This window comes from Chelon labrosus (genome assembly GCF_963514085.1).
Source record: "Chelon labrosus genome assembly, chromosome: 11".
In the NCBI taxonomy this organism is placed as follows: domain Eukaryota; kingdom Metazoa; phylum Chordata; class Actinopteri; order Mugiliformes; family Mugilidae; genus Chelon; species Chelon labrosus.
The window spans coordinates 11159655-11301594 of NC_140344.1; the positions used below are offsets into that span (position 1 = coordinate 11159655).

Consider the following 141940-nt stretch of genomic DNA (forward strand, 5'->3'; position numbering starts at 1 on the left):
TAAGTTGTTTTTGAACTTAATAAAAATGGTTCTTTTCTATGTATGGTTATTGCTCTTCAAATACTGAACGTATTGTGTGAGGTGAATGTTATTACAGATGATTGAAAGTATAAATATATAGATTATTACAGATATAGTAGCAATTCAGTGAAAAGGTTAAAAGTATGATAATAAAATTCATTACACAGAAGCAGGATTGCGGAGAAACTTCAGTTAGTAACTTAAATAGAAATCAGTAATATTTTCTCAGCATAATTCAGTTCTACATTTATGGCTAAACTTTCATTCAGTTTATTTCCAATGCGCAGACACAGCAGCGTCCTTACCTGTGACCCAGACAGAGAGAGCTCAGACACGAGCGGCAGACTTCAGGTCCTTGAGATTCACAAACAGGTTGAGCATCAAGGATACATAGTCCAACCCTTAATACTCATGTGACTGCAGTGCCCTATGGTTGATCAGGCTATTGTTAGACAGCTGGACGTTAGAGCACACACACACATACACGCACATGAACGCACACTGTGCAGGTGAATTCCTGGTCTGGCAAAATGTCATGTAGCAGTTCAAGCTTTCACCGGTCGCTCAGGTTTCAACACACCATAAATTTCACAGTTGGTTAGGAAGGACGACATTTCCTCTCACCAGGTAAAAATAAAGCAGAAGAACTAGAGCACAGACTTTTTATTTTTTTTTTCATTTTGTTTATTGCTGAAGCCGTACGAACAAAAAGAAAGAAGAAAGCAATCCACTACAACAATACCGGAATACTCACAATACATATTGGCATACTGGATTTAACTCATGTGCCATGCTGACAGAAACACCAGGCTGCATTTATAATGTTAATTACAGGCTTTAATCAAACTTAGTGAATACTGGAGTTGTCTTGCAAACCTTTGCTGATGCTGCAACGTAAAGAAAACCAAAATGTTGGAGGAAGCTGGACACAGAAGATTAAATTTGGCTGCTGTTCTTATAGTAGAGACATGCATACACGACTATTCATAGGCTTAGCTGGAGTCTAAATTATACAATCAGGATTTTTGGCTGACATGAGCACAGTTTGATATTACCTTCAGGTTTGAGGTGGTGGACTCTAGAGTGCCACTTTATAATAAGAGGCCCCTCTTATAAAGGCTTGATAAGCTAGTGATATTCATTTTCTAATAAGCTATTACATATGATATTATGATATAATACTAGGAACTCACTAAAAACCCATTTATCCAGCCGGTCTGCAGCTTAATGGGTGATAAGTGGTCAGATAGTTCATGACTATGTTTATCAGGTATAATGTCCATTTTGAATGGTAACATTTGCTAAGTAGCAATAATCACAATGTACCATGGAATGTCGTCATAGTAACGTCATCAGCTCTACAGGTATTTGCTCATCAAACAAACTCTTAGACACATTTAAGATTTGATCTGATGATGGTTTTTAGAAAAGAAGTCATTATCATTAAAAAATATCTCAGTGAGGACATAGATCATCCATCCAGTAGATGTTGTTTTGCTCTTGAATTGGTGAACTTTGAATGTTATTCTTATTATTGGCATAAAACCCATTTATGATGCCATAGCAGGAAAACTGTCACTCCTTAATACAAAGTGGTACCAAAAGTGTAAACATGAGCCATAGAGGTTTCTTTACGACCCCAAAGTTGTTCTTGTTAGTGGCTTCTAACTGATCTATAAAGCAATTGTAAAGGATACATTAATCACTCATTACGTACTATTTATAAGCCCTATATGAAGGGCGCTTTAGCAGAAACTTATAAATCAATTATATACATGCTTATTATCCGACAGCCAGCTGAGTGGTAGTAGACTTATCAATTATTGGGTTTAAGATATAACAGTAACATCAGAGCTCACATGCACTGTGAGAATATTGAACAATGTGAACGGAAAGAAAATGAACATTCATGTATCCTGACTTAAAGACTCCAGATGAAGCTGTTGTTTATACTTTGTGAATGGAAAACTGTGAGGACTGAAAATAAAACGATGGTTGGTTTTATATATTTATATACTTTGCTCTAAAACCCCTAATGAAGTGTAGCATGTTCATTGATTTATTATTTTTGTGCTTTTGTGCGTTTGATGGAAACGTGCTGTTTTAGTTTTTTTCATTTTTCATTTTTGCAGGAATAAGGGTTATGGCTTAGACGAACGAGTGCAAAGTTACTGTAAATAAAGCTGGGAGACTTTGAAGGTGGAATCTTTTTGCGTCACTCAGCCTGGAGCTTCCTCTTCTCCCTCATTCAGGTGCGAACCTCATGCGATATGCTGGCGTGGTGAACAAGATGCACGTACAGTAGCGGAGCTCTGTGTTTGGGGGGGTTTCAAGGGACGCTTGGTTAGGGCCTCACGCCTGCTAATAGAAAGAGAAATATGTTAGCCAGCGCCTCCAAGGCTGTATAGGATGTAAAAATTTATTAGGTGTTAAACAAGATTGGACCCAGGGCTGTTAATCAAAGCTTTTACAATCATACATCTCTCTATGTATGTACTGCATTTGTGTGTCTGTAGATCAGACCTGGGGCAACTGTTGTTGACACATACCCTCCAGTCAAAGCCAGAACATTTCTGTTTGTGATTGAAAGCTGTAACTTTGTCATTTGCCCTTTACTTCATTCCTCAGCTGTCTATTCCTGATGAAGAAGCTGGGAGGCTACAAACAAGGATTGCTATTTAGAGTTGAAGCTGACACTCGACAAATTATTTTCCATTCCTATTGTTCACACTCAAGTACTGAGGCCTTCACGTCACAAGAAATGGGACGTTTGGACACACAGAATGTTGTAAGTCACACATTTAAATGTGTGTGGTGGCCGGGAGGTATATGTTAGGTCTTTATCATTAGCACTGAGTGAATAATCTTGGTGACCAAGGCCGCTTTGCTGCTTAAGCAGACAGTAATCCTCCTCAGCAGTCATTTGTAATGTGAAAATCAAGCAGCTGCACTCTGGTATGTCTAGCAGCTTGCCAACACAGTCGATGGCATTGGGCGATCCAGGTGGCACTGGGTGAACAGTGAACTGCACAAACACGACAGCCATACCGGGAGTGTGTAGCTGCCTTTATACTGGGAAACAAGGTCATGGTGAATTTTTTTTTAAATATAGACCTCAGTGCAACACAGCCGAGCCCATGACCAAAAATCTCCAGCAGCGGATTTGATTTACAGTGAGCAGCTACTCTGGTACAAAGCAAGGTTGGTGGGTTGTAGTAGACATAGGCCCCCACTGGGCTTTAAATCAGACATGGCCCTACTTGCCTAGAGAATGGTTTGAAGGGCAGTCCCCGAGGACTGATAAAGATAAACCCTGGTTAAGCATGTATCATGTACACATTTGCAGTTTTACAGCTAAGAACTATTCAGACAATTCAGTTACACATACTGTATTTAGATATAATGGATATTTCAGGAAATGTGCTTTGTCATTTGCCCTTTACTTCTTTTCTCAGCTGTTTATTTCTGACCAAGATGTCTGTACATCATGTCAACAGACACTACAGGAAGTCACCGTACCCAGCCAAGAAATGATGCCAATATTTAACCTCAGTGAAACTTCTCACTGTTACTTTCACACTTTGGTTTTTGCAGAGATTTAACTATCAAGATGTGACATGGTAGTTAAAGAGCTTTAGACATGCTGATAGGCCAGTTTTGTTACCTCTGGCAAAAACAAACTTTTTTTTCCTTTATACCAAGATAACAAGCAGCGGGTTGTAGCTTCATATTATCTGTACCTACTGTACATGTACAGTAGGTACAGATTGACATATAGACATATAGACATAGACATATGACATATAGACATGACATATAGACATGACATATAGACATAGATTTGAATAACTGTCCTGCAGGACAGTTATTCAAAGTGTCAAAGAAAATGTACTTCACACAGTAAAGTATTATTATTATTATTATTATTATTATTATTATTATCACAGATGGATGGATATGTAAGACCATCCATCCATCCATCCATCCATCCATCCATGCATCCATCCATCCATCCATCATCTTCATCATCCATCCATAAATGCAGTGGTCAGATACAATAAAATAGAAACACTCAATTAAAGAACCTCTTGAATAAATGATCTTAGAGATATTCAACCACTGTTTACAGCCACTCCAGATACCTACCATTAGTGACAAACTTGTTCTTGCCTCCAACTGCCACCTGAAAGGATTATGGAAAATGAACAGGAAAGAAACACTAATGAAATCAACTGTTCAAGTTATTTTCTTGTTCCCTATTTCTGATGTGTACCTCCTGACTCATTGAATGAATTAATTCCAAAAATGAACTCGAAAACTGAAAGAGTTCTGTCTGTGGATATATTAGAAGTGAAGTAGGGTAAGAGGGAGATTTGAAGGGTCAATAATGTTCTAAACAGGACAACATACCAGGAAAATGTGCTCGGATTCTGAAAGCAAGATGTACGGTATTAAACAATGTGTTGACATCTAAAATATTATTCATCTACTGTTGGTACATAAGAGAACAGAAACTCTACATCGAGCCTACGTCCTGTCTTTTCAAAGCACTCCTGACTGAAGAAAATACATCAAACACAGCACTCGGGCACAAGCGCATGCACTCGCTGCAGTCCTACTACTGTCTGGCTCATAGAAGCTGTGCACAATGCAGCCAAAATGTTCTGTAATAGCACACAGCTCACATTCAAATATGACAAAATGTTTTGTAGCGAGATTCCTATTTATGTCCTCAAAGTCATATTAATGATGTGTATATTTTACGTATGTGTGTCTGATTGGGTGTGCGTGGGAGGGAAATCCACACTTATGGCAGCCACGTTCTTCATCACGTCAAGATTAACGTTTCCATTTCAGATCTGGCAGCTCAGGGGTCTGACATGTAAGATATTATCACATCATATTTCTACCAACATGAGTTAGGGACTGCATGAAAAGTAATGTGGTGATGTTCTGTAGATTATGTTTCACTTTAAAAAAATGAAACAGGCTACACAGTATATAAGTGATGGACATAGCTACAGTGACGTAAACCACTGATTTGTGGATTTGTTTGGTATTTTCAAGCCAAAACTGACCATATTTGGGTGAGGGGGAGGAGCAAGGGGTGGGGCCAACAGCTACCAACCATCAGTGGTTTTGCACGTAAGTTGTACTTAAGACACTTCCTAATTGTCTTCACTTCTCAGACTAAGAGGCTATGTCCATCTTTCATATACAGCATGTAAAAAACGATAACCACCGACTAAAAGAAAACCAGCTAAGGAAAAATACTTACCGCCTTTACTGGCCCCCACACCACTTAATAATTTTCATACAGCCCCTTAACGAAAATAATTTAAAAACCACTCCAGGTTTATGCACATTGACAAAGCACAAGTGTTGAACTTAACAAATCTGTCGCGTCATGCCTGGCAGGAGGAGCATTGAGTGTTGTTGCCATAAAGCAGTTTCACAAATTACCTCTTTTACTCATCTATTAGGTAGACTGAATGAAACAAACAAACAGGACCATGTCATTAGAAATCCTTACAAAAAGAAAAAACAAAAGACCATCGCTCCTTGCAGGAGAGGAGTGAGCGTTACCTTGGCAGGCGCAGAGCCCTTCTTGGCCTCCCACATGCCGCGCTTGTTGCCGATATCAGCTGGTTTTGCATCCTGTCGCAAATAAGACCCCACGACCATGTTAGTCTCATGTAGTGGTGGAAGAAGAACGGTTTACTTAAAAGGTAAAAGTATTGATGTAACGGTGAAAAAGTACATTACAAGAGAAAGTAGAAAAGTCAACAGCGAAAAGGTTCTCCTCTGTCTTTAAATTATTGCAGTCACAGATATATTTGTGGTGATTAATGGGGTGTGAAGGGAGAACAATTTGTTTGAAAAGTTTGAAATATTCTCAAACGACGGTGGGATTAGCAGCTGATGTCCTACCTCGGGAAAAGGACACCGTGTCCACCAAGTATAAATAGTGTAAAGTGTGGCGTTTAGAGAGGAAATGTCTCCTTGGTGCTCACATCGAAAATATGATGAGGTGCCTCAAGCCGACACTGAATGGATTTTTGGAGGCCCACTAGTTTAATCTTTGAGAAAGTGTTGTATTTTATCACATTATCTTTGTGTGTGTTCATCATATACGTGTAGTTTTACTTCATTTCAATGTAACTACGACTACGAGAAAATGACAATATTCTAGTGTAAAGCACCTCAATGTACAGCACACTACTAGTGTAAATGTACAGGATTATTTACGGCCACTGGGAATGATCCCCAAACATATTTATTATGATTTTGATTGTTAGTTGAAGGTGAAAGTATGTAAAGTGGTACCTTCACTGGTTTGAAGAGTAGACAGAAAACAGCAGGAAAAGTTTGAGCGAGCATAGCTGAGGGAAAGAGCGCCGGGGACAGAAAGGCAGAAATATTTAAACAACACACAAAAGAAAGTACAGAAGTTCACACACACACTACACTACACAGCTGTACAGCTTCCTCCCATCAGGGGGTAGTGTTACTGCAAAAGTAACAGCAAGGTTACCGCCACTTCTCCGGCCAAGACATTTGACACTAAAGATATCTCGCTCATAAATTTTGCCTCAGAACAATGTCGCACGTCATCCAGAAACGCTACTGCATGCGGACATAGTGTTGTGTCTCCAGACGAGCTGGTGGGATTAGCAGCTCGTGTCCTTCTTCAAGACGAAGGACACAATGTCCACCAAGTACCCTGTTACAAGTGACCTAATTCATTTATCGGTTCCATTCGGTTATAAATAACCCAAATTAAACAACAACGCTCAAATTAAGCTTCTTGTTGCCCGGTTGTTTTGTTAGTGTTGTGACGCTGGAATTTATGTCGCCGTGTATGACAAACGACCTTTAAACTCGTCTGAAGGAGACCAGTGATACGGAGCAGGAAGTCACAGTAAGAAAATTCTAAGTAGCAAGAGCTGACTTTTTTAAAGTATGTAGTGTTCATGGGCTGCAACATAATTGTGAAATACCTTCAGAGGTCAAAGTGATTGATGTTTAGAGGGGTGAAGAAATGGCTGTGCAAGAAGGCACGTTGGCATTCAGCCACCTGTCGCCTTAACTGCTGCTTGGCGCTTTTTAGTTGGATTGCTGTTTGCAGATTATATATTTTTCCTCTGTGCTTTGATTTACCACAACCTTAGGCTCAAATACAAATATCAAAAACGTTCACATGATGTGTAGAATAATGCAGAGAAGCTGTGTCAGCAGGTCAGATGGTGTTCAGTTAACTGTCCATGTGGTGTCACTAGACTCCAGACGGCAGCTTCGTCCACTGGTTGGAGCTGGGACCTATAGGCTGCAGCCAACAAAAGGCTGGCATGCTGATGTGTAAATCAGCACATTAGCGTGTGCTGAATATCAGGGGATTACACTGCTGCAGTGACACCGGCGTTTTACAATAGCGTGTGACCGAGACAAGGATTTATCGGGCCTTACTGCCGGCTTTGCTGGTGCTGGTGCCGGTGAAGCTGCCGCTGCAGGTGCAGATGCTGCCGTCTTCTCCGGCTCCGCAGGCTTTGCCATCCAACTGTTGACACGTCCTGTCACCCCTCCTTTGATGGCGGCCAAATCCTGGGGGAACAAAAAAAAAACCCGGCTCAAATACTTAAATGCTCCACTTACACGCCAGCAAACCTGTCTGCCACTCTACTTTTTTCATTCTCCTTCACCTTGTTTGCAGGAGCTGGACTTTCAGAGGAGCTGCTGATGTTGCCTTTCTCCCACATGCTTTTGATGCTGCGTGTTCCCCCTGTGGGAATATCTGCCACTGGAGACTTGGGGGGTTTTACAGCTTTGCTTTCCTGTGGAGAGAAAGGATGGATTCAGCTAATTTTACATGGACAAACACAGCACAAAAGGAGGATCGAGGTGGAAAGTATATTTAAAAGTATTTACTCAAGTGCTATACTTATGGACATTTTTAAAGAACTTGTACTTTGGTTGATTTGTTCCATTTCACGCTATTTCATACTTTACTTACTACTTACTTACTACTTACTTTGCATTTCAGTGGCAAATATGGATGATGTTTTTCAGTCTCTGCAAGCTTTTACTGTCCAATAAATGAATACTGTACAGATTACACAGCTGAACTGAAGCTTTATTTCCTACCCCGTCAACCATACAACCCGTTATATTTGTCTTGTGATCCTTTGGCTGGAGCAGGGCTACAAGTAGTTTAGTCTTAGACTTAGACTTAGACAGACTTTATGTATCCACACATGGAAATTGCTGGGTCACAGTTGCACATAAAGATGCTCTTGAGAACAACTGGTAAAAAGAAAAACAGGTAAAAAATCTAAATAAAATAATTAAAAATAAAAATATAATAAAAAATAAATATAATTAAAAAATAAAAATACAATAAGGAAATATAGAGAAAAGTGTCCTGTGGTATCCAAAATAAAACAGGCAACACCTCACTAGCTACAGCTGTGACATACTTCTTAATGCATTAATAGTCTAATTTCTGGCAAATGTTTCTTACTTTCCCAGTTTTGATAAGATTAAGATCCAGTTGACAATCTTACATTGTTGCAGTGGTACTTTCACTAAAATAAACTACCTCCTCAATCCAAAAAAAAAAAGCGTTTAAAAAAGGCAACTGGACTTGTAGAGTTTTTTGAGAAGACGTTTCACCACTCACCATCACCAGTGGTGTCCAGTCGGCTTTTTTTTGGATATACCATGACCTGAATGACTGAGAGCCTTCACAGACATACCTCCTAAATCTACCTCTACAGAGGATAGATAATGATGTTTCAGTGTTTTAGAGTTTCACCTGGAGGGCAGAAGTAAACTGTTCCAGTCTGTTGCCAATCCTGGAGACAATTGGAGTGTGTGACACTCTGCCTACGGTGCTGTATGGATCAACAACATGCCAGGCATTAGTAAGGCCACCAAGCACTGGTTCCTTCAATTATTATTGTTTCTTTGTTTTTATAAAGGCTTATAAAACTCTGTAGCTCACCTTTTCTGGGCGGATTTGCTCAGGAACTCTGCCTTCTCACCGATCTGTATAAAACAATTAGAAACCATTCTGACATTAATACATTTCAACACGGTCATGTTGTCCTGGCTGCCCCCTTGTCTCTAGGGTGACCTCACTGAGAGGAGGACCAGTCTGTCCCTGGGAAGGTCTCTCTGTGCTTGAACACTGTGTTGGTTGGTGCATGAGTGATTGGACTGGAGAGTCTGGCTGTCAGAGAGCCAGGGCACACACACACATGCACACACCCACGCACACACACTTAGACACACAGACACTGCTGTTCAAAATGAATTATACCGGCCACGTACTTGCAAACTATTCTCAACATTTTTCCATAAATACTCTTGCCATATTTCACTACAGATGACTGCTTACATTATGCTCTTTTTTATGCTTGTCAACTAATAATATATACTCGATATCAAAGGAATTAAAGCCACAAATTGAAATGCCAAAACAACCACAGCAGCCAGGGACCACGCTTGACCATAAAGGGAAGAGAAGAACAACCGTTCAACTTGAGATGACAAAACTGAATCACAACCTCGTTACATGAGAAAATATATATCAATCTCATATGTTTCTGTTCTGCTGTTAGATTAGCTTGGCACAATGAAAATCAAAATCCGCCCACCAGCCCCTCTGAAGCTAAGCTAATTAAGATCATGTTTTGTCCAAAATGTAATGTGTGAACATGACAAGATGCAGCGTTATGGATGTGCTGGACCAATAACTTCCTTGAGTCTCCACTAGGTTGCCTGGCAACATCATGGGGGTGAGGAGCCACGGAGACAGTTTTCATAAAACATCCATGGTAACTGGTTGGTGTGTAGATTTAAGTAATTTCTGACAGATATCAGAGTTGGATCAATCTTCTAAATTAACTCTAAAATCAGAAAGAATGTGTCTAAGCATATGTCAATAAACTTTAGCAAACATTTGGAAGGCCGAAGTGTGTCTATACTACTAGTATGTGCAACTCTTTATATTTATATTATGGAGGCAACAGGTTCCTCAGAATATCGGTAAATAGAACAAAGACTGTCTGTAAAAACACTAAAGCTAACAAAGAACATAGGTATAACCTTTAATCTCTTTGCAGACTTTTTTTTAGTGTGTTGTTCATTTTTTTTATTTTTTTTTTGCTGGAGAACTTGCACATCTAGAAGATACCTGAACCTCCAAAACTCACCTTAGAGGAGCCTTTGGGGCTGATAGCGAAAACAGGTTTCGAAGACCCAACCTCCATCTGTTTTTTCTTCTCTGCAGCCTCCGCCCTCCTTTTCTCTATCTCCTCCTTCATCCTCCTTCTCTCCTCCTGTTGCAAAAACCACAATATGCCGTCACAAATCTGCCGTCAGTTACGAGTAAAGTTTTCGTGCTGTGGTTTATGATAAATGACTAAATCAAACCAAAGCACCAGAAGAAGCAGACACCAGATTTCTCAATGGAAAGTACATCCTCACCTGCTCTTTGGTCTTCTTATCCTCTAGCGCCTGTTTCCTCTGCCTCTCCTCCTCCTCCAGGATCTTCCTCCTCTCCTCTCTCTTCCTCTTCAGCTCCTCCAGCTCGGCCTCCGATTCCTGCTGCTTCTGCTTCATCTTCTCTATCTCCTCCGTCTCCACGTTGTTTCGTCGCTGCTTCAGCTCCTGCAGCTTGCGCTCGGCCTCCTTTCGCTCAGCGTCCTCCGCCTTGGTGGACGGAGCGGCGTCCCTGCTCGCAAACACAGTTATTGGACTCACATGTCAGAATATACTGATTACATGTACATAAAAGTCCCAATTTGTCTTCTCTGATGTCTAACTTCAATACTGTGTGTGATTATTTTAATTGTTGACTACAGTGAAACACATCAAATGGACGGAAACATGATGAGTGATGCTTGGCTGTACGACTACATGTAAAAAAGGAGTCTGAATAGATTTACCTCGTCTTTTCTGCTTTCTTAAATTTGTTCTCCACGAGCGCTCCGTTCTGTTTGGCTGGTTCATTCTTTCAAAAAGAGGGAAAACATGTTCCACTTACATCAAACATGTTAGAGGCCAACACATAAAGTATTCTGAATGGCTGTCAGTTTGGTTTTACCTTCTCCTTCAACCCAAATTTCTTTGGCTTCTCCTCCTTCACACAGACAGAGAGAAACAGATATGATTGATGAAGTCATAAAAGCAACAGTCATCAAACAATGGCAGAGTCAAAGGACAGCAGTGGATGCGGGGCAGATGTAAACTGAAGACAGTGTGACTGCACTGTGAGCCGTCACCACACCACAAAACCATGTCATACAGCAAATATCTGCAGAGCTACAGCAGAGCCTGGATGGTTCAAATATGCCTCCATGTCATTTGATCTTAAGTATTAAGCATCTGTGTTCCATTAAAATGTCTGTTTTCTGTTACTTTACAAATTAAGGCATCAATACTAATCCTTCATTCAAGGTTTTTGAAGTGGCTGTGTACGCATAAGAACCACTAATCGCATCAGTACCTCCTCTTTCTTCTTCTTTTCTTCCAACTCTTGCTTCTTGCGCTTGTCCTCCTCCTCTTTCTTCTTCTTTTCTTCAGCCTCCTTTTTCCGCTTGTCCTCCTCCTCTTTCTTCTTCTTTTCTTCCATCTCTTTTTTCCTCTTCTCCTCCTCTTCCTTCTTCTTCTTCCCCTCCAGCTCTTTCTTCTTTAGCTTCTCCTCCTCTTCTTTTTTCTTCTTTTCTTCAGCCTCCTTTTTCCGCTTCTCTTCCTCCTCTTTCTTCTTCTTTTCCTCCATCTCCTTCTTTTGTTTCTCCTCCTCCTCCTTCTTCATCCTCTCCTCCATCTCCATTTTCTGCCTTTCCTCCTCCTCTTGTTTATTTTTTCCCTCCATCTCCTTCCTCTGTTTTTCCTCTTCCTCCTTTTTAAGCCTCTCTTCCATTTCTTTTTGTTGTTTTTCCTCTTCTTCCCTCTTCCTCCTTTCCTCCTCCTCCCTTAGTTGCCTTTCTTCCTCCTGCTTCTTACGTTTTTCCTCCGCTTCTCTTTTTTGCCTCTCCTCCTCCTCTATCCTCAGCTTTTCTTCCTCTTCTTCTTTCTTCTTCCTTTCTTCTTCCTCGTTGTCAGCAACTGGTGCAGCTTCCTCTTCAGCATCTTCCTTTCCTTGGCTGAGCTGTTCAGTCTCCACCTCTGCTGCTGCAGCCTTCTCCTCAACCTCCTGCAAAAACAAGTCATATTTATGAACTGTCAGTTATGAATTGTCATACACACACATCAACAAAATGGCACCAAGTGAAGAAACTGTACCTCATTTGTTGTGGCTGGTGGTTGGGATTCTTCAACAGATTCCTGATGAATGTAAAAAAACAAAAACAAAACATCAATATATGAATCTTAAACCAGTAAATGTGTGTGCTTCTACATAAAAAAAAACAAAAAACAAAACATGAAACACATTTTTACATTCACATCCTCCTTTTTGTCTTCCTCCTCTTTCCTCCAGGAGTTAGTATCAGTATGTGTCACCTCCTCCGGTGCAGATTTCTCCTCTTTCTTTTCCTCCTCGTCCTCCTTATGCCGCTGTGTGCTGCTGCTGATGGAGGACTGCTCCTCCAGCCTGCTGTCTGTGCCGTTGGCGGTGCCGATCGTGGGGTCAAACTCCTTCTGCCTCTCCAACGCCTCTTTCATCCTCTTCTGCCTGCGCTCCTCCCTCTTGGCCAGGCGCTCCAGCAGGGCCTGGTCGTCATCCGCTGCTTCACTGCTGACCCTTGAGGGCTCGGACTCCTCCACACTGAAATAAAGAGAAAATGTACTTATTCATAATGCAGTGGAGCCAGAAAACTTGAGTCTAATCAAAGTTAAAACCTCCAAATCCCGACTGCAATAAAATCTTTTTCTGTGATCATGTGTGAGGGACCCTGAGTGGATCTTTCTGCTGTGGCTCACCAGAGAAAATATCAATCCATGAACCACGAAACCTCAGGAGGCAGTTCCAAATGTCAAAGCTTGAGGGGACCGTCAGTACTGAACATTTAAAGTGGGCCCCTGTGTTTTTGTGGAGATTTTTTTTTTTCTCCCAAAGCTGTCTCTCTTCATGGATGTCATTAAATTTGGTCAAAGAACACTTTCTTCCCTTGGGACAATGTGGTCGCCTATGCAAGTTCTCGACTAGAAATTAAACTTCTGGCAGTTTCAAAAGTTGTTTTAAAGCTGTAATTTTCAAGTTAATTTGTTTTTTATGTATCAATACATAACAGCCCTTGTTTCCACTCCAAACAGTGGAGTCCGAAAAGTACACAGTGGATGAGTGGTGTAATCCAACTAAACGGTAATACTGTTGCTAATGTAATTGCAGATTACACTGCGAGCATGGCTTACATTCAGTCACCAGTCAATAACCACAATAATACCCTCTTCTGTTCATTACATCAGGCAGACAGCTGTGGGTGAACAACAAACAAACACCCGAGGTCCTCAAATCTTCCTTTGTGGTCTGTTCTTATCACAGAAAGACCGTTAGAACCAAAATCACCATTGGGATGTTTCTGTTTGTGAACTGCCTTATAAGTCTTGGCGTCTTCCTTCTTTCCATCCTGATTTTGTTCCCTTCTCTGAAGTCTACCCAAGCATCGTCTACATTTTTACCTGTTTGTATTGATCACATCAGCGGATCCAGATTCCTCTAAGTCTCTCATCTTCATTCTCTCCTCCCTTGCACGCCTTCTTTTCTCCCTAGCTGCCTCATCATCATCCTCATTAGTGTAACCCCCCCTGAAACAGGACACATACAGATTAGTAGTACGTGTAAAGATACAGTATGTTCAATAGCAAAATGGGACACTTTGCTGTATTTAACTCTAAAATGGGACACCCATTTGAAGAGGCCTGGAACTACTCTATACTGTACTGACCCCAGTGATTAAGGAGCAAATGAAATCACGTATTCTTTATCTTAGTTTAAAACTACTTAAAGCTAACTGAAGATAATGTAATGTAGCTTTTGTCTTCAGTCATGTGACTTCATCATGCGACTGGGTTTCAGTGAGTGGCATGAAATTCATGCCAGTGTCTGGCAGAGGTAAGCTTTTGGCCAGCTTAAAAAGCTAAGTCTACTTGTGTTTGACCATTTGCTGTCTACTGATGGGGTCATGTTTACCAAGCTAAGTAAAGAAATTCAAATCAATCTTGAGATATTTAACTAGCTCATAAGTGAAAGGTTTTAATAACGTTAGTGTTCAAGAGGTGTGACGTGTCTGCAGAGGTAAATTAATACTTGTTGTTGGTGAATGTTGATATTCCTAACAGCCTCATCCTTTCATTACACCTTTGGTAAATTGTCTTGTTTAGCGCCTTTCTACCAATTGGAAATCAAAGCACTTTGCAGTCATATACCTGGATACACATTCGCTCACACACATTCACACACCAATGCCATGCACTGGGAGCAAGGTGAGTTGCTCAAGGACACTTCAGCGTGTGGCGCGTTCAGGGATAGAGCTGCTAACCCTCTGGTTTGTGGACAACCCACTCTACCTACTGAGCCACAGCCGCCCATTTTGCATTTCCTCCATTAGGTTACCTATCATTAGCTTGCTAAAGTGTTAGCATCTGTCGCTTAGCAGCAGTATTTGCGAAGATTACGGTTGTTGTTACAATTTGAGCGCCAAGCATTTTGTGTTCACGGCTTCCCATGTCCTAACCACAAGCTCACAAGTTCCCTTTGAAGGTTAGTGTGGATATGGTTGGTGATTAGCTCAATCACGTGGTTTCGTACTAGTATAGAGTTGAAGGACTGTTCTTCTCATATAAAACGAACACAATGCAAATACAAACGCATTCATTCTTGCAAAAGAAATCCGGTGATGTGTCAGATTTGCTGGAACCACTTGAGGAAGCCTGACCCCCAGGTGGGGAGCTATTCCCATAAAAAAGCCTTCTCCATCTGACCACAAAAGGCATGACAGAGATGGGAGATGTAGCAACTGTGGGAAAACAGACTAAAAAATAATTGTAAACACAACTTCCACATTCAGATGTCAAGAAGAATGCCCCCCTTGGCACTTAAATCTGTAGCAAGCATACTGAAACAGAGAGTGCAGTGGCAAAAAAGGGGAGACACAGAGGAAGACAAAGAGATAAAGGACAAAACCATCGATAAATTTTTCTTTCCCCTTCATCATCTCCATCTCGCTCGCATCCTGTCGTTGAACTTTTGTGAGTACATGTTCAGAGTTTCTTGAGCATGCCTGGGAGAATCTTTCCATGCATTACCAGGCTTTATGAGGCAGGGAGAGGGCTTGAAATGGTCCATGGATAGCACACTGGTATTATTTCCTTCTGCTCTTCCTGAATTCACAGCACAATGATTTACAGATGTTGTCGAGAGGCAGAGGTGGATGGCAACCACAAGAATCCCTTCTGTCTTTAAAACAGAAACAACAACCAAAATGAGGCAGAAGTCCAATAAGCCTGCAGGCCAATGTTCCTCCAAATGGCACAGGAAACCTCAAGAAATTACTGAGGAAGTAATCTGATTAGATACCACTCCACCCAACGCTACAGGCCTGCTGACTGGGCGCTATCAAAAGGTTACAGTTACATGTTTAGACAACCAACCTGAGGGACATGAAACACATTAAATGGAAGGAAACATGATGAGTGATGCTTGGCTGTACTGAAACTGACTCCGCTCAAACTGTCAGAGTCTAAAGGTTTCAAGCAGGATATCATGTGCTAAAATAAAAATGAAAACATTCCAGTGCCTGCAGCGTAGCATTTAGAGAGGAGGCTGTGGGGCATTGAGAGGCAGAAAAGGCAAGGCAGGCTCAATTGGCATGGCTGGCAGGCCTGGCTACAAGACTGTGAGAAAATTTCAAGGAATGCTCTTTACACCGGTAGTACATCTGATATAACAGCATGGGACTCTGAAGTGGAAGAAAATAATGTGCAGAGTAGGAAACGACTGAATGGATCTTTGCAGTGAAGAATACAACTGTATTTTCAGTGCAAAATGCAAACACAAAATGGAATCATTCTAGTGTTTATGATTATTTTTTTATATACGTGTGTGTGGGTGTGAATGTGTGTGTGTGTGTGTGTACTGAAAGCTCATTTTATTTCTATTCTATCTGGAGACATGACATTAATAAAGTTCTTAGTCATGTGGAAATAACATTTTCTCTGAGTCTGCGCCTGTAACAAACTGTACTTTTATTGTTGTCTGTGAAGATTTCTTCCAGATCATAATATTCCAGATAAAAAGCTAAAAGGTAGTCAACTGGACTTGTCTGGGGGGTAGATTCAAATAAAAAGTCTTTAGAGTTGAAGGCATCACTTGGTTGAAGGTGAATCGTCATCAAGAAAGCTCTAACAAGTCCAGTTCACTTCCTTTAGATAATCCTTTATTCCCCACACAGTTTAAAGGACAATGCACATGAGAGATAATAAAAGTAAAGTTTAAATAAATACAAGAAATAGAAATCTAAAATGTAATTGTAGTTTGTGGTCTACTGAGAGCAGGCTTGGTTGTTCAGCCTCACAGCAGCAGGACTGATTGACCTGCGGCAACGCTCCTTCACACTGTGTGGGTGAAGCAGTCGGCTGCTGAAGGCGCTGCCCAGTGCTGTTGTAGCATCACGGAGAGGGTGGGACGGGGTTTCCATCGGTGATGACAGCTTTGCTTCCATCCTACGATCACCCACCACCTCCACAGGCTCAAGAGGTCAGCCCAGAACAGAGCTGGCATTCTTGACCAGTCTGTTTAGTCTCTTCTTGTCTGCCGTTGAGATGCCAATGCTCCAGCAGACCACTCCGTAGTGAATGGCTGATGCAACCACAGAGTCATAGAAGGTCCTGGGGAATGCTCCCTGCAAGGTAGAGTCTGCTCTGGCTAAAGTGCCCTATAGTTAGACCAGTCCAGTTTTTTGTTAAGGTGAACACCCAGGTATTTAAAAAAGTCCACTATCTCTGTGTCCATTGACACTGAGTTGTTGATTTGAATTTAAAGAATTGCATCACTGTGGATCATTCTGCTTTTTCTCACCATATTATGAGATTTAGTCCAGATTTAGTCCAGATTTAGTCCGCTACTTTACACATTTGGCAGAGATGTCAGCACCTCTTTAACATCTGAGCAGAGAGAAAGGGAGACGACAGAGAGGGCGAGATAAATCCAAACAGCAGCAGCTGACTGAGTCGGTGAAGAGGCCAGTGTGGGACATTAAGTCGTCATCACCAGAGCACCATTGAAGCTCTGTCTGCTCCACTGTGCTGTTCCATGTGGAGACACACAACGCCTTCATAATAAACCGCATATATCACATAGGGTATGTATACACAAGGACGACCTATCATAAAATCTTTCCTAATGGATCATTAGTAGACAGATGGCACTAAAATAATTCATGGCAATATAGTAAAGTTTGTCTTCAGCTAAATCTGTTTTAAAAATCTACTTTCCTACTTCATAAATCAATTTTGTGAGCCACGGCAGCAGTTGCGGTCTGAGAACTTTGGCAACAACTGCAGATGTGGTTTACAAAAGTTGTGAGATCAAATATAAATGTATCCAGTTTGGTTTGTAAATGATGAGTCAGAAAGTCAAACACTAATGAAACTACTGAGATTTTGATTTAAGATAATGCGGTGTAGACTGTCCTCTTCCCTTTTATAGCGTTTGTAAAACTTTCACTGTGCATTTACCTTTTTTTGGGACTGAATTTCACTTGCGGTTGTGTCTGTCGATCTAAGCATGTGCACATGTGTTTACATATTTTTTTTTTACTCACTTTTCAGATTCGATGCGCATCTGCTCTCTCCTCTGCCTCCTCAGCTCCATGCGGCGTTCAAAGTCGTCGTCCATGATGCCCAAAAGATTCACGTTCTCACTGAAAGACACAAGTATGATGTCAGGCGGTGCATCCAAAATTATTATTTCTATGCGTGAGATCAAACACTAACACCTTTGTCAGTTTTATTACAAACACTCAAAGTGACTGAATAAAAAAAATTATTAAAAAGCAACTCAAGCTGTAAAATCTGTCAAAACACATCACAGTTTAGGGGACCACCCAGGACGACTTCAAGACATATATAAAAAATAAAAAACTACAGTGCCTGTTGGTTTACAATACCTTAGCAGCGGCTAAAGTTTAGTCCATGGGCAACAGTGTCTCCTCTCCTGTCATACATTAGCTTCTACAGTCTGGTTTATATCTCAGCCCTTCTGCAGCACCAAGAATTCCTGCTTGTTCTTTCAGCGACTTTAACTACCAGAAAAGGCAAAGCCTGCCTCTCCGCTCTCCTCTTTTTCTCTCTCAGCCTCCCTCCTCCTCCTCAGCCTGACTCCTGCTCTCTTTCGTACTTTCCCCTCCCTGATCTCTGACTTCAGACCTTCTATAACTCCGTTTGTATAATCCTGCTTACTTTACAGCGTCTGATTGACTGCAGCTTTTGCCAGATATGTCTGTTTTTAAATCCGTCCGACCTACCGAGCTTATCTCCTCCTCCTCCTCCTTCCTCTTGTTCAATTTTAGGTCACTTTATTTATGAACTGATGCATAGTCGTCAGCCAAATGAAATTAACCGATAAACTGTTTAGGCAACATGGCAGTACAGTCTCAGCTCAGAGCAGTCAAGGATCCCAAGACACAAACTTTACTAAGGAAGAGTCTGACAGGCCTTTGGGTGAATCTTGATCATTTTATTTTGCAAAAAACAAAATCAGGAATCAGGAACTTCACTTTTTAGCAAGAATAATGTTAATTACTTCATCTGTACACATCCCATTTGTATTCAAATGAAATAATAATCAAAAAGAAAACAAGAGTGAAATGTCTGTTGAAGTGAGTTTATGTGTCCTGTCTGCTGCTAACTGTAGTTTGTACTCCTGTCTCTTATAAAGGACATTAAATAGAGTGTTGCTTCCTTGTATCCTGAATGCTTACATCCATCAATCCATTAAACAAATCAATATACAAACAACTTCCTTTGAATTGTAGAGGCTGGACAGACACAATAGTCCTAAACATAGTACTAAAATATAGTCCTCATTCATCATAATAATCAGTGAACCCTTAACTCCCTTTAGTCTTGTTTAGTGCTCAGTTTTACTAAAGCCCCACGGCATCAGACATGATAAAGTGAGCATTTAAAATTAAGCTTCTGCATTAGCTATGCATCAGATGATTATTTTGGTATGTGTTTGCCAAAATATATAATCTGCAACTCAAAATGCATCTATAGCAATCAATTCAACCCTGAGGCCTCTAATAAAGTAAAAATAAATCTGTATTTTGGCCTGTGATGGTAGGGAGTTATTTCCCAGTGCTGAGTCTTTTGTGTAATACAGTAAGAACACAGTGCCAAGTCAATAACTTCAAAACTCCTTCAGGCAGATACACAGCAAGAAATTAGACGCATAATTGTGAAGCTAAAGGTGTAGAGTTACATTTTGTCTAAAACAAAACCATTCACTCAAATGATGAATCAGCCTTAAAACTGATTCACCTTGTGCTGACACCTCCAAGCACTGGGCGCCAACTCCAAACCACTGCCAATAAAAGCTTTTATCAAATGAACTTTTCTCTCTGACAGGCAACACTTACCAGCTGCACAATAAGCAGCTGCCATCACTCGCATTTCGACCACCTGAAGTCTGTGAGAAAGTCTGGCAGTATCTGCAGCCAACAGATACAATGAAGTACAGTGTGAGCGCAGAGGAATGGGATTTCAGAATGGTTAGTGATCCTACCCCACTCAGAGGAGGAAGAAAAACAAAAGAAAACGGCCTGGCAATTCGGCTCATTAAACCTGATACAAATAAATCCAGTCAATTCCTTTTTTTTTACTCTCGGAGTTTCCTGAGTATGCACAATGATTACGCTTTGGGAGTATTTCAAGTTTGGATTGTGAGAAACAAAAGATTAGCATTTTTTATCATGTGTCTGTATTTACTTCCAGTTTTGTTGTAAAAGTAAAGAAATTCACTTCTTCATAGATGGCTACATGAGTTTGTTGTTTCAAACTGGCTGTTTGGTTAAGGTAGCGAATTTCCCCATTATTAAAAAAAGAAAAGGCCCCAAATGTCCGACCCCACCCACTGTTAACACGTGACCACAGGTATCACTGTTTGGTGGAATGACTTTAAATTATCATGGCAAAGAGCAAATCAGCTGTACCATACTAATACGAACGCTAAGGTCAAACAGGAGAATCACATCACTGAACAGACGTTTCTGTTGAAAGAGCACAAGCATCAAGCTTTAGGAAAACAAAGCTTTATAATGCCAAGACATTTCAGAACCAGACAAGGTAATGCTCTTAATGTTTTCTTTTCAAATTACTGATAAGTACATGGTTGGTTTTAGCATTAGATAAATTGCTTTATACTGAAGCTTATTCAGATCCCATTGTCTTTCAGGAATTGAAATAAACCAGGCCAAGCTCCCAGTTCAGGAAGCTTAAAACAGCAACTAATCAATGGCTGATTTGTGTGTGACGCTGATACACAAAACACACGAAGGAAAACAGTCTTGATTTAGCTTGGTCTTTGACTGAAAAGGCTTCCGCAGTCTCTAGTAAGCCTTGACTTCTGACCGCCCCGCACAGCTACACACAGACCCACACACAGACACACACACATTCCTTTGACATTTGAGACTGATGCAGAAAGAAACCGATACTGAGCAAAAGTCCATCTTCTTCTGTAACAACATACCAATGAGTGCTGAGAGTCTGGGTGACATCACACTTTGTTCTGTTTATATCACACATCTGTGTGTGTGTTTTCTACCCTTTAACTGGTACGATAGAACTTAAACGTATACCTCTGCCAATACACACAGCTCATACTAAAGAGGGCCACTTCTGTATCATGCCTTTATTTTGGTCTCTGTATCTTCAGATCATCAGAGGAGCCCACCTACAGTGAGCCATGGATCATAATGGGACATGAGCATGTAACAGTTTAGTTTTCACAATGGCCAATACCATATACAGTCACTACCACTTACAAACAGAATGGGCCAAAAGCGGCCTTTTTCTAAAACACACAGTACATCTCCAACAAGACAGCTGAGAGCTTTCCGGGGAAAGGGTGACGCTCATTTATGCTTTACTTCCCCGGAAAACGGGAAAGTGATGTATTGCAATGTAACTTTTAGACCAAACGTTTTTTTAGGTTTGGAGTGGTGTATAAACAATAATAGTACGTGCGGTCCAGAAAGAAATCTGCAAGAAGAGACCTAAATATTGGAAAGTTACCATTAAATAATCCTTAAAACAATAGGTGTTGAAGGTCTTTGTCAAAATATAACGACACCATTTATCACATTAAATGATAACGGAGCCAATATACTAGTAACGTAGGTAACAGCAGTTATCAGCAAATATAATTCAGTTAACATAAAAGTTAACATACACTTGTTGTACTAGTTACAATACGATACGATACAGTACAATACGATATACGATACGATACGATACGTTACGATACGATACGATACAATACGATACGATACAAGACCATGATTCACCAACTTATGCTGTGTGTGAGGAAAACACATCCCAGAAATCACAGCTTGAAGAGTCAGAGACTGTGCTCTGAAAGTGACGTCATTAATACAACTTTGGAACAATTACAACAGTTATTTTCATTTCTATGCTCTTCACAATATTTAGTGTTTGGTGTCAAGCTGTATTTTGACATTTTAGAAATGAATTACAGTTAAAAGTTATTACAGCTTCACTGATTTAATTCATCTTACAGTGAAATGAGACAAGCTGCTATCCATCATTCCTGACTTGGGACCACTTAAGGTGTAGGGGTGACAAAGGCTGGTCTGTGTTTCTGAGGCAGGAACTGGAACATTATGGAGTCTGCAGAGCAGCAGACAAAGACTGATATGTCCGAGTAGCGATCCAGCCCTGTTTAGACTGGCCTGAGTCCAATAAGGCTGGCAAATTTCTGCATTTCTAAAGTTTAAAAAGTTCCCAGAAGCAAGAGATGATTGTTTTTTGCGTGCTTTGTGCACAGATGTTTATGCTCACACACTGGCACTAACATGAAAGTTGCCCATAACAGCTGTCCCATCAATTACTAGACAGATGATCGAAGCATTGATCATAATGACATTTTAATTTTGTCTGTACCTTCTAATGACACAGAAACAGTTAAAGATTCTTACACTACATAGGATAGTGCATAGACTTAAGTGAAGGTAATAACAACAGATTTTATTTCATACATTTGAAGGTGATCTGCTGCAGGACTTCTTTCTCTGTATACCTATTTCTCCACGGTTACTCAGAGCTCGTGCAACTAAACATTCACCAGACATAGCTCATGAATTTATAAAGATGTTTCCAACAAATCAACATGAGGAAAGCAGTACTGACTGTCTTTCTGCTGGTCTGAAGTACAGACATAAACAAGGGCAGTTACTGACATACACTTGGCATGAGCTGATATGAACATGACAGTTTAACAAACAAACAACAGCCCTTCTTGCACTCTTTTAAATATCTAAATGAAATATGCAGTATACTGTGACATTTTGGGAGACATGTTTAATTACTGTCCTGCCCTGAGCTCAGTAAGAAAACCAATGTCACAATTGTATCTGTACATTATGTGTCGAGAATGAAGCAGCAAGCAATTAGCTTAGCTTAGCATAAAGTCTGCAAGCAATGGGAAACAGCTTGCCTGGCTGGACCTTAAAAAATATGTCTCTGTAGAGGACACCAGGGACATAATTCACCGTACTTGGTGGTTTGGCGCATGTTCAATAAACACTGTTATAAGTTATGCCTCTGTGGGTTGCCTTTTGTTGTTTTATGGTAAAATGTAGCTATTTAAATGGTTATCATTGTTGCTAACGTGATGGATCGTCGTAGCAAGCTAGAAGTCACGCCGTTTGTGTGAAAACAGAAAGAAACTGCCTTTATTGCAATTTCTACACCTCCAAAGAACTGTCACAAAGTAATACATTGATTAATGTCGACACACACACCATGGGATGCCTGTTTGTGTGTACTTCTGTGCAACATCTCAACTAGTAGCCTGCCACATCACAGATTCGGATTTGGCTTCCTTATTGTTGGCCAAGAAATGCTAACATCCTTCAACTCCCTGCAACATCCTCCATCTCATATTCATGTGAAGCCAAGCTCATCTTACCCTGGCCCTGCTCTGTACTTGAAATACAGACATAAGAGTGTTATCATATGTCCAAAACTTCGTATGATCATATGTTCAAGTATGGCATAATAAGATAATGAAATACAGCTTTCATTCAAACATAGGTTATGTCACAGGGGTCGTCTCTTACCATGTGCTGTAGCTATCTTAATAGTTCCAATATATGCACAAAAGGCAATACATATGTTAAACTTGATGAGGAGCCTGAACAAACTGAACTTAACATATCAGCATAACACCAGCTGAAACCAGCACCACCTCTTGAAGAAACATAGAAAGTCTCTTTCACAAAGGGTACACTTGTTGCACTTTCAGGATCAAAAATAAAATGCTCATGTCTGCAAAGTACAGTAGAATAAAAGAATTTGGAAATCTGCCTGTGCAGATAAAAGTGACTAAATATATTGAATGCAGTTCTAATGTAGGCAGAAGAGTGGAGTGAATGTGGAGCAGTGGAGGCACGATTTGATGAAGAATGCTTTTTATTATACTGAGGTTTAATTCACTTGAAGCTGAGTTTGATTAATGGATAAAGTCCTGAATAAACATCCATTTTAAGCAATCAAAAGCAGTTAAATCACCCACATTTGAGACATTTGCTTCTAAAGCCAACTAGGAATTAGCCCGAGGACCCCTCAAGTGGTCCACTAAATGTTATAAGTCTTATAAGACATTAGTGCTTTGTAAGCAATCTAAAAGTTAAAAGTCTTTCTAAAAGCTCTGTAATAACACCCACTGCATGGTTCCGCATTGTGTCCCTATTCATCCCAGCTTTGTGTACACACCATGTGTTATTTGTGTATGGTCTGACTTTGTAATTACTGGCTTGATGATAGTGCCTTTACACAGTGTCGGCAAACGTATTAATCAGACATCAAAAGGAGGCAGAGAAAGGCGTTCCGCTCTGTGTTTCAAATGCATGATTAACAATTGGTTTGGCAAGCCTCAGCGGATCTCACATCTTTTGTCAGGAAATGATCAGGGAAGACATGACGACCGCTGGATATTAGTTGTAATAAATACTGTACAACATGTGGGCGCAACAAATAGAAATGGAAAATAAACTTTTCTGCATGGTTTACACTTCTTTATGATAATTACCAAGACAAATCATAGCAAGAGCAGCATTCGAGTTGTTACTGTTGGACTACAGCTATGGGTTATAAATACTGTAAATAGTTTTATTACAACAGTAAGTAGCCTTCTGACAGCATCAGGGCTGAGCTAAGTACTGTACGTCAATATTTGCTTCATCTGAAGCTCAGAAGACTTTGGTTTGTTGTTGATATTGCAGTCTCTGGGATAAAAAGAGGTCCTGCACCAGTAACGACATCAGTTAAATATGCAAAACATATAGAGTATGTAGTTCCTAAGACCATAATCAGTCAAGGTTCTTGTTAAAGGATAAAGAAAGTGCTTCAACGCGCTTATAGATAAACAGATGCCAGAGAGGCGTTTGCAATCAATCAAGAAGCTACAGCTGCTTACTCCTCATGTCCAAAAATGGTCACACATGAAAAACTCCATGACCAGGACACAAATTCCACCCAGTTTACAAGTCACAACACACTGCAGCAGTGACCTTTTCTGTCGCTCATAAAAATGTTTGTGTACAGTTTGATTGAAAAGGAGTGCAGGTAGTTTTGAGGCAGATAACCATCGGCTGGTGAAGTAAAGGCTTGCAAGTGTCTCATCCTCTCTGTGCAAAGTCTCTGGCACTATTCAGCTATCCACTCGGTACTCTCGGTGTGGTTAAGCTTTGTTTTAATAAGCGAAAGGATGCAACACCATAACCAGCTGACGTATAGAAATCAATGTTTGCTGGCTGATAAAACACCTCACAGCCCGACTGATCATAGATGGCAATCAAAAAAAAAAATGCCTGGTTGATTCAATTTCAAAGCCAAGCCACATTTTCTCCCTCAACTGGGGACTTAATGGAAATAGATGCAGCTATGTGGACTCCCCGTTCCACGTCCCATCAGCTCGGATGGTGTAGTCGGCCTCCTTTTAAGGAAGTACACAGGCAGCATTAGATGTAGCGTCCCAGCTTGGCGAGGTGCAAAGCCATGGACAGAGGGAAAAGTTTACTCTAGGAAATACCTGCACTACACAAAGTGGCAACCCAAGAATAACTTTATTTCCATTGTGATCACTGCAAAACAGCTTCCCATAATCCTGCTGGGAGGAAAAAATTACAACTGGAAAGACTCTTGCGTCTATTTATTAACAATTGAAAAAAAAAAACATTTTAGAATTTAGCATTTAGACTCTTCAGGCACTGAAACAGAAAGAGCTGTGTGATTGAAACAAATCCTGCCTCTAAATCATGGTGATGTTGATGAGGAGTGAAATTTCTCCTTCATCTACTGTAAGGCAACCTGATTGCTGATGAATGACTCCATTAACGTCAGAGCCACTAACACTCACCTCTACCCCTCCTGCAATTTGCTCATGTGGAAAACCATTTCCTCTACCATTAAGAGTGTCCCACCTGTACAAGTAGGGAGCGGACAACCTTCCCCTCTGTCAAATCACACCACTTTTTAGGCACAAAGACTTCATTTGTAGGCACACAAAAACATCAGCAGCTGAATTCCCCCTGTATCGGTTTCTCATTTGGCAGATTTGATTCACAACTTCGTTTTGATTACTACTTTTAACCCTGTACTGTTTAAAAAGTCCTCTGTGGTCACAGCTCGTATCCCTCTCTAGCTTTTCACTGACACCAGGCAGACGGCAGAGGTTGGATCACGTTAATGTGATGCAGCTTTTTCTTTCTTTTTTTTCTTTTTTTTTACAGAGAACCTAAGTCATCCACAGCTAAACAAGTCATTAAATACAACTCTTCGTCTTTGTGTTGTTGTTCTGAGACTGTGCTCGCCAATCATGTGGTCAAATGTGTTATAAATAACTGTAACACTTCATGCATACACAGCTGTTTTCACTTTTATGACACAAAGCTATCGTGATTTCGGCAATCAAGTGAGGGGAGACAGGATCCTCTGGAAATCTAAACACATTTCCAGTCGTAGGAGCACACACTGCAACCCCATGTGGTTGAAGCTTTTATCTTCACCACCATCTAAGGAATAGAGTCTGACTTGGCATGTGCAACACAGCAAACATCGCGTCCACAGCCAGACATCTGCTCAATGTATGAGTGGGAGAAACTAAAGACAAATGAAAGTTTTGACTCCTGTGTTGGACGGAGCTGGAGTTGAAACAAACTAGAGGGTTTGAACGCGCTCCGCCAACAAAGTGCACATGTTTTGGTTTACAGTTGCTTCATGTAAGGGAAACGAGACTTTCAGCCGTTTTCTGTGACCCCTGTCAGACCTGTGGAGGCCCCACCTTCTTAATGTGTGCACCTTGGATGCAGTACCTAATATCTGAACATAGGTGGAATCTGTTATTTTAATTATCTTATCACATTATATCAAGTTCAGCAACTTTTCATCCACTTTCAGTCTCTCATTTCAGGTAACATTAAGTCAAATTTGAAAACCAAGTCAAAGTCAAAATCAAAGTATGAAAACCATCAAAAGAAAAGTTATATGTTGCCAGTGTTAATAGCTAAGGTAACCTATAAATTATATATTTAATATCACCTACATGAATGGTTCATTTGTACAGTTTCAAACATATAAGATTGTATGAAGATTTAATAATTTTCTTGTCCGAGGAGACGTAGAGAAGCAAGTTATCAGTAAATGTAACCTAATTTCTGTCAACAAGTAAGTCTTATGAATAGTCATCCATTTAAAACATTTGCTGTCCAGAGTTTCTCGACCTAAACCAGCTGGTCTATTGAAGGAGCTCTACACCTGCCTTGTCATCACATCAAATGGAAACAGAATTCAGAAGTCATTAGCGCCTGAGAACATGTGAACTCTGATTACTAATCTCTCATTTACAAGAAACAGATATCCCCTTCAATCTGCACTGGCTAAGTTGTAAACACTTCATCACACATCATGATCGTCAAACTCACCAGGCCTGCAGACCAGAGTAGCTGTTGCTGCTGGAAGTCAGCAGATGAAGAGCGGCCGGAGGTTTATAAGGACAGCATGCAGCGTGCGGCCCCGCCTGCTCAAGCTGCAGCTCAGTGATTTTCACACTGGGCAAGCATGATTTAACTTTAGAGATGTATTCAAACTGTTATGTAGTTGATTCTTCAAGTGTATACACAATTAATTAGAATTTAACTGCTGGTAATATCAGTAGGATGATGTTCTGTTACAACATGCACTTTAAAGCAGGCAGTAAACAGAAAATGATGGTCTTTACGAGATGAAGTAATTTCAGGGTGGCTTCTATTCTGCGTGATTTTGTAGCCCTTGATTGCCATGCACAATACATTTTCTGTGATTGAGCCATTGCTGCCACACAGATAGGAATCTTCATGTTGATCACGGAGTCCATTTAAGAGCATTTCCATTCAGTTGGAGGGTTTCTACTTGACTCAGCCCCGCTGGTTTGGCCAAATTACACAATCGGTTGAGAAACGAAAGGAGCCACTCCTCTGGATCCATCTGTGGCAGCCAAGCAGACTCAGCCATTAATTGTTTCCAGTGGGCTCACTGCGACCAGAATCCAAATTGCAAGAATGTCTGCACTTCCCAAACCAGCATGATTGTTTGTTTTTTAATATGTTTTTATTGCCCCATCACAAAATTTACAGTCGATGTTAATTACACCGTGACGTCTGCGTCGCCAATCCTGTTGTCATGTGATGAACTATCTGATAAACAAAGGTTAAAATGAACTATAAGGCAGAAATAACAAATAATCTTTAGGACAATTTGAATTCTGTTTTATTTTGATAATGCAAAATCTCAAATGTTACGGTGAGAACAAGCAGGGAAGACATTACACAAAATTTCAAACATATCAGTGTTTTATACCCTTTAGTAACTTCTGTTACTGCTCCTGACAACTCCTGTTGATCAGTGTACAAAACTGTGACAAAACAGACAAATAGACAAAACTGGGGACACAAACGAAGCACTTAAAGTGTACCCACAAGAGACACAATACAACAAAGTAGCTACAAACAGTAAAAACATACCATGACAAATAAGATGCCAAAAGAAATAATGTGCAGTCTGTAACATTTTCCCCAAGTTATTAACATTAAATAAACAACATCAAATGTCACATAATAAATTAGATCTAAAACTGAAAACCAAAATGGTGCTTGTATTTGACGATTAAATGCTAATTATATGAAATAGCAATATCTAGCATTCACAGTTGTTGCATTTAATTAACAGGGGGGTTACATTTTTCAAAATTCCTCATAAAAATCCTCTAAAAAGTGCAAAGCATAAAGCAGTTATCTTACCAATGTATCCGTGGTTGTTAGTTGCCACAGTGTTTTCAGTTCAACTAATTATTCTTCAGTGTTAATGCACTGTGTAAGCCACACAGATAAACAGATTCAGCTGTTTATTTGTGATTGCTGTCTCCTACTGAGTGGGCCTTTTCAAACGTGACTAACTCATATTCATGGGATTTCAGCGGTGTTGCATATTTGCAGCATTTCTGTGGCTCATAGTTACCCCATTTTAGGAAGGAACAGCCTGGCTATCATTTTTTATGAGGTAAGACTTGTCGACAGAGTGCCTGCATTCTTAAATAATGAAAAATTGTTCGATACTGAGCTTTTTAAAAGCAGCTGAATTAATACCAAAGGCACGTGTTTGAAATGCAAGAGAATATTCCTAAAAAATGAGCAATGTAACAGAAACGCTTCCTACAGAGAGTAGGGATGTGACAAGATTTCTCAGCCTCTTTACATGATTAAATCTGCAAGGTAAATAAATAAATAATCACTTCAGAGTCACCATACAAGCAGACGTAGGGGCAATAAACAAATAAGACGCAGAACAAATGCTTCCTCAGTGCTTAGACGAGAAAAAAAAAACTCAGCATAGTGCTGAAAGATTTATCAAATAACTCTATCCTGGCCCTGAGGAACCAATCTGACCTGCATCACACACATCCTGTAACCAGGTCAGGCCAACAATTACACATTAATGTAACTTCCCTGTAAGACTTACAGTACATCTATCCCTTAAATCTAACCATCTGTTGTTGTGATTGTCTGGTGTTATCTAATGAGTTATTCAAGTCTGTTGAACGGTTTGGCTTCCACCCTATCTCATAAAAAGTGCGCACAGGCAACAACAACAGCGCTACTGTATGCTAAGTCGTTCAGCCTTTTTCAGTACATTCAAGTTGATGGTTTAGCTTTTCCCTGGTCCTCCACCTTTTTAATGGCTGCCTGAATTTTTGCCTGGTCTCCCAACAGCTGTCGAGGTTTCACAGGCCTGAGGTTTTCATCGAGCTCCAGCAGCACGGGTATGCCTGTAGGCAAAGTCACGCTGGCAATATCCTTATCTGATATACCTGTGGGGGGGGGGGGGGGGGGGAAACAAAACAGTTGTAGCATTAAATTCAATTGCATTAGCGCTATGTAATGACATTAGATTCAGGAATGCAGTAATGGCAGATTGTTCTAGCTTATGTGCATCCCAGATGGTATTATCTATAGCAACAGTCAATGTGTTAAGTTTCGTGTGGGCTGTGGCACATGGAGCCCTCTCGACAAGTGTGTTAAAAGGTCAGCATGGATTTCGTTGCCAAGGCCAAATGTAACATAAACTCAATGGCCTTTTTGCACAAGTTCAACCTTCCATTTCTGGAACTGAAGTAGTCCTTCCTGATTCAACGACTAGAAACAGAAGCCAGCAGAGTTCAGGAGCAGTAGCTGATTTCAACTGAACGTATTCAACACGCAAAGACAAAAGCTCTGAGAGCACTGTTTATAATAGTTCTGTTCTGTAGCATACCTTCCAGGTGTTTCAGCAGGGCCCTGCAGCTGTTTCCATGAGCAGAAATAAGCACAGTCCTGCCTTTCTTTATCTCTGGGACCACAGTGCTGTCCCAGTAAGGCAACAGTCTGTCCAGCACCTCCTTTAAACTCTCAGCTCGGGGAAGACTCTCCTTTGGCACGTCACAAGTCGTGTATCTGCGGTCATTGTAGATTTCCAGGAAGTACGGGTGGGATTCATCGATCAGGGGTGGAGTAATGTCATAGCTCCTTCTCCACAGTTTCACCTTTTCTTCTCCATGCTGTAAAGCCATCTCTGCCCGGTTAAGTCCGATCAGGGAACCATAGTGCCGTTCATTAAGCCTCCATGACTTGACAACAGGGACCCACTCCTGACCCATAGCCTCCAGCACCAGCCACGCGGTCTGGATGGAGCGGCTGAGTATGGACGTGAACACCAAGTCAAACTTGTAGCCTTGCTCCTTCAGGAGCCGGCCGCAGTCCTGGGCCTCCTTCACGCCATCCTCGCTCAGCTTCTGGTCGACCCAGCTGCAAAAACGGTTCTCTTTGTTCCAGGCCCCCTCTCCATGCCTCAGCAGAAAGAGTTTGTACTTGGACATCCGAAGCAGTTGCAGCAGAAACCTGCACACATTCAACAATGTATTTAATGACAGCAAGAGTGAAAACACATAAATTTAAGCAAATACCACTAACCTCCAGCTTACAGTGTACAGCCTGTCTTATAGTCAGGGTCTGTGATCTGAGACCAGGAGCAGGGACTCTATGGAGGCAGTGCCACCAAAAGGTTAGAGGTTATCTTTAAAAATGTGACGTGCTGAAGGCGGTTATCTACAGATATTACCTCGTCCAACCATGCTTTTTCCCAGGCCAGACACAAAACAGCAGGTAAGGCTGGTTAATTGTGTATGCACACATTTTATTGGATGCTGCTATAAAGGTTTTTAGCTAACATGAAAGGATGGTTAAACTATAGTGACCGTTAATGCTGCGTGTATTACGGCCGCTCGAACCGAGATGGACACGGGAGAAATATATAAAACAGAACTCCAGGCACGAAGCAACCTCATCCCAAAACGACCAAGATATTTTAAAAATGCCCTCTTACCCTTGTGGTTTTTAAAATCCAGCTAAATGTAGCTGTCGTTAATGTTGACAGTCTTCAGCAGGCCACGCACAGCCGCGTTCCTTGTTGATGATCGACAACCCCTTCGTCCAATCAGAAAGCCTGATCCGCCATGTGGGCGGTACCTTTGGCGAACGTTATGTCCATATTAGGAATAGCAGTGACTGCCAGGCACGTTCACAATGAGGGAGGAGGAAGTAGAGGAGACCGTAGAGAGGAACTGCCGACTAGCTTACTGAATGTAGGGGCATTGTAATTTACAGTTTGGAGAGGATTTATGGTGTTTGAAAGAAGAGTACAGCCAATTTAGACAACTTTATTTACTTGCAGAACCAGTATACAGTTTATATTCGCTTGTAAGTGTTTTGGGGACATAGCTGGTAAAATAGAAACATTACCAAAAGACCAAAAAGTAGAAGAACAAAACTACATCTTAACAGAGTGGCATTTAACTTGATATAAACTTTGCTTAAAATCAACTCTGCATTACAAACATGCATTAAACATGGTTTAACTCGAGGTTAACAGCTATTTAACCCCAATTTATCCCAAAGATATTATGATATTTGATCATACATTGTGATGTTTGTACTGGGAAACCTAATGAGACATTGTTTTCACTTGTCTGCTTTTGATTCCTCCAGCCAGTAGTTAATAAGTCCCATTGCTAAAATGTAGATGTTGTTATGCTTTCATTAAATTGGCTCCAGTGTAACAGTGATATAAGATATAAGTACAACAAACTCCGACTTATGAAGATAAACACCGCCAGACAGTAGTGTGACTCTTACTGTGCTGTAAGGAAAGCAACAGAACTCTGAACAATGTAATTTACATTTTATTATTTCATATAATGCAATGCATTTGGATGATGACGTGCAAATGATGTTCTCTGCACATCCATCACTGCCTGGTTTTGATCTGCCGCCAAAAGGACAAAAGAGCAGACACCAACAGACTGTAGGAGTGAGGAAAGAGTCATTGGTGCCAGTCTTCCCTCCATCCGGTCAACAAACAGGCAGGAAACATCGCTGCAGATTCATCACACCCTGAACGTAACGTGTTCCCATCCGTCCCCTGCGGTGAGCACCATAGAGCACTGTGTGCCAAAACAACCAGACACAGGAACAGTTTCTTCCCCTAGGCGATCACTCTGATGAACACCAAACAATCATACAGAGACAGTCTCCCTCCAACAGCAAATCACCTACCTCTATAACATAGTTGCCATGCTTTTCGTACGCTTTAATTGTTTTTTTAACTTACTGCAAATGCACAAATACTTCTTAATGTGTGTGCAGATATATACTTATTTATCATGCTCACCTCTACATACAAACTTATATAACTTTGTATATAAGTCCTGTCCATACCATCTGTATATATGCCCCTTGTTGTTCTTTTCATAATTTTCTCACCTATCATACCAGTACCCTATTCAAGTACACTGAGAGCATCATGTAACAGGGGTCGCATTCCTTGTATGTATTGTGTATGCATACTTGGCCGGATAAAGCTGATTCTGAATCGCTTATAATGTCTGTAATGTTTAAAACCCAGTTCTTTTTCTCTTGAACATTTAACCCCAACCTTAGCTGCCCCTGGAATGTGCATTCTATCTCTTTAATAATCTGGTATTATAAAATTTCGTAAGGCAGTACGGGCAAAATAGAAATGGCAAAAATTAAGTTTGACTTTCATATGTCCACCTGCATTTCCTGTGTATATTCTTGTCTCTGAAAGACGTCAAAAAGCAAGGCAACATCACTGTAATGATGTAGATGACTATTCATGCATATATAGGATGCTAAAAACTACAAAAGCAATATAGCGTTCTACTATGTTATTTTTTCACTAAATATTATGCAGTCATTCTGTATTTAAAGTCAATAATTTAAGTACCAAAGTCCATATGTTTACTGTTGCCAATAAATAAAACACGCACTGTGGCAACATTTGCATTTTAACTGGTCTTAATGTTCATGGATGTTGTAAAGTGAGCATGGTTCCTCCTGTTTTAGAGCAGCAAACATCTTCACAGAGATATCCACGTCAAATCTACTGCCCCGCATTAAACAACTTCTTTCTGCCTTCCATCCCAGACATGGCGTCCACATTCTTACGCCAGTCGGTCACTTCCTCTTTCTGTTGGGTGATAGCAGAGAAAATTTGAATCATTTCACTCTGATTAAAGTAGTGAGGTAATTTGTTGAAGATACACACTTGTTCACATCAAATAGTTTTAGGAATCATAAGTTTGCAGTGTGTACTCGGGACTCACACAGTTGTATGCACATCTAAGCGTACACCTGCAGCTCTTACCTTCTCCTCCTCTTTCTTTACAGTCTTCAGGTTGGCCTTGAAGTCCACAGACTCTTTGACCTTAGAGCCCAGCAGAGCTCCCAGCATGGCATCGGCAGACACCCTCACCCTCTTCAGGTTTGGTCTCTTCATCTTGCCTTTCAACTCAAAGATCTTTTGAGATAGGTCCCGTATCTGTTTTGAACACAATCACGAAACCCATTCAGAACCCTACTCTAAATTTTTATTTTTCATGAATATTGGGTGCATAATTTCGTGTGGAAAGTTTCTACAAGCACGTCTTACCTCGGTGTCATTTTTTGTCACTTTAGAAGCAATGTCATACCGCTCTTCGTCAACCACATCAATTTTCTGGTGTAGCTCCTTGCAAATATTCTGCGGAAGGAAACTTTCAATGTGTCAAACTTGTTGCGGTGCCAGTTATTGGACTACATGTAATCTTTTAGAGCGTTTTAGATGTGCAGTGATTTGTTATACTATAAATATGACTCTATTTAAGTTTTCAGTTTTTTTCCATGTAACATACTAAAGTTAGGACTGCAGGTAGTTTTCATTGAGATTAGTTTCTAACGGCTCCTTTTGAAATTCGCACGAGTGTAATTGTTCTTTTTGGCAAACTGAGACATTGCTCTTAGAAAATGACATTGCTGTAGAGGTATTAAAACGTAACTTTTCAGTGCTTTCAGTACCATTAGTTAAATTACATTCTCCTTGATTACATTTATATGGCAGCAGGATTCTCAGTGACAGACAATTTAAAACCTCTGTAAATAAACCAAAACACATAGCCAAATGTCATGTGAAGTACTTTAGGTGAGAAGAAGGGATTTGACTCAACTTAACCTTTTGTTATTTTACAATAACCAACTTTCTTAAGCCATAACCCAAATCTTCCTCTAATGGATGAATTATTTCTACAGTGATAAATGTACCTGTAGATCCTGTACAGACATGCCAGACAGATGGAGGGGTGGCACTTTCTCGCTAAGGGTCCTCTCTCGTTCATCTTGTCTGAATTGCTTTTCATTCTCCAGCATAGTCATGGCCTTCTTGAGCAGTTTGGTCTGGTGCAAATACAGAACGACACTTTTTTAAACCCGACATTCTATGGTTTACGGCACTTAAAGAATATAAATTCCAGTTTGCCGCATTATAATCCAAAAACTAACACACGGCTGCACATAAAGTACCTTCAAGAACAGTCTGCGAGATGCAGAGATCTTTGGCTTGGCTTTCTGGAAAGGAGGAGTGTGTAGGTCTTATTAAATTTTCTCTCGACCATGCATCCAGTTTTCCAAGTGTTAGTAAGATTTTTAAAACGTCTGTGTAGAGGTAGGCTAGTATAAACACAGCAACCCTTCAAATTTTCTGATGTTTAGCTATAGAAACTCAGAGAAGATATTTTTATTTCAAGATGTTAAACAAAGTATGTCTTGTAGATTTGGATTTCATGGACATAACATGAAGAGTCAACATATCAGCATTAGTCCCTTGATTGATACCATAGGTTCAGAAATCAACATTTAAAACAAATCAACTTACCGGAGGCCTTTTGGTTGGGAACGAGATCCATGATGCAACAAGATAGAGAAAAGGTTAATTTTTTTATTTATTTTTTTACATTTTTTTGAATCTCACAAACTAAATGTGATGTGTATTGTAATGAAGCTAAATGTGTACTTACGCTTCAGACATGATTGCGGTTCTGTGTACCCCCTTGTTAAATCAAGCAATATAAAGAAGGAAAAAGAAAAAATGTGTATTTTCACAGAAGAATACAAAGAAGTCGTAACCCATTTGCCTGTTTAACATTGTTGAAGATAATATAGCAGGGTGTACTAACGGTGTATGACATTGTCTAAAGGTCAAACCTCTAATAAAAGAAATATTCTCTAAAACAAAGACAACAATAGTTATAATCAGTCAAAGAAATATACATGTAATCTAAAGATGGCAGCGTTTATTAACGTAAAGCGCGTAAATCAAACACAGACTCCTTTGGGTTATTTATAACTTCAACTAAGACATCTGTGGGAGATCAGAAGCAAATCAGAGAAAAAAAAAAGCCTTGGCTCACATATGATGAGGTCCTGTTAAAATGACTATCATACACAATTTTAGTAAATTAAACTGTCATCAACATAAATGCTGATATAGATATAAAATCCAGCCTTTCCTTTTAAATTTAAACTGAAGAATGTGTAGTAGTGGAAACACAATTTTCAATCAAGGTATATTGTAATAAAATTCCTTTATTTATTCTGTCATCTCTACACGATCTGTAGATTCAAAATAAAATCCTTACCTTATACAGTAACTGACAAATACTCACAGGCGTCTTTTTCTGAGACGAGAAGGGAAGAAAGAGGGTAGATATATAGATTCTAGCGCTCATGTGAGTGGCTCACTAAAATAGACCCTCTGTCCTCACCATTCTTGCACTGCATCTCTCATATGCCCCATGTATGAGGTGTGAAAGTTCTTACTGGGACTGTCCACCTGTGATATTTTCTTAGGGCCTCTGTCTCCTTGCTAAGCAGGAGAGGGTAAAGTTTGAAGGAGCTTCAGTTTGTTAATAATGCTTCATTATGTGCTGAATTAAAACTGGTCCCACATGCAGTCCAAAGTGATAATGATGATGAGATGGGAGTTAATGAGAGATCTAAACCAAATATGAATATAACAATTACCATTTCATTTTTGGAAATAACTTTAATAGCCAATACATTTCATTTTTAATGGCTAGGAAATAACAGGGCTGTGTATCACAAGAGATAACACACTAGCAGTTGTTTATGACTAACAATATTTCTCCACAGTCAACACACTGTATTGTTGAGTCTCAGTACACTGTGATGATTTCAAAGAATGATGCTGCCATCAAAAGGCCACAGAGGGGAAGTGCTGTAAACAATCCGACTCATCAGGACACAACAGCAGTAGATTTCAACAATGTTCTTAAAATACCAAATGTTCAGTAGATAAGTTAAGATACACTTGAAGCCTCACATCTGTCTTCTTTATGAAAGATGAAGGATGCTTTGCCAAGATTGACTTGCAGTTCATGAATCAATATAATTTAGGTGAGAAAGTAAGTAATGGCAAGAACTGATTATAAGGTGAAGTTAAATACAAGTCATTTCTTTATTTGCCAGAGGCGTCAAACAGCTTCTTCCTGCCCTCCATACCAGACATGGACTCCACGTTCTTACGCCAGTCAGTGACCTCCTCTTTCTGTTAGAGAAATAACACATAGATAAAATAGTGTACTGGACAAAAATAACCGCTACCTGGAGCTTTATGAGGCCGTAAAGCAAACTCCAGCTTTACCTTTTCTTCCTCCTTCTTGACCGTTTTGAGGTTGGCCTTGAAGTCGATGGACTCTTTATGCTTGGAGCCCAGCAGGACGCTCAGCATGGCTTCAGCTGAGATCTTCACTCTCTTCAGGTTCGGCTTCTTGAACTTACTCTGAATCTCAATGATCTTCAGGTTCATGTTGTCAATCTGGCCAGGGGATCAAGAGAAAGATTTGACTGCCTTCGTTAGTCAGTTGGACATATGGAAGTATTTTAGCTTCACTACTATTTTTTAAAATGAACATAATATAGAGGGAGGCTCTGAGCTTTCTTAAATATGTCCCTCATCAGTTCACTTGTCATTTTCCATATGGGATTTATCAGTATCTCTACTTATAACTAATCTTAGAGAGAGAACTTAAAGTTCATATGGTGGTTTGGATTATGAAGTCAGTCAATAATATTACTATATAACAGTTTAAAAAACAAATCAAGGCCAATACAGTTAGGAAGGAGGTCTGTAATGCCAGGAGATAGAGACAGTTTGTATTTTTAACATTGTTGGAATCTCACATACTAAATCTGAGTTTTAGTTTAATGAAAGTTACTGTGTACTTATGCTTACACAGTTGAGCTTTGAAATAGAAGTCTAAAAGAAAACTAACTCAGGGTCAGTTTACTCAGATCATCATAACTATGGTTAAGGGCTCTGGAAAGGGCTGTTAAATGGACATTTAAGACTAAAACCTTGGAGTGTTAGTACTACAAAAGAAATATTTATCACAGATAGTAAGCATATTTTAGCTTAGTCCAATTACTGGAGCTTCTTAAATAAAACATGCAGAGGAAACAAGTTTAATTGCTACTTTCACCGATTAATCAGTGGTTAGGAAGTCATGTCTGTTTTATTGGCAGTGAACCTCATGATTGCGCAGCGCCCCATTTTTGATACATAGCCAATACTAATCCAGCCCAAATATGGAATATAAATATCACCGTCTGGGATTTTATCTGTGCAGTAATTGTTCGGCACCAAACAACTATGCAGTCAATAATTTAGTGCTGCTAAGCATCTTGGTTTAAGCCTGCTGAATGACTCATACAGAGAATGCGAATCAGAGCAGGTTGTTTGCTCACAGCCAACTTTCTAATTTGCTCCTAACGTTCTGTTGAAGTCAGAGAGTATATCTTTAAAGCAGCCATAACTGATGTTTTACAACAACAGTCTATCAAATAATAGTATGAAATGAATGCAGCTTTGCTCATAGTTACGGAGAATTATTTCCCGAATGTGAAGCTCCCCTCAGCTTCACAGAGCTTAGTGATGAGCTTCAGCTCATTGTTTAAATGACTGTTTCAAAGGGGCGTTGTCAGCTGATGCAGGCAAAATGCTCTCAGAGTCAGATGATTCTCTCAGAAACAGAGATAAAATTGAGACAAGATTGGACTTATTCTTTGATATTGTTTAAATTAAACTGTTCCCAGTAGGTCAGAGTGTGTGATTATTGACTAAAGTGAATGAATGAACTGTGCAAATGTGTATATGTAACTATGTATTTTTGTACCCGGGTCTCCCTTGCCAATTAGATCCTGATCTCATTTCAACTTTTTGGTTGAATGAATGAAAATGAAAACTTGAAATTAGAAAAACAGGCTCTCTGCTTGATGCTCTGATATCTTACTATGTGGTTTTAACCATCCTGCCACACGGGGGCAGTATTTATTCATATATTGTTTTCACTGTCTTTTGACCTTGTCTTTCCAGTAAAGACATTGGGTGCAGTAACAAACATTTTCATGTACATATTTTTTCTTGCTAATTATTCTTGAGCAGCTCACCTCCTTTTCATTTTTGGAAACTTTGAGGCCAATATCATATCGCTCATCGTCCACAACATCAATCTTCTGGTGCAGGTCTCTGCATAGGTCCTGCAAATAGGACACCCTCTAGTGGTACTGGAATAATGCATTGATTCAAACAGAAAGAGCTGCGAGAGAGAAAAAAAAAATATTCGAAATAAAATACCTGCAGCTCTTGCAAAGACAAACCAGACATATTTAGAGGAGGAACTCTTTCTGCCAGAGCAGCTTCTCTTTCCTTTATCTTCTGCTCAGTTTCCTCCTGCAGCATCTGAGCTGCGACTGCCAACAGTCTAATCTAGAGGGAAAAAAAGGGCCGCATAGGTGACAGAGTTTGTGATTCAAATATATGATAAAGCTTCACCATGAGAATGGCAATATATATATAGCAATTACATGAAAGGTATAAGTAGTATACTTTACACACATCAACTTACAAACCTATGAATGAAAAAACTTACTTTCAACCCCAGCCTTCGAGAGGAGGAGATCTTTGATTTTTTCTATAAAGTAACACATTCAGTATTCTCTGTTTATACCATATATTGGTACATATGCAATGATTATTGATTGTGGCATAAACAGATGAATACAAGGTTTGAAAGAAAACAGTTGTTAAACATGTTGTATGATAAATACTCACAGGTCTATGGGAGCATTAAAAAAAAGGAGAAAATAAATTTTTACTAATTGAATCGCAACACGTAGCGTTAAAGTATATTTTCTGATGCTTGTTTTGTAATGAACACATAAAATGAAACCAAAAGTGATATTACTTACCCGTCAGCCATGATTGTCTTAAATTCCCACGCTAGAATCCAAAAGAAAGATCCTTTAATGGTCGAGCATTTGATGCAACATGAACACAGATATAGAAAATTCTCTGCTCCTTTAACACCTGTTCACTTGAGCTGCATGCTGACGACTGATAGTCTTTCTACTTCACGGGCCAAAGTATTTTACCCACTCCAAACATTCAGTTGTCCATTAAAGCTGGTTGCACAAAGGTTTATTTTTCGCTTGACTAAATGTTTTAAAGGTTAAAAGTCAGTGGTTCTGTCATAATTAACATTTTGCTTTCATTACATTATGTTGTACTTTGCTTATTTCTGTCATCCGTTCTAATCTATATATAATCAAATAATAATATAGATATATAGATATAGATATGGACTTATTTTCTTTTCTCTCAAAGGTGTGGAAGGTTAAAAATAAATTACAAGTTCAAATGCATATTAAGACAAAATTCAACTAAATGCACACATTCATACATGGTAAATTCTTCTTAAATACTATGAACACAAATTACTTTCAAAACATTTTGCACGTGCCACGTGTTTCAAAGAGCTGAGGAAGTGCATGTGTCAAAATAACTGACGAGAGTTTCTGCATAGGTGACGAAAAAAGGTGAATGACCAGATAATCTGCAGGCATGTGAGATGGCAATCTTCAACTTGCTGCTAATGTTAAACAATGACAATATCCCAGTAAAGCAAACAAAGGAAAGACAAGGCACTACTCTGAATCTGAGATATTAGTAGTTAACTGTTAAGAGTTGTTTTACTAAACATACTATTAACAGAATTAAGCATCAGAGTAATCAAATGCAAACCAAATATTTATCAGAATATCAGCAAATCTGTACCTTGTGTTCCTTGAGACACACCTCAAACCTGTGTGTGTGAGGAGAGGCACCGTCGGCTTTCTGAAAGACGATAGAGAAAAATCAATCAGATTTATGGTGTCCGTGCTAAATGTGAATGCCTCACTAAAATAGTCTGTGCCACCGCTTCTGTCCACTCTTCACCAGTGGTGACATTTACAATTGCACATAGCATCGCCACAATATTCAGAGCGGAGAAGAGGTAATAAAACTTCATTTATAGGTTTGGTGATTTGGGTGTCTTACAAGGTTTCTGTAACACCTGTTAGTGGAAGTAACAGTGAGACATTAAAGAGGTGGCTGAACTCCCGCTGGGTCATTGTCACGGTTCACATTTGACCACGGCCTGCTCGCCAACGTTTGGCTCAAGATGCTAAGGAGACCAACAAACAGCACAAGCCATGTGCAAGATGTCTCATCTATATATATACTTATATCTGTCGACATCTAATAAAGTCACCAACTGCTGGAGATTTTTAGTTCTTATTCCCATACCTGTGTTTGTAGTTTCCATGACTGTAAGTCACCTCATTGCAAATAAAAAGTAGTATAATTCATTGCACATCCTCTTAACTATATATACTTCGCTATTCCTCTACATGTGTGTGATGACAGATTATTGTTGGCAGATAACACATTACAGGGCTACTTTGGAGATAAGAACAAAACCAAAGGTTAGTCTGGTTTTATTTGGGAGAGTGGAGGAACAAGGACAGGTGTGCATCAGGACAAGTAGTCAAATGCTCACTCAAAAGACGCATGAACTCAAATAAGGACAGGTAGGTAGAAAACAATGAACAAGAATAGAATAGTGAAGAAAAAAACTTCACAGGTCAAATACTATTTTTAGTATTAGTAGTACTAGGAGTATCACAGATATTTTGTGCTACTCTAAAGTTGGGAAAGTCATAAGATGCAGAGATATCCAGACTTTTACTCTAGTATAAAATGAGGCTTACTGCCCATGGTGTCTCCCATGATGACCTTCCTTAGAGAGGGTCCACGTTCCCACATTCACTTCCATTGCAGGACATTATGTGTCCTAGACGCAGCAAGGTGGAAACTATGGGTCTAGAATTTTGGCTGATAGATAGGACACGTCAAAGTTATACTTAAGCAGCGGTCCGGGTTTGCACATGTCACAGACAAGTATTTAACACCCTATTAACTGTTACTACAATCTTTCCCTGCATTAACATATTTGCCATAATCACAAGATTTTCCCTATGTATGCTGTAGCTATAGCTTAGTTGTCTCACAAGATAAGATCACATTATTCTTGTAGTACCAAAGCTGCACAAAATATCAAAATGGTTTAAATGAATTTGAGCTAATATCTGACCTTAGCAGCAGTGATCATGTTGACTGACACTCTGACTGCTCCCTTGTTGCCTTAAAGGAAAAGTTTTTGGAGCCCAGTTTCCAGGCTGGGTGTCATGTTACGTGTGCTTTGATTTGAAAAGATGATTTGAAAAATTCGTTCTCAGCTGTTGTTGCTGACATGTGCTGGAACCTTTTCTACCATCTGGTTTATTTTTGTGCTCCCAGGCTAATGTCAAGAAGTGACTCGGATCATAAAGTAAAATATGTAAAAGGAAAAAAAGCAGTGAGAGTGTCAGTCAGAAGTTTTTATTAACATGGTGTTTTTCAGACATTGTGCCAACAACATAAAACACAGTGCAACTTTTCTATATGCAAAATATACAATTACATTCCTTTGAGCTTTGAATATGTTTGCATATTGTATTTGTAAGTCCATACCCACACTCTCACATTCTCAGACATATACACATTGTGCTTGCTGATTGTGTGCAGTGGCATTACCTTTTTTCCTCTTTACTCTCCTCCCCTCTAAAACAGCATTCATACTTAAAGTGTCCGTAAATATGAATCTACTGCCCGGAATTAAACAGCTTCTTCCTGCCCTCCATACCAGACATGGACTCCACGTTCTTACGCCAGTCAGTGACCTCTTCTTTCTGTTAGAGAAATAACACGTCATAGATAGAATAGTGAACTCGACCAAAATAACCGCTACCTGGAGCTTTATGAGGCCGTAAAGCAAACTCCAGCTTTACCTTTTCTTCCTCCTTCTTGACCGTTTTGAGGTTGGCCTTGAAGTCGATGGACTCTTTATGCTTGGAGCCCAGCAGGACGCTCAGCATGGCTTCAGCTGAGATCTTCACTCTCTTCAGGTTCGGCTTCTTGAACTTACTCTGAATCTCAATGATCTTCAGGTTCATGTTGTCAATCTGGCCAGGGGATCAAGAGAAAGATTTGACTGCCTTCGTTAGTCAGTTGGACATATGAAAGTATTTTAGCTTCACTACTATTTTTTAACATGAACATAATATAGAGGGAGGCTCTGAGCTTTCTTAAATATGTCCCTCATCAGTTCACTTGTCATTTTCCATATATTGTGTTTCATAATGTTTTATCGGTATCTCTACTTATAACTAATCTTAGAGTGAGAGCTAAAAGTTCATACGGTTGTTTGGATTATGAAGTCAGTCAATAATATTGATATATAATAATTTAAAAACCAAATCAAGGCCAATACAGTTAGGAATGAGGTCTGTAATGCCAGGAGATAGAGACAATTTATGTTTTTAACATTGTTGGAATCTCACATACTAAATCTGAGTTTTAGTTTAATGAAAGTTGCTGTGTACTTATGCTTACACAGTTGAGCTTTGAAATAGCAGTCTATATGAAACTTTAACTCGGTCAGTTTACTCAGATCATCATAAATATGGTTAGGGGCTCTGGAAAGGGCTGACATTTAAGACTAAAACCTTGGAATATTAGTACTACAAAACAAATATTTATCACAAATAATAAGCATATTTTAGTTTAGTTTAATTACTGGAGCTTCTTAAATAAAATATGCATAGGAAACAAGTTTTATTGCTATTTTCACCATGTCTTTCAGTCATGTCTGTTTTATTGGCAGTGAACCTCATGATTGCGCAGCGCCCCATTTTTGATACATAGCCAATACTAATCCAGCCCTAATATGGAATATAAATATCACCGGCTGAGATTTTGTTTTTCATTTTATCTGTGCAGTATTTGTTCGGCACCAAACAACTATGCAGTCAATAATTTAGTGCTGCTTAGCATCTTGGTTTAAGCCTGTTGAATGACTCATACAGAGAATGCGAATCAGAGCAGGTTGTTTGCTCACAGCCAACTTTCTAATTTGCTCGCTTTCTAATTTGTTCAGCTGATTGCTGTAAAACAGGAGGCCCTCTTTGGTTATATGACAAAGTCAGAGAGTATATCTTTAAAGCAGCCATAACTGATGTTTAACAACAACAGTCTATCAAATAATAGTATGAAATGAATCCAGCCTTGCTCATAGTTACAGAGAATTATTTCCCGAATATGCAGCTCCCCTCAGCTTCACAGAGCTTAGTGATGAGCTTCAGCTCATTGTTTAAATGACTGTTTCAAAGGGGTGTTGTCAGCTGATGCAGGCAAAATGCTCTCAGAGTCAGATGTTTCCCTCAGAAACAGAGATAAAATTGAGACAAGGCTGGACTTATTGTTTGATATTGTTTAAATTAAACTGTTCCCAATAGGTCAGTGTGCGTGATTATTGACTAAAGTGAATGAATGAACTGTGCAAATGTGTATATGTAACTATGTATTTTTGTACCCTGGTCTCTCTTGCCAATGAGATCCTGATCTTATTTCAACTTTTTGGTTGAATAAATGAAAATGAAAACTTGAAATTAGAAAAACAGGCTCTCTGCTTGATGCTCTGATATCTGTACCATGTGGTTTTAACCATCCTGCCACACAGGGACAGTATTTATTCATATATTGTTTTCATTGTCTTTTGACCTTGTCTTTCCAGTAAAGACAGCAACAAACATTTTCATGTACATATTTTTTCTTGCTAGTTATTCTTGAGCAGCTCACCTCCTTTTCATTTTTGGAAACTTTGAGGCCAATATCATATCGCTCATCGTCCACAACATCAATCTTCTGGTGCAGGTCTCTGCATAGGTCCTGCAAATAACACACCCTCTAGTGGTACTGGAATAATGCATTGATTCAAACAGAAAGAGCTGTGAGAGATAATGATTTCAATATATATATATATATATATATATATAATATATATATTATGGCAGGGGTATCGGGAGGATTTTGGCCCGTACACGCATTCGCCAGTGTGTTTATCATGTCCTCATTGTTTAATATTGCCGCAACGAGATTGCGAGCGGCCTGACTCATTGTCACTCTGTCATTTTTTGCTGCAGCATCCACACGCTAAACAAGATGGCCGCAGGCACTGCCGTGAAGTTTGACGTCAGTCAAGTTTCATTTAATATATTCAAAGTTTCACTCCATATATTCAAAGGTTCATTCCATATATTCAAGTTTCATTCAATATATTCAAAGGTTCATTCCATATATTCAAGTTTCATTCAATATATTCAAAGGTTCATTCCATATATTCAAGTTTCATTCCATATATTCAAAGGTTCATTCAATATATTCAAAGGTTCATTCCATATATTCAAGTTTCATTCCATATATTCAAAGGTTCATTCCATATATTCAAGTTTCATTCAATATATTCAAAGGTTCATTCAATATATTAAAAGGTTCATTCCATATATTCAAGTTTCATTCAATATATTCAAAGGTTCATTCCATATATTCAAGTTTCATCCAATATATTCAAAGGTTCATTCAATATATTCAAGTTTCATTCCATATATTCAAGTTTCATTCAATATATTCAAAGGTTCATTCAATATATTCAAAGGTTCATTCCATATATTCAAGTTTCATTCAATATATTCAAAGGTTCATTCCATATATTCAAGTTTCATTCCATATATTCAAAGTTTCATTTCATATATCCAAAGTTTCATTCAATATATTCAAGTTTCATTTCATATATTCAAGTTTCATTCAATATATTCAAAGTTTCATTCAATATATTCAAGTTTCATTCAATATATTCAAAGATTAATTTCCTGAACGGCATGCCATAATATATATATACACTCCTGATCAAAATTATAAGACCAGTTGAAAAATTGCAAGAATTTACATTTTGCACTGTTGGATCTTAAGAAGGTTCTAAGTAGTGCTTCAAAATGCAAAAAGGAAGAAATGGGAGTGAGACAAGAAAAAATTTTGAGTAAGCAATTTATTGCAAACAACCATTAAACTGAAATAGGCTGTTCATCAGCTGATCAAAAAGCCCCTAAAATAGAAATAAAATTTTCAAAAAAGGACTCAGTAATGAGTAGCTGCGCCATTCGTGTTAATCACCTCACAAATTCGTTTTCGGCATGCTTGATGCTAGTGTTTCCAGGAGGCTAGTGGGAATTTTGCTCCAAGTGGTGAAGATGGCTTCACGGAGGGCATCCACTGTCTGGGACTGGTGTCCATTTTTGTAAACTTCCCTTGCCATCCAACCCCAAATGTTCTCATTTGGATTTAGATCAGGGGAACACGCAGGATGGTTCAAAAGAGTGATGTTATTTCTCTGGAAAAGGTCCTTTGTCAGGCGGGCATTGTGAACTGCAGCGTTGTCCTGTTGAAAAACCCAGTCATACCACACAGACGATGGCCTTCAGTCATGAGGGATGCCCCCTGCAACATCTCCACATAGCCAGCTGCCGTTTGACGCCTCTGCACAACCTGAAGCTCCATTGTTCCATTGAAGGAAAAAGCCCCCCCAGATCATGATGGCGCCCCCTCCACTGTGCCGTGTAGAAAACATCTCAGGTGGGATCTCCTTGTCATGCCAGTAACGTTGGAAGCCATCAGGACCGTCAAGGTTGAATTTTTTCTCATCAGAGAATAAAACTTTCTTCCACCTTTCAATGTCTCATGTTTGGTGCTCTCGTGCAAACTCCAAACGGGCAATATTGTGCCGTTGAAGGAGACGAGGTCTTTGAAGACGTTTTTTGTTCTTAAAACCCTTCTCTCAGAGATGCCGTCTAATGGTTATGGGACTGCAGTTGGCACCAGTGACAAGCTTAATCTGGGTCGAGGATTGTCCCGTGTCTTGACGGACAGCCAATTGGATCCTCCGGCTCAGGGCCAGTGAAATTTTTTTGGGTCTACCACTTGACTTTTTTTTCCCATAACCCTCAATATCTTTTAAGAAGTTAAAAATGACTGTCTTACTGCGTCCAACCTCAGCAGCAATGGCACGCTGCGAGAGGCCTTGCTGATGCAGCTCAACAATCCGACCGCGTTCAAAGAGAGAAAGCTTTTTTGTCTTTGCCATCAGGAGATCATGACAGTGTGGGTACCTGACAGAAAATGACACTGAATCCACATTTTTGTGAAGATTTGGGCTTTTAAAGGCTGTGGTCTTAAACTTTTGATCAGCTGATGAACAGCCTATTTCAGTTTAATGGTTGTTTGCAATAAATTGCTTACTCAAATTTTTTTCTTGTCTCACTCCCATTTCTTCTTTTTGCATTTTGAAGCACTACTTAGAACCTTCTTAATTTTTCAACTGGTCTTAAAATTTTGATCAGGAGTGTACATATATATATATATATATATATATATATATATATATATATATATATATATATATATATGTATATTAGGGATGGCTCCATACAACTTTTTCATGTCCGATACCGATACTGCAATTTGGAGTATCTGCCGATACCGATATCAATCCGATACCTTCTTTTCTCCTTTGTTAAGTTATGATACATATAGTTTGTATAGATGATAAACACCATGGTCAAACTGTGCAACAAATATTCTGCTCCCCGAAGGGAAGAAATAAAATAGCCCACGATGTGCCTGAAGCCATAAGCTCTTTATTTAAACTTCAAATCAGTGCAAACTGCAAATTTGAATGTTTCTTCTTTCACATGTAACCTCTGGGGTCGAACTGTATGTAAAACACCCATATCAAACTAGATATAGAATTGACTCAGTTCCAATGTTCCATTGAAGACTATAGGACAGGGGTGCCCACACTTCTTTGGCTTGCGAGCTGCTTTTACAATGACCAAGTCAAAGTGATCTACCTATCCTAAGTCATATTAATTGTTGCTACAGTGTTAAAAGCTCTATCCATCTTTGTTTCTATTTTTATCAAGAAAAATTGGTGCACTGCACCTTTAGAAAAATAGCGCTGTCTCTTTAAGAAAGACGGTAGTCTTGAGTTGTTGTGGTTGAAGTTGTGCGTGGCTGTGGATGTGTGCCGCTGAACTGAGGGCATGTTGCAAATATAAAGTAAAATAAAGATGAACGTTTGTCTTTCTGTTTGTTTTGGAGGTGCAACAGTTAATTGTTAAGCCAGACTAACATCTAAAATATTTTATTTTTTCCAATGGCACGCGATCTACCCGCACCGGTCGATCGCGATCACGTAATGGGCAACCCTGCTAAGTGACCGCTAACTTTAAATAACTGTCACAAACACTTGCGTCCAGTGCTGCTGCCACCCCTTGAGACACTCGCGTTGCACAAGTTGCATTCGGCTGTTTTACATTTCTCTTCCTTGCATGTAAAGTAACTCCACACAGCTGACATGATAAGAGCGCTACCCTAATTCACTGTCACGAGGTTCTGTTTACACACGCTTGCAGCAGCTGCTCTCTGTTTACGGCATGTCTCGCAAAGTTAAGTTGAGCATTTGGGTATCGGATCGGACGGGCTATAGTTATTTTTTTCGATATTCGATCCTGAAATTTTGACCAATATCGGGCCGATACCGATCCTAAGTATCGGATCGAGCCATCCCTAAATATATATATTTGAAATAAAATACCTGCAGCTCTTGCAAAGACAAACCAGACATATTTAGAGGAGGAACTCTTTCTGCCAGAACAGCTTCTCTTTCCTTTATCTTCTGCTCAGTTTCCTCCTGCAGCATCTGAGCTGCGACTGCCAACAGTCTAATCTAGAGGGAAAAAAAGGGCCGCATAGATGCCAGAGTTTGTGATTCAAATATGTGATAAAGCTTCACCATAAGAATGACAATATATATAGCAATTACGTACATCAACTTACAAACTTATGAATGAAAAAACTTACTTTCAACCCCAGCCTTCGAGAGGAGGAGATCTTTGATTTTTTCTATAAATTAACACACAAGTAACACATTTAATATTCTCTGTTTATACCATATATTGTGTGACACGGTACATATGCAATGATTATTGATTGTGGCATAAACAGATTAATACAAGGTTTGAAACAAAACAGTTGTTAAACATGTTGTATGATAAATACTCACAGGTCTGTAGGAGCATTAAAAAAGGAGAAAATAAATTTTTACTAACTGAATCTCAACACGTAGCGTTAAAGTATATTTTCTGATGCTTGTTTTGTAATGAACACAAACAATTAAACCAAAAGTGATATTACTTACCCGTCAGCCATGATTGTCTTAAATTCCCACACTAGAATCCAAAAGAAAGATCCTTTAATGGTCGAGCATTTGATGCAACATGAACACAGATATAGAAAATTCTCTGCTCCTTTAACACCTGTTCACTTGAGCTGCATGCTGACGACTGATAGTCTTTCTACTTCACGGGCCAAAGTATTTTACCCACTCCAAACATTCAGTTGTCCATTAAAGCTGGTTGCACAAAGGTTTATTTTTCGCTTGACTAAATGTCTAAAGGTTAAAAGTTAGTGGTTCTGTCATAATTAACATTTTGCTTTCATTACATTATGTTGTACTTTGCTTAGGTTATTTCTGTCATCCGTTCTAATCTATATATAATCTAATAATAATATAGATATATAGATATAGATATGGACTTATTTTCTTTTCTCTCAATGGTGTGGAAGATTAAAAATAAATTACAAGTTCAAATGCATATTAAGACAAAATTCAACTAAATGCACACATTCATACATGGTAAATTCTTCTTAAATACTATGAACACAAATTACTTTCAAAACATTTTGCATGTGTCACGTGTTTCAAAGAGCTGAGGAAGTGCATGTGTCAAAATAACTGACGAGAGTTTCTGGATAGGTGACGAAAAAAGGTGAATGACCAGATAATCTGCAGGCATGTGAGATGGCAATCTTCAACTTGCTGCTAATGTTAAACAATGACAATATCCCAGTACAGCAAACAAAGGAAAGACAAGGCACTACTCTGAATCTGAGATATTAGTAGTTAACTGTTAAGAGTTGTTTTACTAAACATACTATTAACAGAATTAAGCATCAGAGTAATCAAATGCAAACCAAATATTTATCAGAATATCAGCAAATCTGTACCTTGTGTTCCTTGAGACGCACCTCAATCCTGTGTGTGTGTGATGAGAGGCACCGTCGGCTTTCTGAAAGACGATAGAGAAAAATCAATCAGATTTATGGTGTCCGTGCTAAATGTGAATGCCTCACTAAAATAGTCTGTGCCACCGCTTCTGTCCACTCTTCACCAGTGGTGACATTTACAATTGCACATAGCATCGCCACAATATTCAGAGCGGAGAAGAGGTAATAAAACTTCATTTATAGGTTTGGTGATTTGGGTGTCTTACAAGGTTTCTGTAACACCTGTTAGTGGAAGTAACAGTGAGACATTAAAGAGGTGGCTGAACTCCTGCTGGGTCATTGTCACGGTTCACATTTGACCACGGCCTGCTCGCCAACGTTTGGCTCAAGATGCTAAGGAGACCAACAAACAGCACAAACCATGTGCAAGATGTCTCATCTATATATATACTTATATCTGTCGACATCTAATAAAGTCACCAACTGCTGGAGATTTTTAGTTCTTATTCCCATACTTGTGTTTGTAGTTTCCATGACTGTAAGTCACCCCATTGCAAATAAAAAGTAGTATAATTCATTGCACATCCTCTTAACTATATATACTTCGCTATTCCTCTACATGTGTGTGATGACAGATTATTGTTGGCAGATAACACATTACAGGGCCACCTTGGAGATAAGAACAAAACCAAAGGTTAGTCTGGTTTTATTTAGGAGAGTGGAGGAACAAGGACAGGTGTGCATCAGGACAACCAGACTTCAGACTGTGACTGGTAGTCAAATGCTCACTCAAAAGACCCATGAACTCAAATAAGGATAGGTAGGTAGAAAACAATGAACAAGAATAGAATAGTGAAGAAAAAAGCTTCACAGGTAAAATACTATTTTTAGTATTCGTAGTACTAGGAGTATCACATATTTTGTCCTACTCTAAAGTTGGGGAAGTCATAAGATGCAGAGATATCCAGACTTTTACTCTAGTATAAAATGAGGCTTACTGCCCATGGTGTCTCCCATGATGACCTTCCTTAGAGAGGGTCCACGTTCCCACATTCACTTCCATTGCAGGACATTATGTGTCCTAGACGCAGCAAGGTGGAAACTATGGGTCTAGAATTTTGGCTGATAGATAGGACACGTCAAAGTTATACTTAAGCAGCAGTCCGAGTTTGCACATGTCACAGACAACTATTTAACACCCTATTAACTGTTTCTACAATCTTTCCCTGCATTAACATATTTGCCATAATCACAAGATTTTCCTTATGTATGCTGTAGCTATAGCTTAGTTGTCTCACAAGATAATCACATTATTCTTGTAGTACCAAAGCTGCACAAAATATCAAAATGGTTTAAATGAATTTGAGCTAATATCTGACCTTAGCAGCAGTGATCATGTTGACTGACACTCTGACTGCTCCCTTGTTGCCTTAAAGGAAAAGTTTTTGGAGCCCAGTTTCCAAGCTGGGCGTCATGTTACGTGTGCTTTGATTTGAAAAGATGATTTGAAAAATTCGTTCTCAGCTGTTGTTGCTGACATGTGCTGGAACCTTTTCTACCATCCGGTTTATTTTTGTGCTCCCGGGCTAATGTCAAGAAGTGACTCGGCTCATAAGGTAAAATATGTAAAAGGAAAAAAAGCAGTGAGAGTGTCAGTCAGAAGTTTTTATTAACATGGTGTTTTTCAGACATTGTGCCAACGACATAAAACACAGTGCAACTTTTATATATGCAAAATATACAATTACATTCCTTCGAGCTTTGAATATGTTTGCATATTGTATTTGTAAGTCCATACCCACACTCTCACACGCTCAGACATACACACATTGTGCTTGCTAATTGTGTGCAGTGGCATTACCTTTTTTCCTCTTTACTCTCCTCCCCTCTAAAACAGCATTCATACTTAAAGTGTCCGGAAATATGAATCTACTGCCCGGCATTAAACAGCTTCTTCCTGCCCTCCATACCAGACATGGCCTCCACATTCTTACGCCAGTCAGTCACTTCCTCTTTCTGTTCATAGGGTAGAAAAATACTCATTAATTTCAGAATAACCCCAACATTTCACCTACATACAGTACTGTAGCATCTGTCTAACTATCTGATTGAACACTTACCTTCTCCTCCTCTTTCTTCACAGTCTTCAGGTTGGCCTTGAAGTCCACGGACTCTTTGACCTTAGCACCAAGCAGAGCTCCAAGCATGGCGTCGGCCGAAATCTTCACCCTTTTAAGAGCAGGTCGCTTCATCTTCCCCTTCAGCTCAAAGATCTTTGAGGACAGATTTTCAATCTGCAGGACAAAATAAAAAAATGTATGATTAGGTTTAGACTGGCCACCAGTTTAAAATTATCCAATTCAATCTCTTAAAAACTGCTGTTGTTACAAATAATGAAAACCACCAGTAAGAACAGCTTGTGTTTTAATCAGCACATTCATATAACTAACACAAAAGGAAATCCACATGCAAATCAAAGAATATGAACGACTACGCACCTCCTTGTCATTTTTGATCACTTTTGCTTCAATGTCATAGCGCTCTTCATCTACCACATCAATCTTATGGTGCAGCTCTTTGCACAGAGCCTGTAGAAACAAGGAGAATGATACCAGCTTTACTGAGAAAGGGTATGAGAACCTTGTGGTCGAGGCACTTATCCTCAAATGCACCTGCTGTGCATCAATACAGTGTATGCAGGGCATCTACTGTATATGCGTACATAAAAGAGGTGCATACATGTGGAACATTTCATGCAGTGACCTGCACATACCTGGAGGTCCTGCAGGGACAAACCAGACAGCTGAAGTGGAGGGACTCTCTCCTTCAGAGTAGTTTCTCTCTCTAGCCTCTTTTCCTCTTTCTCTTTCTCCAGCATCCCAGCTGCTATTTTCAGCAGCTTGGTCTAAATGATATAAAAAGAAATGATGAAATTTCTTACTCTTATTGCAATTGCAGTTTTATCAGTTGTCATAAAGCCAAAGAAGACAGTACCTTAAGAGCCAGTCTGCGAGACGCAGATATCTTTGATTTTTTCTGCAAATAAATAGTATACAAAAATGAGTTGGAGTACAAACATTTTTAAAAAAGTGCTTTTTAGGTGAGCTATTGTAAATTAAATATATGAGTAGCTTACCGGTCTGTGGTGGTTAATTTGACATGGAAAAGGAGAATAAATAAAAATAAAATTAGTGTTGACATATTAAATATGTGAAGAATTAAAAAAAAATATTTACTTACGCCTCCGACATAGTTGTTTTTGGTCTGTAAAAAAAATGTAATTCTTTACTCTTAAATAAGAAAAGTGCATTATTTAGAACTGGTAGAAGCAGTACAATTATTTCAAGATGTAGTATAAACACTCTTCACTTCAAGCATACTTATCTTCTACAGCCCATAGTGTTTATTCACTTCTTGTTGACAGAGCCAAGTTAGAGTCATGCAGACCTTGGAACGGTAACATACCGACAATAAGCCTTTTAAATTAGCAGCACTGTCTGCTTGAGTGCTGCAGATACTTTGGATCATGTTCCTTTTTTGATCCTAATTGGAGTCAATCCATTTTTAAGACGGCCAAATCAAATCCCAAATCATCATTGTTATAGTTATTGCAACATAAGATAAAGCTATATGATAAAACACAGCATTCGTTCAAATAATTGAGAATGTATGTGCAGTAGTTACTAGTCAGGATAGTGACAGGCTGAAGGGCACTTTAATTTGAATTAGTTTAAACATGAATATTAACTCTAATCAATAAATAGTTGTAGTATTTGATCTAGATTCTAGCTTCTCTGAAATATAAAATAATAATTATTTTTTATAATTATTTATCCACCTTAAATAATGTTTTCTCTTTTCCTTTGGCTGTGCATGTGTCAGAACCTAATAAGGCACTTATTTATTTTTTCACATCAATGCAGTCAGTGAAGACTGTCCATGAAAGATCCTTAAACCAACACATACCTTTTATCTCTGCAGAAAACCCAGCTGATGTGATCAGTCCCTGTCTTTAAATGACAAGAAGAAAACTCAAGTCACATTTATGGCTCCTTTTTGCCTTCTGTGAGTGGCCAACTAAAATAGCCTCCTCTGTCCTGACAGCCAGTGTATTGTATATCACTATACTACATGTTGTCCCCAAGCACCAGCTTTAACAGAATACTAAACAATGTGAGTTATTATTACTGATTTTCTTTCTATAGGGTTATTGAAATAACATTAAAGTTATATATTAAATATGGAAACATGTTTTAAAATGAAACAGTTCAAAAATATGGTCATAGTTGTTTAATCAGCATCATATGTATTACAGACAGTAGGACAGTGCCATCATCTGTGTAATACAGATACTGCAAATGCACAAAGCTAATCAGCACTTTCTTTAGGCCAAGTTCAACAAGTAAAGAGTACGGTATTTTATACAGTGCAGTTGTATTTTTTACATACAAGTTTAGGTTATGTCATGATCAAAAGTATCTTTAAAGAGTTTCATCTGAGTTTAATTCCCACCTGAAATGGAAACCTTCTTGAATTTTGACAATAATTTTGTGACATGTTAAACAAAGGGATTCAATTAAAAAAAAACACCTAACAACAGCCTTAAACCTTGTTTAACATGAACATCTGCTTATTGTCCAGCATTAAACAGCTTCTTCCTGCCCTCCATGCCAGACATAGCCTCCACGTTCTTACGCCAGTCTGTCACTTCTTCCCTCTGTAATAAAAAGATGAAGCACATTGTACTGTTTAACTCTAGCTACTAGTAATATATATTCATATTTGTGGACATTTGACAATTTTACCTTTTCCTCATCTTTCTTCACTGTCTTGAGGTTGGCCTTGAAATCAGCCTTCATGAGTTTGGTGGTCTCGGTGTATGCCCCCAGCATGTCATCTGCTGTCTTCTTCACCCTCTTCAAATGAGGCCTCTTCACACCCTTCAGCTCAGTGATCTTCAGATTCAAAGTCTCGATCTGTGCCACAAGCATCACATGTTCATCACATCGCAAGATCCTGATAGGTCAGTAAATGTATCAGGTTTCATTTTTTTTCTTTATGTACCTCTTTCTGATTTTTGGCCACTTTGACCTCCATATCATAACGCACTTCGTCGACAACATCAATCTTGCGATGTAATTCTTTGCAAAGGTCCTGTAACGTCAAGAAAGGACGTGGTCAAAAATTATTTCAAATGATAGTTAATGAATCAGCGTGGTTTGGTTTGGTGGTACCTGGAGCTCCTGGACTGACAGACCCGATAACTTCAGTGGGGGAAAGCATTCGCTCACAACTCTTTCCTTCTCATGTTTTTTTGCTTCAGTCTCAGCCACCAGCATAGAAGCTGCTTTCTTCAGTAGTTTGGACTGAAAAGTAGTAAGGCCTTAATGAAGCAACAATAAATACTGAACCACAGGATTGTTTTGCACTACATACGGATCATATATGAGCTTTAGACCTACCTTCAGATGCAGTCGGCGTGTAGCTGAATATTTTGGTTTTCTCTGTGACAAAAAAAAACAAAAAAACAAAGCACATTTTTACATAAAATGCGTCAATGTAGATAATAAATAAGTCATGAAATGTAAATATGAGAATATGTAATGGAGAATGCTTTGACTCACGGGTCTTCACCGTCATATAACATGAAAAGCAGACCAAGAAAACAATATCTTTTATTAATTACAATGTTCAATGTGACAGAGTGGAAAAGGCTTCCAAAACAAGTTGGTGATCATACACATAAAAAGGATGGACGCAGTCAAATGTACACAAACAAAATTATCTGGATTCAGTGGTTCCTCCTTTTTGGCTGTTTGATGTTTTTAAATATTTGAAATGCTTTAAGAGGCTAAGTACTCACCCCTCAGACATGACTGCAGCTTGTTGTACCTTTGAAATAGAGGACATTTTTTTTTATTCAAGTTTGTCACATGAACACATCCTGCATCGCACAGAATATCAAGCTTACTATAAATTAGTATTCAAATGAAATTTGCTGTGTAAAATGTGAGGATTTGATACTTTTTTTTTCATATCTGAGTGTAAACTTAATGTTGTGGGATTTGGACGGTTTAAATCTTGGGCTTTGGGAAGTTGCAACAGGCACTTCTATTAATAGATTTACTGAGAAAATAGCCCGTCATTCTCTGCAGGTGATATGATTGATGAATCCAGTCAGTTCCTTGTAAATAGATTTATTTAGTGTGATTGTCCTTGGGGACTTTCAGACACATTTCAGTTTTCTTCCAGGTAATTTGTCTGTTGTTAAAAGGGACTGACATGGAGCCTGGTGCACTGCTATATTTGGCCACATTGCCCCCATGCTTTGCTGTGTCCCATCAGCTGCTGTGGCCTTGATAATGCATGAGAGAGCCAAGGCACACAAAGGTTTGGCAGCCAAGAAAGGAACAAAAACCTTTGGAGACTCTGAGTGTAATAAAAAAAACACACAAATCTAAATCCAGATCCTTTAGGACCCATATTGTTGCTCATTTTCTTTCCTAAAGTTGGTAATTGAATTTATCTGTCATCCACACATAAAGTTAACTGGCTGAAATGAAAGTGAACAGGACTTCATGATGAGTAGATTTGCTTTATTATATCTGTCTTCCATGTCTCCCTGTTTGTGTCTTTATATCTTTTTCTTTGATGCACTAAGACTACACTGCTTCGTCATTTAGGGTGCTCCATATTATCAAAACAGATACAGGTGTCAGAAGAGAATAAAACACGTTGGTTCTTCTTACCACGATTTAAATTAAGCCACACTGACAGAGGGCAAAAGTCAAGGCAAATAAGCAAAGCAGTCCCAGCAGACTGCCAATCCACACGAGCAGTCAGTCATTATTTATCACATCAGCTTTTTTGATCACAAAGATGCACAGATGGGTCAGGCGTGTTGTTACCACTGCCAGCACAGCAGGCAGTTAAAACCTCAGATTGCATTTTCTCACTTAGAGTAACAAGAGATAATCAAGACGCCTGAAGTGTCGAGGACGTTTTGCTGCCATGTTCAGAAAGTTGCTTTAAGGCCGCGACAAAAGTAACCACATCGTTAGGATTCCCTCGCATAAATACTGGCTGCAATGTTTGTGTCAAAGACGCACTCGACTTGACCACTGTAAAGACAGGTACTTAGATTCCTGAGCTGTTTTCACAGCAGGAGAAAGGGATCCGCTAAATGTCTTAATCTTGCGATGTCATGTTAAATAATCCCTTTGTCATTTGATATGTCTGACAGCTTTTATTTTCCTGTCATAAATAGCACGTTGATGATAGTATGAAACTTACCTCGAAGATGAGAGGAGATTAGATGGGGCAGTGGTGGGTCAGGAACAGGAAAAGCACTTTATGGTTAATATTGAAAGATATATGTATTCAAAGTATCATGTGAATGGCTCACTAAAATAGTCCCACTGTCCACCTGACAATTGCTACATCATAATGCTCAATTCCTTTTTGATTGCCCTCAACCGGTGACCCATTTTTTTCATGTGATGGCATTGCGCAAGAGCACACCTCACATGTCCCGCTCCTATCTGACAGCTGATCTGTTCTCTCTGCAGATGACAGGCGCTCAGAGCATGTCTGCTTTTTACATTTCTGCCATTGTGTGGGCACTGGCAGAAGATAGCATCAAAGGCCTATTGTTTTAAAGGTGACTTTTAGCTCGGTAAACCACGTTGATGGGCTCAAGTTCATGTTGAAAATGTAGTTTTAGTCTCTTTAAAACTGGAGATTATAATGCGCATGGCGTGTTATGGTTTTGTGTAAATGCTGTCACTAGCAGGCGGACATCAGCATGAACAGATTAAAGTTCAGAGGATCAACAAAGTCAGTAGTATTCATGGAAATGATTTGAACTTTTTAATGGAAGTTCATCCAGAAGTGGAGATATTCATTCAACTGCCCTCTGTTTGATGAGGAGACTGACTGTTTCAAGGTTAACGGTGTTACTATGGAGTTTAATGCAACCCTGTTTTGAAAATATCGTAAAAAACCTACTGTAATTTGTATTGTAACCACCTTTAACTACAAGTCGATGTTTTCTATAGGTTAGAATGAGCACTTAACGTCAGTATAGGGAGCAGGTCCATGGAGTCCTCTATGTTTCTTCGTAAGGCTAGAGAGGACAAACCAAAGACTGCCTCTAAAATTATTAATTAACAAATGCTTGATATAATAATATGATGGTACATATCGCTACACACATGAAAGTGTTTACGGTGTGTTCTGAATGGTTTATTAGCTGTCAGACACATGTCAAGCATTTATGAACTTTATATTTAAATGGAGTCACACACACGATCCTAAAGACAGCCTTTGCCACATCACAACCGAGAGCCTCAGCACTGAATAAAAGTGTATTTTTAAATTTGGATCGAGAAGCCAATCTGGATTCTGAATCATAATTGCCATGACACCACTCCCACGCAGAGGAGAGACAGACACAACCTCTGCAGTCTATTCCTGTCAGATTTCACTGGCATATGGCAATCTGTCTGTCTCTTGGTTTTAGTGTTATGTAAACCGATACAGTCGTGCTCAGTGTCCAATAAGAGACACAATACCTCTGAGACAATGCAACAGGAATTATTAACATACACATGGGTGGGTAGCTGTAGGTTTGGTTGTTAAAGTCCCTGGCGGCCTTTTGGCTTTACATTGCGATCCACTGAATTCAGATTGATTCTGTTCTGTTAAGTGTATATTTGTAATATTGACCGTGGGTCACACAGGATGTGAAAGCGTGGTTTAAGAGGTGTCCTGTTTGACCTACAGAAGTATTAAAGTACTGATTTTGGGATCCCGTCATCCTTTTTCAAGTCTCTGTCCCTACAATCTGCCAACATTATACTGAACACCTTTCTCTCTAACAAATCCAAACACCTCCTCCTATTACGTGCGTGCTTTGTTTTCATTGTAATGCTGAATTATTTTTATAACAGGATAAACTGTCTGGGTAGTAATTAATTGTAAACCCATTTCCAGCCACCAAACTGCTGTTTCTACCATTTAAAGAAGACATTTCCTCAATTGTAAATTTGACCACTGCTGCCCCCTAGTGATGAATGCTTGAAAAGTTGTTCATGTCATCGGCGTACAGTGTAGGGTGAAACAGTATAATGTCTACACACTGCAATAAGGACAACTTCTGTGTCTTCATTGTCATGTAGAAAACCAGCAGTATACACCGTGATGTTTTTTAGGCCATAAAAAGTCTTCCGTGACGACTGAAGCTTCAAACCACATTTGATAAACGCCTCCTTCCTGTGTATTCAGATGTCAGCGCCTGATAAAAATGAAACAAATTTGCTGAAAACGTATTACACTGATCTTTCTCTGCGCTTTGAACTGTTGAACCAACTCTCCTTATTGTTCTCATTACTGTTCATTTTACTCTTGTTTTTTTTGAGAAGTTACATGAACTATAACAGAATGATTACCTTTTCTATTTTCTGTCTTTGTTTGATCGCTGGACACACAGCATCTTCCCTAAGGATTCTTGGCAACCGTAAGCACTGCGTGCAACCGGTGAGGATTTAATCATTTCAAATATCTATATACAGGCACCAAGTTAATGGATGGGAATTTACAGACTGAACTTCATGTATGTTGTTGTTGTTGTTTTCCAGGGTCTTAGCCACTGTGAAATTAGTAAGTATCTCATTTGTCAAAAATCATTTGGATAAAGTTCATTTATTTACTGTATGGAGAATATAAAGAGGGGTTTACCCAATATGCTAAGAGTGACTGTAATGTGATGTACTGTCACTACAATGTTGCAGCTGGTAAAAGTGGAGACTTTTAATTGCTGGCTAAGTTTAGAATTTTCCCTGGGACTTAATAAAGTATTAACCTATAGTAACACATCATAATGTATTTATTGATTACATATTTTTTTTTAATTCGAAACAGCTATTAAATCAGATAAATGTAGCGGAGTTAAAAGTACAATCAAGACACTCAAGAAAAGTACCTCAGGAGTAGTTTCCTTCGCTGCACATTATTACTCATCATTCGTATTATTTATGAAATGTGTTGGAAACGTAATAATATGGAAAATATTTCCTAAATGTCAGATAACTGCTCAGACCAACGCTTGGTTGCAAACAATAAACATGCTCCTACCGGCCCAGACTGGGGTCCTGAGAGTGTCGGTGTGGACAAACATGGTCTCCTTCCCGTTGTGAATGTGGCATGGGAAATAAAAGCCGATGGTGAGTAATAATAAAAATAATAATAGTAAAATAATTGATACTGTATTGATCCCACAAGGGGAAATTATCTCTCTGCATTTTGACCCACCCAGTCGTTCACACAGTAGTGTGAATGAACAGTCGGAGCAGTGGGCTGCAGCTTCTCAGGTCCGCGCCCGGGGAGCAATTTGGGGGTTAGATGCTTGCTCAGGGCACCTCAGCCATGGGAGTCAAATCTGGGACACCCCCCCCCCCCCCCCCCCCCCCCCCGTCCCAAGCTGCACCTCTAACCACTACTCCACAACTCCCCCTACTGATAACATCTGTAGTTTTGTGACCCAAAAAAGCACCGCCAAGGCTGAATAGAAATTTGTAAATTATATGTAAAGCGTTAGAGATGCCAGTCTTCTAAAATACACATTTTTCTGTGTGTCCACAGCATCCATCTTTACCCTTAATGCATCAGAGATACGTATTGTGGATGAAAGTGCGAATCAAAGTCTCTGTGTGCAGTTTCAGTATTCTTGCAGCTTTCCAAAAATGCAAAATCCAAACAATAATAGGGTAAGACAGAAGTGCAACTTGTTTACATCTTCTGTTTTAGTTCATACAACATACATAAACTGTTTAGTCAGCTATGATTTTGTTTGTCTTTACTAGTGGACATTTTCCTTGGATGAAGTTGTGGTGGAGCCCAGGCATACTTACATGGTGTCAGTTGTTAATTTGCCGGAACCTAGCATTGGAGATTACAGGATCAGAAAGCAAATTACAATCCCTGGTGAGTTAGCTCCAAATCTGTCAAAGCGTGTTTAGACTTGAGTCTTAAAATGTTCTTATCAACTTATTTTCTTTTATCTCTACTGTCACGGTCAGGATGTTTTGACAGAAGAATTCAAAAGGCTCAAATGTGCCTGGAAAATGGTAACTTTTACATTCTTTGCTTCTCTTGAGGATTAATATAGCAAAATCCAGAACTGGGACATTGTGTTATTGATGTTTTGATCATTTCAGGAAGCCTGTGGGATCCCAACATGTCTGCTGTTGTGTTGACTGATGACAAATCTAAGGTGTCCATTGTTGTGGGTTTTGAGGCGTCACAGTATTCAGAGAGATACCAAGTTTCCATCATGAACAATGGTGTCCTTTACTCAAAGAATGCCTCAAAGGTAATTATACCCGTCACAGCACCTTTTCATAGTGTCAGTGATGACGGCAGTAACAGTTGTGGCTGTTTTTCTTTCATGAAACAAACAGGAAAACAGAACGTCGCTGAATGTGACGTTGGAGTTTTATTTATGGCAGCTCCCACAGTGTGAAATGTTTGTAATTGTGAGTTCGATTTTTATTAAATGCTAAAGTAGTCTTTGTCTAGTTGTGATAAAAGGTCAAGATCTCATCTTTCTCCGCTTGTTTCAAAAGATCCAGCCATTTTTCATACGATGCAAAAATGACTGTGGGAGCTTCAGGAAAACAATCAAATACTGCCTTTGTAAGTACGACCTCTTAATAATCACATGGTGCAAATCATGAATTAGCAGATGTCAGTATATTTGGCCTGTGGTTCCTAGAACTAAAGAGTGTGAAAGTGTTTTATTAACTGTAAACTTTGTAAATTGTGTGTGTTCTATTTTTTAGATTATCCACACCGGACTTGGGTTATAATGGTCATTATGGGGATACTTGTCATCGGTGGTTGTCTTGTGTATTTCATGTGGAGAACATGTCACGAAGGTTAGTAGAATTTACTGTATTGACTATAACACACAGCTTGACTTGATTAATAATTATAGATTTATTTCCCAGATCCACTGAACGCATCTTCACCTGCTGCCAAAGAACAACCAGAAGTTTTCAAAGTCCAAGAGAGGAAACGTGTCCTCATCATCTACTCCCTCGACCATCCTTTATACAAAAACATTGTTCTCAAGCTTTGTGCCTTCCTGGCAACCAAATGTGGTACTGAAGTGGCCCTGGATCTGCTGGATTCCACCAGAGTGGCAGTCCTAGGAGGCATCCAGTGGCTGAGCTGGCACAAAGAGCGAATAGAGAACTCTTCAGATAAGATATTAATCCTGTGCTCACGAGGAGTACAGGCCAAATGGAGAGCCATGTGCGGTGACAGGCCGGTTTTCCTGAAAGAGGACGCCCGTTCACCTGTAGGCGACATGCTCACTCCATCCCTAAGCCTTATGGTCCCGCATTTTATCCGGTCCGCGTCGTTCAAAAAGTACATCGTGGCTTACTTCGATGAGGTTTGTTCTGAAGAGGACATCCCTTCGCCTTTCAACATTACGGTACGATACAAGCTGATGAAACAGTTTGAGGAGGTCTTTTTCAGAATCCTGGACACAGAGAAGCAGGAACCAGGCAGAGTGAAGCAGATTGAAGGGCTTTCAGAGGACAAATACCATCAGTGTCCCTCAGGCAGAGCCCTGCACGATGCCATAGAGGCTTTCCATGCATACCAGCTGGAGAATCCACAGTGGTTTGAAGATGAATTACAGGAAAGCTCAGAGTTGGAATTTGAGGAGACTTCAAATGAAATGTATCAATACGCAAAAACCATCACAAACACAATCACATACTCTGGGCTTGACTCAGAAGACTTTTCCGTAAACAAAACAAAACTTTACGTGGCGGAAAAGCTTCACATGTGCTCCATGGCCTCCATGGAGGTCAACCCTCTCATTGAGAGAGCCAGTTTAACACAATATTATTAGTTAAGTATATCATTAGTTATGTAGAAGAGAGACTGAAAAGACAGAGAAACATGTTCATCTTCAGGCAAACATGAAAAGGGATATCTACGATATGTGGACATTTTACACCCAAATACATTTTCTTGATTTTTTTGCCACATTATCATCTGCTTTTGCCCGGAGACAAGTACAAAGAAGTTTAGGGGCCGTCCACACAGAAACGCTTTTTGGTGTAAACGCATTTGTTTTGCATCGTTTTGGCCGATCGTCCACACGAATCCTGTAAACGCATTGCCCTAAAACGCACTTTTTTGAAACCGGGTCCCAGGGTGGAAAAATTCGAAAACGCACCTCTTGCGTTTCTGTGTGGACAGCGAAAAACAGAGAGAAACGCATACGATGATGTCATCGCCACCATCGCCACACCCCTCGAGCTTAGCCTTCCACCTCTTATATCCCGCGAGACGTCTCATAACAACATCAACAACAATGGCGGACTACATGCTCGTGTTCCTGCTGGAGAAGATATTGAGCCTATTAGGGTTACCAGGGCAAAATATCATTTCTCCTTGAGTTTGGTTTCTTCTAAAGCCGATTTGTCAGGTCATCTGGTGCACTCTCCTTCTTGGTCAAATAGCCCTTACACAGCCCGGAGGTGTGTTTGGGGTCATTGTCCTGTGTCCTGGTTCAGTGTGCCTTCAGTTTTGAATAGATCCCCAACAGTGTCAACAGCAAAGCACACCATCACACATCCTCCTCCATGCTTCATGGTTGGAACCATGCATGTAGAGACCATCTGTTCACCTTCTCTGCGTCGCACAGACACGGTGGTTGGAAGCAAAGATCTCAAATTTGGACTCATCATACCAAACCACAGATTTCCACTGGTCTAATGTCCATTCCCTGTGTTTCTTGACCCAAACAAATCTCTTCTGCTTGTTGCTTTTCCTTAGTGGTGGTTTTCTAGCAGCTGTTTGACCATAAAGGCCTGATTGGTGCAGTCTCCTCTGAACAGTTGATGTAGAGATGTGTCTGCTACTAGAACTCTGTGTGGCATTGATCTGGGCTCTAATCTGAGGTGCTGTTAACTTGTGATTTCTGAGGCTGGTGACTCTGATGAACTTTATCCTCAGCAGCAGAGGTGACTCTTGGTCTTCCTTTCCTGGGGCCATCCTCATGTCAGCCAGTTTCATTGTTGCGCTTGATGGTTTTTGCAACTGCACTTGGGGACACAGTCAAAGTTTTTGCAATTTTCTGGACTGACTGACCTTCAGTTCTTAAAGTAATGGTGGACTGGCATTTCTCATTACTTAGCTGATTGGTTCTTGCCATAATATGAATTCTAACAGTTGTCAAATAGGGCTGTCAGCTGTGTACCAACCTGACTTCTGCACAACACAACTGATGGTCCCAATCCCATTAAGAAGGCAAGAAATTCCACAAAGTAACCCTGACAAGGCACACCTGTGAAGTGAAAACCATTTCAGGTGACTACATCATGAAGCTCATTGGGTTTGCAGCGCTGTCAACAAAGCAAAGGGTGGCTACTTTGAGGACTCTAAAATATGAATCATATTTATTTCACACTTTTTTGTTCACTACATAATTCCATACGTGTTCATTCATAGTTTTGACGTCTTCAGTAAGAATCTACAATGTAAAAAATAAAATAAAGAAAAACCATTAAATGAGAGGGTGTGCCCGAACTTTTGACTGGTACTGTAATATTTAGTTCAATAATATAATAATTCCACTTTATCTGTGCATCAGTGCATGATGTCCCTGTCTCTCCCTGTCTCACAGCATTCTCAACCTGAATTGAAAATAAATTAAAGATTAATTCGTTCATTCATATCTATTTATTCCATTCATAGATTAAATACATTGCATGATTATATACATAACACCATAAATGAAAAGGAGCAGGAAGAAAACTTATGATACCTGCCCCTTTCTATACTTTTAATTACATTTAATTGACTACAAAAATAATCGTTTGTTGCAGCCCTACATTAAAAGCAATGAAAATGATCATTAAAACTACCAGAACAATAAACATATACCTTCCAAAGGATGGCAGCAGCGTGGCTGCAAGCTCTGCCGATGATGACACTAATACCAAGGCTCGGTGATGAGTTGGGCTCTACGTCTGCTTTAAGGTAAATAAGATTGTGTCCCACGATCTCTTTTAACAAAACGCGTCCAACCTTATTACTGTGCAGGTCCTGATGCGCCTCAGAGCTTTTTAGATGATGCTTCCCCGTCCGAAGCGGCGCAGTTAAAAGTGGCTAACTATGCCACTGTATGTTATTTTAGGCCACTTCTTCATGTCATCCTCCCACCCCTCCATATTATTAGGCAGCGGGATTGTAATGTCGTCTTGTTTGAGCTGGTGTTCCCACATGGTTTACGTGTCGAAGTAGTCGGAGAAAGTGGATTCGCGCTGACAGCGACTGCATGTAAAAACGCCGCTTCCGGTTCGTACCGGAAGTCTCGCCCATAATTCACGCAAGGGCTCATGGGAGCTAGGAATAAGGTGGATAGGCCTGGAATATGAAGTAGCGTTTTCAGTCTGTTGAAATGGATCTGTGTGGGCGCGGATATTCTTGAAACGATGCCTTTGAAAACAGAGGGGGAAAATATCGTTTTCGTACGTGTGGACGTGGCCTTAGACTGCAGAGATCTGTGGCTGATGCTTGTGGGCTGTGTAAACAGTGCTTTGGTCAAAGTTCAGCCTTCTGGGCAAAGTTTGTAGGACTTTTGTTTCACTAGAGAAGGTAAGCACGAAACTGTCTGTGGAGCTGCTGTTTTTTTTTGTTTTTTTTTTAATTAACTGAACAAATATAAAGTGCTGTGGAACTTTTGATTAGTCAAATCATGAACATATATGATGTCCTGTGGTATAACATGATTTGATGTAGGATATTCATGGTGATATACTACAGATATGCTTTCTAACTGTCTTGGTTTTAGAGATATTTCCAGATTATTCTGTTTTAATTGTATGCATGTGTTTATATTGATGCAGTATATCTCTAATTCTCACTATATTATGAAAGACAGATTTGTGCTGAGTTGTACACGACTGACTAAAATGTTTTGCTTATTGTTGCAACAAATAAATTACTAAAAGTGTAATACATGTCAGGTAACAGCCTTTAGTGCATTAATGCAGTGGAGTTGGAGACAAATACGAGTCCCCTCCTCTGGAATTTGGGTGCCAGTATGCGTGAGTGGCCTCAAAAGGGGGAGGGGGTGGTGGGAATTTGGCCCAACTAAGTGGGGCAAAGAAAATCCTGACAGTGGCTGAATAGGAGTCGTGTCTTGCAGTAGCAGAAAGCACACTGCAGGGTGTGATACAACTTGAGAACCTCTACAAGTTTTCCTCCAAGAACCTAAAAAGGTAAAGTTGTTCATTGTTATAATTCTTTTTTTCTTAAAGTTTCAAGTGTTGAAGTTTGGCACACTTTCATCCCAACTCTTTTCAACCAAATAAATTACTTTGTTGTGACAAAATCAAGAAAATAGTAATTATGAGCATTTGTGTTTGCATTTTATTTTGAAGACTGGAGAAGCCTGAGCTTTGACTGAAGTTGATGTGACGTCCGTATTTCAATTTTATGCTGTGAGGCTGTAATGATTGTATGGAGAGGCCACTTGCAGAGGTTACAGTGTTTTTCAGGGGTTTACTCTTAAGCATAGATTGAACAAGTAGTTTACTGGCAATTTGTAATTTCTCTCTCAGTACACATCCTCTCTTTTAGTCTCTTCCTTGTTTTGAATTTAGTTTCATACTCTTGCTGTCATTTGAACATGATTTGAAGTAGTTTTGCAAATAACTATCAGCATCATTCTGAGCTTACTGGAGCAGGGACAACTGTGATTGGTCTGGTAGTGTCAGACGGCACCAGATAAAAACTATTGATTCACTCAAGTTGATTGAATCAGCTGGCAGTGCTTTATTCTCACTAAACATCTTCACGTTATCAGAGTTTCTCTCAAAATCTGAACAGGATGAAGATACTGAATAGAGCCTCTGCACTCATCCTGAGAAGAGGAGTTACAACTTACCAGAGGACATTGTGTAAAAAAGGTAACTCCATCCTCATATTATTAACGCACACGCAGTTCAAAACCGACTGATGACAATAACAAGGGTTATTACCTCTTCTCTCTCAGATGGTCTATTCAGAGTCCACCCGTCTGTGTCACAGGCCTTGGCAGAAAACAAACCAGTGGTTGCACTCGAGAGCACTATTATCACACATGGCATGCCCTATCCACACAACCTGAGGTGCCCTGGATGACATTCAAATGCCAACTCAGTCTGATACCAGAAGGTAATATTTGCATTAACAGCTGATAATGAACTACACTGATGTATTTATACAGTACGGCAAAGGAGGTGGAGGCCATTGTGCGAGCTGAAGGAGCCACTCCAGCCACGGTTGGCGTGATTGACGGTGAAGTCCGTGTTGGGCTGTCGTCAGAGGAGCTTGACCACCTCGCCCAGTGCAAGAGCTCCCTGAAGGTGTCGCGACGTGATCTGCCCTATGTCATTAGCAAAGTGAGAATGCAACACTTCAAATATGAATCTGGGATCACGGCCACTTTCATCACCTGTCTCTGTTTAGTTATTGTGGTGTTTTACAAGCAGTCATGTATGAGTCTGTTTTATCTCAGGGCCTTTCTGGAGGAACAACAGTGTCAGGAACTATGATTGCAGCACACAGAGCTGGGATCCCTGTTTTTGTCACGGGAGGCATTGGAGGAGTTCACAGAGACGGAGAGAACAGTGAGCTGATTCTCATCTATTGATCTCTTAAAACTGATTGGATTGTTTTCATTTCCTTTAACAAAGAGCCGTGCTTGGAATAAAACAATCTGTCAGCTATTAAATGCAAGTTGGATCTGACTGCAAAGGAAGAAACCCATGAACAAAGATGAGGTTGTTGAATATATGGTTGATAAAGAAAAACAGAGACTTTTTACTCGATGCAAAGTGGAAGGCACAAAACTATCAGGACAATAATATTACGATGGCATTATTAGTAGGAATAAGTTGTTATCATCTTAACTCCTTATTTGGAGACAGTAATAGTTACGCAAAGGCTTGCAACTTCCATATTACCCTTGCCCTTTATTTAATGATCGTTCCTCCAGGTCTGGACATCAGTGCAGATCTGACAGAGCTTGGCAGGACTCCCATCGCTGTGGTTTCTGCTGGGGTCAAGTCTATTCTAGACATCGGCCGCACCCTGGAGTTCCTTGTAAGAAAATATACATCATTTCTCATAAAATATTCATAATTGTTGATACGGTGAAACTGGCATTTAAAACATGTATCAGCAGTACCATAATGGCCGACATGCTGATAGAAGGACACTTTTATTCTCCTAACATGTGTATATACGATACAGATTCCAGTATTTGACCCACATATTCTGTTTCTGTTGTTCCCAACTTCTCTTGTCTTCTACTTTTATTTATTCATGTGTTTGTGGTCTTTCTTGGTCTTAATTCCCATTCTACTGTGTCATTTTTAAATTTAGCCCACAGGTGATCTGTGAAGATACATTTTTTCGAATTTATTCTTTCTTATCTGTCTGTAAATAGGAGACACAAGGTGTCTGTGTAGCCACGTATGGAGCGTCAAAGAATTTTCCGGCCTTCTTCTCTCCCCAAAGTGGATTCATTTCTGCCTACAACGTCTGCAACCCTGAAGAAGCTGCAAAACTTATTGGTACGTCACAATTCTACATCCTGAGCACTGGCTTCTTAATACTCAGAGGCCAAGACTCATGACCAAACACCAATTAGTTTTGCCAAGTTCAGACTGAAGAATATGTTTGTCTTTATTTCCGTTGTTTATTTTTGAATTCATCCATGTGTGTTTTTATGTCATTCAGAGAGCACTTTGTCCCTTGGTCTTCAAAGTGGTGTGCTGTTAGCGGTGCCCATCCCAGAGGAGCATGCAGCAGCAGGCCGGCAGATAGAGGAAGCCATACAGGCTGCAGTGACAGAGGCGAGGTACAGAAACTCCTCATCCGTTGTCCAGATGATTTAATTTATGTGCATGATCTGTTGTTTTCTGAAGAAAAACTTGAGATTATTAACATCAGAACTTCACTTTCTTTCTGTTCTCGTTTTGATTTCCCCCAGTGATAAAAGTGTCACAGGAAGAGATGTGACACCATTCATTCTTCAGAAGGTCAATGAGCTGACTCAAGGAAAGTCCCTCCAGGCTAGTATCCTTTGATAAATTCATTCATTGAGAAATTACCCAATGAGCATGATCATAGCGACTGGTCTGGTGAAAGAAAGTGAAAAGGAACAAAGAAGATCTATAGGCCTGATGATGTTACATATGTTGGACTACAATATGTTATAACTCAGTCATCCTTAACTTGTTTCAAGACATTGCTCTCATTCATAATAATGCAAAAGTTGGCAGTCAGATTGCTTGTGCACTGTCAAAGCAGAAGAATGAGAGAATATTAAAAAGCAGCGCTCCTTCTCCCGGAAAACTCTCAGCTGACTCAGAGTCCGATGTTGTGAGTACAAACACATATGATGGATTTTTTTATGAAACACCGAAACAGTCAAAGTCAAATATTGAAACAGAAAATCTCATAAGACGGTATTCTTCTGCAGGTTGTTATAGGAGGAATAAATGTTGATTTTATCGCCAAAGGAAAAACAAAAACGCTCCGTGTGAGTTTCTTTTACGACACACATTTCTTCACAGTTGTGCAGAATAGATGAAGCAGACTGATAATATCTGTGGACTCTTTCAGTTTGGACAGACTAACGCAGGAAGTGTCTGTCAGTCATTCGGCGGCGTAGGACGGAACATCGCTGGTTGGTTGTGCACATGTTTTTATCAGTGGTTGGTTGTTTTTTAATCTGTTTTTCTCTCCACAACAATGTTGGGTGCTTTCCCCCAAGACTCTCTGAGCAGATTAGGACAGAGGCCTCTGTTCATCTCAGCTACTGGAGCTGATTCAAACAGCGATGCAGTGTTCAACTACTGTAAACACATGGTATGTGAACATAAACAGCAGGTTATTAATTATCAGGCTGAAATTCATGTTACATAAACATGCAAGAACTAATTTTTGGTATAATTTTGTAAGAACACTAGTGCTGTGGCCAGACTGGAGGATCAAAGCACAGCTACCTACTGTGCTGTTATCACTGAGAGTGGAGAACTGAGCCTCGGACTGGGGGACATGGATGTTCATCAGCAAATCACAGAGCATTATGTGAGTGCTACTGACAGAAATGCATTGGCAGCCAGACTAGTGCAGGCTTTGTTTTTCAGTATTCAGTATTCTTTACATATTTCATGAAGTTAGGATCCTTACGGTTTTTATCTTATCAAACGGAAATGTAGTTTATGACATTGTGGTGACTCAGAATGTAGTACTTTCCATTGTTAGTGGCTACATCGACAATTCACATGCTGGATTTAATTGGTAAACTTTAATAAAAAAAATCTACAGGTAATGACATTAATTGAAAAAAGTCCAGTCATACTGACAGAGTACATCATTTGTTCTTACGTAGTCCATTGTTTGCTTTGGCCACATATTTCAGATTTTTTTTATCCTTCATTCAGATACATTAGGTCAGACAACTAGTTCAACAGCACCAACAATAATAAAAACCTATTGTAAAAGGTAACATAAGATGTATTACTTCAGTATGTTTATGTTATGTGGAGTTCATATAACTGCTACGATGCTACAACTATTGTAGCAATAAGTAATTGCACAAACACTGTTGACATGTGCATACTATATGTATGTATGTAGTAATAAGTATTGCCATTGCTATTTTTTAGACTATAATTCTTCCTCTGAGTGCTAAGTATCTCTTTTATTTGTAGCTTCAGAAATTTTTCTCTGATGCCTCCTAGCTTGACCTCGAGGATTGTGAATTCATAGAACCTTAGTTATTTTACAGAAAATAAAGGAAAACATTTTTTTACTTTCAGACCGAGTCTGTTTCTTCCTATTTCGTTTCGTTTCTTTATGTTTGACAATTTCCTGAATGTCTTGTTCTGTTTCATGGTTTTAATTTTTTGTTGACCTGCGAACAACCTTTCTGAAAGTTGCTATGAAATGAACTTAACTTCTACATTCCTCCTTTAAATGTCTGTTTACAGGTGTCACAGTTCGAGAAGCAGCTTTCATCAGCCACTCTTGTGTGTCTCGATGGAAACATCCCGGCCTCCACCATCAGCTACGTTTGTTCTGTTGCCAAAAACCACAACATAAATGGTAAGCATGGAGAGATAGTCCGTAAATAACGCGGAAGGATTGCAATGATCATTGTTTTTGATTCATTGCTGTACTTGTGTGTCACAGTTTGGTATGAACCAACGGATCGAGAAAAGGCTTGTAAGCCTTTTCTGTCAGACGCCTGGAAGTCTCTATCCTATTCATCCCCAAACCTGGCAGAGCTGTACACCATGAATAAAACACTGGGCATCATGACACCTGAAGGTAAACTCCTTCATGAGTATTTAATGGTTCAACTGTAGACTTCACTTTTTTAATTTGTCACGCTGTCAAAAACACATTCACACCCACGGTTGTTCTTGTAAAGAATGAAACAATGTGATGGTAGCCGAGGATGTGGTTAATTTTTGTGGCAGCGCTGCCAAGCACTCTTGACGAGATGCTGCTTGTTGCTGTGGCTCTTTCACGCCCCCTCCTGGAGCATCTTCATTGTCTGGTGGTGACTCTTGGTGCTAATGGCGTATTGCTGTGCGGCGAGCATGATGCCGGCACAGTGAGCCTGCAGCCAAGAAAACAAAAGAAGGTGAGGACTCTGTGTAAACTAATAATGATGATGATTTCTTTGACAGCAATAGTGAACATTTCCCTTCACTTGTGTTTGCAGAAGAGACAGCTTTGTGCTCTACACTACCCAGCACTGACTGCAACTCCAGAGGAGACAATGAATGTGTCAGGAGCAGGAGATAGGTACTAAAAGTTTACTTGACCTACTTTCTCTTCCTGATTCATATTTGAATTACTTTTTCCAAACTTCCTCTGTTATAGTTTCATTCACATTTCATTTTCCATGACCTCTTTCTGTTCCTCTTTCTGCCATTTTTTTTCATTCACAAAATCACATCTAAACAAACTAAGGACTCATCCTCCCTCTGGTTGCAGTCTTGCAGGTGCTTTAATGGCAGGGATTCTCCAGGGGAAAGACACGGACAGCTGTGTTCGAATGGGGCTCTTAGCTGCAAAGATGTCTCTGGCATCACCTCACCCTATTGCCCCAACGCTGACCTTAGACTCTGTGGATCCCAGCAAAATCCACACTCAGACCTGGCCCAGACCATGCTTTATGTGGATAGAATAAAATTTAAATATTTGACTTCTGTTAGATTTTTAACTATTTTATCATTTCCAGCTTTGAGATTTGATCCTGTGTAATATTGTGAGTGAGTAAATGAAAATAAAAATATGGCATATTTCACAAACCCATTAAATCCAAATTTTATTTAATGTTTTATATTGTTCTGCAGTAATTGATGTCTTGCCAAAATACATAAAGTGACTTTGTCTTGAGTTTTACTGAGTTTCATAAGACAAATCTATGTGAATAAAGAATGTAAAATTTCTAAAAAAGTTCTAAGGCACTGTGGCGTTTTGATTTCTTATTATGAAAAGAGATGTACTGTATTTAAAGGCCCAATTCACAGGACTCCACAGTGCTGTCTAGTGGTGATACTGCAGGTGGCAACCAACAACTTTTTAAAAAAAATAAAACTTTATTTAAATCTAGCAGAACACACATTTATTTTAGTTTTTCTATTTAATTACCTTCCCCTTTCCCAGTATGTAGAAACTGGTGGCTGCGGAGACGGTGTTTAATTTGTCCATCCTGAGCTACTGTACCACCATGGCACCATTGCTCACTGTGTAAAAGTACTAAATAAGTTAACAAAAACACAGTGACTCTTAATCTTATGTAATGTAGGATATTAGGGACTTCACTGGCAGATATGGGATATAATTTTCAGTGTATTGTGTATAATCACCTAAAAATGATAAGTGTAGTGTTTTCCATACCAAATGATGAGCCCGTTCTGCAATGACATACTGCCCATAGTGGACTTCAGCCCCTCACGACCCCCTACTGGAGAAAGTATAGATGGATAGATGTAATTTATATTATATTATTGGATAATTGTTTGAATGCGCTAATATATCATTAGCAAATTAAAGCTATTGATGTTAAATTGAGCACATTTGACTGCTTTCTACATTTTTGAATGTTTAAATTAAAACGTATACATAATTTAACCCACCAAATAATGACAAAATGACTAATAATAAATAAAACAGAGAAAATGGCTAATTATCACCTGCGTGTAGAACAGAGGCGTAAAGGCGAATGAACTGTTCAAACACCATCTCCCACAAGGCATCTGTTCTTCTGCGCAGACTCAGTGGTGCGGAATACTTGCCCTATTCCCTCCTCCCAACTATAATGCTAGCTAAGATGGTGGTTTGAGCGTAAATTGTCTCCACAATACCAAGAAAAGAAAGGGGCAAAACATCCTAATAGCCTTTTAATTACAACAGAACAACACAACTGCTGTTATCTTAAGTGACCGTTTATAGAAATTTGGACATTTCAGATACATTGGCTCGCAGTCCCCGCCCAATTTGGTGTGACTCCCTTGGAGTGGAATTCTAAGCTAAATACGGACAGGGTAAGTAACGCTAACGTTAGCCAAGTTGCTAGCTGAGTTAGCCGGGATCCATTCTACACCAATAAATAAAGGACAGTCGCGTCGCTTACGGTATTATTGACCGACTATAGAGTTTTATGGAGGTTTTTGAATCACTGTCCAGTTAATCTGAATGTCGTTAGAGCAGTGTCATTTGTTTACAGTGCCAACTACTTTCTTCCAGCTCAGTGTTAGCCTGTGTAGGCCGCGTCGTAAGCTCGGCTCCAAAACCCTGTATATTCTGGTGATAATGTAGCATGCTAGCTACGGAGAGCGCTTAGCATAAACCAAGCTGTCACTTTCTATGTGGGAGAAGCCGAAACATTATGTCATACGTTTTTTTTTTTTTAAACCACGAACGTCAATATTAAGTTAATATCCCGCTGCCTGCGTTTAATTTATATGATTAAATTCACGGTTATTCCTGAATACTTGTTATCCGTCAGACCGGCTTCTTTTACTAAATCGGTGCTAATGTTAGCTTAGCCCAGCGTTAGTCAAATAACATCTGTCATAACGTATGATCCAGGAGGCAGAGCAGCTAAAGTTACCAGCCTGGCTAACAACGTATATTCAGGCTTCGCACACGACTTTATCGCCGATGTCTGCGAGTGAAGCTGCGCAGCGGGGACACAACTGGACATGACGGGTTATTTGAAAAATGCTGTCATGCATTTAAAACGGTGGGGTTTCGTCTAATTCTGGTCCAGTCTGTGGGCTTTTATCAATCTGGGTTTGCCTCCTGAGCTCGCCTACTGGCAGCGGTGTTGTCACGTAGAGACCGGGCTGGTGTTTAACTGCTAATCAGGCGTATCGTTTGTAAATAAACGCAGTTTGTTGTATTTCCTTTTAACGTCCATCGTGACGTGTGAAGTCCTGTCAACCCAAGGCAACATACCACATCCGCATTATCACTTGGCTATCATTAGTTCTGTTTTTTTTTAGGGTTTTTCTAATGATGTACAGTCTGTCTTGTAGTGGCTCAAAAGTCCCGCAGCAAAACCTTCCTCCGTGAAGGTTAAACATGTTATTTTTTTTAGTCCGTTGTGTGATCATCTTTGATAGTGAGATCGATCACAGTTTCCTGCAGGCCAAGGTGCCATGTTCAGGTGGCTTTAGTTGTCCAGGTTAACGTTATTTAGGACAAAACCCCCCAGATGTGCTCATTTAAGAGTGTCAGCACCGGTGAATGTTTACAGCTTCTGATTTAAAAGATGTTTTGCCCAGTGTGCCATAAAATGCTGTCTGGTTAATGATTGGACAGGCGTTTTGTTTCAGCTTTCATAATGTGCAGAGAGCAGTTAATGATATTTTATCTACCTTCAGTGGTCTAGACAAAACATTATTAGGAACAGCTTTGCATGCAGCACAGTATAATTCGGCTGCACCACAAACTACAGTCTCCATAAGGACCACAACATTTATACAGAATAATCAAAAAGTGTTTATCAGTTGATCATTATGCCTCTCATTAAAGTAAGATATATTGTATTAGCTTGCCACGGTGTGCATAATAAGGGTTTCCTCTATTGATAATCTGTTGAAACTTTGTATGAAAGATGTTTCTATAAATGTACTATGGTGTGTTTACTGTCTGATATTTTGCGTCATGACGTTAATCCCACTGGTTGTGCCATCCTTGTTTAAGCTCCTATAGAGACAGCATGTTCTTTCGGTAGAAAGAATTTGTGCATTTGCTCATTTTTAGCCTTGTCTGGATGGAGCACTTACATTTAGCTTTTGTATGTTTTCGTAGCCCTGTGCTCTGTGACCAGCTTCAGTACTCACCCTTGCCGCGCCATAGGATGTCCAACAGCCCTGAAATGAAGGACGACCCCATGGAGTGCCCTCTGTGCATGGAGCCGCTGGAGATAGATGACGTCAACTTCTTTCCCTGCACCTGTGGCTACCAGATCTGCCGATTCTGTTGGCACCGCATCCGCACAGATGAGAACGGCCTCTGTCCCGCCTGCAGAAAGGTGAGGAAATGATAAGATAGGTGCAATACCAATAAACTTATCAGAACAGGAGAGCGATTTTTCTGTGTTTGGCAAAGTAAAGTTGTGTGTGTCCAGATGCTAAAATATGAGGAGAATTCGCTCATTTGCAGTCTCAGAGGACTGGCACGTGATGTCTGTCAATCAGCCTTTACGAGGCCACATAATTTACACTAGTTTGATATTTTTTTTAAATGGTGGATGTCTCTGTTTGTATCTCTGTTTTTTTGTGTGTAGCCGTACCCAGAGGACCCTGCTGTGTACAAGCCTCTGTCACAGGAGGAGATCCAAAGGATAAAGAATGAAAAGAAACAAAAACAGAATGAGAAAAAGCAGAAGGTGACAGAAAACCGCAAGCATCTGGCCAGTGTCAGAGTGGTCCAGAGAAACCTGGTGTTTGTGGTGGGGCTCTCGCAGCGACTCGCCGACCCGGAGGTGAGTACAGTGTCACCACTAACAAGCTCGTCATCTTACGCTACCTGTGACACTGGAGTGTTGGAACTTGTGGTATTTTAGTTTATGAATATGGCAGCAGCTGCTACATTTTTTCTTGGACGTGGTTGACATCCACAGATACTGTGATGGTTTGTTGTACTTGTTGACACTTGTTATTGACATGTGATGTCTTGCTGCGTTTTACTTACAGGTCCTAAAACGACCAGAGTATTTTGGGAGGTTTGGGAAAATCCATAAAGTGGTCATTAACAATAGCACATCTTATGCAGGTTCACAGGTGAGAGAAGTGGATTACTGTATAAACATTAATAGCACTTCATTCTTATTATTTTTTGTAACTGGCGAACCATGTTTTATAGATTTGTGGCAGAGCAGTTCACTGAGTCAGATGACTCACATTTACAGCTACAGTATCTCTGTTTGACTTGTATGTTTACTTTAAGGTTGTTGTTTTTTTTGTCCTCCTTCAGGGACCTAGTGCCAGTGCTTATGTCACTTACATCCGTTCTGAAGATGCTCTAAGAGCAATACAGTGTGTGAACAATGTGGTCGTTGATGGCAGAACACTCAAGGTGGGAAGTTAATCACAACGATGTGGTTGGATTTAACTTGTATACAAACTGTGTTTTTCCTTTTGAAAAATATATTATATAGCCAAATTATATTGTACCAGTTTCAGCTTCTATTTCTCTCTCTCTCTCTCTCTTACAGGCGTCTTTAGGCACAACAAAGTACTGCAGTTACTTCCTCAAAAGTATGCAGTGTCCCAAACCTGATTGTATGTATCTACATGAGTTGGGGGATGAAGCAGCTAGCTTTACTAAGGAGGAGATGCAGGTAAAGTTGTCTCTTCCTAAAAGGTGATTTCATTTTATTGAATGCCTCATGTTGACTCATGTTGTGTTTTTTTTTTGTTTGTGCTTTTTAGGCGGGGAAACATCAAGAGTATGAGCAGAAACTCCTCCAAGACCTCTATAAAATTAACCCTAGCTTTCTACAACCTCCAGCATGTGGGTCAGAGAAGTCAAAGAGTAAATCCAACTCCACACAGAGGTTGGTTTTTATTTGTTGTCCTACTCTGTTTTTTTTTACTTCCACAGTGAAATACATGATGCTTAATTTTTCTCCTGCTTTGTAACAGAACCACCAATAGCAATGGTAAAGATGGGTGGCCAACGCTGTCAGGGCATAACAAACTGGCCAATGGGCTTTCAGAAGACCGCAAGTCCCCTCCTCTGTTAGATTATCTAGACCAAGAAGTCATTACTTCAGATGGGCTAGAAACAGAGTTGGGTACTAGCCAGCGTTCTGCCTTGTCCCCCTTCTCCTCCAACTGTGACAGTAACAGGTAACACAGAGCAGTCCACAGGACAGACGCTGCATTATGAGTGTGTAGTTTCTGTTAATCTCTAAGCATATTTTCTGTTTGCAGTCCCAGTGACAAGCCTCCAGAGTCGATTGGTTTGGTAAATGGAGAGACTTTACAACAGGTAAAATAAACTTAACCAATGTTTTCTGTTGTTGATACCGATGTTGACGTTATATACAAGTTTAAACTGAATCAGACCTGAGAAGGACAGTTTCACAAACATGTATTCCTCTCTTGTTTTGTAGATACCCACCAGTGACTCCCCCTCCCCTCCCCCGGGTTTAACTAAACCCAGTCTGGTGGTGCCCATCAGCATGTCAGACCTCACAGCTCGCTCACCCTTCGAGGGTGCAGCAGCTGAGTCTCAGTCACTCTTTTCAGACAACAGTAACTTCAGACACCCTAACCCCCTCCCTGCTGGCCTGCCCCCCTTCCCCAGCTCCCCTCGCGGCAGTTCAGACTGGCCCATGACCCCCGAACCACAGAGCCTCTTCACATCAGGTACCATGGAGACTTCATGTAAACATTTTTTATTTATTCATTTTTTAACTGTGATGAACATGTGAACATTTCATTTTATTTTACAAATTAAATTTTATGCAGGTTACAGATGTAGCCTCATCTACCTCTTGGGGGACCATTAACTTATCTCTTGTTTTCTGTCCTCACAGACACAATACCAGTGTCCTCTTCCACAGACTGGCAGGCGGCCTTCGGCTTCGGCTCATCCAGCAAACAGCAGGATGATGACCTGGGCTTTGATCCTTTTGACGTCACCCGCAAAGCTTTGGCCGACCTCATAGAGAAAGAGTTGTCAGTGCAGGATCAGAGCCCCTTGTCCCCGGGGCCCCTCAGCCACGGCAGCAACCACGGTCCAGGTCTGCCATCTTCTAACCCCAACCCCAGCGCCTCCCACCACTTCCCCAGCGGCCTGCCACGCCTCCCCCAGCTCCACCACAGAGCCATCTACAGCTCCTTCAGTTTCCCCGGCAGTCACAACAGCCAGGCCAGTCAGCAGCAGCAGCAGCAGCCAGCCTCCAGACACCCGTGGATGGGCGTCCCCACACGAAATAACCTCACACACTTGAACCACTCAGCCAGTGCTGCCTCACATAGTATCCTGGACCTGAATCTGCCCCCTCAGCACAACACAGGGCTGGGAGGGATCCCCATCTCAGGTACCTGACACCTGCGTCACTGTGGCACCTTTCTGTGTCCCATAGAAGCAGTGCATGTTAAAACAGAGACTAAATGTGCTACATAATGGAGTTATTTGATACTACAGCACATGTACCTGCCAAGTAGCATAATGATACTTAATTAGCTTTCATTGATTACACAGAGAAAAAACTAAATATTCTGGTAGATGCATTTCTGCAGTTAGCCACTAGTCTGTGATGAAAACACCTCACAGTCTGACACGTCTGTCTCCTCTCCTCTCCTGCAGAAAACAGTGGCTCTATAGACGGCTTAAATGTGAAAGAGTGGCAGGACGGCCTGAGAGCTCTCCTGCCCAACATCAATATCAACTTCGGGGGCCTCCCAAACTCCTCCTCTTCTTCATCCTCCTCATCCTCCAACAGTGTTAACCACATTGGTGGGCTGGCAGGGCCAGCAGGCATCTCACACAGCCTCAGCTGGGACGGCACAGCTAGCTGGATGGATCCTGCTATCATTACAGGTAGAACATTTATCTGGTGGTTAGGGTTTGGCGCTCTCGCCGCCACGGCCCAGGTTCGCTTCCCGGTCAGGGAACTCACTTTAGGGGGGGTTGTGGAGTAGTGGTTAGAGGTGCCGCTGGGGGGTCCCACGTTTGACTGCCACCATGTCCATGGCTGAGGTGCCCTGAGCAAGCATCTAACCCCCAAATTGCTCCCCGGGCGCGGTCCTGAGAGGCTGCAGCCCACTGCTCCGACTGTTCACACTACTGTGATGGGTCAAAATGCAGAGAGATAATTTCCCCTTGTGGGATCAATACAGTATCGGTTATTATTATTATTGTTAACATCAGATATTAGTTTAAGGCCTTTGTCAAATATATTATTCAGCTTCTGTTGTGTTCCGAATCAACTCTGTGTTATTTTATCACTGAAAAGTCCCCTACTTATTTTCTCTTTCAAATGTAAAAACTTCATAAAATCCCGTCAATAAAGTTGTCTTTATATACTGCACACCCTGAAAATTAATAATATCAGACAAAGACAAAGAATCATGGACAAATGAATCAAAATATTATCAACAGATTAACTAATAATAACAATAATTGTAAGCTGCAGCTTCACACTCTAGGTGTTACCTCATGAAGATATGGGAAGGTGTTAAAAGCCATCTCACATTAAAAAAACAAACTTGAGAATATGTTCTGTCCGTTTGCAGCATCATGTTATTTTGTAGCGTAACTAATCCACTTCCCTTTTCAAGCAGCTAATGTGAATCACATTTCTAAGGACAACTGTGGTTCCACACCTTTTTATCTTAAGAGCCTGTAAATTGAAAGCCCTTTGTATTTCTTGAATCACCTCGCTGCTCCTTGGATGCCCCTCATACAATACATATCATGTGCTTTGGCTGAGCGGATGGTCTCTATCTTACAGTCTAAATAAAAATGGAGCAGTGCAGTTTTGTTTTGTTTAAGAATCTCTTGTATCACTCATCTCCTGTCCCCCCTCTGTGTCTCCCCCCCCAGGCATCCCGGCCTCAGCAGGCAACAGTTTAGACTGTCTCCAGGACGACAACCCTCCACACTGGCTCAAGTCCCTGCAGGCGCTCACAGAGATGGACGGCCCAGCCAGTTCAGCGGTTCCCACTCCCCAGCCCCTCCACAGCGGCCTCCTCGATGCCCACATCCCCCTCCATCACAGAGCCGCCGGCGGCTGGGCTCCCTACCTGCCCCCTCCCACAGCCAACCCCGCCAGCCAGTTCCACTCCCCTCCCCCAGGCTTCCAGACCGCCTTCAGACCCCCGGGACAGCCCGCCACAGAGCTGCTACAGAGTGCCGCTGTGGACCGCCACTGAACACAGACTACAGCAGACACCCATCCATTCCCCCACTACCACTTTATACCCACTCATCCTGTACCCTGCTCCCCCTCCCCCCCAATGCAATACACACCAATCTGCAGAGTATGAAGAATTAACAAAGTAACAAACATGCTTTCTTCTTTTTCTCTTCCTCCTTCGTTTTTGTCTACTCTGAAGGCCTGTTTGTTTTTGTTTTCGTTTGTGTCTGCTGCCATCACCACTCCTTAGACTTAGTTCTGGGCGTAACATGGAGATTCATTGTGTAGCTTACTGTTAACGGAGAGCACAAGAATCAGTACGGTGCCCAGTGGTGACACAAGAGCTAACTCCACAAACTGGCAAAGAAACAAATTAGCTGAAGTGAGGTCTTCTTTTAAAAGTAACTAATGATTAAGCATGAACAACATTTGTGTTTTTGAAAGTTGAAGTCACAATTAGTTTTCGAGGAATGAAGCAAGCTGTGAATCTGCTCTTTGAAGCTTTGCCCCAAAGACCCTCATCCTCCCCACTCCATCAGGAGACTGTGAAACGGTTAACCCTTACAGCTGCGTAGTGAATAAGGCGAGGTGAGAGAGGGAGAGAGGGAAGAGGGGTTGGTACTTAGCTTTTTGTGAGAGTGGGTTTTAAAACAAAATATCTAAAAGAAAGGAAGAAGGAACGAAGCCGAGATTTCGTGAGCAGAGAGTGAAAGCAGATGACACAGGGGAGTTGAGGGCGCAGGCTATGCATGGGCTCCCTGTTAGGTAGGGACACAAATGGCCTGCTTGAGAGGCCACTTGGCTCATGTTCTCTTTGGTGGGGGGCTCCCATTGGTCCCATCCTGCTGGAGGGAAAATTTTGCTAAACCTCTGTATCAGAGGATAGAGCACTGCCTAACTGCAGGGAGCCAGGGCTTTTGGAGATCGTGGCACACATCCTGAGCACTAGGGTTAGACTCTTACTCACAGTGCCACTGTGTGGTACCTACAATAGCTAGCCCTAACATGGACAGCCACCACAGGGATAGGAAAATGACTAGATGGACGAGGACACGTCAAAAATACTAATGAGGGTAGTAAAAGGGTTAACAGGTCCCTTTGTTCGACCCAACGAGGGCTTAAACGAGGCCTTAAAACGGACAGATGAGAGAAAGGAGCTTGAGTGATTGGAAGGGGAGCGTCAATGATCTGCTGAAAAATATGCAACATTGTATGTGACTTCGCCAACTGTATGTGAGTGTGTGTCACAAGGAAGGTGCTGCCAGACAATACCAAGTACTGTAGTAGTGACGTAAGGAGCTCTCAGCCTCTAGGATTCGGGATCGACCTCTCCGACCACCGCCTTTTTTCTTTTGAAGTCTTAATTCTGATCCATGTTCGCTCTGTCTCTCTCTTTCTCTCTCTCTCTCTCTCTCTTACCCCCACCCTCCCCACCCGCTGTTCCCTATGTAACAGTATTCACAAAAATGAACAAAGTCATCCAGGAGAAACCAACACCGAGTCATACAGTGGGTTTTAACATGATGTTGCGAGAAAATATAAAAACAAATTTGAGGCGCTTAAAGTAATTGAACTGTCCTCTGCAGGTCTGGAAAAATGAACCTTAAATAAAACTGAAAACTCTGAGCTGGTGTTTGTCTGCTGTTGTGTTCTCACCACCGCAATTCAGACATGTACACTCTATAATATTTAGACCTTAAAGTACTCACCATCATACAGCCTGTAAGGCCAGAGTAACATGAGGAAGCTCACTATGAATTACTCTTGTTTCTTATTCTGGTGTCTTCCACTAGGGGGCAGATCTTTCTCTGTCAGTGATGAAGCTCTGCAGGCAAACTTCAGCCGAGCACACAAGGTGACACAGGATGACACTGACACTACAGTTTTCCACACACGCCATGCTTTCCACACAGAAAAATAAGTATTAAAGGATTAAAGGCAGATTAGAATAATCCTTAATCACATTTTTTTTCCTGCCATACGTTTGTCTTTTCTGTGTAGTAGTGCTGCTGCCAGCAGAGCGTGTGTGCGCTATCGCTGTCCTTCAGTTTGCAGCTCTGCACTCTCCCCGGCCAATGCAGCAGTAGATACCTGCAGCAGAGAGGTTCCTCTTTTGTCCTGTAGGACTTCTGACAGACACGAGGAGGAGCGCGGTCGTTACTCACACAGCCTCCACTATTTCTGCAGTTAGTTAACTGAGTCAGGTGCCTCTGTATAAATCATTTAACTATTAATAGGTCTGTGTTGGAGGCAAATATCGGATCATTTACTAAATCCCAATTAAGCCTACTAATAAGGGTGTTTCCTTTAACAATAAATCTTTACGTTTTTTTCTTCTCTGATTGATTGTAGGAGTAAATTTCCACGACAGTTTCACCCTCATCTCCATTTAGCTTTAATACATGGTCTATTAACAAGAAATTGCTCAGAACACGCTATGGTGTCGATATGAACTGGACCCATAAATCAATCTGTTAGCTTTTTGTAAATATATGAGCTGTGATCTTTTTTTCCAGCCAACAAACGAGACATGTGGCATTAATATTTGGGGTCATTTTGAAACAAAAGTTCATTTTTGCACGTTAAAATCTTACGGATATTTATCCAACTACACCAGGAAATACAGGAAATATCTATCACTGTATATCTATCTTTTTCATTTTGCAATCACCTTCACAAATCCAGTATTGTTTGGGACATAAATGCTTAGTAGTGGTGTTTAAAGTGGCGTTAACCGAAAAGCAGGGACGTAAGAAGAATCTAATCCTGCTTTTCTGACCATGATATCCTGGTAATTTTATGTCACAGTGTATGAAACAATCTCAGGGTATTCACCGATAAACTGAACGACCGCCGAAGGTTAAATTAACCAAACAAATGTTAAATTCTAAAAATAGCAGGTGATTTTTTTCTGTCACTCCACTAACGGATTATCCGACTGGTCGTCTCAGCTCTGGATCTGGTGTAACTGAACGCGTGGATGAAGCGGGATGGTCGGAGCGGCCCCCACAGGGTCCGGGCCCCAGGTGCTGAGGAGGCAGCAGCAGAGGAAGGTGAGTGTGTAAATAATGCAGGCAGGCAGCAGATTCAGGGGCTGTGACAATGAGTCAGCAGCAACACAGAGGGGAGGAGAGAGCTTTGCTGAGAGTGTTCCTGGACCAACAAACGCTCACGCCGACTTCACTGCACTGACACACAATAGAGGGATCTGGGTGATGATGCATGCCTGACACATTTAAGAATAGCATCTGTTTATTCCCCACAGCTGCACAAAATAACTCCAGTGTTTAGGGCGTTCTTCTGCTGGTGTGGGAAAAGGCTGGCACATGCCAGACTTAATGATTAGCTTATTGATTTGCTGAAAATGCATATTCATGTTCATTATCATGAGGAGATGGAGGGAGAATGATGAAGCAGAAAAGCACACTGCAAACACCTGGATCGAAAGGCATCACTAGCTTGTTCTTTTCGAGCACCAGTGTGGAGAAAATGTCGTGTCTCTGAATCCCTCCCTCCAGATGTAGAAACTCACAGTAAAACAGACCCATTCGTGCGTTGAAGCGAGCTGAGTAGGTGAACATTTAACTACGCTCAGGTGTTGATCAAAAAGCCCTGATTTTTCATTCTTCCACAGAGCTGTCCTCTGCAGGAGTTCGCTCTGTTAAACTGCTGAAGCTTGGCTTTCCTGGAGGACTGCAGTTACAGTATGAGGGCATGTGTAGAGGGCACAGTAGCTGCAGTGGCTGGCATTAAGCGAAAGCTCCCTGCACTGAGAGGCACGGGCAGATTATAAGAGACAATTCACACCTATTACATTAGACACTGAACCAGACAGACATGAGTTAGACGTTAGATTGTCTGTAGGGACCGTACACAAATTATTAGGGTGGAGAGAAGAGTGAAATAAATGACTTTATTAATATTTTCTCTAGACCTTCTCCTTCAAAGCACCTGCCAAACAGCTGCATTAACATGTAATTTATTCAGTTCAAGTAATTTTAGTATAAACTCCTTCAGGTTAATTACTTAGTTCTTTATCTCAACTGAGCCAATGGAAGATTTTCAACATCTTTTACCTAAATTTGCATTTATTTTTCCACACTGTGGATAACTTCCTGGCTCTGGGCTGGCTGCCTGCATGGGAAACCTGCAGGGACCGCTCTCAGCAGAAAGCACTCTCTCCATTTGTCAGCCTTTGACAGGCCCTCTCACCAGCGGAGCCGCCTGCACTGCAAGAAATGAACACTCTGACATGTTATGCAGTCGCGTAGCACGGCGTTCAAACAAGAACATACGCCAGTTAATCAGTGAGATGGTCGGCAGAAAATTGTTTAACTTGTTTTTAACGGAAAAAAGTAAAATCAATTTTGGATTTAAGCCTCTAACGTGAGAACTTTGCACCTTTCTCTCTCTTTTACATCAGTGCACATTTAGTGTCATTGATATAACCAGACATTTAAAGACAGCTCTGGTAATGGACTTTTTGAGTAAATGAATCAAATAGATTACTGTGATTTGCAGTCTTGCTTAAAACACTAGAAGACAAAACAGAAAGACATCCATATTAGTATTTAATTGCACCTTTCACCACAGTGCAGTATTTGGAGACAATAGTGTAACTTTTATGAAACAAGAACAAAATGGCCGACACTTTCATTCTCTTATTTATTGGCATTGCTTGTAGAAGTACTTATTTGAATAGTTTAATGAAGAGGATATTTTTTGCAGCGTGCACAACTCTCAACTGACCCACACGAGGCTTTACTGTAAATTCCACCAGCAGTCCAGTTAATGTGTCCTGGCCAGGAAAACTGACGGGCTCCTCCATCATCCTGCAGTATGTAATGGCTCTGCCGTACGGGGTCTGTATGTACTGCAACATGAACGGTGGTTTATGTCCGACAGCGTCTCCGTGTCCTCTCCTGTAAGGTTAGGAAAATGCCTCTAGCTGCCTCTCACGTGTGTCTGATTATATTCAGATGTGTTTTTTCAAGAAGACACAAAATATGTTCAGGAGGTTCAAGTGAACATGAAAACTCTACAATATGACCCATGAGGTAGACATTTCTGTTAAATAGTGTGACATTAATGATAAAGTACTTTTAGAATGGGGTTAAAATTTCCAATTAATGAACAGTGTAAAGAAACTAAGTACTTTTACTCAATCTCACTCAAGTACTATTCTTGCAACTTGCAGTTTCTTTTTCATTTTTAGAAATGTACTTTCTACTTTGACTTCCTATTTCGAATCAGACAACTATAGTTACAGTAAATGAAGACTCATTTCAAATCATCATTTATTCATCCATTCATTTCTTTAATAGTTTATTTATAAGGGACAAATACAGAAAGACACTGGCAGTAGCTGAAGCAACGGCCGATGAACCGTACACATGTTTACGGCCGAGGCTAATATCCAACGCCAGTCCATTAATGGACATCGACACGCAGTCATCAGAATACATATCACTGTTTACAATCAATGCTGTGTGTCCACAATAGAAGCAACGGCAGCAGTCTGCAACAAAGACAGACATAAATGATACAAATGTGCTAAAGACGTTTTCTGCGTCTAACACTGCAGTTTCCTTTTAATGTATTTTGATATGTAGGAGCTAAATTAGACAATAGTAACTGTATGGTCAGAATATTTTTTTAAATAAAGTAAAATCTGTTTAAATAATATATATATATGTTTTTTTTACTTGATAAAGTTATGAAATCCCAATAGCCAGAATTAAACCTTAGGTGAGGGTACAAGAAATATATGGTACGAAAAATATATGGCATAATCATAATACATTGAGTTCTTGAACAGTAATTTCAATTAAACCAGTCACAGTATATAAAATGAGTAACATCAGCTCTATGTCAGTCAGCTACGGTATTTAAATGATCCCGTAACACATAAAACAGTTGCTGACAGAATCAGTTTTGGTGAGTAATGAATACCTTTTATACGTTAGTTACATTTTGCTGATGATTCTTTTACTATATTCTATAAGATTTGGAAACGTAAATCTCTCTGTATTTCGCTGCTTTTTTTCCACCAAAGTTTTATCTTAATAAAATCCGTCCGTGGTTAGATTCCAACAGCGGTGCAATGTGTCAGCCAGCAATGACCTGAAGAAGAGAGCGACCTTAGCGATGGAGACGGAGTAGCCTATAGTTATGACTCTGAGTATGGTAGAGATTATGGCGGACAAAAAAGGAAGAATTAAAGTCTGAAAAATAAAGGATTGACAGTGAGTTGATCCGCGCTAAAAGAAGAGAAGAACCTGAGAAACTAATAGTAGTAATACGTGTCTGTCAGCATTGCTTGCGTAGTTACTTTTAATGCCAAAAGAGGGAGACAGATGTTTTGGACTGGAGCTTTAAGTTGATGATTTGAGTGCTGGCTTCAAGCGTAGATGGTCAATGATAGAAGATTGAGATCCAAAATCTGTTTTACTTAAAGGAGTAGTTTGACATTTTGGGAATTACATTTTGATATAAATATTGAAACTGAAGCCAGCAGCTCGCTAGTTTAACTGAAGCCGCTGTCCTGGCTCTGTCTAAATGTTATGAAATGAAAGCTGCACTAATGCAGAAATCATATCTTGCATATATCATCTGCACAACAAACAAAGCGCAGAATCCACAAGTTATGACTTCACAATGGGTTATATGTGTCAGACTATTTCTTGTGCATCACCGTGACTTCCCAGAACCAAAGTGACCCTCATAATTTCTCTCATCGTCATCTTAAAATGCCAGAAAGTGACTTCATCGAGCCAAGGAATATTCCAGTACATAACCTCTGTTAAACCACAACATACTGATTTCACACCTCAGTTTTTATTCGCATTACACAAACAAGACCCACTCTGCTAATGAGCCGGCGAAGCTGCTTACAAAGTGCGAACAAAGTACAGAGAGGCATCAATCTTCTCATCTGACTGTCGGGGGGAAAAAACCTAACAAGCGTATTTCCTGCTTTTCCACCAGTGACCCTGAAGGTGTCAGCTACTAAACACCTTTTCCAGCTTTGCTCTGACCTTTGACGGCGGCTCCGCCTGCAGTCAGCATACACAAACGGCGCTCAGGTTGTGTGTATCTCAGCAGGGCCCCGGTGCCTCATGGTGATATCCTTTTGTGGTTTTGTATTTGCCAACCATCCTTGAGCTCCGTGTGGTGATGTAACTGAAGCAGAAAGGTCACAGCGGCAGTTTTGTTGATGTTAAGTTTTGAATTTTTCTCCCCCAGACAAGCGCGCTGACACTGCACAGCGAGCAGGAGAAGCATGTAAACTGAGATCCACATCGCCCGATACCGCAAGGGCACATCCAGACTAGGAGCGCAGGTAGCGGATTCTGCCATGACTCCATGAAGGAAAATGTGGATTTGAGCAGGTATTTAATGGTCAAATTCAGTCTTTAAAACTTTAAATAAGTGAGCTGTTTTTTTTTTTTTGCTTTTTTCATTAGCCACGGTAATTTGTGGCTCAAGAGATGGCAATGGCAGCCTACTGTTCCACCATATGAGTCTGAGATATCTCGATTACTATTGCACCGACCGCTGAGAAATTTTCATATATGGATCACAGGCAAAGAATCCTAATCCTTTTGGTGATCCAGAGAGTTTAGCACCACTGTGATGTTTGTCTTTGTTCATTTTAAAGGACCTAAATACAGGACGTGAAAACGAAAAGTAAGCTTTAACGACTAAAACTGAAGGCAACAGACGTGCAACTGGGCAAAAATCCACAAAAATCCATGCAAGCAAATGAAGGGCACCTTGAACAAAACAAGGCAGCTTACAAGGTACAAAAGAAAAGTTTACAAGGATTAAACTAGGAGTGCAGGAAGGACACAAACAAAGCATTCACATATGAACTGACAGCTCACAGGAACCAGAGTACATGTACCTGTGGTGTGGGAAAATACACGAAAGGTGTGAAGTATAACCACCGGAGACTCACAAAGATGAGCTAACCGCCAAAATAAAACAGGAAATTACAACAGAAACTCAAAATCGTTGGTTCCTAAACACACACAAGCACTGCAAATTTCCATACGGCAGTTAAAACTGATAAATAATAATATTGGCTGGGAATCTGTGGGGATGATTTATCTTGTCTTCCGTAGCCACTTGGACGAGTGGTGAAATGTCTTCGGGGAAAACCCAAACACGCTGACGTGCCTTTGTTTTTGGATTCCCTGGACGACATGTGTATCTTCCATATCTCTGGAGTGATGCAGTGCTGTCAGTGGCCCGGAGTAAAGAGGCGCATTTAACTGGCCTGAGTTTCACAGAGACCATTTGTGGACTTCCACAAGGACGAGGAAATTATGGACGTGCCCTTAATTATTAAACAAGTGTGTCAGCAGCCTGGCCTGATGGAGGTAATGCAAAGAGGAAGTGGGCCAGAGAGAGGGCCTCGGGGATGGGTGGGGGCAGTGAGAGAGGCTGGGGGGGATTGGACCTGGGGGTGGGGTGGTGTTAGGCCCAAGGGCTTTGGCTCAAGCATGGGAGATCCAATAATGCTGTCCAAGCTGTTTTGCACATTGTTAACATTCAGAACCCACAGTATATGAAGCTGTTAGAGGAGGACCACGGCGCACGGACATCTCGATGCGCGATTCGCTTTTACGGAGCTGCGTGAATGTATGAAGTCCACACCAGAGGACACTTGTGATCTGATATAATCATATGATACTGTGCATGCGCAGCTGATTGGGCCACGATGAAAAAGCCCTTGAGAAACATTTTGGATGACATCAACAGGAACGGCACGGCATTTCTGTACAAGGGATATGGGATGAGTGTCTTCAACGCAATCGATCAGGGATTGTCAAGAAGCCTGACTCAGGCAAACTGACCACCCTTTGTGTGTGTGTGTGTGTGTGTGTGTGTGTGTGTGTGGGTGTGTGTGTGAAAGAGAAACAGAATGAAAGGCAGAGGCGGAGGCGTATTGAGCACACCCACCCACAGTGTATCTGCATGCAGGCATAGCTGTAAGCACTCATTCCTTGATAAGGACACACTCGTTTAACAGCTGACTGATGACTTTTCATTGAAGGAGGCGCTCTCAGGCAGTTGTAAGATGCTGTGGAGCATTCAGGGAGGAGGAGGAGGCGCTAAGCTCAGTTGAGGCCTACTGCACCGCTGACCGACAGCACCTCAATTAGTACAGCGGGCTGATCGGGGATTACCAGGACAGTAGCTTAAACCGCCAAAGTTTCAATTACATGCCTCTCATTCTCAAGTGGAGGCTGACATCTGGGTACCTTTGTTGACTTGAGAGGGATAACTTTCCGAAGGAAAGGACCGACGCCAGCGGTGGACTGATCCTTCCTAGCTCGCTGTGTGACCTAAACCTGTCATGTCTTGCTCCTCTGTGCTATGGAGCGCAGACCGGTGTTGCCCAAAAACAAACCAGAGAGCCTCAGACCTCCGCCTTGAATGCCATAAATATGCTCTAGTTGATTTTGAGCCAGTCCTTCATATAGTTCTCCATGCTGCTGTTAATACTCTCCAGAGCACTCGTATTTAAAGTCGTAGGAACCAGCGGGTTTGCGGCTGGATGCTGCACATCTGCAGATAACACAGCAACGCTACTTTGAGTTTAGGGAGAGCTAGAAAATTGTAGATGAGGGAGATGAAATTGCATTGTATTAATGTGACTTAATGTGACATAGAAGAGAAGCCTGTAAAAGAGTGGTGTGAAATCATCTCCTTGGACCGAGCTCCTCTTCTGCATGACTCTTTCTGTTATTACAGTCTAGCGTGGCTCAGCAGCACTCAAGAGAGGGAGATACGAAGGCAGACGGCGAGAGAGAGGGAGAAAGAGAGAGAGAGCGAGTATACAGTATGTACAAGGAGAGCGGGACCAGCGCCAACTCACCCCACCCTTACTGCTGCTGCCTGCAGAGTGAGGAGTGCTGCATTTCCTGAGGGCAATGCAGAGGAAGGAGGAAGAGGCTCGCTTCTTCTGTTCAGGTCACCGTACAGCAGACACACACACACACACACACAGAGACACCCAGGGAGATGCAGATGGACAGAGACAGACGAGCCGCAGCGTTCACGGCCATGCCTCTGCTGCCCAGCGTTCGGCTTCACACCGTCAGAGGACAGAAGTGGGGATGAATCATCCTCACAGGCCTAAAAACTGCACCCACTTATTCCCGTGGTCGGATTTGCATTCGACTGTTGTGTGACTGGTTGTGCTAAACGTGAAACCACCTCTTCATTACGAGGCTGCATTTGAGAGGCTGTCATGAATCACACGTTGGAAAGAAAATCTGTTTTATAGTATGCCGCAATTTAAAAACCCGAAGTCTCTTAATAAGCAAGAATAAATAATTTCTTGTTTCAGCTTCTCAGGTATGAACATTCGCAGAGAATCTCCATTTTTCATATTTTTTGCCGAAGTCTGCCTGAGTACAGGAGAAAGCAGCAGATGAAGAGAGGAGCTCTCGAAGCGTTGAGGTGTGTAACAACTTTCAGGGGATGACAGAGGTGAGTGTTCCCCTCTCGGGACGGGAGGATTAGCGTGGAACCATTACCTTAGCCCCATGAATCACTACTAATGGCTTCGCTGAGAGGGTACTGTAGTACAGAGGTATTTAGATGGAGACCTCGAGTTCTGTAAAACACTGCAGCATATTTCTGCAGTGACAGTCTGGCGCACGAGATGGATTCATTTGGGCAGGTTTCCGTGCAGGATGTACTCCCCCAGCCCCGGGCCCGAAATAAGCATACACCAGCAGATCCTTAAAAATTTATTGAAGTTAATGTAAGATGAAATCATATAAGAAAAAAAAAAAAAAACATAAATAACCCTTGCATAGATCACAGACCATGCCTTTGTCATCATCTGACAAACTGAACGCATTGTAGCATAATCCTTGGTAAACACAACATGACAATGACGGCTGGATCAGGTAACACAATCGGCTTGCTTGTGGATGAAAAGAAGAGCAGAAGAGTTCAACAGTCCCTCCACGCTTTGCTCCAGAAAGGCCCAGCTTCCCTACCTCGCGGTCGAATGCGCATCCTCGACAGAAAAGACAAACTCGTGGCCATCGCACATTTAACACAAACAAGAGCTTCTCGTGCGTTGTCACCTTTGGCGGGGTGAGGCGCACAACATCCCGACATTCGATCCTGTCCGGTGCCTCCTCAGCAGGCAAGAAAAGCAGTCCAACATCCAGACTTTTTAATAGACAAGAATGCCTCAAAACCAGTGAAGTGCAAAGGAGGGTGTGTGTGCATGTGTGTGTGTGTGTGTGTGTGTGTGTGGCCCTGTTTAGACATGATGGACATGTTTCCCACAGCACAGTATCACTACAGTCTAGACTGAGATGAGAACGGGCGAAATGTCACTTGAAAGAGCATTTCAGTCCTAGAATAGAGATAAAGTCGAAGAAACTAGCCCTTGATGTCCTCGCTCGCATCCAGAGCCTGCAGCGCGACCGGTGACCCCCCCGGGGCCGCCTCGGTGGCAAGGCCGGGCGCTCCTAAAGAGGAATCCAGCAAGAGGACACGCTTCACGACACAACTTCTGAACAGGGCCTTGCAGGAAGCCTTGGTGCAGATGAAAGCAAGGGTTTCTTTTTTAAAAATGACGCAACTGTATTATAGTTGATCCACAGCTCGAAAGGCAAAGCTCATGCAGTCTTCCATCGACCATGCAGTTTTTTGCGATCAGTAGGTTTCTGTAGAGATACATTATAGCAGAAGGTTTCAGCAGTAGAGATCTGAAAACGTGTGAGCATGGCGTTTGAATGAATCCAGTGTTTTCTTTTCTTTTTCTCAAAACCAAAAAAGACAAACCGTTGTGTGTTTTTATAATAGTACACTTCTTGTCCATATCTTCTAGAGTATAGCAAATGATCATAATACAGTAGGTTCATTATCATGGCTTGCTGGAGGAACATATTGTTTTGATATTCCAGTATAAGGCATGTTCTTCTTAAATCAGTCATATTACAGTGCCACCAAAAACAGAACAGAGGAAAATAAGAACACACACATGTTTTTCATACGTAACGTCAGTATATAGTGGTTACTTTTCTTATCTTATTATAGCTAAATTGCATTTTTGTTCTTATGACATTTCCCGTTTTTTTTTTCTTCCTAGATGTCATTTATTTATTTTATTTAAATTTTTTTTTTAGATCTTCGTACTCGTGTATGTTTGCAGAAGCATAACATCTGACAGTAAGCTGAACGAATGAACATGTAGAACAATTTAGGCACCTTCTCTGAGTTTTCTCTCTAACAGCTGATCAGTCCGGTGAACTGAAGATAGATTCTCTCAAAGTGCATTATGGGCTCTTCCTTTGGGACTAGCAGCATTTGTTCCTGACAGCGAATCGTCTCCGCTCCGGCCAGGGGGTTGCTTAATGGGAACTGCCACTATTACAAAGCCTATATTTGGATTTATTTATTTTATATATATATACTTTTTTTTTTTTTTTTTTTTTACAGGTTTCTCTCACTAAAATGTCAGCCTCTACATTTGACCTTACAAAATCCCAGAACAAAGGTGAGGAGGTTGGTACATAAACAGCCCTGTTGTGAGTTTCTGTCAAGTGGTTGCAGTTTCTCTGACATTCAAGATAGATTTTTTTTTCTCCTATTTTTACAAAAAAAGCAACAACAAGAAGATGTTGTTTGTTATTCTATTGCTGTTAAGAATGCATGTTTCTGTTGGGTAAGTGAATGCATAGCACCGTCCATACATGCCCCCACAGCAAGAGTAGCAACAGCAAACGTGAGGATTTCTTCACCTCATGTAGGACTGTTTCATCCCGTCACTGCTTTCAACAGTCGGTGTTTTGAGAAACACGCGACCGACCAAGCGATCTGTTTCCTGATAGCTGCATTTATGAGACTACTAAAATTTACTTGTATCATTCTATATATATATATATTATGTTATAGGGTACCAGCAGTGTCCTTCTTTTCGAAAAAAGTCTAGACAAGTGGAATGATGTTGTGACAAGACACCTAGCATGTTTACCTAGCCTGAGGCAGACACTCTTCAGCAGTACAGTACAAAGATCATTTCCAAATAAAACGGGCCGTGAACTAACCAACCAGACACCAGCAACGTAACAGGAACAGAAAGAGTTGAACGGAAAATCGGCTTTTCCAAAACAAGTAACAAAGGCTTGCTTCAGATAACACGTCATGGTGAGAAGACGACTAATGTAGTCCTGTCCTAGCACCGCAAAGAACAGCCAAACAGAAACAACGGTGACATTCAAGTAGCACTGCAGTGGAGCTTTTTTTTTTTTGTTTTTTGTTTTTTGTTTTACAGGACCTTGTCAGGAGAATGCTAAATAATTCAAATAAAATTAAAAAAAATAATGAATAAAGAATAGTACAAAATTCATCTCAGTATTGAGTGTAGATTAACATACAGTAGCTGGAGATTTTCAAGTAGTCTAATATTAATAATACTAATCTATCTGAAGTTCGCCTGCCTGGAACAGGATGTGGAGAAACTATGCGAACGAGCAAGCACAGTGACAAAGAAAAAAAAAGTCACTAGTGAAACAAAACAGTTCAAGCAACAGAAAGAAACGGTTGTGCAAATAGATGGGCTGCACTTCGCCGGTGCATCGTAATGCCCAATAGTTGCAGTATGACAGATTTAGTTAAATGTCTCTGCTGTATTCCACACGGATGCGTCTCAACACATTCAGGTGTTTTCCTGCGACACAACAGTAACCTGGCGTGTTTCAAAGAAACTAACACGAAAAACAGTCAACCTCATCCCGTCAGAAGAGTCACGCAATCTCTACAAACTCTCTACAAATGAATATCCTGATTGTGCGTAGCTTTAAGTGGGAAAACAGGAGCAGGATTGTGGTACACTATTTGTCCTAAGTGCTTGTGTAAAGGCTATGCTTTGGGACTCTCACATTCAATATTGCATGACTGCAGTTTACACTTAAGGTTCCATTTTGCATTATGGTATAGGAAGCCCTGCATTGAAGCTTGCAGCTCTGCAGCAAGTTTGCAATGACCTCACTGAGGTAGAGACCCTGAAAGGATGCATGGTGCACGAAGAAACGACATGAATTCGTCCAAAGAAAACCAAAAAAAAACGGATATTCCCTTTTGAATTGGAATGGTAAACATGCAGAGTACAATACATTGCTGCTTAAGGGCGTAATTAAGTGCGTGACAGCATGAAAACTGGGTTGTGCATGACAGCATGGATCATCTTTTCTTCTTCTTTTTCTTGACCGCAATCACCTGCTGCTTCAACCTTGCTCATCGGGCATCATTAACGTCGTAACCAACGGTGTATCAACACTACAACAGAAGGTAACCAGCTCTGCTCAACCACACATTGTACACAGAGGCACTTTCACTGGTCCTGTTGGTGAAAGGGATAAAGGCACTAGCAACTAATGTCAGAATAATTCTCTCAGATCTGAAGTGAAATTTGGTATTGATCGTTTTTCGGTGGACTCCAAACCAATATGTGCTAAACTTAGAGGTGGAGATGGAAGCATGACTAAAAATGTGTTAACTTTTCTTGTTCAAAGAAGGTCCATGCACTGCACTATTGACTAATACTGTAATTGGTGCTTATTATGATTATATGCATCTTTGATAATATTTAGTTTCCTCGTCTACTTTTAAAATTAGAAACTCTGCATCCTCAAGGTGGGTTTGGATATATTTGAATTCAGAAACATTCAGAATTTGATTTCCTTAGTTTCCCTGACAATAGGGCACTGCAGAGTGCCTGAATTGCAACAAGCTGTATACTCACGTCATGCATTAAATATACCAGGATACAAAAGTACCTTAGTCGATAGACCATAATGCAGGTTACGTTTTTCATGCTATGATCTCATTAATGTACTGTTCCCTTAAGATTTAACATTCAATTTCTATACTTCTAAATGATTAGCATTTCAAATTAAAAACTCATCCAGTGCACTCAGTATGAAAACCGATGAGAAGGGAGGGGGATGGAGGCAGGTATCCAAAAGTACATCCTTTCCAGTATGTGAGATATGTCTCGTGCATGCCGGTATCAAAATGGAAAGTCTCTAATCATGCTCGTGTGAAGCTCACTTGCGCTCGTTGTGCTGTGTTGCATCTAAAGGGCATGGCATTGAATCACTTGGTGATAACACAATTACAGCAACTGCTGGAAAACAGCAGCATTGCAGATGTCCATGAAGCAAGTAGATCACCATCTGTTTACATCCAAACAAGAGAGATCAGTCTTCCTCCTATAAGGTGCTTTGCTGAGTAGTAGATCCTCTGTGGGGGGAGAGGAGAGGAGAGAGGAGGAAGGGTGGGGGGTCTCCTAACTTCTTGGCGCTTACCACTCGGCTGCAGATGCTTGCATGTCTGCAGTCGTTACTGGTGCATTGTGCAACTTGCTGAAATGTTATCTGTACTCCATGCATATGATTTTAATTATCACCCCATCGTCTGATAAGACAGTGTGTGCTCTGCTTCCTCGAGGGAGCCGTGTATATGAGTAATAATCAATGTTTTCTTTTTCATATAACTATATATTTGTAGGATCAGAAGAATTAATTATTCTATCTACCAGTCATATACTCTAACAGCTTTGTTTTTTTTTTCCCTTTCCGTATAGCTGAGCATAATTGTAGGCCTAATGCCATAGAGAGCTTTGGGGAATTAAATGAAGCATTCCTAACTGATGGTCTACTCCACATGTTACAGTCCCGTAGAGATCCTAAAGGTCCTAACTAGTGTCTAAACATCTGTAAGCAGCTTGCTTTTATTTACACAGTTTTGGTTGGCTATAGTGCAATTGCCAGTTCTGAGGTTCGCCTCCCTAAAGTTGTCGATGCTATTGTTTATGTCTCCATCAATCTCCATGTACTCTGACTTGCTGACGGTTGATGAACTACGGCGGCTGGAGTTGGTTTCGGAGGGGATGTTGGGATTGCTGACGTTGAGCAGCTGGGCCTGCTCCTCTCCCTCCGTCTCCCTGTGGTAGAAGTAGTTGAAGTTGGAGACAATGACAGGCACCGGGAGTGCAATGGTCAACACTCCAGCGATGGCGCACAGAGATCCTACAATCTTGCCCCCTATAGTGACCGGAACCATGTCCCCATAGCCCACAGTTGTCATAGACACAACAGCCCACCAAAATGCATCCGGGATGCTGCCAAAGTAGGATCCTTCCTCCTCTGCCTCGGCAAAGTAGACAGCGCTGGAGAACAAGATGACTCCAATGAACAGAAAGAAGATCAGCAAACCCAGCTCTCGCATGCTGGCCTTGAGGGTCTGCCCCAAGATCTGAAGTCCTTTGGAGTGTCGTGACAGCTTGAAGATCCTAAATACCCTGACCAGACGGATCACCCTGAGTATGGCCAGAGATGTTGCCTGCTCCCCCACGCCCTCATTGTCTGGGTCTTCAGCCAGCTCAGTGCCGAGTGTAATGAAATAAGGGATAATGGCCACGATGTCGATCGTGTTCATCATGTTCTTGAAGAAGGCTGGTTTGCTTGGGCATGCCAGAAAGCGTACTATCAACTCAAAGGAGAACCAGATTATACAGAGTGTCTCGATGACAAAGAAGGGGTCAGTGAGGATATTTGGCTTATAATAAACAGTAGTGTTCCCCACTCTCTCAAATCGACCCATCGGGTCCTCTTTCAGCTGTGGTAAAGTCTCTAAACAAAATATGACTATTGAAATCAGGATTACCATCACAGACACGATGGCAATCCCTCTGGCGGGGCCTGAGCTTTCTGGATGCTCGAAGAGGAGCCATATTTGACGCTGGAACTCCTTCTCAGGTAAAGGGCGCTCTTCCTCCCTGATGAAACCCTCATCCTCACGAAACTTCTCCATCGCATCCACTCCCAGCTCGTAAAATTTAATTTCTTCTGAGAACATATCCAAAGGGACGTTCACCGGTCTTCTCAGCCGCCCCCCTGACTGGTAGTAGTACAGGATGGCATCGAAGCTGGGGCGGTTTCGGTCGAAGAAGTACTCGTTTCTCAGAGGGTCAAAGTACCGCATCCGCTTTTTGGGGTTGCCCAGCAACGTCTCTGGAAACTGGGAGAGAGTTTTCAGCTGCGTCTCAAACCGGAGGCCGGCTATGTTGATGACCACCCTCTCGCAGCATTCGTGGTCATTGTGGTCTGGGGGGTAGGTGTCCTGAGGATGGCCTGGGACAGCCGAGGTCTCGTCCATGTTATCTCCTGCTACTACTGTCATTTTGGGAAGAGGAGGTGGTGAAAGAGGAGGAGGAGGAGGAGGAGGAGGAGCAGGAATTGTGTTGTGGGATGTCGGTTAGTCTGACTGAGCAGGCATTCAGGATTGGGGGAAATTTTCCACTCCTCAGCTTCCCACACCCCTTAAAATGTTGGAGACGTCCCCAGATACGAGAGGGCTGGTTGGCTGCTTTGCCTCAGTGCGGCTCCACTGCGGTTCTCGCTGACTTGACCATTGCTGCTCTCCGGTGCATCTGCAGCTGTTGTTGCTGCTGCCTCTGTCATCCAGAGAGAGAGAAAGAGGGGGAAAGAGAGCGAGAGAGAGGAAGAGAGAGACAGAGAGGGAGAGAGGGAGGGAGGGAGAAATAGAGAAAAAGAGAGAGAGAGAGGGAGGGAGGGAGGAAATAATGGGATCAAACAGCCAAGATATTTGCTGGCTCAGCATTTTCTGCAGTTTATTTATTTATTTATTTATTTACTTCTCTCAGCCTGCAATTAGTGCAGTTATCCATTAGTGAAGGTAAAAATATCACCAACAGCAAAACATTCCCTCAATATTTCTCTAACACAAACACTTAAACGTCTCTCTGTTGTCCTGGGTAGTGAGTTTATTGTGATCTTCTTGTACAACATGTCCCTTTCCACATTCCTTTACATTACTCTGTCTGATCTTGTCATGATTTTACTGTGCAAATGTTGACTTTTTCAGTTTATGGAGGACAGGACAGTGATGAATCCTACGCCACTCTCTGAATTATGGAGTGACGCATAACATTTGATATTAAACCAACTCCAGTTTCTACATGCATGTAGCATACAGGCCCAATGCGGAGAAAATGTTCAAAATGTCTGGGGGAAAAAAAACCAGCACAGTGGTGGTGTGATGTCTTTACATCATAAGAAGCTGTCAGTTAAAACAGTAACCTAACCTATTGTATAAGTCAGCAGATTTTGGGCTTACCGTGGGTTGATCTGGGAAGGTCTCGAATGCGTCTTATCCTCGAGTAAAATCATCCAACAGCAGGGCGCCAGTAGTGGGTGTCATGTGGCAACTTTACATTGCACCTACCACAAGAAAAAAACTAAAGCTTTACTGTGCTCATCGCCATGGGCAGAGTGTAAAATGAGATAAAACAGAGTGAAGTCAGAGGAGTCTAATGAGGAGAGCCTGAGATGTTAAAGGAGCGAAAACAGAAGATCACAAAGCTGCAGCGTCCGTAGCTGCTTGCGCGGCGGCACGGCGGTGTGAGCAGCTTACAGTATACCGCAGGAGAAAATCTTGTGCTGCAATTCGGGGGGGAGAGATACATTAAGGTGCAATAAGCGAGCCCTTGACATTTCCAGACATCACTGCATCAGCAGAAATCTGCTTCTTTTTTTTCTTTTTTTTTTTGCCACTAGACGAGATGACGGGCACAGTGTGTCTCAGCTCAGCGCGGATGCGGAGCGCAGTGAGGAAAAAAAAAAAAAGGAAATCAAAACGGACGGCCGAGAGGGAGGCGAGTGTGGCGGCGAGGTCCAAATGTTTTCTCGGCAATGTCAAGCATGTTTTGCTGTGCGTTGTACATGCGAGTGCAGGGGAGGCGAGGGAAAAGAGAGGAGGGGTGAGGAGTGGAGAAGAGAGGGAGGGCGGCAGAAAGAGGAGGAGGAGGAGGAGTTGGAGGGTTTCGACGCAATGCAGACCGGCTCTACTAAAGCACGCCGCCAGAAGTTCTCCATACACCACAAAAACAAGAGCGCTTGTGTGCCAGCACTGGCGCAATCCGACTGCAAAGAGAGACAGATCCTCTGGAGCCACCCCGTGTAACATCTCAATTTAAAATTAGCCTCTCATCCCCTGATCAGAGATTAAAGCATCACATTTTCATCCTGTCACTCCACGACTTTAGGATTACACAAAAAGGGCTAATCTACACCTGAGTCTGCGTGACACCAAATTTAATTTCATCATTTTTAACACAGTGAAAAAAGAGAGAAGGGTAAAATCGTAAACAAGGATAAGAAACATCATGTCGTGAGCTTGCATCCAGGCTGCCTCACGCCCTGTATGTGATACTATCTGACACCCTGTGAGTTAAAATAGCTTCTGAGTGAGAAGTGGTTGTTACATTGGGCCAAAGAAGCCAAGCAGGTATGAGGAAAAACGCAGCGTATTTGTCGTAACTCTCCGCAGAGGGTGGAGGATTGCTTTCAGCACCACGGACAGCGAAGATGATTGATTCGCCTCAGAAAACTACAAATCCCGAAAGAACAAACACAAAGACCAAGTTAGCGTGACAAATAATTAAGTGCATTCGTGGTGTTTGTCCGTTGCTGACCTTCATGGTTTATCTGGGCCTGTAAACCCCTGTGACCTGACCTGAGTCAAAACAAGGGTCTTTATTCTGTCTAAACCACACGCTCAGTGCAAAATCAGGTTATCAGGCTTCTGCTTAATTTGTTAAAATGCACCTCCGGCTAAATAAATACCCCTGCACTTATCACTATGACATTTTATTAAGGTAATAGCTTTCGTGGCAAGACATCCCAATGTCTGCTTCTGCGTCCTTTTTTCCCGTTATTCATCACCAAAAGTGATGAAGCGTAAGGAACTAATGAATGTGCATGGATTAAAGACTCTGAGTCTGATGCTGAAATAATATTAATTATAATAATAATAAATGACGACTGGTATAATTTCTTCTTTATAGTTCATTTATATAAAAAAATGATTAGGTTAAGTTCACGTTCAAGTTTAAATTAGAAAAATAAATATTTTATTACATTTTAAATTCCACAGTGAATTCCTGTCGTGCATACGGTGCATTATGACTTGTCGTTGTTTACAGCGATGCAATCTGAATGTTTGGAGAACAACACGGAGTTCAGTTGCAACTGTGCATTAGAAGCTGCATGACAATTAAGAGTTACAAAAACAATATATAATATATATACACAAGGCTTTTATACAAAGAAAGCGTGGTCATTTATGAAGACTGCACAGAAGAATGTTGTTTCTTTCTACGGATGAGACACACAAAGTCCATCGGGGCATGACTGAACCCCCTTTTTTCTATGCGTTTCCGCCGTCAAGTCTCAGTTGGCTACAACACTGGCAATGCAACATTAATCCGTGAGAAAGTGATCCTGTATGTTTGGAGAAGGAGGAGGAGGAGGAGAAGAGGAGAATGCCACACTTGTATCTTGTTGTACCGTCTGCCTCCTGCAAGTAAGCAGAGAACAAAAGCCACTGTGTTATAAGATCAGGAGGTGAGAGGAAGCAGTCAGACATCTAGTGGGCCTGGTTAACCATCACAAGCATCCGGATACAAACACTGTGATCTCGGGGGCTTGTGCCTAAATCAGCCAGGGCCAAGTGCAACAGTGCAAAGATATTCGAGTTAAAGTGTTAATTTTGCACACAGAAGAGTCTGAGGAAAGGAGCTGTCTGCAGGAATATTAATCCTCCACACAGTGGCGCTCTGAGCTCGTTTGTTCTCGTCAGATTAACGTTGACGCACAAAACAAATTGGCGTTCTCTCATAAAAAATACAAGAGAATTTCCAGGATTTAACTAACATTGTTGGGGAAATTACCTTTAAGTCAGCCTGCGATTACGAGAAATCAATCTTCAAATTCTGTAATAGCAGCTGTTTATTATAAACGATAGCGTCCTGAGGGTCAAAGCCTCTGTTAAGGCACAAATCTGCCGGTCAGGAGGCAAACAGGTCTCTAAACAAGAGCTGGAGGGGCCGGGGTTAAAATGTAAACATACTTTTGGAAAGTGGTTAGAAATTATGTGTGCACGAGAAAACGTTTGGCAGAAAAAACCCCAAACACAAGAACCTGCAACCAGCTGTCCGGGGTGTAGCGCATGCCAAACACCGCCACACAGTCACACATGACCTGTATAAGCCCCAGCTCTAATGTGACAACAATTATTGTCTTAGTTTATGTGTCTGAATCGGTCTTTGGCTGTGCGTCCCGGAGTGGAAAGCATGCTGCCTCGTGCGTAATGGGTGCTTTGACGTGTAGATGACCTTCCCTCTCCCACTGTATACAAAGATTAGGGTTTACAATAGTAGTCCTTAACAATAGAAATGTAAGCCGTGGTTTGTGAGTCTATTTCTTAGTGCGTAAACAAACAAAAGCCACCTGAGCGCATGGGAGGGGTGTAACACATTATTAAACTTAACCGTGAAACTTAAGCCAAGAAAACATCCCCAAATTTATTTCTCTTAGGTTACTGTAGTATCCCTTTAGACAGAAGAGTTTCGTCATGTGGTTCAACTACTGCTTGTCCACCCCTCCTAACTTGTTTATATTTTCTTGCACCAATTGCTCACATGTGTGAAAATGTGCAGTTACAGTAGTGAAATGATTATTTATTTATTTTTTCTCTTACAACGTAGTGGATTCGGTTCCCTCCACCTCTTTCTGGTGCGGGGAACTGAATTGTACTGAACTGTAGAGTGAGTCTCTGAGGCTCCGCGTCGCTTAACCACTCGAGACAACTTGCGTAAAACACCTGTAGCATCCGGCACGAAGAAGCCTGAACTGCGCGTCCACTGGAACACAACTCACCAGAGTTAAAACTGTCTTCTTTACACATCAGTCAGTTTCCCCGTATATGTCTCCACTGGAATCACGTTCAGATTTGTCAGAGTTTCCAAGTCGTCGCTTTCCTGATAGGACTCCGTTTTGGAGAGCGACTGGTTACTTTTGGTGGAATCGCTTTCACCAAAGGAGGGCTGTTGCTGCTGCCCACAAGTCACGTGTACGTACTGAACGTTTTCCTCGTCCTCGTTCTCTCTGTGGTAGAAATAGTTGAAGTTGGACACAATCACGGGGACAGGTAAAGCTATGGTTAGCACTCCGGCGATTGCGCACAAAGATCCGACGAATTTGCCCCCAATTGTGGTGGGATACATGTCTCCGTAACCAACTGTGGTCATTGTCACCACCGCCCACCAGAACGCATCCGGGATGCTTGTGAATACAGACTCTGTGTCTTCTGCCTCAGCAAAATAAACTGAACTGGAGAATAAAACAACTCCGATAATCAGGAAAAATATGAGCAGTCCCAGCTCCCTGAGGCTTGCGTGAAGCGTTTGGCCGAGAATCTGCAGGCCCTTGGAGTGTCTGGAGAGTTTAAAAATCCTGAAAACTCGGACCAGACGGATGACCCTCAGTATGGCCAGAGACGCAGCCTGCTGACTGCTGCCCTGATGCTCTGCGAGATCAAGGCCCAGGGTGATGAAATACGGAGCTATGGCCACCACGTCGATCAAGTTCATCAAGTTCTTAAAGAAAGCTGCTTTACTGGGACATGACAGAAACCTCATGGTGAATTCAAACGAGAACCACACAATGCAAAGTGTCTCCACCATGAAGAATGGGTCTGTGAATGGACTGGGCACTGTGCCAGGAGCGCTTCCATTGGCCTGGTTTTCGGGAACTGCGGGGACTTCTCTAAACTCTGGCAAAGTCTCTAAGCAGAATATAACAATGGATATCAAAATAACCATAACTGACACAATGGCGATCATCCGTGCGGGCCCAGAACTTTCTGGATACTCAAACAGGAGCCACAACTGGCGCTGAAACTCATTATCGGGCAGCGGGCGCTCCTCTTCCCTGGCCAAACCCTCATCGTCTTTGAAGAGTTCAATAGCCTCTTCCTCGAGTTCATAAAACTTTATTTCCTCCAGGAAAATATCCACAGGTACGCTCACGGGTCTCCGAAGCCTCCCCCCTGACTGGTAATAATAGAGGATGGCGTCAAAGCTCGGCCTGCTCCTGTCAAAGAAGTACTCGTTTCTCAGCGGGTCAAAGAAACGCATCCTTTTACGCGGATCCCCCAGAAGCGTGGAGGGGAAGCGGGAGAGGGTTTTTAACTGCGTCTCAAAACGCAGGCCTGAGATGTTGATGACCACCCTCTCGCTGCACTCCTGGTCCGCTGGTTCCAAGTCAGCAGCATCTTGCAACAAAGGAGTAACGACCACAGTCTCTTCTTGGTTCTCCTGGGACAACACAGTCATCTTTTTTTTACCCCTGTGAGGGTAAATCCGTCTCTCACCTCCTCGGTGCCTTCCTCTTGCCCTTTTGCCGGCGCGTCCTCCTAACTCTCTTTCTCATGCAGCCGCCCGAGAATCAGGCAAAGTTTCCTTTTTCGCTGCGCGGCAAATTGTATTTGTTGATATCCAAAGTCGTTGTCGTTGATTTACACCGCCCTTTTGTCAGATTAGTGCCTCTGAACTGTCAACTTTCAATGGTGCACACAGATCTCCACTTGCATAAGCTATACCAAGGGAAGGCTATCATATTCACACCATTTTAAACTCCAAAGCCCTCCCCAAGTTGGAAGACCAGATGACACTTGCTGCTGCTGCTGTCCCTCTCATACTCACTCACTTCAGTGTAGCCATGCAGGGATTTCCAAGTAAACACCAAGCCTTACAAATGTCCCTTTAACTTGAATCTCAAGGTAATCTTTCTTTTACTTATATCTTTACTTATATCCCTATTTCTATGTCATCTGTGCTGTTTTGTTCAGAGTCAGGGCGGATGTGTTTTCAGACCAAGAGCCTGTTCCTGAAACTCAGAGTCTCTCACCCAGCAGGTTCTTCATTCATGAACTCATGGGGTTATTCTTGTCACAAGGGGAACCTCCATAACCCGGGGCCGTGGCTACTTTGGGTCACAGCCCACCGTTTTAGAAACCGGGAACACAAATGAAAGTGACAAACAGGTCTAGCTTGCACGGAGAGGTTTTCTCCACTGCTACACATTAGACGTACCTTGAAATAAATAAGATGAAAATACCTGAATGATCTGAAGCTCGGAGCCTCGTATAACTAGGGGCCCTCCTGGACCCGGCCAGTGGAAACTGCTGGCTTGACTGACACTTGAGTAGCCAGAGAGGGAGGATAGCGGCTTCAGGAAGCTGCAGCCAAAATAACATTCATCGTTCCTTGCACTTAAAGGGATCAATTGTACAACTTGGAACATGGGGAGCCCCAGAAGACAAGTGACCTATAGTCTCGAGGTTACCCATACATAGAGGTGAACTAATTAGATCCAAAGTATGAGCTACTGCGCATACTTTGGATCATGTAATTAGTTCACCTACTGATCTGATTACTTAATTAAAACAGGACAGGACAAAACCGCTTTATAAAACACAACTTGAAGATTTGTTCACAGATGTATTTTTCTACTTCTGTGGATTGAACATTTACAGGATGTGGCCCAGGTGTACACAGCAAACTTACGTGTGCGTCACCCGGCAGAACTGTGATCTATTTATAGTCAGATTTTGTGCACGTTCATTGCTTTCATAAAGCACACACTGCAGTTACAGACTAACGCACAACAATAATAGCAAAGGGGTGATAATCAGTGTCACTAAAAATAGCCTGGATGGCTTGCATTATCATGCAGACTCCGACAGTCTATGGAGGGACAAACATGCAGTTAAAAACACTTTATACTAAACAGGGCTCTTTTTATTTCACTGTCAGGTTAAACAGCACACGTTCCCAAAAGATCAACATTTTCACCCTTTCCATTGCTGAACAAAGAGTCAGATTTCAGAGTCAAGTGTCAGTTTCGGGGCACGGAGCCTCCTGCGGCTAATGTGTTAGCATATAGCATTCACCAAATGACTGTCTGGGTCAAAACAAGGTGTCAGGCCTTGACTGTATCCAGGGAAACAAACAATAACAAACAAGCTGAGGAGCTGGCACGTGACCCTTGTACATTAGGTCAGAGCAAAAAAAAGAAAAAAGACTGAAAGTATTTAACATCATTGTTCACAATTAGCTGCAGTGATTGCCCTCTGTTAGCTTTAACCATCAGTTCCTGAACTCCTACTTTCCTCTCATCCTAGTTGAATGCAAAATCTTATTCAACAACACTATCCAGATTTGCTCATGTTATTATTTAATAACAGAGTATCGTGTGCTGTGTGCGCCGTTGCTATGTGTTTGCACCGGTTCGTGCCTTCCATTAAAACCTATCCATTTAGATGCATCTGTGTGTGCATGCATGATCTTCAGAGACATACCATAAAGCCAGCAGGGCGCATGAACGCTGACATTGAGGAACCTCCTGTCATTACTAATGGCTGGACCTATGAATGCAGGAGACCCCCTTTGTAACAGGACACTGTGAATTCACTCACAGCAAGAGAACATCTGCTCTCTCACTGTTCTTGAAAAAAAAAAAAAAAAAAATTTGAGAAAATAACTCATCTTGACGTCATAGCTTAATGACTGATAGTGTGGTGAATTTGTCAGAAAGGAGAAAGGATTTTAACTGTGACAAAAGCATGATGAAGATGACTAATAATATATAGCCATTGTGTAAATACACTTATTATTTATGTAAGGGAAATAACTCTATAATGAATTGTTTTAGCACTACTCAGATGTTCAAGAACACAACGATTAAGATGAGTCAACATTTCTTAGCATTTTGATTGATTGCACCGGTTCCTCTTTGTCTAAATATACACAGGACAAGTGTCTGTCCTTACCCATTACAGACGTGAGGTAATCACAGTAGCAACTTGTGTCACTGACTCCTCTTGGCTTTCACCTCCTCCCAAGCACCAGGCCAAGTATTTACAAAGTGTTTGCGTGTATTTCTGTAAGTGTGTATCTGGCGTAGCTATTAGTGCGATTGGTGAATGAACACATGTGCATATCATGTTTGTGTATGCGCAAGGGTGCGTTATAAATTGAAAGGGGAGTTTCCAGAAGGTCGGCCGTGCTAGTCAACAGCTCCTTCAGATCACATCGCTCTAGTGCCGAGGACTCGGCTCCACATGAAATAGGGGGCATTTGACCCAGTCTGATGTATGCTCTGTAGGGCTAGTGATGACAGCGTCTCAGGCCCTGGAATGAGCCTATAGAGGTAGAGCTATATCTGGGATGCTTCTGATATACAGCTTTATATTAAGGCTACACTACTACGAGTAATATTTCAAAGGAGTAAACTCAGCTATGTTAAGATGTTAAGACGTTTAAGCCTTTTATTATACTCACTCTGGATGATTGACTTTCACTGTTGTGAGGGAAATTCTTAAATGTCCCTTAATATTTTAATATTATATATGAAACTTAACATATGTGGATGCAACATGGGATTGTATGTAAGGTGGAAGCTTGTGGTGTGGTCAGAAGATCTGCCTTATGATAAGCATGTGGTTGCAAGGAATGAATGGATATGTTGTTGTATGCTCCATTAACATAAGGAACTCACATGAAGGGGTTCAGCCTGAGGGGGTATTTGAAGTACCTCCTCTGTGTCCCTGTGTTCTGGAAATTGGTCACTATATGTCACACAATGATGGTTAATGTAAAGGAGAAGTGTTATGTGTGTCATGAGATGTATGTTGAGATGTTAGTACAATGAGTTGTGTCAAGTCATATGTGATCTCATGATGTGACTACAGATAAGACCATTGTTTAGGTTAGTATAAAAGCTGAGGAGTGACGGCCTCTCTTCAGTCATCATCTGTCGCTGATGAGTGGCTCTTGCTTGCAAGCAATAAAGGTTTCTAGAAACTAAATATTGTGTCATAACTTGGTATTTTGACCAACTCTCATCTGCACTAGACAAGCGACTGACTTTCAGTTGCCACGACACTGTACAGCAAGATGAGTGCTCAGACAGTAAATGGAAAGATTCTCTGAGCTTATCTGAAATAAGAGTTTGTTAGCCAATCCTGGATCAATAGACAACTTACACAAGTCAGATAAGATAATACACCGATCAGCCACAACATTAAAACCACTGACAGGAGAAGTAAATAACACTGACCATCTTGTGACGATACGATGTTCTGCTGGGAAACGTTCAGACCTGGCATCCGTGTGGCACAGACACAAACACAAAAACAGTTTAGGAACAACTCAAAAAACATGAAAAACAGCACAAGGTGTTGACCTGGCCTCCAAATTAAGTATTCATATTCATTCATATTGTATTCAGTGAGGGAGGAAGAGTAGATGTTAGGGTTTTAAGAATATCCATTGATTTGTCCCTTGACTTACTCTAGACATCCAGGCAAAGTATAACCATTGTTTAAACAGCATTTCCAATGGCTTAACTTGCTGTTAGGTTCATGTTAAAATCAAGTTTTATATGTATATAAAAAAAAATGCTGCTGAAAATTAAAAATACACAATGTAATCTATACATAGAGAAAATAAAATACACAGAATGTCTTGGTCCAAATGTTGCACCAATCAACTTATTTAGTTCAACTAAAGTATACAACAGATAAGTTTTGATTAAATTATCACTTAAAGCAATGTAAAATGTTATTTTATATGTGTGGGTTATGTAACCCACACATATAAACACTTGATCAAGCCAATGTATCCAACTGTTTATACTATACATGTGCACAAAAAGTGTTTAAAGTATGTTAGGTATGGATGAGGTGTACGTAAAGGATGATATGTGTCCTTCATCCTTTAATAATATTTTATTTTTAACCATGTTCAGTCCAGTTCTAACAAGTAGAAAATTAAATGAATGCAAATTACCAAAGCAATGTTACCCGGATAAATTTCTAGTATTCAAATATTAAAGCTTGTCCTAGGGCAGTTTGATGATTCTGATCATGGTTATTCTTAGTCAGAAAGTGATACTGATACATTGTCAATATTGCATACTGTACACTTGAAACTCTGTACGGCCTGCAGCCTACATTTCAGTCTTCACTCATTAGCCGGTGCATATAGCAAACAAGTGAGGAGAGTGTGCAGCTGCATCTAATTAATAGTGTGAAAGTTTCTGCCTAATAGTGCCTAAGCTGTGTTTATACCGTGCCCATTACCCGCTCTGCAAGTGAGCAAAGCATGCTGCCTCCTCACCCCAAGGCGTCTGAACATGGGGTTTCCACTCCAGAAAACGGATACCCCGGCCAAGTTCCTTGCCAGTTCCTGCGTTTGATAGCCACCAATTTTAGCCCGCTGTCATCTGAAGTTGATGTTCATGTTTTTGCTGATAGGTAACAAGGCATGCAGCGAGAGATGAAACGAGACACCTCAGATCCGGAGGGCAGGGTTCCTTGGAATTACCTCTCCGAGTCTCGCCCCACGCCCACCTCGGACGATCGTTTCACTCCTTGATCAAGCCTTTTCCTTTTTTAGCAGACGCTGTCGTCCAAAATCCAGGCGGGGAGGGAGGGGCAGCTGCAGGGGGATTAGTTCATAGGAGATCCACACATGGGTTATTAATCAAGGATGACTTCAAAGGTCTCAAAGTAAAAGATTAACTGGTAATTTTATGTTTATATCACTCTGTACTCTTCTCTCTTGGCATTTGGGTGCATAGTGACCACCAGTATATGTGTCTAAGCTACGTTCTCATTTTGCTGAGTCTAACCCAGAATACTTTTGTATAACATTATACACAGTTTGATATTTCTACGGCATCCCTACTAGAGCTGAAATGTTCTGTCAATAAAGTGATAAGGTGAATCAATCTAATCAGCAATCAACAATCAATCAGTGACAAACCTTACGTGAAATTATTTTCAGATACATTTCTGGACAAAATTTCTGGACTTTTACAAATGCACCTCAAAGAGGTTATTTAGACAGATAAATGAAATAGATTTCTCTGCTCTACCGTACACTCATACCAGTCTCTTTTCTTGGCAAGCTGCTGAAGATTCTTCGGCCAAATCGTCCAAAACGTTCTGCCTGTACAAATAATTTCAAGAATCATTTAAAGTGCAGATTTTCCTTTCTCTGATTATTTTCTTTTGTATGTTTACAGTGGCACTTACAAGGCCTCACTTGTCCTGAAGCTCAAAGGTTTACTCAGCGTTAAGTCCAACATATTTTTTTACTTCCCCTGCTATGTTCCTACACATTACCGTGAGCTCTACAATGTAAACAGACTGCTGAACTGTGATGTTAGGTCAGGCCGCTGACCATCTGGACAGCAAGTTGTTGCCATGTGAATGACAGCATTTCTCAATCAACAGCACAGAAAACATGTAACCTGTGCTTGCTCACTGTGCCTCCTGTTCATAAACAAGGTCAAGTTGAAGCACAGGGACTTATTTCCTTCTCTGGTTTTCCTTAGCTTAGAGTTATTTATTTTCTCTGATTCATGATGTGACATAGCTTTTGAGAACAGAGTATTAAGAGTTTGTCATGTAACCACTGGTGAACTCTTTTTGGGATGATGACAGCTCGTGCTGAGTTGACCCCATTGTGGATTATGCTGTCATCATAACAGCAGTTACACACCAGTTAACCATAACATTATGACCACTGACAGGTGACTGGGATATCACTGATAAGAACAGGGGGTAGCTTCTCAGAAACATCCATGGGAGAATTGCAAGTGAGCAAGGCATACAAATGCATGGGTTAAATGCAGAAGACAATAAAGTACTTCTTCTTCTTCCTATAATCTCATTGTCATGGCACCTGCCAGTGTGTAGGATGTATCAGACAGCAAGCGAACAATTTGTCCTGTGGCAAAAATGGGGCAAGTGGAAGGATTGAAAAGGCTAAACTGTGATGGCTAGACGACTGGGTCAGAACCTGAAACTGAAGCTATTTTGGGTTGATCCTGGTCTGCACCGGTCTGTAGTACTGGTCTGATCTGTTCTCTGTGGTCAAATGTATCTTTAATATTAGGCCGTTGGTCATAATGTTATGGGCGATCTGTATATATTTGTATAGTATTGTAAGTATTACATTTTGTATGTTAGTCACGATACTGAGAGAATAATTAGGAAGCCTTTATGAATATTCTGTGTTTAATATTGCATCTGCAAACTACATATTTTGGTGAAAGTCACCAATGTAAGCTTCAGCTACTGTAAATACACAACAATAAACTCATATTAAGAATTCATACTGATGTTTGTGTCTGTCTATATGCTGTATTTTCATCTTTCACCAGAGCTGTAATTGAATCCAGCTCAAAGAGCAACCCTCTGCGGTGGAACCTTAGAGACTCCTATAAATAAACAGGCAACACTCCTTCAACACTTGCCTATATGGCACATGGAATGATTAGCTCATGGCAAGAGCCCTCTGATCTTACAGTGTGTAGCCACAACTATTTTCTGTCAGCTACGTGCGTTGCTCAACTCATGGTGCGTGTCAAGAATGTGGTCTCAAAGGAATTTACAAAATGTAGTTAGCTTATATGCATTGACCTCACATTCATCTGCTAATGAACATGTAATATTGGTGTGATTGGGTAATTTGCAACTAAAAACACATGCGTATGAAGGGAATATATATAAATAGGTCAATATGGATGCAACAGTATTGTTCTCAGTTTAATAATTAATACTGTTGTACAAATGACTGTATACTACCATAACATGAGAGTTTAGCTCAAAGAGTGGTGCTAATGAAAGTGTAAGTGAGGCCTTAAAAAACAAGAGAATTGTATCTAAATAATTAAAATTTATATAATATACTTTTTTTCATGCTGGCTAAAACAATGTTTCATTAATGCAGACTCATCGCTCATTTAGGTTTTCATTGTTCTTTTAATAAAATAATTGATAAGATTTTCATAAAAAACTAATTCCTTAAAGAGGAATTTCTCCAGTTGATAGGTTGTCTGTATTGTGGAAAGGTACAGTTATTTTTTGCAATACATGGTTCATGTCAGGAAATCAGACAGAGAAAATGGGCTGAGTTAGTTCTTATTACTCGACAGGGGAAAATCCTTGAATAACTTGAATGTCACATTCCTTCCAGTGCTGCTCCCCGGGCTGCTGCTGCTGCTGTTAGACGACCTCAACACTGGCTTCTTTAAAAGTAGACATATGAAAAACAAAGGCGTACAGTCTGTTGATTGAAAGAAAGCGGGAATTCTGAACAATCAACATGGAGGTAAGTAAGATCAACTGTATTTTTGGCGTTCCCAGGAAAGCAATGTTAAAAAAGACTCATCCTGCACTTATGTGTATACTAATGTATACTAAAATTGCTTTCATTGAAAAAATTAGCACAGTAAATATGTTTTGATCTAGTTAGATCTTTTTTTTTTTTTTACATTTTACATCAGTCCACCATTGTCCAGTATTGGGCAATCAGTACTTTTCAGCCGATTCAGCATGTTGAATCAGAGGCTGAACGAGAGTGATGACAAAAGTACACAACAACATTCAAAGAACATACAGAAGGCTTCTCTCATTTATCTAATCAGCGTGATTCACGAGAAGCCAGCCTTAAGATGATATGTTGCTCTTGTGTTCAAGTGCAACTTTTTGTAAAGACAAAAGTGACATGAGGCCTTCACAGTCACCCTTTGCTGGCGGTGGTTCTTTGACGTTGGTTTAGTGTGACTTGGATATATGCAGTGATTTAAGCGATAGTATGATGCGGCAAATAGGTTATACATACTAACATTTCCTCTGACAACATTCTGAGTCCCATTTTATGATGATGCAGAGCTTGTTGAACATTGGTGAAGTTGGCCTTCAACCTGGTTTTAGTTTAGCAATAATTGACAGATATACAGCTCTGACAGCATACCATTAGTGACCTAAACAATGAGCTAAAAGTGGCCAACACATGTCAAAAAATGTCAAATGTGTAGCCAAACGATGATAATTTTAGCAGTGTCTCCACTTTGGAAGTTAGCAGCTACAAAATCAGGGAGGAGCTGTGGCCTAGTGGCTGAAGAATCAGCTCTGGTGTCCTTAAATTGCCCCCCGGGGACAAATAAAGTTTTCTGAATCTGAATGGCTAAGGTGCGTTCAGCAAGCACCTTATCTCACACACCCCACAACTCCAAGTGCACACACTGCAGTGTTAACAAATGGATGAGTTAAAAGCAGAATTTCAAGAAGGAAGTTATTCAAAAGGGATCTATTAAGGAAATAATATATATGTCTTTGTCATATAGTATAACATACATCAAATGTGTATAGTTTTGTTCTCATTATCTTCCCATCATATAATTGGGCAAAACAGCGCCCCCCTTGACTACGAACTGTGGGTGTGGTGAAAGATGGTATTGCACTGCAAACTGGTAATCGTTTCAAGTCTACAGTCAACAACAAGCAGGTGAAGTTCATATCCGTTGATTGTAAGTTTTTGCCACAGACTGTTAATGGTCGACTCTTGGGGGGGAAATCATTAGACGATACTGTGACTTCAGAATATTTAAAACACGGGCCTATATCGACTTTACTTAATTAAGCTAATTCAAAACGAGCAACGAGAAGAGTTAGCTAGCCAGTTTCCTTTCGATAGCTAACGTTTATATCGCGAAGCTAGCACATTGAGCTAACTGAGAAGATACCTGAGAATTTACCTGAGAACAAGAAGAAGGAAAAAAAAAAAAAGTAATTAAAGACAGAAAGGAGGACCCCTAATGGACATTTGGCTACCATGACTAGGACAGCGGTGTACTTCACATACCGGTAAGTGATGCTACAGTTTTTTTCCAATTGCTTAAACACAATTTTGCAAACTAGGCTGGTTTTATCAAAATACTAACACAATTCACCAAACCACACACCCAAACTGCAAAATACCTCATATATCCAGCAAAATGAAGCACTGCAACCAAAATCAATCTTTTGCACCAGATGGCACACACTTCATTCGTATTACACATTTTTGTCTAACCAACTACACACTGTTGGGCATAATGAAAAGCACTCTCATCTTTAGTATGCTTTGCCATAATACTAACATAGTTCAAACTGTAGAGAATTCTTCAGATTGTTCACATGCACAGAAATATTTGCAGATACACACACGTGCTATTGAAATATTTTTTATTTTTTATTTTTCACCAAACAAGTCAGTGCAACATATGCACAGCAGATATATTTACATTGGAGTGAACTAAAATATGCTCACAAAACAGTAAGCTAAAAAATACAATTGCAGAAAAAATGTGCAGGTACAACAATACATTTCACTGTGCATTGTACTATGTATAACTGTGCATGTGACAAATAAAACCTATCTATCTAATCTATTTATCTATCTAAAAAGAAAATAAAGAGGAAAGCAAAATAATTAGACAATTAGGTCTGGCCACAACGCCCTGTCAACATCGCACTCTCACCCTCCCTCTTCCTCTTCCTCTCTCAGCAGTGTCTTCCATTGTTGTTGTAAAAGAAAAAAAGATGCTCACCTGTGGTCTTTAATTGCTTACTTCCTGACTGAAGTGTTAACAATTACATAACACCTATTTGGCCAGGTAGCACATATAGTGGCCAATGAGCTCATGTAGTGCGTCATTTTAAATCGCAAACATGTGACTTTATGTCAGATTGTTGTGTCTTATGCAGAGAACTGCGTTCAGTACACTTAAAAAGTGCCATTTCGAATTGCAAAATGTGTGTAAAGCAGAAAATGTGTTTAAAGTTTTGGAGATTTGAGATGAGGTTTTGCTCACTATGTGTCAGTTTAAATATTTGTGCTATCCATGTCATTTTAGTGTGTTAGCAACTGGAAAAAAACTGTAATACACCCCTCCTCTCTCTCTGACGATATTTCTCAGTTCTGTATGAAATGTTCTTTAAATGCTGATGTGTTTTTGTTCCTTACTAGCTGTCAGCTGTTTAGCAATTTGCTGTTTGTTATTGTTTAGACCCTGTGCAGCTATCAGTCAGAAACTTGGAATCTTTTCCCATTGATTTGGTTTTCAGTTGTATAATAGTATTTAGACCCATTTAGAAGAAACTGTATCAGTACACTTAATGTAGGCTACTTTGCCCCACTTGGCAAGTGAATTTGGATACATGTTGAAAATGTTTTCTGTGAATGAGTGGTGTTGTCTTTCGCTTGTACACCCAGAGTTGGTAGACACAGATTGATGCAGTTGTTCTTGTTTTATCTTTTACATTTGACGTGTTTTAGCTTACTAATACATTTAAGACACATAATGTACCAAGATTAGGTCTCTTTAATTGAATTATTTATCTTCTTCATTGAGCCGCACTGACATTCTTCAGACACATTGCATTGTTCACTGTCATCTAATGTTACATGATAATAGTGAACAAGAAGCTGTCACCATAATGAATGTAATCTGTCTTGAATGGATACTTCACGTAGTAGAGGCATAGTGACAGAGTAAATGAGTTACAGTCTGGCAGCAGATCCATTGTAGATGTTCTGGAAACCTCCAACCATGCTTTATTTTTCTACTGACTGAGAGGTATTGGTGGCAAACACTAGCATTGCGTGAACTTAATAAAAATCTCCTCAGGAACTTGCTGACTCAACCAGGAAAAAGATGGGCCCACCAAATATCTTTGCATATTTTTATTCAGACATAAAGATGTAGCCTGGCTGCCACTATCTCTGTATTCATCTACACGTATGTGAACAAGTGTCCACAAACCTGGAAGTCAGGTAGTTGATAGGATTGGAGGAAGAAAGAAGGCGAAGTCTGAATGAAATGTTTCATTTCCATGTTCAGAAACAATGCAGTCATCCAAAAAAATCATCACACTCCAGCTCTGTACCGTGGTAAGAGTAACCAGAGGTAATTAGAACATGGTCAAATTTATTTGCTAATTTAATCTAATGGCAGTTAAAGTGGCCCTTGTTTTTATAACTCCTGACTGGTAACAAGAAATTCATGTAATGGAAAGCCAGACATAGGTGTGACAGCTATTTTCTTAGGATGTGCTATAAGTGATGTGCTGTTGTATAGTTTATCTACCAGAGAGCACTGGCACTGCAATTTCAGCGATGGCACACTAAACCGTGTCTGGGTTTTTGATCTTTTACCTAATGTAAAAGAACGGTATTTAGTGTTTTTGTATGAAATAATCAATATGCTAGTTATTTAATCAACAATGTCCCTATTATTATCTCCCACGTCACTATATACGTTTTGTCTGTTGCCAAATTAGCCATAAAGTTAGCTCATGACTTGTCTTCCCATTAGAAGCCAGCTAATGACCCCTTATGCACCCTCCTTGTGCTGAAACTGTGCGATAGTTAAAATAAAATGAATTATTATGTTTAGCACCTGTTAAGGTAACCCAAGGACACTTACTGTAACACAAATGTTGTTTGTGACACTACAAAAAAGTTATGTTAAAGAGCTTGGCTAAAAGGAGGGGTCTGAATTCTTGATTTAAAAATAGAAACGTTAATTGTATAGCCGTGACTCCATGCCAGTGCATTGGCCATGCTGATTTTATGACTTTATTTTATATCAGTGTTCTCATCTGTCCTGAGAATCCTGGAGATAACTAGGCCACCTTTGTAGTCATGAGGATTTTGACCATAGCATAGTGCAAACAACCAGATCTCTGAAACGGCTGGGGCTACAGTATGTTCAAGACGTAAATGAAATGAATTAAAACGGCAGAAATGAGAGCTAGGGTGATGAAACTTAACTCTCTTTCAGGGTTAAGGGCTTTCGAATCCACCTGGTTGATGAAGGTAGTGTGTGAAAAAGGTCAGATAAAATCACCATTGACATGTGACTGGAAAATGTCTGTCTAGTTAGGTAGTAATAAAATAAACTTTCAGATTTTGCTGATGACCCAGACTGTTCTCCATTTTTATCCACATCTTATCATGACAACATGTCACATATCCAAGTAAACCCCATTTCCTTCTATTAAATGCTCCCCAGATCTACTAAATGGCAGTTAGTAGTGGTTGAAAATTAACCTTAAACCTTGGGCCCTATGGATAAGACATACTTAGGGGAGTTTTTAAATAGAATATGTCTCCCAGGCCAATGTGAGATTTGAGAAACTCCCAAAGAATATTGGCTTTTTTACTTGTACCTAATCAAAGCTGGAAATTATAAAGCAAATTTCAACCTCACAACAATGACTCAGTGACACCCTTCGAACTTGAAAAATACTGAACTGCAAGTCTATCAGATCTGATGCAACATAACTGAGACACAAAAAAATGCTTCTTCCATTTTAGCAGCACTTGAGTAGTACTACTCTCTTCAGTGAAGGTGCCACACTTGGAAAACTGGCAGTAGCTGTACTGGGACCTCCACGGGGTAAAATTCACTTTCAATTAAAATCCAAGTAAACGAGGAGGAATCAAATGCCTAAAGCTTTAGCACAGTGCTGCACAGAGAGAACATTTCATACCTGTGACGGTTCATAGCAGAGTAATATGCCACATGTGCTTTTTTCTAAGTCCTAGATTAATTTAATTAAATACAAAATTTAATTATTTATTTTCCAGAGTCAAAAAGACATTTTGTGTTTTAAGTCCTGAAGAGATGTTCCATTAACTGTCAAATAAGATAAATGAATATCTGAAAATCCTTACTTTTGTGTCGGTGGAATTAGTATGTTTTGTGTTTTTTTGCTAGAAAAATTATTAAAAGTTATAAAACACTGTGACCAGTTTCATCATCAGTTCTCTGTTGAATTAATATGTTAAGTAGTATCCTCTAGCAGCTCCATGCAAGCCTTTGTCACAGTGGAGCTATTTAGATAGCTGACTACATTGCAGTCCATAGAATAAAGAACCACATCTATGAGACAAATATTGTTGCTTTTATTGATTTCAGATAACCTTTCATTTTTTTGATGCATAAATTTGGCTCTTGGCAGAGCAACCACTACTGTCTAAAGTACATTTAATGGTTTTCCTTGACACATCTGAGCATGTGCTGCCCCACCATATTCAATGTGTTGATTGGCTACTGGTCTGACCGGTCTGTACAAGTCAAGCCAGCTGCCCTTGCTGTACACTAAAGAGAAGGCCAAAAGTCAGGGGGCTAGCTGACAGAGGGAGGGGCAAGTGGTCTCCTATTACTGCTACGGTCACCAGAGCTCAGGCTGCCTTTTTATTCACTCTCCCAATCACTTTGCTTTCTGTATAACTACATATATCACATGCTACACAAATCTCTGCTTACTCCTCTCCCACTCCAAAGTTTAGACCTGTAATGGGCTGAGAAAAGAGTGGGAACACAAGTGTGTGCTTTTACCTGATGTGCCTGTGCTGCTAAAAGAATGGCACACTGAAACCAGTGGTGTTGACCCACTAAGCGGATGGCCAACAGCTTCTGGGGGATTAAGCTAATTTTTTTTAAAAGAGCAGTCATCCCTAAAATACTTTTGGTTATGTTTGATTGTGTAATGAGCATGTGATTAACCCCCTCGTGAGTAGACGTCTACTTGACCTTAAGTCACATGGGGATACGCACAGAGCAGTCACAATATCCTGTGTTACCACCACCGTACTGAACTAAATATTTCTAAGAAGATTTGAAAAACATTTAATTTAAAAAAAACAACTTCACAAGATAGCAAACATAGCCCAAAAAGGTGGAGAAACTGTGTGTTTTAAAAATAAAATCACATTTATATGTCTTGAATAACAACTATGACTGGCTCATTACAGTTACAAACCCTCACCATGTCTTCGGTGTCCAGGTAAACATCCTGTTGCCACTATGTAATATGTAAAGGTCATATATAAAGCTTTCAGTGATAAACTGAAACAATTGTAGTGACAGATCAGAGTTTTTCATTCTGTCCAGCCTGAGATTCTGGACCCAGGGTTGGTGAGACGTCACTTTTGATGGCTCACTTTAGTTGTGTGAAGGTGAAAGGCTGCAGCTTTACCCCACGGTTTTTCATTACTTGTTATTTAGAGGAATACTAGTGGATCATATGGCTCACACTTAATGGCCATCCTCCGCCAAGGTAGCAAAATGTACTGAATGATTTATTGCTGTTTGGAAGAACAACTGTTCAGTGAACGGAGACTACCTCTAGAGTATAAATATATCAGTTCACCCACGCTTTTATTACAGTTTAATTATCACATTGTCAGATAGACCTGCTATCCTTACCTGTAGACAGACAAACTAACACATTTAAGTACTGATCCATCGCTATCTTATATCTTCTCAGTAAATCCAAACGGTTATGCCAGAAAAAAAGTCTTTCACAAAAAAAATCTTTGTTACTCACTTTAAAAAGGAACATTTACTTGCTTAAATAAAGCACTCTTATTTTTATGTGATTACAACAGTAAGCAAATTAAACAAACCATTTCCCATATATTAAGCAAATATTGATTTACACTCGTCCCTAAAACATTTTTCAAGATGATAGTGAATGAATACAAGAAATCTTGTAACAGAGCTGGTACACTGGAGGCAACGGAAATATTACATAAAAATTGTGTAATTTTAATCAATTATCTGCATGAAAATAAAGTCAAACCTTAAAAAAGTCAGAAAACATAATATATAATAATAATTATTAAGGTGATCATAATATTATTTTCAGTTCTGCAGTTATAGTTTGGTAATACAAAAGTAATTGATTTGTTTATGCAGTAATTGTAAAAAAACAGTCACCATCATTTGCCTGATGTAGAAACAAATGAGCTGAATTTAAAAGCTGTCTGTGGGGAGGCTTATGACCTGTGGCTGCACTCTGTTCCTGTTGCAGCCAAAGAGCCAGGCTGCCCTCCTGTGGCGATAGCGTTTAGACAGCAGCACATAGAGCACTGGGTTGATACAGGGGTGTAGGTACTGGAGCACAGTACAGATAAAGTAGAACATCTCCCAGACCTGTCCGTGGCGATACAGGCCCAGGTACACACACAGTTCCAGCACATAACCAGGCAGCCAGCATACCGAGAAGGTGGCAGCAGCCAAAAACACCATGACAGAGGCCCTGCGGGTGTTCCTGGCACTGGACACTGACATTACAGGGCTCTTGTGGAGAAAAACAGCCAGGCGGACATAGTTGAAGGCGATGACCAGCATTGGAATAAAGTAGTAAAGTACAAACTGGCTTAGGACCACTTGGTAATGGTGCTCATGAATGGTTGGAAGGCAGAAGGTGAAGTTGGCAACACTTGGCCCCACAATTTGTTTGGTGGCAAACATTCGCAGAGGCAGGCTGATGAAGAAGCTGAGAGCCCAGACCAAGACAAACATGAGGATGACCAGATCCATGGTGGGCGGTTGGTATGGGTTTGTGATGATCATGGCACGTGTCATGGACACAGCACACAGAGAGTAGGTGCTGGCCGCCAGGCTGAAGGCTAGCAAGAACTGGTAGACCTTGCAGGAGACGTCACCTAGAGGCCAGGAGTGGCTTACTGCTGAGTGCAGTGTGAAGGGGATGAGCAGGAGGGTTAAGAAGTCAGCCAAAGTCATGCTGAGTAGGAGGATGTCCAGGCGGTTCTTACGCAGTGTGTTGTACTTGGCAAACAAACAGAAGACCAGCAGGTTGGCACAGAGCCCAATACCCAGGATCACTCCACAGGCACAGGCAAAGATCAGTACGTAGGTGTTAGGAACAGCCATGTTTTCATCACCTTGACATCACCTGTCAAATAAAATATGTCATATAATCAGTTGATCACTTGGTCAAACATTTTATAGACAGAACAGTAGATTAGTCCAGAAAATATGTGATGGTTTAATCAATAAATATAATCGTCCCTGCCCTATTTATGTTACCTCTAGTGGAAAGTGGGATGTCATAGCTCTAAATCTTAAGGTTTGTTTCTAGCTTGGCCATAATACACTTAAATTAGTTTAAAAAACCATATGTAAGTTTGCCTGAGTGATAAATATAAAACATATATATCCTTTAATTTCACCTAAACACATTAATGATCACAAAAACACAAGGAACATAGTGTACAGAGTTATATATGGCTCTCTGCTGAGTAGTAAAATGTCATATTGGATGTAACTGGCAGCTACTGAAAGCTATATTTACACAACATAGATGCATTTAAATGGTGTCAGGTTTATCGTTTTGACACTCACCATCGTTGTTCCTCAGCTGTATCTTCTAACAAATTCTCTATGAGTGAACCATCCTCATTATGTAAAAAAATTCTCTTTTACTAGTTTCTGTCCTGTTAAAATGGACTGAACAAGGGCGAGGTGGCTGCCTCTCAGGACTCATTACAAAGTGAGATGGATGAATGTGGAGGGAAGAAAGGCAAACATTACTTGGGCCAGATTGATTCTGGTTGACTGGGTTTAAAGAGAAATGGCCTCTAGTCACCTGCTGAGAGAGTTGTGAGGTTCTCTGCATGTCATTCTTAGTGTTTGAGGGTATTTTATTTTTTTTGACGCCCTATAGTGTAGAGCAGAGGTCTTCAACAGGGGGTCCGCGACCCCTAGGGGGTCCGCGGAGGTACTGCAGGGGGGTCGCGAAAATGTTTTGATTGATTAGACATTTTTTTATATTCACCTCCACAATTTTTTTTAAACACACATGAAGTTCTTTTTAAATGTTATACAGCTTGGGGATTATGGGGAAAAGAATCAAGGCTCTAACTATTATATAACATATATTTATGGGCGATTTCCTGATAGTAGTGATCATAAACGGCAACAGAGTCAACCATCTTGATGTAAATAAACGATCTATGCTGCTGTGCCATACTATAGGACCGGTTTAATATAAAACACAATTTTATACAATATATATATATAAGTAGGGGGTCCCCGCTCCATCTCTCCATCAGATTGGGGGTCCTTGGCCTGGAAAACGTTGAAGACCCCTGGTGTAGAGTATATAATAAATGTTAACATCGATGACAGCCTTTGTAACTAATGAAGGTCTGATTACAGTGTAACATAGATATTTTTAATTATATGCTGTATAATCATATCTATAACATTTTTGGGGATGACTCTGCAGAGTTATCCACATAAACCTGAGTCATGCACTGACAAATACTAATATTTATTAATGTAAGGAGCTGCTTTATTTTAAACTGATGCTTTGATGAATGTTGGCTGTAGATTGTACTTCACACACCACATGCTGTTTTTTTTTTTGTCTCTTTTGTTTTTTTGCTGAACATGAATGTCTCATGCAGAACCCTATAAATGATGGTGGAAGCATTTCTTCAGGCAGATGTATTTATCGGTTTTGTTCATTTGTTAAGCCCTGTGATAGACTGATGACCTGTCCAGGTTGTACCCCGCCACTTGCCCAATGTCACCTGGGATAGGATCCAGCCCCTGAAGTAAAGTGATATTTGTGGGGACAACAGGTATCAGCATTGTAAAGTCATATAACCATATTGTTATATTTTTTAACATCTGTCCTATTAGAAGTGTGTTTTGAACAAAAAAAAAAATCCACTGGCAAACTGATAAGATTTATTTTACATAGTGAATGATAGCAGTTACACAGTGAATTTTAGCTATTATTGTAACAATAATATTGTCTACAATTGTGCAAAAACTTATTGACAGGCAAGTATTAAAATGTATTTAAAACTACACAAAAAAATAGCCTACATAACTACTCTAAAAATATATGACTAATTTCTTAAACAACCATGTTGAAAGACACAACCCGTGGTCGTGGAAACGATGTCTGTTTGAGAAGGGTCAAATCATTGGCATGCATCAAGCAGAGAAAACATCTAAGGAGATTGCAGATAATGCTAAAATTGGGTTAAGAACTGTCCAACGCATTATTAAAAACTGTTGTCGGAAAGAAATCCTGATTGATCGTGATCCGTGATCACTTAAATGTTTGATGAAATCAAATCGAAGAAAAACAACAGTAGAACTCAGGGCTATGTTTAATAGTGAAAGTAAGAGCATTTCCACACGTACAATGTGAAGGGAACTCAAGGGATTGGGACTGTAGCCTTAAGAAAACCACCAATCAGTGAGGCTAACCAGAAAAAAGACTTCAATTTGCTAGGGAGCATAAAGATTGGACTCTGGAGCAATGGAACATGCGTTCTGATGAGTCCAGATTTACCCTGTTCCAGAGTGATGGAGTCATCATGGTAAGAAGAGAGGCAGATGAAGTGATGCACCCATCATGCCTAGTGCCTACTGTACAAGCCTGTGGGGGCAGTGCTATGATCTGGGGTTGCTGCAGTTGGTCAGGTCTAGGTTCAGCAACATTATGTGCCCAAAGAATGAGGTCAGCTGACTACCTGAATATACTGAATGACCAGGTTATTCCATCAATGGATTTTTTCTTCTCCTCACGGGCATATTCCAAGATGACAATGCCAGGATTCATGGGGCTCAAATTGTGAAAGAGTGGTTCAGGGAGCATGAGACATCATTTTCACACATGGATTGGCCACCACATGGTCCAGACCTTAACCCCATTGAGAATCTTTGGGATGTGCTGGAGAAGACTCTCCCATCATCAATACAAGATCTTGGTGAAAAATTAATGCAGCACTGGATGGAAATAAATCTTGTGACATTACAGAAGTTTATCGAAACAATACTGCAGAGAATGCGTGTTGTTATCAAGCTAAACGAGTCCAACAATTGTGTGATGTTTTTCTTTGGCAGTGTATGTCATGTTATCAGACTTGAACGTGTCCGGATGGATTTTAATAATTGCCATTTCCAGTCAAGAATGAGAAATTACGTTGAGCAGGTTTATTGTTTTCTTTCAGTATTTTCTCACAGGTGTTATGGATCTACTAGCGTATATATGCTAACTGGTGGCGGTTGTCCTAGAGCAAAGGTTTCCGCCAATCAGCAAGAAAAGCAGAAGAAAGTGGGCTTTTAGGGAGGAGTTCCTTAAAGAGACAGAAGCAACATCTGCTTGTTTCAGACAGTGGATGAACCAAGGAGCTTCTCACAATAAAGAGTAATAGATGAGTTCATCTTCTGAACTATGAATCTTGCAGAGCTACTCTAGTGGAGACCCTGAATAAAATACAGGAATGGAAATGAGCCCTCTAGGTCTCATTTAATAAGTACTTAACACATGTTCTTTCTCCTACGCCTCTTAACAGCTACTCTACACTCAACACACATGGTTATAAACCATTTTATTATTGTCTGTGGGCTGGTTTTAATAACTTTAACCTCCATTTAGCATTTATAAGCAAAGGGCTACCCATGTACTGATTTGTAAACCATCCTGCTCCATTTCTGAAGATGCTATTTTGGGATTTCCTTCCCCAAATAATTTTAACATTTTAGAATCAATTCTAACCACCATCATAGGACAGTCACTTTCCAAAGAAACGAGACCAGTCCACCTATTATGTTCTTGGTTCCTTCCATTCTACGGAGATATTAATGTTTCTCTTCATTGTTTGATTGATTTCTTCAGTATGAGCAGCAGGCTCCTAGCAGTGGCTTTATCAGGCTTTCCAGAGCATTTATGACTCTCTGTCAGCTAATGGCCTATCGTGTACACTGCTGCTCTTAGCACAGGATATAGCTGACGTTGATGCATTTGCTAAGCACTCCATTACCAGTGTCTGTGCCTTCATTCAGTGGCTGTTAAAATGCCACGTGCTCTCAAGTGGGACATTAACAGCTTCAGTGTTTTCTGTCCACACTGAAAAGTCAACAAAAACATTGATGTTTTTTTTAAATACAACCACCTTCTTGGTAAATTTCTCTGTTAAAAGTGTTTTGAACCAGATGTTACACTTACCATGCAGAAAGGCAACACGCCAGATTAATTAGCTTTGCAGTCACTTACTGCATGTAATTAAATAAAGATGGAATAATTAGTGGATTAATTCATTTTATTTTTGAAAATTATACAAATATATTTTTGAATGTTTTCTGACATTGTTTTGACAAAACAATAAACTGATCAATTTATATGGTAACCGGCAGAGTAATTGATCAGTATGTTTGTTCTATAAAAGAAAATTGTGATCTCTTCACTAGTAATTTTGTCTCACAGTCAAAATCCAAAAGGATCCAATCAAATACCACAAAAGAGTATTAAAAGAATTTGTACGTAGAAAATGACAAATATCATCAACAATTTATCAAAATATTAATTTGTTGTTTGATGAGTTGATTTGCTGTCATAAATGCTAAATGTCCCATTTGAGCTGCATATTACTGGTGAATAAAGACACCATGAATCAATGTATCTCTAATGGCTACACCTTTAATGTTTGATTAACTGGAAACCTGTACAGTATGCCCTCAGTGCAAGTGCAGAACGTTATTTCTGATGGTCTTGTAGCTCCCAACTCGGGCTTATACTATAAAAATAAACTTTAATGTCAAAAATTGGGAGTGGGTTTGATGACGCATCCAATAAGTTATAAGTCCAAGAGGGTGGGAAAGGAAATTAGAACGAGCAAAAAGAATCACCAAATAAAAACTCAACCACAAAAGAACATATACAGGATGTAACTAAAGTGCATTATGGAATTTAGTCAGCAGCTCCGTGATACATTCACACAATAAATATACATTTTCAAAGTGAAATAAATTATGGCAGAACCATCTGAACAGATGTATTCATTGAACAGTTTGTTGTGACTGTAAGTCCATGATAGTCAACACATATAGAGCCAAACAAAAGCAGACCACTCAGCATCCTTTTGTGTGAAGTTATTATACATAGGCAATAAATATTCCTCACTGTGCTGTACTGGTGTACACAGTTGGTTAGAAATTACAATAAAAGCAATTGTTTGGAAGTAAATCAGGGTTACAGAGGTGTTCATATTTTCCGAATAAATATGGACCTAAGAAGACGTTATGGTGAAACTCCAGGAGACGGATGTAAATCAAAAATAGAAACACTGCAAAATATTTTACAAGCACAACCCTGGGGCTGTTATATGAAGCGACTGAGTTGGACATGGTTCGATCCCGTCAGGCTTCGTTCAGTCTGTCAGTGTCTTAGTGCAGTACCATTCGAACGGTACTGGTGGTCTTTTAGGCAGGGTACTGTGTCCTTTATGGCCCCTTTGTCATGAGAGAACGTGCTCTCCTCCTCTTCTTGTCATTCTCTCTACGTCGGCCTAACCTCACCTTTTTTTTTCTCTTGGTGGCAACTTTCAGCGGCTGGTCCTTATAAGCCAGAGCCTTGTTGGTCTCCTGAGGGAGGTTAGGGTCCTCCCGATCCAGCCTGAGCCTGTCTGAGAGGTCCTTTGTTGCCCCTGGAGGCTTCTGGTGTAGAGCATTTCCACTGAAGGTTTGGCTCTGGGTCTTGCTATGCACCGGTGGGGCATGCTCATCGGCTGTGTGCACCTCCTCCAGCAGCCTCTGCAGCCACATGCGCCGCTTGAACTCCTGTAAAGAGCGCCCTTTATCGTGCATCAGCTGGGCGTGGCTCACCGATCTCTTCCTTACAGCAAAAAATAAATAAAAAGGGGAAAGATTCAGATGAACATGTATTAAATCAGAAAGTGGTTAAAAAGCCAGATTTTGAGATTAGATACTGGCTAAAGTCACTTTATATAGAGATAGCATATAGAGCACATAGTTCAGTTTTCTATTTTTGTTCTGTGTAATATTTTTTTTTTTTTTACCAATTGTCAGTAAAACAATTATCATAACAATTTTCCTTGTTTCAGCCTATGTGTGAAATTTATTTGACATAGCAGTGTTGACTTAATGTATAGAATAGGTTTAGAAGTGGTGGGAGCTATAATTTAGGGTCAAGCTTCAGGAAACCTCAGTACAGTAGGTGGCAGCATAAACAAGTCTGAGAGCTGTCACTAATCGGCGCTTCACATAGACCTAATACAGTACTTTATGTTAATAAGTCCAGGTAAACTCTAGCAGGGTTTTCTCAACACAAACATCTTTAAAAAATAAATAAATAAAAATTATGATTCATAAGTTGTTGTTTTTTTTAAATTATACATACAATATTCATACAATTATTTTTATTGATTATTAAAATAACTCACGTTCTGTTACTAAGTGCTTCAACAGGTCTCCCATCAAGAGACACTGGTGAGCACAGCAAGAACACAGTCAGACTCCACTGATGAAGCATGACTATAGAGCACATCCTCGAGCCCAACATCTGAAGAAAATAATAAATATCATCAGTCACTTTAATGAATTAATGCTAAACTGATTATCTGCTTTTCAACAATTGATTTTAGTAAGAATGTTACACAGTTACACAGCACATTAGCTCTCCAAGGCTGTTTATTAAAAAAATAAATAAATAAATAAATTGAACTTACATGGTGTGATTTTTCTTTCCAGTTTAAAATCCACAAATTGCTGCAAGCGCCCGAGGGATGATGTCTTTCCAAAAATTCATTTACAAATTAATGATGAAAATTATTCTTCCAAACACAATTTGGCCCGTTCAGAACTTGTGTCCAGATCCATTGGTGCAAAGGCAGCCTGGGGAAATCCCCTGCGAGTCTGCGCCATTCATTTGCCTCCCAACAGAGTGTGTTGAGCTATTTATTTCTCCCCAGTGTCCAAATTGAACGAGAGATAAAGATAGAAAGAGGAGCAGCCCATCAGCTGCAGAGCTGCCACTTCGCTCAGTCCTGCAGTAATCTCATGAAGAGTAACGCTGAAGCATCATCTCTGGTGGCTGGAGCTGCAGAGCGAAGCAGAGCAGAGAGAGTTTGTCAGTCCAGCACTGTGAGTGAGCCTGTGTGAGTCTGTCTGAGGGAGGCACTGAGAGAAAGTTAAACTCCTTTTTGGGTGAAGATGCATGCACTACCTCAGCCCCTACCCATTAAGTCCAGTCCTAACACCCTGCCCAACCTCCCAACCTCCCAACCCCCCAACCCTCACCTCTCTCCCTCCACCCAACCCTTCACTCACACCTGCTATGACATGAAGGTGGCGCCCATGCCACATCCGAACCACCACACAACAACACGTATGCAGAAGAGAAACTACATTTTTGATCAGTTTCAAGTACTGTACAAATAAGTCCTTCATAACGAGGTCAGAAATGACAGGTGTGCATCCATGTAGGTAATCACGGGCTACCGAGCGGAGAGTGAACAGTATAAGGGGAGGGGCAGGGTTACTCCAAAGTAAATAGCCAGGCCTCACCACTTTCCCAGGGGAGAATGACCATAACCTCAGAGAAACCCAACCCACAGCCTCTCACTGCAGACCATTCAATTCACCTCCACTCCGCCTCAGCAAACCAGCTCACCACCGAATGGTTACAGTGGCTTCTGAGGTATCTCTCAAATTCAGCTAATAAGGAGAGTAGAGAGCTTTGCACTGAGGCAGCCGTATACAATCCCAGGCTCTGAGTGTGCAGAGTGTGGCAGTAATATATTGTAATGCTTGTTGAATATGGATCATTTATTAATTTAAAGAAAGTTATTTCTGATTTTGCATTTGGCACATCATGATCATTTTGAATGTTGAAACTGTTACCATGTGACATAGTTACATTGCATAGGTCTAATTTCGATCAACTCCGCCATCAATAATGGCACAAAAGAAGGTTTTAAAAATGACATTAATTCACATTCAGTAATTCATTTTACAAGATTTAATTTCAATTTGCATAACAGGAAGCATTCTCACGGAACAGATACACTTCCATTTAATCATATCTATCTATCCACATTGACTCTAATACGCACATACCTGGGTGTGCTGCTGATCTTTTGGGAGTACACCCTCTGCCTATTCACTGTTGACTTTGCAATAAGATCAAAAATTCTAAATAGAATATTTTAAATTAAATAAATCACAACGCAAGCAGCTTTGCAATGCAGCACTAAACCACAAATGTTTACAATACCTCATGGTGGCGCTAGTGGAAAAAAATCATCGTCTAGGCACCATGAATGTCTGGGCCCTATACTGGCATGGTTAAAGATATGCTGTCTTATGTTTGCCATCTGTAATGTTTCATTTTCATTGAGCTAAGTTGAGTACTGTAAACTCTGCAGTTTTCTCCAACTGTGAAACTTGAATCATACAGCTGGCAAGTGCTGTCCGCAACATTCCTATCTGGTACAATATGAACATGCCGTTCTGAAGTTTTTTCAAACGGATCACTGCACAAAATGTAGTTGGACAAAATGAAAGATTAACGTTAAATGGATGTTAATGTGTGTGTATTCAGGGTTCATAAGAGTCTCTCATTTCTGCTTTAAGTTGTTCTTTGTTCTCAACACATTTAAATATTCCTATGATTCATTTCTGGGTCTTGACCTGTAGGTTTGAAGATAACAGAACGTTCTGTGCTCATACACTAAGTGCTTTGTATTTTTTTCCCTCCCGAATACTTTTGTCAATTTTTATTATATTTAACTGCCTTTATCTCAGTCCATTAGACTTTATCTGTTTTTCCAGCCGTGCTAGAGGTGTGGCTCTGTGGCAGTAATATTATGAGTCAGTCCACCAGCCAGAATGTAATATCCTAACTGTTGAATGGATTTCCATAAAGTTGCGTTCACTGATCTGTCATCAACATTAAAACCCCTGACAGGAAAAGTGAGTAACGTTGACCACCTTGTGACAATACAGTGTTCTCCTGGGAAACCTTTGGACCTGGTATTCGTGTGGATGTTACGTAGACATGTACCACCCACCTAGACCAGACCAGGCACACCCACCCCATAGCAATGACACTCCTTGATGGCAGCAGCCATCCCCAGCAGGATGCAGCCTGACACAGGCACAGTTTAGGAACAACTCAAAAAACATGAAAAACAGCACAAGGTGTTGACCTGGCCTCTAAATTCACTAGATCCCAAATTGATCAAGTATCTGTGGGATGCACTGAAACAAGTCTGATCCACAGAGGCCCCCCAGTAACAACATTCTGTTGCCAGACACCACAGGACACCCTCAGAAGGCCCATGTCCATTCTCTGATGAGTCACAACTGTTTTGGAGGCACAAGGGAGACCTACACAATATTAGGAAGGTGGTCATAATGTTATGCCTGATCAGTGTATATTCATGACTCAAAATACATTTTTTTCTAATGCTCTCGTGTCTCCTCTAGCAGCTCCACATGTCTCACATTTGTGGGATTGAATGAAATGTCTTTTCACTTGTCCATTATTGGATGGATTACCATTAAATCTGGGACAGACATTCATGTTCCCCTGAAGGTGAACAGCACTTTTGTCAGTGCCTTGACTGTAATCAAGCTGTACCGTCTGGTCAAAATTACACTTAGTCCAGTACTTACTAATGACTAATGACATTCCCATTAGTCTCAGCTGAACTGTGTGTTTCTTGCTATACGTAGATGGTAAACCTGCTAAGGGTAGCAATTTAGCATTAGAGCTGTGTGCATGTTAGCTTGTTGCATTTAGGAGGGTCTGTAGTAGTTCTCAGGAATGGTTTATCTCAGTATTATTTCTAAAGATGTGTAACCTAACCAGTCAATTTGCAGTTTGCACCATGGTTTAAAATGAACACTCGCTGAACAAGCGCCAAATGCGAGTATGTTTTCCATTTGGTGAACAAGGCTGTCGGCCACACTGGTTGGTTACCATGACAGGCATGTAATGAAAAACTGTGCTGAGAGTCTCTACTTTGTTTTGGTGTCATTTACAGGCACGCCACTTCAGGCTTTTGATGTCTTTGTTTGAGTAGAGAGTGAGGAGTCTATCGAGGGGTGTTAAGTTTCCCAAGGTTTGCCTATCATTATAAAACATAGGTGCAATGCCAAGTAATGGTAGCATTAATGATCTACATGAATGTTTTTAAACCTATTTTGAATGTTCTCTACTGTGTCATGGTGTCTTATATGATCGAGCTGTATCGTTCTACAGATGCAACCTTGATTATGAACCAGTGATTATTGACTTTTTTCATCTGTTATTTGGAAATAGCTGAAATATAACCTTGTTTAAAATGTCTTAAAAACTCTGAACGGTTCAATCATTATGAATACATTCTCTTAAAATATTAATACTTACATATTATTTGCGAGATGATTAAGATGAATGCCGTCTATTCAAAACCCTGAGTCATTTATGTGGCTGCTGTACCTAGCTCTTTTACTGGATGGACTCACTTGCATTTTCCCCTAATGAATAAAACCCATAAATTATTTCTATGTGCAGTGATGATTAGTAGAATCACTTCAAGCCAGTCCGGAGACCAGTTGGTGGTAAATTACTTAATAGAGGGCTCAGTATTTTACAAGCAGTCATGATTCAATTCAGCAAGGGGTCCAGAAAGGGTTTGGGGCTGGGACAAATATATGGCAGACCCCCCTGCTGTCTCCAAAATTCAGCTTTCTTCTGTTTCCAGTGAGTCTGCCCCAAACTTCCAACACTTTAACATTCGGTAGGGAAAAAATACCTCATCTGATTCCATTCTGCAAAGCCGTTACCTGCAAAAAAATATGAAAAAAATCCCATTTCCTGGCAGACTGCAGCGTATGGAACAGGAGCCAGGAAAGCTGCTTTTGATTCATGCTAAATTGCACTCTCAACACAGAACAGTATTCCTGTCCGTTTTTCATCCTTTTCACACTGCACCTACTTCACATTGGTACATATAGGACACCCTGTATACACACCCACCCCAGTTTTAACAGAATGTGTTCCCTCCTGTGCCAAGCAACCAACTCATACACACTTAGAGAAACACCCTCATTTCATGCATAAATTCAGAGTTCAGCGTCTATTTTTAGATGTGTTGCACCGATTCCCTGTATCGTCCCACCCTATTATGTCATAAATCCTGACTTTGGTTGCAGTTACAGTTCCTGCCTTTGTTGTGTAATTACATTCCTTGTCACTATAATATCCCGTATTATTTTATGTTTGACAGCACCCCTCCCCTTTAACTCTGAGCACCGTTTGCACTGTAAGAGGAATTTGTTTTAAAAAAAGAAAGTTAATTCTGCGCATTTTGACTGAATGCGAGAGTCAACCATACAAAACGCCAAACTTCATATTGTACGTAACTATATATTTTGCTGCAAAGAACAACATCAGAGGTTTTAAAGTATATTTGATAATGGTCCCATTATGATGGAGTCAGAGCTTTGATCGCTTGGCCATTTGTTCACATGAGAACTTTGGGTTTGTTATCCTGGAAAACCTCACTTGAAAAATGACTTTTGCAGAGTTACTTTTCCCTCTTAATGGTTTTTTAACGGTGAGTTACTGTACGGGCCGTTTCAGTTGGTTCATTTGAGGCATGCTTTATAATGTCGTATTGTGGGTAGTTGGACGAGTTTTCAGCAGATCATTCACACCTACCAATCATAACTGTCACCCGAGGAATTCTCTTTATTCCTCCTTACCTTCTTCTGGTTCAGCTATTTTCAACAGCTCTGCCACTGAGGCAGCGTTTTGTTCATAAATGCTCAGGAGACAAACTTTAAAATTGATCTGCTCTGTTTTCTTTTTGGTTGGTGGTTTATTTTAAAGAGTGATTTATTTAGTTAGAAATAAATCCATAGTTTTCTTTCCATGAGTCATTCTTAAATTATATTTATGCAACTATGCATATCCATAGTGTATCTGCCACTCTCTGAAGAATGTTTCTGTGTTGTTTTTCGGTGAGGTGTAATAAGCAGTCTTAGTTTGTCATCTGTTAATTTAACCAAGATTCTGAGTCACATGATTTGTCAGCTAACTCTCAAGCTAGTAAATGGGCTTTGCTTCAAGCAATATAATTTTCATTTACTTACTTTTCACTTTACTAGAATTTCTTTAGGAACGGTTACATTTTTCTTTCCACTTCTGGTGGTGAGAGCATTTACATAGACACTGTTGACGTGTGCATATGACTTAAGCCTATATTAATTAAAAAAAAAAAAAAAAAAAAGTGAAGCTGAAACAAGGGCAACTGGACTTTCATCACTCATCCAAGTATGTTCTTCACTTGTAAAAGCCGTGGGGAGTTGGGATTTTAAAAGGAACATCTGTGGGTGTTGCCCACCTGACACATGCATGACCTAAAGTCTGGTAACATCCAGATTTGGTTTATTTCACAGCTTCACATCCATTGTATTGCAATGTTCAGCTTTTGAATTTCCAACTGCAACTCTCAGTTGCACAATGGACCATAGTGGATAGTCTGAATGTCAAAGAAGGGTTACCTCTCCACTGACGGTCTCTTCCCTACTTTCAACACTATCTGACGGGGGAAAAACCACACCAATAGTTTGTGTTTGTCCTCACTGGCCAACAATAATCCTTAATCTAAATGCCAAATTTCTTTTTTATCTGATTATCTGATAATCTATATTCTAATTAATTTTCCTTGTCTGCCAGAAAATTCATAGAACCTTTCTGTTCTCCATGCTAGTGCCTGCCATTTTCCAACTTGGAAAAGCTGTAGGCTACTTGGGTCTCCGTTGCTGCAGTTGCAACCATCCCCAACTCAAAAAATTGTTGCTGGTTGAAGTAAAACGCTTTACCACCTCTACGCCAGTGCGGGAATGTCTCCATACACAACATATTTGCAACTCCAGTACACGTGGAAATGCAGAGAGAGATTCCAGCTACTGATGTATCAGCACTGTGTCAACTTGTCTGTCAAAGCCTTGAGTGTAACAAGCATTTATTTGTATAAAAGTTCCCCACTTTGGCTTTAAATTATCTTGTTTTTACAAAATATTTCTTGATTGCCTTCATATTCTAGAAAGAGACCAGTGAAGCAGACCTGAATGCTTTCGGGTCTGGTCCAAATAGACCCTTGACGAGAACCAACCCAAATAGAGGGGACATTCAGTACCAACACTGGCAGACGCCTGAGTTTTCACCAATTAATGAGCAGCCACAGTTGCAAACAATATGTAAAAGTACTTATTTGTCTTCAGCTTCACAGTTCAAGATTTTTATTATACTCATTGCACACAGACCTACCATACCTGACCCAATTAGACTGAATATAATTAGGTCCGGGTCTGACTTGAGTCCTGCATAAACATGCATGAGTGGCAGAGGTTTAAAGCCTCATCAGTCCTGTAAAGAATGGAAATTTCTGCCATGCTCATCATGGTAGATGTTATATTAATTATGTTTAAAGTCATCTGGATATGTTTTTGTTAAACATATTTTTAAATATTTACATAATGGCAAAAAATGTTAATATTCTCTTTTTGGTCAGTCACAGTCCAAACTTGATCCCACAGATGTAGACCTGTTTTGACTGATTTCTCCCACCGAAAATTAATTTTAATACATTATTTTACCGTTTCACATCTATTGTATTACATGAATGTCAGTTCACAGCTTTTGAATTTATAACTGCAACTTTCAGGTTTTGACCCACAATGCACAATGGACTGTTTAGTCAGAATGTCAGAGAAGGGTCACTGCTCCGCACTTTAAGAGGCGTACATCCTGAACATTACCTAATTCCTCCTCAGGGTTAGCCAAACATGGCCTACTCCATCATGCGTTTATTTGATCTGAAAGTAGCTGCAAGATTTGTCTGTTTCTGTTTCTCTTGCCTGATATATGATAATCCTCTCCAGCTAGTGCTTTGGGGCTGATTTCTTATTTACAACTAGATTTTTTTTCATGTTAACCATAAATGTCAAGTTCCTGGAGACAGTGAGTCGGGGAGGTCTGACCAGGACAAAAGCATGTTGTCCGGGCTCCAGTCTACAGCACAGGTACATTAAATCATTATTTTTCAGACAGGAAATATCTGCCATTGGACATTTTGCCTGTAAAATGTATTTCTAAGATGAAATGATTCCTGCCTGGCACAGATTTACTCTCATCTGAACTGACCTGTTCTTACACTTACAGTATATATTCCGTGAAGGTTGTTCAAGTTGTGATTAAACCATGTCTTTGATCATACCCTAGATGTGATTCAGAGTGATACATAAAGCAGAAAAACAAGTCTTTGACCTGGCCTCATGAGGTGCCCACCACATTAGCATTTCTCTTTGGCAGATGTCGATAGTTGGGTGCTTGACTTTCTGCAGCGGTCCTGTGCTCCGGGCTCTAGGGAATAAGAGTCGGGGTGGGGGTGCTCCTCACTCCTTATTCGCCCCCCAAACCCAAACCACAAGCTGCCCAATGTCTGATGCCCCTCCTTCACTCTCCTGACCTCAGAGGCAGCTCCCAGGCCAGCTGGACGTGGCCTGAAACCCCACACAGCCACCACCAGTGACCACCACCCTCCTGCCCCTGACCTATCACCCAAAACATTACCATAAACGTCTGCCCAGCTGCCAAGCAACACACACAGCAGTGCTTACAGTCAGTCTCTGCACTGCTCGTCCATGTAAAGATAGCTCTGTCTGAGTGCAGAAAGTGGAGCTGGTCGAGAGGGGTAAGCGCTCTCGGTTATGATGGCATTTTACACGCGACATAAAACCTACTGTGGTGTTTTATGTTTTGTGGCTTGGTGTGATGCCGTGGCAGTGCCTGTGGAACAGACTCGTGCCTGCTGAAACAACTACTGTATACCATTTGAGGCCAGTGAAAAATGTGCCACCCCCTGAACAGTTTTGAAGCATGCCACAAGTCGGCGTGCTCCACGTCCTCCACTCCCTTGACAAATCGTGCCATTTCGCATTGCCTCAGCCTCTGTGAAAATTGAAGAATCAATAGAGGTCTGATTGAGAAGACCACACACACATGGTGTTACGGTAATGACGGGCTGAGTCTGTTTGTTTGCATAAGCGAAGAGCAGGCTCAAATCGTTAATGAGTGCTTTGCGTCCAGCGTGCAACCACAGCTAAGCCAGTGGGTCAACATGGTTGGCCAGACTAACCACTGTGTGTGTGTGTGTCTAAGAGAGAAAGAGAGTGTGTGTGCATGCTTCTGAAAGTCCTTGAAAGGTTAAAAAAAAAACTCTACATGCAGAAACTCGGGTAGCTTAATATCAGGATTTGTCACACTCCTCTTGTTTTCCTCTTGCGTTAATTTGCCCTTACGTCATCTTTGAGCACTCCCTGTAATGTTTCTATATTTACCATCATGCTCTATTTACTTTATATGACACTCAGATAGTGTTGTGTTTTCCCACTGAAAACATATCTGAGACATTTCAGTCTGAATATTTAAACACTGAAAAAAAAATAAAAAATGCTTCACTTGAAATTTCCAAATCGTTATAATGCACGGTGCGAGCCAAGTGCACTTCACCGACTCAAAGCTGATCCATTTACTGTAAATGAGCTTGTCTCTGTTGGTTTCCTGGCCAATTACTGTACAGTGAACTTAGGTCTTGTATTTATTTATCCATAGGTTATTTTAAATGGACGGCACTCAATGCAGAGGCCTTGTTGAGCGGTCTTGTCCTCCCAGCCTGCCCTGGGACATGCTAGCAGTGCTTGGCAGACAGACACGGATGCTGAAGGCAGCCTCTGGACAGCTTTATCCTGCGTCGAGCGAGGCCACCCGCTTCGTTCTCACCAGGGCACAGTGACTGGCACGGCACTCCCAGGCCTCAGTTTTCACCTCTCAATTTTCTGCTTCTCCAAGAGAACTGGAGAACACTGCACACTTTTTAAAGCCCCAAGACCATGGGAGGATATCAAGGTTAACATGAGAAGTGGAAGGATCAAACTAAGCAGAATCCATTACTAAGCAAGTGAAGCTTAAAGAAACATTTTAATGAGAGGATTATTAAGTGGATTACATGCGTCTAATTTAAGTGGCGTACTTGGGTAGACCGTAAGGACCAGGTTAGGGTCTCTATGAACCAGTTCTTAATATGTCCCTCCAAACACAAAGATTAGTGAAAAGCTAGATATCTCAGAGATGGAGGAAAGCAAAAAGAAGTTTAAACTGTTGGAAAATGGAGGAAACAGCAATCCCCCTGTCAGTGTTACATTGGTTGTAACAGTATTGGTACTGAAAACTCAAAGGTTTGAGACCAGAAGAAATGTGAGGATTGGCTGCTTTTCTTTCTTTTGTGTGTTGTATGATAATAAGCTGAAATTCAGTTTCTGTTTTGGTTTGGCAGTTACACAAAAAATCAATGTGATAGCGTCATTTTGTGCCTTATGCTGCAGTCATGCCAGCTGCAATAGATCAACAAGCCACAATGCTCGTATGCTTTCGTTTCACCAGTTAACTTTTTAACTTGTAACATCCACCAACGTCATCAACAACCACTCGTTGACAATTTAGCTAGACATGCTGACCATGTGGTAATTTTTTGTTGGTCATAGTGTGAACCCAGCATTAGGAAACAAGGATGCACATTTTCCATCATAGGGTTAGGGTTAAGATTATTCAAGAAAATTAATATAGATTACATTAATCAATAATGAAAATAATTGTTAGTTGTTTGCCCATTTAAGATGTTTTCAAGAAACACATACTTGTCTTACATACTTTGGGAAAAATACCTCAGAGCTGAATCCAAAAGCAAAAACTTTCAGATATTATTAAGTTATAGACTAATACGGGACAACACAAATACTCAAAAAGGCTGAAGGAGAGCAGAGTTCAGAAAAGGTATTTCTGTAGTCGGTCTCAGTGATGTTAAAATAAAGAAGGGATGTGTTGTGTTTGATTTTTATGAGTTGTTAGGCTTGGTCTTCTATATGGTCTTCATCAGAGCTCTCTATAAAAGACTCAATTAAATCTGCAATATTCAAAGATTGGATTTGTTTCTTTATTGAAGATGTTGGTTTATAAAGCTAAAATAGTCAAATGTGGTTAAGAGTGACCTCATGTGCTTTTACTGACAGACACATCTTTTGTTACTGAGGTTTTGACCAAACACAGACAGACAAACTTTTAAAACTACATGAGCTCAGTCAAATATTGAGACACAATAAATGAGAACTTCTCTAATAAATGACCCAATGGATACTTGTGTGTATGTCTCCTATGTCTCCTGAACAAAAGTATAAAATACGGCCGCTAACCAAAATCAGATGGAGAGAAAAAAAAAATCAAGACAGGAAAGTCGTAAACATTGAGTTATTATTTGGCATGTTCAAAAACATTTATAAATGTGCATCAAGTTCTGTCCGCCGAGCTGAGAAAATGACTCTAAATGTGTGATAGTTTTGTGAGTAGTGTTTCAACACGGGCCACAATATCACATTTCCTTTAAAGTTGTCAGTAATATTCCCATTAAATCTTTACAAGGCATGTGTTTAGAGATGTTGTGGTCTCTCGCTGACCTTCAGTTGATGAAACTTGTTCTGTAATTCTATATTTCTCTGAACGGTTCCTACAGAGAAAAATATCCCCACCCTTTGAGCAAAAACTCTAAAATAACTTTTTCTTTCATAAATTGAAAACATGTGCCCGGCCTTGATGATGTAAATGTTCAGAAGTGTTAATTTACTAATGAACAGTGAGTCCATTAGACATTCGATTACATACTCTGGGCAGGAGATAAATCAACACCAAGTGTAATTCAAACATGGGCTCTGGCCAGGCGGCTTGTTTTCTGTCCGACTGTGGTTTTCCAACAGTCTAAATCCATGAAGCGGATTTGCTCACAACAGCCAACATATTTCTCCAATCTGCATCCCCTTGTAAAGTAAAGGAAGGAAGGCAGAGCTCACAAGTGTTTGTTTTGCGCTGCCCACGGTCTAACAACCCTGTAACATAAGGCCATGCTTTCATTGCCTCGCCACTGCATGAGCAAAAGCGAATTGGCTTTTAAAAGTGTGTTTTGTAAGGGCTGTAAATAAAGCAGCACTGATTCAGACCTAGATCCCCTTTCTCTCCAATGGGGTATGGCTGGTGTGGGTGGCTTTGGAAATACTGAGGCAAGCTGAACATGTTTATATTACACTGTCCCCAAGGAGGGCTGAGCTTTGTGGTGCAGATGGATTACAGGGGGAAAAGATCTGTTGTAGACGCTTAAAGTTCAGTGTTAATGGTGGGAGTGAAGTGGCTGTGTAGGTGTGATGTGTTCGTTTCGCAGGTCGCTGGCGTTTCTGTACACATCAGTGGAAGGAAAGGGGGATTCCCACGCCAGCCCAAAAGTGCATTTCGCTAAGTTTAAAGTTACAGACCTTAAAGCTGCAATCATCAGTATTTTTGTATTCCTATAGGTGGAGGGAATCGCTTTTGATGAGCCCACGGGGAAATTAATCTGCTGAGCACTTCTGTGCCTTTAAGCTCATTTGTTCGATTATATTTCCTAGAGCTTCGCAGTTTCTGCTTTTGTTGTTTTCTCTCACAACTTTCATCAGTAGTGTCTACATCTGCAACTGGCAACTGTTGTCATCTTTAATAACCTGGTCCACACCTAACAGCACACAACGTTGGCAACTAGCTGGTGAACATTAGGGAGTAGCTATGAAGCCGGATGATTACTTTTAAAAGAATACTGTTCTGCCATCAATATGGCTGCTAATTCACAATTTATATCTTGTTTATTTTGGCCATTATTGATTATGGCAAAAAAAAAAAACATTTCTTGAACAAGCTCATGTGTTTGTTAAATATGAATATGTCCCATTTGCTACTAAAGATTGTGAATGTGTCATTAACACAGTGGTCGAACATTAGCGACAAAGGCTGACTTCACTCGATTTCTGAAAAATAAGTAATTCACTGGTTTGGCATATGTGAAAATGCTGAAATTCTGAACAAATCAGTTTTAATTGGTATGAACTTTAAGCTAGCTGTGAGTGTGAACTTGTCATCAAGGTGTTTTTTCAGTGGATTTTGTTACCTGCGTAGAGAGCCAGGCTGCTGGCTTCCTCTTGTTTCCAGGGCTTAGCTAACCTAATTATATTCAAAGTCATATGCAAAGGCAGACCAGCCTGGAAGCCAGCCTGACACAAAATCTTTGCAGCAGAAAGTTGGTCTGGAGTCACTCAGTTGGGAACTGATTACACTCTGGAAAAGGCCAGTCAAATCATTATTGTGAGCTTTATGCTGTGACTGACAGAAGAGCAACAGCGTGGTCGTACACGTCCTCTTAGCTCTGTGGAGTTGAATTTGTTTACAATAAAATTGATCTGATTGGTTGTAGGATCATCCAATGGAGTGCACATGTATTTCCTTCTCTGTGTCAGTTGAAACACATAATGAGCTCAAAATGGCGTGTTACCAGACTTTGCGTGTGGCTACGCTAAGCAGACGAGTGGTATCAATCTTAAATAGCTCTTGGCAAGAAAATGAATAAGCACATTTTGTGGAACTGTTCATCAGAGCCAAAAGCAGAGTGAACATTGCAGTTGTGTTTATCAGGCTCCCACCAACTCTCAATGTTGATGTGTCTTAGTCAGTGTGCTTAATGTGTATGTAGTCTTGGCTAACATGTTTGCCCTAGTGTAAGATAATAATGATTTTGTGTCCACAAGTTTGGTCTACTTCCCCCCCTAAGTAGCTAAAATAAAGTATTTTGATGCAACAAAGTTTGGCAAAAAGAAAAAATAATATTGGGGAGTGAAAGCAGTCAAAGATGTTGATAGATTTATTTTAACACCTCCACAGCTGTAGATATCTGTTCCCAATCAGGACGTTTTCGTGTAAGAGCACACCAGTCCTCCTGTACAGTAATGAACCACAGTGAGAGCTGTTTGGATGGGAGCGTGTGTGTGCTTATGTGTGTGTGTGTGTGGGCAAGCATGCCTGAGGTTGCTGAGCCTCGGCGTTCTCCTCAACATTAATAAGGACTTCCTTCCTACCAGACAGTCAAACACCTGATCATTTACCAAGGAAGACATGCCCACGCATCCCTCAGAGCTGGCAGCCTCCAGCCTCTAATAAGGATCAGCCTGTGTTCTTTAGCTGCCCATCAATCAAAATGTTAACATGCCGGACATCCATACACAAATCATGTTTTCCCTCTGCGCTCCACCCGTAATGTGTGAGAGTGTGTTTGTGTGTAGTTTTAAACTTAGATATCATGGGTGGCAACCACATCCATGGAGACAGAGCAAGAAATAATCCCTCTCATGCACACACCACTTAAAAACTCCAATTGGCTTCTTATAAAAATGTCCAGCCAAGATACACCAGGTGAAATGTGCATTTTTATGATGTGCATAACCTCTTATTTCTCCTCCTTAAATATCAGGCTTTGAAATGGTTTTTCCATAATTGAATTAAAGTGGCTAGTCACAACTGACTGGAGGACACATCTACAGTTTTGAGCCCAGATGCTGTCAAAGAATCACGTGGAAAAGGTAACAGACAAGAAAATTGTCCTGTTTACAGAGCTCAAGCTTGTGACTGCACTCAGAATTACTCTAAAAAGGTCACACATGAAGTATACTAATCAAAGTATCACTTTTCAGCTGATACCAGGTTTGATATCCCAGTTCATCGCTGCGTATGCTGGCTGTCATTGACCTGGCCGTGTCTGTGTTACAGTTTCATGCTACATATTCCGTCAGCATACCTCCCAGGAAGGTAATAAGAGCGGCTCCACTCAGCTTGTGTTCAGCAGGACTAGCAGGGAACAAAATATCCTTCAACTTAAATAAAAACCTACTGTTCTTCACTCTGTCAGTCGAGTGACTTTTTTTCAAGTCAAAGTCAACAGAAATAAGTGATTAAAGTATGATCGTCACAGACCATCCAGCATCATCTGGTCTTTATGTTCTGTTCCCAACAGAATCAGCAGAAGCAGAAGTCACAGGGATTTCTTTGTTCTTGCATTGCGAAACAGACCTTGTGTGGTCAGATCATATCAGGCCTAAGATTTTTTTTTTGTTTCCTGATGTGACAAAGCAGAACATCATGAGCATGTGCTGAGAACTGTGGCCGAGCATAGTTGCTTATATTTTACTTGATTAATTCCAACTGTTGAGGAACTTTTTTTGCATTAGTTTAAGAGTTGTTTTTGTTATTCGTGAATCTACTGTTATATGAAATAGTTTAATTTCCCAAAACTCCAAGAAGATGTGTTCAAATTGCTGTAATTTTTTATTGTTTTATTTCTCCACTTTCCAAAATCCAACGTTTTCTATATACTGACCATAGACTGTATATAAATATGGACAATGCGTCCCCACTTCCTTACACTGACCAAACTGACGCTATTCTCCCTGGATTATGGGCGATGGCATCTGTGTGGAGCCAGAGTCTGCATAGTACAGTCTGAGAGTGGAGCCACACGGAGCCGCAATATCGATGTCCCGCCCACACTTCCACTAGACTCACTCGCGTTACCGTATGATTAATACTGCGCTCTGCTCTACCTCCACAAGTTACAAAGAAAAGTTAGATCATACACTCTACTTATTTATTCATTTTTTTCCTACACTCTCCTATGGGATAGCTTCACGGAGCAGTTGGCTTGGCAACTGGTAGTCATCACGAGGTCATATCCTGTGTCTATAGTGTCAAATAACTAATTAAAACTAAATCTATCAGAAGAATTGACACTTGGACATGCATCAGTATTTTATAAACTACCTAAAATGACCTCCATCCTTGAAAAAACAACATATTAACGTGTATTTTTTAGTGTTTTAGTTTGGCCCAAGCCCCACCCACTAACATGCAGGAGGTGGAGCTTATGACCTATACTGCAGCCAGTCACCAGGGGGAGCTCTACTTGCTTTGGCTTCACTTTTGAGGTGGTGTTCCACCATCCATTTTTATTTACAGTCTGTGGTACTGACGGACAAAAGAAAGAAGTATTCACATTTGAGGTGTTTCAATGTGACGGTATGTCCTTGTTGACAAGCTACAAAGTCCTTTAGTATAACTTGACATACTGTAGTAAATGGATATTATGACTTAAGAAACAGATCTAGAGCCCTGTGGCCTCTTCCTCGTTCCACTGTAGATATGAAGAGACTCACTTCTCTAAAGATGCTGCTGGTTGAGACGGGCTGGCCAGTCTCAAAGTCTACTGGGATCCAACTTAGCTTCAGATGCATTAGGATGGCACATTAGGATCAGCTGTTACATGCAGTTAAATCTGTTATTTCTGTGTAAAACACAGGCGTTTACTTCACTGTATCTATAAAGTATATATATACACATACACACAGTATCACTACTTGGCTTCTATGAACTCAGTTGTAAATACTTGTACAAAAAGTCTCATTTCTGTCAGAAACATCTGATCTGAACAGGTAGTCCTCAAACATCTGACTTTCCCCCATTATTTCGCACAGTAAAGTCCACAGAAATGCA

General features: G+C 40.6%; 14 protein-coding genes across 20 annotated transcripts; 3 read left to right on the plus strand and 11 right to left on the minus strand.

Annotated features, from left to right (window-relative positions):
- Positions 1 to 666: 666 nt before the first annotated feature.
- Positions 667 to 27446, minus strand: cald1b (caldesmon 1b). 4 transcript variants are annotated; one of them, XM_084556020.1, is made up of 16 exons: positions 27195 to 27446; positions 17790 to 17888; positions 12466 to 12793; positions 12310 to 12351; positions 11531 to 12220; positions 11129 to 11164; positions 10971 to 11035; positions 10510 to 10756; positions 10236 to 10361; positions 9023 to 9066; positions 8834 to 8912; positions 7722 to 7853; positions 7489 to 7623; positions 5608 to 5679; positions 4168 to 4204; positions 667 to 2379 (listed from the first exon to the last, which is right to left on the minus strand). In XM_084556020.1, the coding sequence occupies exons 2-16, from the start codon at positions 17861 to 17863 to the stop codon at positions 2366 to 2368; spliced, it is 2121 nt and encodes a 706-aa protein (XP_084412146.1). In that variant the 5' UTR covers positions 17864 to 17888; positions 27195 to 27446; the 3' UTR covers positions 667 to 2365. The 4 variants fall into 4 exon arrangements, with proteins under 4 accessions (XP_084412146.1, XP_084412144.1, XP_084412145.1 ...); XM_084556018.1 differs by having other exon boundaries at positions 667 to 2382; positions 27195 to 27440; XM_084556019.1 differs by lacking the exon at positions 27195 to 27446 and adding an exon at positions 18135 to 18386 and having other exon boundaries at positions 667 to 2382.
- A 135-nt stretch (positions 27447 to 27581) lies between these two features.
- Positions 27582 to 31564, minus strand: bpgm (2,3-bisphosphoglycerate mutase). Of its 2 annotated transcripts, XM_084556024.1 has the most exons (3): positions 31165 to 31564; positions 30058 to 30680; positions 27582 to 29614 (listed from the first exon to the last, which is right to left on the minus strand). In XM_084556024.1, the coding sequence occupies exons 2-3, from the start codon at positions 30656 to 30658 to the stop codon at positions 29439 to 29441; spliced, it is 777 nt and encodes a 258-aa protein (XP_084412150.1). In that variant the 5' UTR covers positions 30659 to 30680; positions 31165 to 31564; the 3' UTR covers positions 27582 to 29438. The 2 variants fall into 2 exon arrangements, with proteins under 2 accessions (XP_084412150.1, XP_084412149.1); XM_084556023.1 differs by having other exon boundaries at positions 30058 to 31564.
- Positions 31565 to 33010: 1446 nt separating this feature from the next.
- LOC311496184 (troponin I, cardiac muscle-like) lies at positions 33011 to 35077 on the minus strand (the record flags this gene model as incomplete). The annotated part of the gene is made up of 5 exons (XM_084555946.1): positions 33011 to 33327; positions 33505 to 33678; positions 33790 to 33879; positions 34437 to 34594; positions 35047 to 35077. 5 exons carry the CDS (start codon positions 35075 to 35077, stop codon positions 33241 to 33243), a joined length of 540 nt encoding a protein of 179 aa, XP_084412072.1. The 3' UTR covers positions 33011 to 33240.
- Positions 35078 to 35741: 664 nt separating this feature from the next.
- Positions 35742 to 39451, minus strand: LOC311496185 (troponin I, slow skeletal muscle-like; the record flags this gene model as incomplete). Its single annotated transcript, XM_084555947.1, has 6 exons — positions 35742 to 36738; positions 36835 to 37008; positions 38640 to 38729; positions 38827 to 38958; positions 39304 to 39307; positions 39441 to 39451. 6 exons carry the CDS (start codon positions 39449 to 39451, stop codon positions 36649 to 36651), a joined length of 501 nt encoding a protein of 166 aa, XP_084412073.1. The 3' UTR covers positions 35742 to 36648.
- A 2024-nt stretch (positions 39452 to 41475) lies between these two features.
- Positions 41476 to 48714, minus strand: LOC311496186 (troponin I, slow skeletal muscle-like; the record flags this gene model as incomplete). The annotated part of the gene is made up of 7 exons (XM_084555948.1): positions 41476 to 42302; positions 42402 to 42575; positions 44251 to 44340; positions 48101 to 48232; positions 48367 to 48408; positions 48569 to 48572; positions 48704 to 48714. The coding sequence occupies 7 exons, from the start codon at positions 48712 to 48714 to the stop codon at positions 42216 to 42218; spliced, it is 540 nt and encodes a 179-aa protein (XP_084412074.1). The 3' UTR covers positions 41476 to 42215.
- Positions 48715 to 51256: 2542 nt separating this feature from the next.
- On the minus strand, positions 51257 to 52465 carry tnni4b.2 (troponin I4b, tandem duplicate 2). Its single transcript, XM_084554795.1, has 4 exons — positions 52346 to 52465; positions 52071 to 52160; positions 51693 to 51866; positions 51257 to 51588 (listed from the first exon to the last, which is right to left on the minus strand). Exons 1-4 carry the CDS (start codon positions 52448 to 52450, stop codon positions 51502 to 51504), a joined length of 456 nt encoding a protein of 151 aa, XP_084410921.1. The 5' UTR covers positions 52451 to 52465; the 3' UTR covers positions 51257 to 51501.
- A 1429-nt stretch (positions 52466 to 53894) lies between these two features.
- On the minus strand, positions 53895 to 54938 carry LOC311495372 (troponin I, slow skeletal muscle-like). Its single transcript, XM_084554794.1, has 4 exons — positions 54807 to 54938; positions 54637 to 54726; positions 54378 to 54548; positions 53895 to 54289 (listed from the first exon to the last, which is right to left on the minus strand). Exons 1-4 carry the CDS (start codon positions 54909 to 54911, stop codon positions 54203 to 54205), a joined length of 453 nt encoding a protein of 150 aa, XP_084410920.1. The 5' UTR covers positions 54912 to 54938; the 3' UTR covers positions 53895 to 54202.
- On the plus strand, positions 54502 to 64200 carry LOC311495370 (interleukin-17 receptor A). The gene is made up of 12 exons (XM_084554792.1): positions 54502 to 54595; positions 59063 to 59109; positions 59211 to 59232; positions 59658 to 59795; positions 60214 to 60338; positions 60435 to 60555; positions 60651 to 60698; positions 60789 to 60943; positions 61032 to 61106; positions 61197 to 61266; positions 61413 to 61508; positions 61581 to 64200. Exons 5-12 carry the CDS (start codon positions 60315 to 60317, stop codon positions 62495 to 62497), a joined length of 1506 nt encoding a protein of 501 aa, XP_084410918.1. The 5' UTR covers positions 54502 to 54595; positions 59063 to 59109; positions 59211 to 59232; positions 59658 to 59795; positions 60214 to 60314; the 3' UTR covers positions 62498 to 64200.
- A 143-nt stretch (positions 64201 to 64343) lies between these two features.
- LOC311495369 (pseudouridine-5'-phosphate glycosidase) lies at positions 64344 to 72368 on the plus strand. Of its 2 annotated transcripts, XM_084554790.1 has the most exons (19): positions 64344 to 65253; positions 66490 to 66569; positions 66656 to 66770; positions 66869 to 67043; positions 67160 to 67271; positions 67640 to 67746; positions 68093 to 68219; positions 68386 to 68506; positions 68639 to 68724; positions 68894 to 69030; positions 69131 to 69190; positions 69274 to 69337; positions 69425 to 69519; positions 69613 to 69741; positions 70647 to 70761; positions 70849 to 70986; positions 71139 to 71305; positions 71387 to 71469; positions 71662 to 72368. In XM_084554790.1, exons 2-19 carry the CDS (start codon positions 66491 to 66493, stop codon positions 71855 to 71857), a joined length of 2106 nt encoding a protein of 701 aa, XP_084410916.1. In that variant the 5' UTR covers positions 64344 to 65253; position 66490; the 3' UTR covers positions 71858 to 72368. The 2 variants fall into 2 exon arrangements, with proteins under 2 accessions (XP_084410916.1, XP_084410917.1); XM_084554791.1 differs by lacking the exon at positions 71139 to 71305 and having other exon boundaries at positions 71662 to 71801.
- Positions 72369 to 72930: 562 nt separating this feature from the next.
- On the plus strand, positions 72931 to 81682 carry cnot4a (CCR4-NOT transcription complex, subunit 4a). Of its 2 annotated transcripts, none has more exons than XM_084555261.1 (13): positions 72931 to 73217; positions 74992 to 75214; positions 75470 to 75667; positions 75879 to 75965; positions 76159 to 76260; positions 76400 to 76525; positions 76617 to 76741; positions 76830 to 77036; positions 77121 to 77178; positions 77303 to 77576; positions 77729 to 78235; positions 78505 to 78738; positions 79744 to 81682. In XM_084555261.1, exons 2-13 carry the CDS (start codon positions 75041 to 75043, stop codon positions 80070 to 80072), a joined length of 2421 nt encoding a protein of 806 aa, XP_084411387.1. In that variant the 5' UTR covers positions 72931 to 73217; positions 74992 to 75040; the 3' UTR covers positions 80073 to 81682. The 2 variants fall into 2 exon arrangements, with proteins under 2 accessions (XP_084411387.1, XP_084411388.1); XM_084555262.1 differs by having other exon boundaries at positions 72932 to 73217; positions 77303 to 77558.
- Positions 81683 to 95803: 14121 nt separating this feature from the next.
- On the minus strand, positions 95804 to 97279 carry LOC311495913 (potassium voltage-gated channel subfamily A member 1-like; the record flags this gene model as incomplete). Its single annotated transcript, XM_084555568.1, has 1 exon — positions 95804 to 97279. One exon carries the CDS (start codon positions 97277 to 97279, stop codon positions 95804 to 95806), a length of 1476 nt encoding a protein of 491 aa, XP_084411694.1.
- Positions 97280 to 101623: 4344 nt separating this feature from the next.
- LOC311495071 (shaker-related potassium channel tsha2-like) lies at positions 101624 to 103954 on the minus strand. The gene has a single exon (XM_084554388.1). It carries the CDS (start codon positions 103293 to 103295, stop codon positions 101859 to 101861), a length of 1437 nt encoding a protein of 478 aa, XP_084410514.1. The 5' UTR covers positions 103296 to 103954; the 3' UTR covers positions 101624 to 101858.
- Positions 103955 to 118626: 14672 nt separating this feature from the next.
- On the minus strand, positions 118627 to 119766 carry LOC311495759 (galanin receptor 2a; the record flags this gene model as incomplete). The annotated part of the gene is made up of 1 exon (XM_084555334.1): positions 118627 to 119766. Exon 1 carries the CDS (start codon positions 119548 to 119550, stop codon positions 118627 to 118629), a length of 924 nt encoding a protein of 307 aa, XP_084411460.1. The 5' UTR covers positions 119551 to 119766.
- Positions 119767 to 124541: 4775 nt separating this feature from the next.
- Positions 124542 to 126001, minus strand: pthlhb (parathyroid hormone-like hormone b; the record flags this gene model as incomplete). The annotated part of the gene is made up of 2 exons (XM_084555796.1): positions 124542 to 125314; positions 125883 to 126001. 2 exons carry the CDS (start codon positions 125999 to 126001, stop codon positions 124924 to 124926), a joined length of 510 nt encoding a protein of 169 aa, XP_084411922.1. The 3' UTR covers positions 124542 to 124923.
- Positions 126002 to 141940: the final 15939 nt, after the last annotated feature.

Excerpts from the sequence above, each read along its gene's own strand:
- cald1b (XM_084556018.1), bottom strand. The coding sequence starts at position 17,863 with ATGGACGACGACTTTGAACGCCGCATGGAGCTGAGGAGGCAGAGGAGA. Across the intron at positions 11,036-11,128 it reads AATTTGGGTTGAAGGAGAAG|AATGAACCAGCCAAACAGAA; the intron begins GTAAAACCAAAC and ends TCTTTTTGAAAG. Across the intron at positions 8,913-9,022 it reads AGCAAATCCGCCCAGAAAAG|CACCGTAGGCAGAGTGTCAC; the intron begins GTGAGCTACAGA and ends TGATCCATACAG.
- bpgm (XM_084556024.1), bottom strand. The coding sequence starts at position 30,658 with ATGTCCAAGTACAAACTCTTTCTGCTGAGGCATGGAGAGGGGGCCTGG. Across the intron at positions 29,615-30,057 it reads CCTGCTGAAACACCTGGAAG|GTATATCAGATAAGGATATT; the intron begins GTATGCTACAGA and ends CCCCCCCCACAG.
- tnni4b.2 (XM_084554795.1), bottom strand. The coding sequence starts at position 52,450 with ATGCTGGAGAAAGAGAAAGAGGAAAAGAGGCTAGAGAGAGAAACTACT. Across the intron at positions 51,867-52,070 it reads TGATCAAAAATGACAAGGAG|ATTGAAAATCTGTCCTCAAA; the intron begins GTGCGTAGTCGT and ends TTTGTCCTGCAG. Across the intron at positions 51,589-51,692 it reads TGAAGAAAGAGGAGGAGAAG|AAAGAGGAAGTGACTGACTG; the intron begins GTAAGTGTTCAA and ends CCCTATGAACAG.
- LOC311495372 (XM_084554794.1), bottom strand. The coding sequence starts at position 54,911 with ATGCTGGTGGCTGAGACTGAAGCAAAAAAACATGAGAAGGAAAGAGTT. Across the intron at positions 54,727-54,806 it reads TGTCAGTCCAGGAGCTCCAG|GACCTTTGCAAAGAATTACA; the intron begins GTACCACCAAAC and ends TTGACGTTACAG. Across the intron at positions 54,549-54,636 it reads TGGCCAAAAATCAGAAAGAG|ATCGAGACTTTGAATCTGAA; the intron begins GTACATAAAGAA and ends CTTGTGGCACAG.
- LOC311495370 (XM_084554792.1), top strand. The coding sequence starts at position 60,315 with ATGCAAAATCCAAACAATAATAGG. Across the intron at positions 60,556-60,650 it reads AAAGCAAATTACAATCCCTG|GATGTTTTGACAGAAGAATT; the intron begins GTGAGTTAGCTC and ends TGTCACGGTCAG. Across the intron at positions 61,267-61,412 it reads AACAATCAAATACTGCCTTT|ATTATCCACACCGGACTTGG; the intron begins GTAAGTACGACC and ends TCTATTTTTTAG.
- LOC311495369 (XM_084554790.1), top strand. The coding sequence starts at position 66,491 with ATGAAGATACTGAATAGAGCCTCTGCACTCATCCTGAGAAGAGGAGTT. Across the intron at positions 69,031-69,130 it reads CTGACTCAGAGTCCGATGTT|GTTGTTATAGGAGGAATAAA; the intron begins GTGAGTACAAAC and ends ATTCTTCTGCAG. Across the intron at positions 71,306-71,386 it reads AGCCAAGAAAACAAAAGAAG|AAGAGACAGCTTTGTGCTCT; the intron begins GTGAGGACTCTG and ends TTGTGTTTGCAG.
- cnot4a (XM_084555261.1), top strand. The coding sequence starts at position 75,041 with ATGTCCAACAGCCCTGAAATGAAGGACGACCCCATGGAGTGCCCTCTG. Across the intron at positions 76,742-76,829 it reads AAATCCAACTCCACACAGAG|AACCACCAATAGCAATGGTA; the intron begins GTTGGTTTTTAT and ends GCTTTGTAACAG. Across the intron at positions 78,236-78,504 it reads GGGAGGGATCCCCATCTCAG|AAAACAGTGGCTCTATAGAC; the intron begins GTACCTGACACC and ends CCTCTCCTGCAG.
- LOC311495071 (XM_084554388.1), bottom strand. The coding sequence starts at position 103,295 with ATGACTGTGTTGTCCCAGGAGAACCAAGAAGAGACTGTGGTCGTTACT.